The following is a 144,179-nucleotide window of genomic DNA, read 5'->3' as shown; positions in this document are numbered from 1 at the left end:
AATTTTACTTCCTTCAACAATATTTGAATATACTATTTAAGAACCCTACAAAGTGGGATGGAAGTGTGTTTTGCTGAATTACTTATTAGTAATTCTAGAAGATGTCAATCCAAATTGAAAACTTAACTAAGTTCTTAGCATTTAGTGTTTAAATAACTCTTTAAATTGGAGACCACTCCTTAAATAATTTGACTATATTGAATGGTTGATGTTAAAGATCAAGACAATCAAGACAATTTTTATTAAGTGGCAGTCAGGTTTTAGCAAGTTAGAAATGTTTGTCTGTAGATACTTGAAACTGATTTCAAAGATATACTGTTTTGCTTTCGGGTTTCTAACTTGATCAAAAATAGTACAAAGTCAATAATATATAACACACTTTTGAAATTTTAGGAGCCAATGCATATACAATTTCTAGGGTAAAGTTTTCGTTCTTTATTAATGTTCTAAATAATAAAAAGTAAAATCCCAACGATTGTTATAACAAGATTGCATTATTTGTTGTATTTAAAAAATGAAATAAATTAGATGTGAACACAGTCGTTTGTATATTTATATATTTGCTGCTTACAATTGTTATCTGTTGCAAATTAGAAAAAGAATAAATACAGTTTATATCTATACGAGAATTTCAAATAACAAGTAATAACCAACAACAATGATGATATGAGTATTAAATTGTAAATTTGCATAATAAATCCATATAAAGTAGAAAACTTTTCATTATTCACCGATTATTTAATACACATTTAATTGTTTGTGAACACGTTCACATTTACGCTCACAAATATATAATGTATCTATATAATGACTAACATTTGAGTGGATTACACTCAAAGAAAATATTAATAATTAAACATCATACTGTAAAATTACTACTAATATTCACCTCAGATTTATACGATATTCAATGTTGATATTATAAATCTATAAATAGCTGTAATGTAAAATGTAAAGTTGGTTACAATCCTAAATATGGTGTGAATCTAATGTTGAAAAACAAACAATTGGTCAATTCACAAGATCTCCTATCATGTCATATTTTCATAATGTCCTAATATTTCACAATGGTTTAAAAATGTTGTTATTGTCTTTCAAGCTAGAAATGTCCTAAAATAATACTACTCTGTATGCTATGTTTATTGTGTTATCGTAATCAACCGGCAGAGACTAGCGCCGAACGCCTAATGCCATGTTTCCACGGCAGTCTGAATTACTTAATTCGCGTTTTGAATTACGATTGCGAATCAACCTGTTTACACGACAACATTCGTAATTCAGTTTGAAATTTATTTATTTCTTCTTCTCGTTTTTTTCTTCTGTTTACATGTTTTGTTTTTTTGTTTATTTTGTTTGTTTGGTGCGAATTTTAAATTTGTAATTTGGCAATGGATAAAAAAGGTAAGTAAAAACATAAAATTGTAGCATTATTAATTAAACAAATATAATTTAATTATTATTTTCATTATTAGAAAAAAGTGCAAGCAAGTGGGACCAGTGCAGCGAGCGGGCTTTATTAGAGGTGTGGGCTGAAAGAATGGCATAGCTGCTACTTCTACAAATGAATTTAACTTTAATCAGACTTTTTATTTCTTTTAATTTATTTATTTAATACAAAAATCTTTTTCTTTATTTTGTTTTGACATTTTTGTTTGGACAGCTGATTTTGATACATAAATAATCGATACAAATTAGAGATGACAGTCATTCGTTCGTAATTCATAAGGTAATTCAAACTGAATTACGTACGAACAAGGTAATTCGCACTTGAAATTTTGTATGGCGAATCATGTAATTCAGTTCGTAATTGGGGGTTGAATGACGAATGAGAGCGTGAATGACGAATAATGCCGTCGTGTGAACATGGTATAAGAGTCGGTTAAGCCGAGCCGTGAAATATTAGGACATTATGACAATATGACATGATAAGAGACCTTGTGAATTAACCAAAGATTCAACGTTAGGTCCAAAAACAATGATGATGGATGCTGTATGACAGACAGTTGTCCCAAAGTATATCTCTATTTTGGAAGATTCTATAACGTTTGTATATAACGCTGACTGTCAATTTATTTGTATTGTATATTTATGAAGTCACAAGATTACAAGTCGACTAGCCACCAATCGCGTCTAAACATCGCGATTTTAAATCTCAAAGACACTGTGAATTTTTTTTCTATCAAAATTTATAATGAGCGACATTCTCATTTTTATGTTGACGAATATGTAAACAATCAAATGCGAGCTTCTGAGGTACTGAGAATCCAAGTTCCATTCACGAAAAACCAATTAGACTTAAGACACTGAATGGTGCACCATTTACGACGAAAGTGTCATTTGGTCTTATTTTTTCGATAATTACTATGACTGGTAAACGACACTCAACCATGATCAAGGACCTTTACTATTATATTAATGCATTGGAACTGGAGTACATGTGGACGGAGCTACTACACATACAGCGCGTGACAAATCAGATTTTGATGTCTCGATTTGGAGATTTTAAGTGATCTTCCGATTTCACGGAAAACAAGTCAATAAAAAGTAATGGTAAAATAAAAGGTTCCCATAATTACACAGAGGAACAAAATTGACATTTTGTTTTGGTGCCGCGGAAAATGTTTTTGATAAAACATGTTGGGACATTACATAGTCAAAACTATATTTAGTTTTTTTTGAGGAGCTCTTATTTTTAAGATATCGCGGTTTTAATTTTTTTGGTTATTCTGTATTTTTTTCTCTTTTTGTTGGGTTATTTCATAAATAGAGACTAAAATTAAAAACGCATCTTTGTACTGGTGTTCTACACAAAATTATCTTTTCTTTGACATCAATTTTGTTTATCTAAGTTTTAGGATATATTGGTGATATCGCAAGGATGTTGAAAATTAACTTTTTTCAGGGTTCAAAATTTTTTCAGTATATACAATAAAAACTTATCAATAAACTAATTTATATAAAAATATTGAAAATTCGCTGAAAATATTCTAAACTATTTGGCAAATAACTCAAAGTTTTACAGTAATTTTTATATGTATTTCATATTAAAAAAACTATGTAAATGTTCGTAACTTGAATTTTTTACACCTGTTTTTTTTTATAAATATAATTTCTCTTGTTATATTATTTCATTATGGCTAGTAAGATGAGATGCTGTGTTAAAGATCCTAATATGTTTTGTTACATTTGTGACGAATATATGTTAAAAGATCAGCGAAAATCCATTACAACACTGTTCTCCAATTGTATTTTGCTTACTTTGGTATTCAAATTCGCAACATAGACAATTCCTGGATATATAATGTATAAATAAATCTATATGTTTGTAAAAATTAATTTTTTTCTGTAAAATATTAGTGTTTTTAAAAAAAAATTAAGATATTTTCACCAAAAACGCTGTAAATCACGTAAATACAAAATTCGCAATATTTTAAAAACGTCAAATGAAGTATTTACATTGCTGTAGTTAGATTTAAATGTGTATTAAAAAATAAAACTAACGACTACCTAAAAATTCATTTATAAAAAAAATCGTTTTTTAGGATGTAAAATTTCGGGATATTATCTAAATATTTCATTAAATTTTTAACTAATTTTTCATTTTAATTAAAAACTATATTCGCTATAATGCCTTGAATGTGCAGTGATAAATTTGTATTTAAAATGTTCATAATGCACAATTTTATTAAGGATAAAGCTAAAAAAGTCAAATTTCAACTTTCCCGAAAGATCAGACAAATATGCCAAAATATCCATTAGAATTATTATACTCAAAAGAAGCATATGTTTATGTAGACCAGTCTCATGTTAAAAAAATTTCACATTCTTAATTGCATTACCCAAAATTTTTAAGAAAAACACCAAAAAATATGGGATTCAATGAAAATATAAAAACCGCGATATTTCGAAAACGCGAGCTGACTGAAAAAAAACAAGTATAACATAGTAATGAGGGTTCATCAACGTGTACAAAAGGTAGTTCAAATCTCGGGCACCAAAATCTCTGTTCCGCAGTGTTATTTAAATAAAAATGAACGTCGAAGATAGATCGAAGGAACATTTAACCATATTTAGACCGATGCAATTGTCAAATTGCAACGCCATATACAAGTTGGTGGTATGATAAACGATGTTGCAACTAGAGGCACTCCTCAAGAGTCGTTCCATTCACTCACTTTTTAGATTTTTGTATTGAATGAAGGTCTTTTGGAGCTCAAGAGGTTTAGCGTTGCAGTAATTGGGTGCCGTAGCGTATGCTAATGATGTTGTATTATAACTAATACTAAAAGTTCTGAATACTCTGTCTGAAGTGAGAGCATGAAGAATTCATTAGATTTTTCAATTATCGATGAGGTGCTTCACAGTCTCATCCTCTCCTTTATAGTGACAACTTCTACATAAGTCGCATCTGTGGTCTCAAGCGACCATCTGGACTCCATCGTTTACACGATGAGAGCGACGTAATAACCAATCGGTCAACCTCATCATCCAAAAGTGAGGCTCCCCTCTTGGCCAATGAATCCTCAATGCAATTTCCAGGGTCATTCTGGTGTCTCGGTATCCAGAAGAGTCCAACTAAAAAATGTCTCGCCATCTCGTGTATTCAAACAAAAGACTTATGGGACACTAAGAACAATATAATACCAAGGAAACTGTTGAGTAAGTAAATATGTATGTGAATATACATATGTATATCCTAAAGAAATTATAAATTTGTGCAGATTATATCTGCAGTTATTGTGGCGATGAAGAGGAGCTAACTTCCAATTTATCTATCAATGCACTTATTTTCAACTAAAAACTGTGAACTTTACAAAGAAGACAGAACTCTATGACAATGCCCTAAAATAACTACATAAAATAAATATTCCACTGTGAAATATACATACCCTTTGAGGAATCATTATGGAGATAGGTCTTGTGAACTCCCCGCTCTAACTTACCACCATCAAGTTTGGGCGCCAACGACTGCTATTTATGTCCAACGAAGATCTACATTAAAGACTTTGACCTATCGAAATTTTCCAAACAATTATTTAAAATGCAAAAAAATATTGCTTTATTAGTTTTCATTATAAAATATAGCATTTTTCGAGTGTAGTTCTACATGGGAATTTTGGAACATTCATTTACGTTGAATCGACAATGTATCTATTTATGTATGTACAATAGATATCAAATGTACAAGTATTTATTTATAAGTGGGATTAAAAACTTCAAATTATAATACATGACCGACCATTCATTCGGATGCATACGCACGGTCCAGCCAAACAAACATGATGAAGAGTGTTCATCGACAATTAAATTACGCACATATTTTGATATAATTTTTTTTTCATGTGGGTTTGAATAACAACAATAAAAAACGTGATCCCGAATAATTATTATCAGAATGTAACATTATTACCTGGTAACCACATACATTTATTCCCAATATCTACTTCCATATACATACATAAGGGGGTCCCTTATTTTTCGATATCTTTTTTCTTTTACGCATACCCGCTGAAAACTTTCGTATTGACCTAAAATACCACCAAAAAATTTTTTAGCTTGTTCTAAAAACGGCAACAAGTTGAAAAAATGCATTTTTTCAGTTTTTGTAAAAATTTTAAGATTTAATAATTACTTTTGCAATTTAATTTAAAAGAATCGAAATGTGTACTTGTCGTTCTAATCAGATATAAAAGACAAAAATTGGTTAAGAAATGTTAAAGTTATTAAAAAATCGCCAGGCCATTAACGTGTCTCAGGCCCTAGAACAAGAAATGTAGGAACAAAATTAACATATTTTATTAAAATATTAAAATAAAAGCTTATTTTTACTTAGAATATATCCATATTTATTTGTATATGAGTTTTTGTCTTCTTAGGATACCGTTAACCTATTCGCAGGTATGACCAAACAAATTTATTTTTTTTTTAATTTTTAAAAATTTTGTAAAACAACTTTCAAAATTGTTTGATCATCACATTGGGATTTATTGAGAACATAATAGGGAACAAAAATATGAAAATACCTCCTATAGTTTTTCCGTACCTGCGATTTAAATTTTGAGATTTTCGAGAAAAACTATTTTTTTGGCCATATTTTGACGAATGAGCCGAATTTCTTTACTGTTATGATTTTTAAGCAAAAGCTATTCAGAATATTATATTCCCGGTAATTTTAAATATAGTCTGAAAGTTTTACTAAAATCGGAAAACGCTAACCCTTAAATCGTGAAGGTGAAAGGTAAAATTTTTCAATATTTAGAATTTCTCATGGACAGATAGCAAAATGTTATATATTTTTGGGCCGATTTTGATGAAACTTAAGAAAAATATAACACGATGTCTGGTATTTACAAAAACTGCAGAAAATTAAAATTAACCCTTAATAGCACTTGGGGTTAAAATTAACCTCAACTTTTAAAATCACGAAAAACATAGTCAATATGAATGGTGCTAACTTGAATGTTTTTCAGAATTAAATAAACTGAATCATTCGAGTTACTTTTTAAATCTAATAAATCAAAAGTGCACCAAAGGGTTAAAAACAATTTTATTATTCAAAAATCCTCAATAAAATATTAAATACGTTATTAAAGCAAAAATCAGGTATAAATAAAATATTTTGTCCTTTGAAAAATGTGGTCAAAATTGAACAAAAAGGTGAACATTTTTCAAAGTGGATTATTAGTACTATTTTTTATTACACAATACAATATTGTTACGAAATTGTACTTGAATTCAAATATAACGATTTTAAGGGCTGTTTTTAAAGTAGCATAATGCTTTCAAATAACAGTGCTGTAATAGCAAACAGTAACATATCTGTGGGCATTATTAAATAAAAGCTTTCAGTTGATTTGATCGTAAGTTGGCAACGCTGTATTCGAATTCGAATATTCAGTTAAAGAACATTGTAGAAAGTACACCACAGATGGCGTATGTATTAGTAAGATCTAGAATATTCGAGAGCAGATGGCAGCGTTATAAATAGTGGCAGAGGTTGCAGTCATTTTGCAATTTAATTTAAAATAATCGAAATGTGTACATAATTGTCGTTTCAATAAGATATAAAAGACCAAAATTGGTTGAAAAATGTTAATGTTATTAAAAAATCGCCAGGCCATTAACGTCTCTCAGGCCACTAGAACAAGAAACGTAGGAACAAAATTAACATATTTTGAGAAATATTAAAATAAAAGCTCATTTTTACTTAAAATATATCCATATTTACTTGTATATGAGTTTTTGTCTTCGTAGGATACCGTTAACCTATTCGCAGGTATAACCAAACAAAATTAAATTTTTTTAACGGCAGTTTCGAAACTCCAATTTCAAATTTTTAAAAATTTTGTTAAATAAATTTCAGAATTTTTTGTCCATCACATTGGGATTTATTGAGAACATAATAGGGAATAAAAATATGTATATGTATGTATAAAAGTATCGCAAAACCTCCCATAGTTTTTCGTACCTGCGATTTTCGAGAAAAACTAATTTTTGAAAACCATAGTTTTGCGAATGAGCCGAATTTTCTTACTTTTATGTATTTTGAGTAAAAGCTATCCAGAATATTATAGCCCAGGTAATTCTAATTCCCAACTGCTATTAGGGGCTAATTTTTTTTGTGCTGTTATTATAAATACTACACTTCATGTTATATTTTTCTTAAGTTTCATCCAAATCCGTCCAAAAATATATAACATTTCGCTATCTTTCCATGAGAAATTCCAAATATTGAAAAAAATTACCTTTGACATTCACGATTTAAGGGTTAACGTTTTACGATTTTAGTAGAACTTTCAGACTTTCCTGGTAGGCAAAAAGAGGCATTTAATTTGTGTGCTCTTTTGGGTAAAAAATAAAATATCCACAACAACATCAAGAAACTGAATGAATTGTGTGTATTTTTACGCTCTTTTTTTCACATTCGGGTTGTTTGACGAAAATCATCGTAACCTGAACAATATGAACGCCTACCATGGGTTCATACAAACGTTGTATCATATCAAAGCAAAAATATATACGCGGCAGCATACGATCATATACATACATAACAAACCTACATTCGAATGATCGTTTTATTTTTGTAGGACACAATACTCACTCACTTTTCAATGTCAGTGAGCGAAAAAATGTTACAGAATTGACGAGTAAAGTGAAACATGTACTTGTGCAGCTCTTTCATGAGTACTGAAAGAAACATGAGCATAAAACAAAACCGCTCAGTTGAAAACGCTCAATGCTGAGCTGAAAACGCTCAGTATGATGAATGATTCACTTCGCTCAGTTGAGTGAATAGCTTAATTGAACTAGGTCATTCATGAGCTACACAACTCTAATGTTTTATCATACTTTTTTCATATTTTTATTCCCTAGTATGTTCTCAATAAATCCCAATGTGATGATCAAAAAATTCTGAAATTTGTTTAACAAAATTTTTAAAAATTTGAAAATGGAGTTTTTAAACTGCCGTTAAAAATTTTTAGGTTTATACCTGCGAATAGGTTAACGGTATCCTACGAAGACAAAAACTCATAACAAGTAAATATGGATATATTCTAAGTAAAAATAAGCTTTTATTTCAATATTTCTCAAAATATGTTAATTTTGTTCCTACATTTCTTGTTCTAGTGGCTAAGAGCCAGATTTTGACTTCGTATTTAAATATGAATTATATTTAAGTTCTATTTAAATACGAAAATGAGTTTCTCAGTGCTTTTTTAAATGATACTTAAATGGCCAACGTTGACCATTTTAATAAACTTTTATTTCTTATTGGGCAAAATGTATCAATTTTTGTTTTGGTTGAACAGCTGTTTTAAGCAAAATTTTTGATATTTAGTAGTGCTACAATACTTTTATCTTATTTAAATAAGACAAATTATTAGGGTTCTATAAGTCGATTGTTCGAACAATCGATTATTTCCTGAAAAAAATCGAAAAGTCGAAATCGACTTTTTCGTCGGAAAAAAGTCGAACAAGCGATTATGTTATCTCAAAAGTCGAATCGTCGATAAAAGTCGACTTTTTAGATTGTTAAAAAAATATTGCACTTACATTTTTTGTAGTGTATGCTAATATATGGAAATTATAAATAAATAAATGTTTATAAAATAAAGCTTTTTTCTTCACAAAATTCTTACACCTTATTATTCTAACCATTATCGCCTTGATAAATTTAATTTTTATTGCTAAACATTACAAAAGGTGCATCAATAAATGTAGAAACCATGTCGCACTTGATCAACAAGAGGGTATTAACTCAAAATTTTGAAAATTTCACTTTTTTCAAGAAATCAACTAACAACATCAATATCTATCTACTGTAAAAATTTCAACGTATTTGAGACCATTTTCGTGACTGGGCATAAGACACTAGAGATGAGCGATATTTCCATACCTGTGATTGAAAAATCACTGGTAACAACAGTTACTGAATCATAGCTGTTAAATAATGATTACTAATCATAATAATTAGTAATTAGATTACTTTTTTTTGAAAGGTGGAGTAATGATTAAATTACGATTATATCTAGATTTGCACGATTACTAATTGATTACGATTACAAATAATCATAAAATAATCAAGATTACTTGCAATTACGAGAAAATAATCAAAAATAATCAAAAGTAATCAAAAAATAATCCGACTATTTTCAAAGATTACTTTTGATTATTTTAGATTATTTTCCAAAAATTTTGCATATGGAAATGAGTTATATCATAAAATTTTAATATACATATATTCGCGATTAATGAATATTCCTGATATGAGTCTTATATATAATTATGAACCCATAGTCACAAAATCAAGCAGTATGATTTATGTCTACTTGAAACAAATTTCTGTGAAATTTTTTATCGATATTAAAGTTTATATGCTTTAATATATTTCTGGATTGTGGGACTTATTTGGGAGCTATGACCTATTGTGATTCGATTGTCATAAAATATTTTGACGTGATATCTATTTATTTTAATCGAATTTCATCTTTACAATAAAATATGAGTATTCCAGATATTAACGCAAGTGGAACGTGATTTCTAAGTATTTGAGGGATAATTTAGTAGAATTTCATTGAAACAACGCTATTATCAAGAGTGAACCATATATGGGAGTTATGAAATTATGGACTGATATTTAAAAAGCTTGTAGTATGATTCTTGAATACAACAGACAAGAAAATCTTGCGTATCACAATATTTTGATACACATTTTATATTTACCTTATAGCTGAATATAGCTCTGTTACTTGTTATACCCTCCACCACCATAAGTGGTGAATGAGGGTATATATAAGTTTGTCATTCCGTGTGTAACATTGAGAAATATTCACCTGAGACCCAACAAAGTATATATATTATTGATCCTTATGAAATTCTAAGTTGATTGAGCCATGTCCGTCTGTCTGTCCGTCTGTCCGTCTGTGTAAAACACGCTCACGTCCAAAATACGCAAAGAAACTTAGTAGAGTTGCAAGAAAAATGTTTATTATTGTCCTAAGCAGTTTGGTATTGAAAATCAGCGAAATCGGTACAGTGGAACCAAAGTTATGAATGAAAATGTGGGAGAACCTCAAAAAAAAATTGATAATTTTCACATATTTTTGGACATTTTTTGTAAATATATTGCAGCTAATATCATAAAATTTTGCACTCGTTACTTTTATGATAAACGGAGTAACTCTGGTGAAAATTATAAGAATCGGTCCATGATTTCTCCTAGCCCCCATACAAATTTTTTCCCGAAATATGGTTCTATGGTCTATAAATGCCTACGGAATAGGAAGATCCACATAAAATTCAGCAAAAATAAGTTTCGTGGTAAAAGAAATTATATTACAAAATTTTTCGTGGATCGGCCCATATTTGACCATAGCCCCCATATAAAGTACACTTCCGAAAATCACTTAAATAAGCATAAATGTCTTATAAATATCGCTATCAAGTTGAAATTCGACATGAATAATCCCCATATATACCAAAATCGCTGTACCTAATTCGATGAAGATCGGCCGATAATTGGTTATAGCGCCCATATAAGGACCACTTCCGAAAAACACAATAACCTACATAAATATCTAAAAAATATCAATATCAAAACAAAATTTCACACAGATCCGTAATTTATATTTAGAAATCATAATATTGGATTTTGTGAATATCGGTCCATATTTGACCATAGCTCCCATATAAGGTCCACTTCCAAAAATCAGTTAAGTACTCATAAATCTCTTATAAATACATTTATCATGCTAAAATTCGACAAAAATTATACTCATATATATAGATATCACTGTACCAAATTTTATGCAGATTGGCCAATAATTGGTCATAGCTCCCCTATAAGGCCCATTTCCGAAAAAAGATATTAACCTTAAAAAGTATTAAAAACATATCGATATCAAAATGAAATTACGCACAGATCCAGTAATTTGAATCCAGTAATCATACTTCTGGATTTTGTGAATATCGGTCCATATTTAACCATAGCTCCCATATAAGGTCCACTCCCGAAAATCACTAAAATCCTCATAAATTTCTTACAAATATAGTTATCAGGTTGAAATTCAAAACAAATTTGTTCAATATATACAAAAATCGATGTACCAAATTTTATGATGATAGGCCCATAATTGGTCATAACCTCCATATAAGAACTACTTCAGGAAAACACATTACCCTGCACAAATATCCATAAAAATCTACACTCAACCAAAATTTTACACCGATCAGTAATTTGTATTCAAGAATCGTACTACAAGATTTTTTAAATATTGGTGCATAATTCGGCATAGCTCCCACATAAGGTCCACTCTTGTTAATAGCGTTCTTTATATGAAATTCTACAAAAATAGCTCTTAAATACTTAGGACCATAATAAATCATAGCATCCATATATTAAACCAAAATAGTACACAGATCAGTAATTTGTATTCAAAAATCATAATACTGAATTTTGTGAATATTGGTCCATAATTGGCCACAGCTCTCATATAAATATATAAAAATCACGTAAAAATATTTTATGACAATCGAATCATAATAGGTCATAGCTCCCGCATAAGTCACACAACCAAATATTTTGAAATTTGTCTAAATATATTTGTATACCCTTTTTTATACTCTGTTTCTTCACTTGAGTTTAAAAGGGAAAAATGTTGATCCAAACGTATTAACTAATTATTAAGTATATAAATTGTTAAATTTCATTTCATGAGGTCCAGACTTAAACTCGACAACACTTCCCCTTAAAGCATGTGAAATTTCATTAAAATCTGACTAAGGGTTTAGAAGTTACAGATTTATTTCCCTCTTTTTTTCTCATACCACTGTTCGCCACTTTGACACTCAGATATTGTAGATCGTTTAACCCAGTTCCAACAAACTGTTTACAGTTACCTATGTAAGAAAATAAGAATTTACACGAAGATTTAGAAAAATTAAATTTAGACCACAATTTCTCAATTAAAAGACAATAATTAACTGTGTCAAACGTTCTAATAGGAATTTCAGTTATAAATTGCCGAATTAGATAAAATTTTTTGTACATTTGAAATAAAATATCTTCTGCGTAAACTAGTCTTTCTAACAATTGTTATATTATTTCAGTTTTTATACCATCATATTTAGGTGGAGGGTATTTAAGATTCGGCACGGCCGAATATAGTACTCTTACTTGTTTATTATTCATATGTTCTTGCGAGAAATACTAAAAATGGTGTTAATGAAAAGTTTAATTACTTTTACAATCTTAACAAAAAAAAATACTCATTACATACAAATGTATCATTTGAAGATTCATTTAAAAGAGTGATCAGGTTTCTTTCCAAACCCGTAAACAAATTTGAAGTCGGAAAAAAACTGACTGAGTTACAGGTCGATAAGTTGACGAACATCACTGAAAACGGTTATTTTAGAATAACTTCTGAATTTGAGAGTTCTTCAGTTATTTAAATAATAATGCAAGTACTGATGAGATTTGGCAAAAATCTGATTTGCAATTTTTTTTTTTATGAAAAAATTATGTAAAATTTTTGGAAAATAATCTAAAATAATCAAAAATAATCTTTGAAAATAGTCGGATTATTTATTGATTATTTTCTCGTAATTGCAAAAAATCTTGATTATTTTATGATTATTTCTAATCGTAATCAATTAGTAATCAGAAATTGTTCAAAAGTGAATTATATAATCAATTAAATTATTTTTAAAAAATAATCTAATTGATTACTAATCGTAATCCAAAATTAACAGCTATGATTCTAAGTGCCTAGTCTGTCTTGGACTTTTTTCGGTTTTTTATTCCAAAGCAAAAACCAAAGGTTTATGATCTGTATACACAAAAAATGATCTGCCTTCTAACAATTCACGATCAAAAGTACTATATTTAGATTCGGAAGAGGTTAATTTTTTAGAGAAAAATGCTAATGGTTCCGAAATACCATTATACACTTCTTGTAAAACACCCCCTATAACCACATCTGAAGCATCTACCGTTAAGGTCAATTTTGCTTCATCATTGAAATGATTCAATAAAACACGTGACGCAAATGATTCCTTGATACGGTCAAATGAATTGAGGGCTTCTTCAGTCCATTCTAAAATCTTACATTTCCTTTTTAATGCATTGGTAATTATAGCATGAATTGGGTTAGTAAATTCGGCTAACTTAGGAATATACTTGTGGTAATAATTTACCATTCCTACAAATTTCTGAATTTGTTTAACAGTTTTCAGTTTTTAACATTTCTGAACAGTACGAATACGAACGAATAAATGTGGATGACATACTCAACAAAAACTTCATGTACATGAAACAAAGTTCCGTTTTTCATTCCTCTTTCCGCTTTCATCAACAAACTCAAATGTTTTGCAGCAAATGTTTCACAGTGTGGACCGGGACTAAGCACATACTAAATCGTTCTTAGAAAATATTTTCTTATTTCTTATATTCATATTTAAATCGTGAATGTGAGGTAAGGGTTATCTATCAGGAACAGTCACAACGTTCAAACGTCTAAAATCACCGCATGGACGCCAGTCGTTTGGATCCTTTTTGGGGACTAAATGCAATGCTGATGCTACACTAGAGTTCGATGGTCAACATATTCCTGCTTTTACAAGATACTCGAATTCTGTTTTTGCTGCCTTGTATTTAAGAGGATCCAAACGTCTGCATTTGGTAAAAGGTAAAGGACCGTTTGTTACCAATCTATGAATGGTAGAATGTTTGATTGGTTTCGTATAATCAGGTTCTGCTATTAGTGAAGGATATTTCTTAAGAAGTTGTGTGTATTGGTTATATACAGAAAATAACTTTGGAAGAGTCACATTACAGCAACATGAAAATGTACTGATAAATTAGTAAACGTTTATGTTTAATGTCTATCAAAAGACCATATTTACAAAGAAAATCAGCACCAATAATAGGTTTAGAAATATCTGCAATCAGAAAAATAAAAGGAAATTCAGATAATAACTTTGGAAGAGTCACATTACAGCAACATGAAAATGTACTAACTGATAAATTAGTAAGTGGATCTATTAGACGTTTATGTTTAATGTCTATAAAAAGACCATATTTACAAAGAAAATCAGCACCAACAATAGGTTTAGAAATATCTGTAATCAGAAAAATAAAAGGAAATTCGCGGCGAAGACCTAAATCTACATTAAGTAATTTCTTTTCAAATTTTGCAATATTTGAGCTATTGGCTGCGCTTAAAATTATATCAGATCTCTTATTATCTTTTCTGAATTTTGAGGATGGTAAAAAAGAAATTTCTGCCCCACTATCAATGAAAAATTTTAATTTATTATTTTTATCAAAAATAAAAAGGCGACTGGAAGAATAATCAAAATTTCCACTGTTCGTCTCTGCAACAGTGGATGATTTTAGTTTGTAGAACTTTCGTTAGAAAATGAACATGGTTGTTCGCACTTTCTAGCTTGATTACCAAACTTGTAGTGAAAACGACATAACCAGTTCCTATTTGGTGAACGACCACGAGAGCGTGAATAACTTCTGCTATATCTTCTATAAAAAGGGCGTGAAGTCCGGGTTTCTATTTCCCTTTTAAGAGAACTAACTTCTAGTGTCAATTTACTTATATTCTCACATAAAGAAGCAGTTAAATTTTGTACGATTTGTTCAATATTAGAAGTTCTAGAAGGTTGTCTGACACTACATATTTCTCCGTTGTAAATAACTTCCCACAATCTATCAGATAATTGAATTAATTCGTTATGATCATTAATATTAGATCCAGTTAAAGCAACGTTTAGAGTCTTTGGAAGTTTACGTAGCCAAAGTTTTGTTAAAACATCTGGGCTAAAATTAGAACCAGCAAGAAGGGCTAACGATCTATAATATTCCGATAGCTTTCTATCTCCCATATCACTATCAGAGAGTATTTTGTCTAATTTAGAAGTTTGACTTAGGGAGTGACGTTCAATTAAAACTTTTTTAAGGTTAAGATACCGATCATTTGTAGTTGGATTTTCAATTATGTCCAACACTTTTATTATAACTTCTTGTGGTAAAGCAGTTATAATATCGAGCCCTTAGCGCCAAATTATCGTAAGCGACATTTTTTAAAATTTTTGTTTTATTGCAGAAATTTAAATTTTATGGACCGACTGATGTTTTAGCGTTCTCAGAATATCAAAATTGTTAATAACATCAAAAATATAGGGGTAAGATTTTATCGTCAGTCAATGATTATATTTTACAGTAAACTAATTTAATCGTAAGCGACATACAAAAAAAAGAGGGAAATAAATCTGTAACTTCTAAATGGTTAGATCGGTTTGAATGAAACGTGCGCAAAGAAGAAGTGTTGTCGAGTTTAAGTTTTGAACGTAGACCTCATGTACCCACCAGGGGCGCGACCAAGGGCCCTCAAAGTAGGACACCTCGGGTATGTTACATTTTTAAAACGATATTATTTCTTGGTTTGAGTTCCGATTTCAAAAACAGTATACATGTAGAATCTTCTCTTCGAGCACTACAAAAAACCTCGTCGTAGCTATCAATTATATAATATAGCTTAGGAGATATTCGCATTTGAAAATTAAATTTTCAACATTTTTACCCACCCTACTCCAGTTTTTTGATAACAGCGTATCCAAATATTTCCCGATTCTCTCCAGTTTTCCTTTATTGGACTAACAACGCATTTATGTGTCAAATGGAAAAAAAACTGTTTAAAAATAATGACTAAGTCCATGGCAGAACAAGCAAGGTACAATTATTAGAAAGTACGCTCTCAATTATAATTTCCCTAAAATGTCATTTACATACAGAAAGAAAGAAAATAAAAAACAATTAAAACTATAGTAGAAAAATAGAAGGTAGTTTCATTCTCTCTTTATTTTTTAAAATTCTACGTCTGACATGCTTAAGGATTTTGACGTTTTCGTTAAAATAGTAATACCATATTAATTAAAAATTTTCCCATATATTCTTTAAAGTTTGTGAAAAAATTAATACATTATTTTCATTAATTTGAAAAATATTATAAAAAATATAAAAAATATTTACTATCAAATTGGGATCAAAGGTAAGATTTTCATTTTCAAATATTTCAAAACTAATTTGTAAACATTATTTTAAGATTTAACAAACATGAGTTGCATTTCCCCAACTGCGAAAATACCAAATATTTTTGCAAAAATTCAAATGTAAATTTTTTTAAAGTCCCTACATTACCTAACAAACGACAACGGTGGCTGGATGTATGTAAAACTTGCGAAGAAGATTTGCGAAAGAGCCAATATTGTGCTCCGACCATTTCCTTAAAAGCAATATTTCAGTTAATACATTAACTTCCAACACAACATACTTAATACATTTTTATTTAAATACTAAATTATAAATTACACATTTTTTGTAAAAAATTTCTCTAAAATAAAAATCATTTTTAGGAATGTGGCAACGCTTTTTATAATGCTCACAAAATAAGGAAACTTCAAAAAACCTTATTTGAAAAAAAAAAATTTATTGAAACTACCTTCTATATTTTTATCATGATTAAAACAAAAGTCAAAAATAAAATAATATACATATTTTAAATTTACACAATATTAAACAATTTTCATTTTCATATTTAATTACAAAAATTTTCATAAAATGTGTTGTTTGTAAATGTTCATTTGAACAAAAATATGTTAAATTTGTAAAATGTCCAGTAGATAAAATAAAAGTTTGGAGTGACGCATGTGGAGTAAATCTGAAGAAACACTCCAAAATTTGTATGCATCATTTTAAAAACTCAGATTTTATTGAATTGCATCAACAATCAAAACGAGCTCGTTTAATGCCTAGCGCTGTACCTTCTCAGATACCAGTTAAGGGACTAGCAGATATTTTTATGTATGCAAATAATTTATCTGGTAAGAAAAATGTGTTTTATAAACCAAATCCATTTTATATATAATTGTGCCCCAAGTAATTGTTTGTGTTTAAATCGAACTTAAGGTCAAAATAACAATATAAATAACGAATTAATTTATGAAGATGATTTTGAAACTGCATCAAAAATCCCACCCTCTTTAACGGTCTCAAGTAAGAAGATCTTTGGTTTTTTAAAGTAATTTGTTTTAATTTATTTTTAACACAGATCTTAATGAATTTCCAATTGAACTTGGTAGCAAAGACGATGTTATTTTATCAAAAAGTCATGAAAAACAATCTCTATGTTCGGATGCATGTAAGAAATCGGGGTATGAGTTTAAATATATAATTAATTTCTTTTTATAACTTATGTTCAAGCTGAAGTTACGACATATAATAATGTCAAGTCGTTAAATACACATAATTCAGTCACAACTTTGTTTGCAGATGAAAGTAAGTAGCTAACTTTTATCACTCTTAAGGTACGGTCACACACAGCTAATATTTGACGTTTATCGTCAAATATTTCATTGCCTGAATCTGACCACAAATAAAATTTAGAGCAAACAACAAAACAGATGATTTTAGTCAAACAAAATTATTTGTCGGCAAACAAAATATTTTCTTAATGTGAACAAAGTGTGACCACTAGCTACATAAATACCTAAAAAATATATAATTTGATCTTGCAAATATTTTTAAGGTTAAAGCACTTATTTCGAATTGTAAAGTAATCATTTTATTAGAGATTTATTGAATTTTGTTATCATATATTGAATTTAATTTTTCACTTTTTGTTTGACCAAACTGCTGCGAAAAAGAATCAGTAAATATATTTGCCGTGTGGTCACACTATATCAAACACTTTCATAAAATAATTGTTTGATCAAATAGAAAAAAACAGAAAATTATTTGCTCAGCATGGCGGAAAAATAAGAGGAGATTATTTAAATATTTTTCGTACTAAATTAAAGACACAAATTCACTATTTTATTTTTAAACATAAATACATATTCAATATTTCTTGAATATTTGTTATTTAAATTATTTTCACTAAATAATTGCATCAATCAAGGCGAATTTATAGAAGGTGACGACAGAACTACAACAAATACAACATATACAAAAACAACAGGTACTTTGTTTTTGTAAAAAGATAAGTGAACTGTCAAAGTTGCCTGTGGTTGTTTTTGCTTTTGGGTTTGTTGTATTTTTCGCCACAACAAACACAAGTGAATTGACAGTTCACTTGTCTAAACAACTGAATAAAAAAAATAATCAGCTGTTCTTCTGTCGTCACCTTCTATAGATTCGCCTTGGCATCAATAAATGAAGTCTTCTTCTTCACATAAAAGTCATTCAGCCTAGGATGACATAGTGGGAGAAAAACTAATTGAACACATGAAGTCTATGTTGCGATTTTTGCAATTTTATGCGATTTATATTTTTATACGTTTAACATAGTCTGATGTTTGATTATTTTTTATTTATACATGGAGTTTGTCTATTTTCAAAATTTAAAATTGCTCATATGTACATATGGAATATTAACTGAAATTTTATACAGATTGAATTTAAAATCAAAGAAAATTTTTTATACATCATAAATAGTATGAATTGATTGTAATTAAAAAATAATTCTTAAACAGTATGATCTGTTTAATTTTTTTTTTACTGCAGAAGAAGAATATGTCTAATAGCATTTTTCACTTTTCTGATTTTAGTATCATACAAAAATTTTTATTATAAATTTTTAGATAATGCGATTGAATTGGAATTAATTAAAAATTTATGTAAAAAATATAAACATTTCCATAAAATTTAACAATATTTGGGAACATGTTCTTATTCTGAATGAAAAAAGTTTTGGAAAAAGTCGTGTTCGATTAATAATATGTATTAAAAGACCAATAAGCATTTTTACTGGAATTCAAGTTGATAGCAAGTGTAATTCAAGCCTTGAGTTATAGTCAAGCAATTGAATTACAGTTGTATTACATTTTATTTCAATAGCATTCTCCAGTAAAAAGGAAACATAAATTCAAGCCATATGTTTTTTGTTTGAAAAATATTTAATATTTCAAATATTTTTCAAGTATAAAACATGATTACATTTCCATTCAATTTCAATTATGAATTGTGATAGTGATATAATTTAATAAATAAACATTTAATAATTATATTATTAAATTGTTCAAGTTGTGTTCTTTTCGCGATTTGTTTTCATTATTTAGCGATTTTTAATTTAAGATATAGCAACACTACTTTTGCGATAACACATGATGCAACAGCTGTTATTTGACGCTGTTTGATCTTGCAAATGAATTGCAAGATCAAATAAAAAAATACCCAAAATGCAGGAAAATATTTGCTGTTTAGTGGTCACACATTGGTCACATTACAAGAATGTTTTCATATTGGCAAATAAATTTGTTTGACCAAATTCAGCTGTTTTCTTGTTTGCAGTGCAAAAATATTTTGTGTTCAAACTAGAAACATAAAATATTTGACGCTTAAATAAAAGTACTGAAATTTCATAATTCTTTCAAATGTAAAGCAAAATCTTGTAATATTTTACTTTCTAGAAATGTCTTTTTTATTGATGAAAGAAATTAAAGTTGTTTTGCAGCTTTATTTAATAATTATTTAGAACAAATATTACCATAAATGTGACCACAAGTCAAATATATTTTCCCCTTTGTGTGTTTGATAGTATTTCGGTGTAGTTTGATTAAACACATATGGCAAATAAATGTGTACAGTGTGAACACAAAATCAACCCATGAATTATTTGATGTAGTTTTGATCAAACACATGAAACATCTTGTGTCAAATAATTTGCGTAGTCTGACCCTACCTTTAGTTAAATATTCAGAATTAATTTAATTTTATAACATAAGATGAAAATGAAATTCCAACAAGTAGTTCTTTTATCAGAAGATTAAAACCAAGGTGTATCTAATAAGGTGAAGTCGAAAAGCCAGCTGACTATTTTTTGCTCGATTTGTTTTTTCACTTCTAGCTGTCAAAGTTTGTTTACATTTCTTTATTAATTTAAATTAACGTTTTTGTTTCTTTTAATAAAAAATATAAAATAGTAGAAAAGTGAATAATTGACAATATAAAAGTGAATGGAGTACTTATTGAAAGTAAATTTCACGTATTTATTTATTTTTACCCCTGTTTTTGATTTTTGCCGTCTTCTGTTGTTTAGCTGTTTGACAGCTAGCAAATAATTTTACAAAAACAAAGTACATGTTGTTTTTGGTAAAGTTGTATTTGTTGTAGAATTGGGTATACCTGTAAATAAATTTGCCTTGATTAAAACCAAGGCAAATTTATTTACAGGTATACCCAATTCTACAACAAATACAACTTTACCAAAAACAACATATACTTTGTTTTTGTAAAATTATGTGCTAGCTGTCAAACAGCTAAACAACAGCAGACTGCCAGAATCAAAAACAGGGGTGAAAATAAATAAATACGTGAAATTTACTTTCAATAAGTACTCCATTCACTTTTATATTATCAATTATTCACTTTTCTACTATTTTATATTTTTTATTATAAGAAACAAAAACGTTAATTTAAATTAATAAAGAAATGTAAACAAACTTTGACAGCTAGAAGTGAAAAAACAAATCGAGCAAAAAATAGTCAGCTGGCTTTTCGACGTCACCTTATTAGATGCGCCTTGATTAAAACGAACAACGACTGAAATCTGTAATGATGATACATTTTTCTCACCAAGTGTATATCTGGATGACAAAAACATTGTAAATACAGTTTCAGTTTCCAAACTTAATTCTCGACCTTCATTACTACAGGATGCTAGTGTACAAACTGAGTAATAGTAATCATCCGTAGTTTTTGATTTTATTTATTGCCAACTCTTACGATTTCAGCAACGAATTCATAAAATGTTCCCTTCTTGAAGAAAATCTCCAATTAAAAAAACAAATTGCGACGCTTTCTAAAGAAAATGCGAAACTTAAGGAACGAAGTAATGAAATCGAAAAAACCATGTCGTCAATCTGCAATTTCGTGAAGGATTGCAGACAAACTTAATAGCCCTAATGAAAGATGAAGATCTTCCTCCTATAGCAAAAGTGTGTAATTTGTTTCGATGAAATGAAGGTGGCATATACATATGAACACGATCCTTCTATCGATTGCATTCGATCACCTGTGAACTAAGTTCAAGTTCTTACTGTGAGGGGTTTAATAAAATCTTGGAAACAAGAAATTTTCTTTGATTTTGACAGAAAAATTGACAAAACCCTGCTTTATGAAGTTTTAAGAACTTTGGATGATGCCGGATTTGATGTAGTCGCTATAGTTTCTGATATGGGACCCTCCAATCAGTCCCTATGGAAAGAACTCAATATAAGCACAAGTAAGATTTGTTTTTTTTAAATTATACAAATAAATAGTATGGTTCATGATGAATTGGGTTCACTCTATTATTTTTTAATATTTATATACATATTTTGCCCACACATTATAATCATGTATTATTATATTGTCTTGAAATGTTAATTTTTGAAAAAGATATACTTTTAAAACAGTACTCCTCATATTGTTGATATTAATTTTTGTTTAGATAAAACTTGGTTTCAAAATCCCAAACGTGCGGCAGACCCTATTTTTGTTTTTGCTGACCAGCCACACCTTCTTAAACTAATAAGAAATCATTTTTTAGAGACTGGAATAATATTTAATAGCTCTGTGGTTACTGCACAAACTATTATGCAAGTTTTAAAATGTTCAAAGTCAGATTTGTCAATAACACATGCCGTGAATGAAGCAGTGTTGCCACCAAGACAATTATAAACTACACATGCCTCATGCCAAAATTACACATACGAGAAAAAATTACACATGTAAATAAATTTTCGTGATTTCAATAGGAGAAATTGTCTAAAATTGTCATGAATATAAAAGGTTTGTCACAGTGAACTCTGGGATGTTTTGACCAAATACGATCACTTTATTGTCAATGGACAATTTTCACTTGCGGTGATTTTAATTTATCCAGGAATTGGATTTTTTAGTGAACTTTTCTAATTTAATGAATTCTTGAGATCAGTCAAATATGTCAATCCCAAATACGCCTTTAACAATTATTAATCATGTCCATTTTAATTTATTTCTAATTTATATTAAGTGCTTTGAAATCAGTTTAGATTTCAGTTTCAAAGATAAATATTTTTTACTATTTGTTTAAAAATTATAGCTCTGATCATTTTCCTTCCCAGTAAATACTTTATCATAAAATCTTGTAACGTTTATATTTTTAAAATTTGTAGTTATAAATTTGAAATAAATCTTCCAAAATAGTAAGTCAATTTTATTGTTTATTATTTAAAACACAAACCAGAAACCACACAGACAATAGCATAAACTCAAAACGGTTATTACGGGTATAAAAAATAACTGGAAAAAATTTGTAAATAAATTTTTCTCACACAAATTCCTACGTTCTTGTTTTTTTCTTAAGATTGGCTAACGTTACTCCGAAATAACTGCAATTACGGTTACCGATATAATAGTTTATACCGTTATCTGTAAATACCGTTACCCTTATTCTATAAACTATTTAAAATTATAAAAATACAAATTTTTGATTTTGGTTATTACAAATTGTTATTGGAAAAACGTTAATTTCCAATATTAATAAAACATATTGTTTTCGAATTTCGGCCACCGGGATTTCCTAGTACATATAATTCCATTATACTGAGTAACAAGCGAGTACAATATAATAAATATGAATACATTTAGAGATACTGGATTTGTATTTATCAACTAAAATAGAGGATATAGCTACTTTCCCTCATATAAATGTACATATTTATTTCAGTCGGTTTTGAAATCTGAACAATCCATAAGTCATTCATTCAATTAAAATCCAAAATATAGATAAAAGACATACATTGACAATATATTTTGGATATAATTGGAATTTAAAATTACACATGAATTACACATTCACTCAATTACACATGGGCTACACATCCAAGTTAAAATTACACACAATATGTGTAATTACACATGAAGTGGCAACACTGAAATGAAGAACATATTAATCTTAAGCAATACAGTAAGCAAAAAGTCAAATATGCAGCTAAATTATTTTCCCACTCTATGGCCAGTGCTGTTTTTCTCTTGGTGTAGAAATTTACAATCCTATTAACACCGCAGATCTTTTTGATACAATAAATGATTGGTTTGACGTTCAAAATTCAAAATCCAAAATATATAATAATATCCCAACAAAAGAACCATATGGGAAAAATCTTAGTATACAGGATGAAGTTCTAAACAAAATGACCAAATTAATGAGTGAAGTGATAATACCGGACAAAAAAACTTTAGTTCAATTTCAAAAAGGAATTATAGTTTCAAATAAATCTTTGCAAGATTTGTATCAACATCTCAAAAAGAAGTATTCAATAGAATACTTAATAACAAGTCGTTTAAATCAAGACATTGTAGACAATTTTTTTAGTGCCATGAGAGGTAAAGGCGGTTTTAACGATCACCCAAGTCCAATGCAATTTATGTACAGATTTCGAAAATATTTACTAGGTAATATACGTGTTTATTTAAGTATTTATTTATAATTTTAGAAATTATTTAATATAGCAAAGAACAACGAACTTATAAATACTGGAAATACTGAACATGATGAGACCAAAAAATTTGAATTTAAAAAGGCCTGTTTGCAAATTAGCGAAACCGATGTCAACAACGAAATTGACCAAGGACATGAAATGCAAATTCTAAATTCATTTTTATCCAACTTAAGAGAACTCGAAACTATATTTAATACCGTTAATGGTAATTCCATAACAAACGTTAGTGGTTTTACAAAATATTTTTTGGACAAAAGTTCGGAAAATATTCTTCCAGAAAATGTTAAATCATTTTTCTTTAAAATTAGAATGCATTTCCGTATAAAATATTTAAACAAAAATTTAAAAAATAAGAAAATTAAAGATAGAATTATTGCTAATAAGAAGATGCTTAAAACACTAATTTAATTTGTATGTAATTAAATGGCTCACTTATTATTTTTTAAAAGAACTTGGAAATAATTACATTATTATTTTTTTTAATTACATTATTTAAGCAGAGATCACAAACTACTTTTTGTTACCTGTTACATACATAATAATGTGAATATTGTTTTTGTTATAATAAATTACACAATTTGAATTAATCTGTTTATTTTTGCTAACGATATGTAGTTAATCAACTAAAATTTGGGTTTGTACTTTAATATATTGAATACTAGAATATATAGCCTATTGACGCTTCCCAGTAAGGGTCAATAAAATCGGTTCAGCTGTTTAGGCGTGATGCTCATACAAACAAACCAACAAACAAACTTACAAAGACATTTATATACATATTTATATAGATTTAAAGCGATGAATTAATAGTTAGCAAAATATTTATAAAGTCAATTTGCATTTATAACAACTTATGTATAAATAAAACATATCAAATCTGAGAAACAAATATGCTTTAAATGACAAAACCAAGAGCAATGATTTTAGTCATACTTTTTTCGACATTGTATGTAAAATTCGCTCTGAAATTAAACCTTTTTAAGTTAATATTAAAATATGTAAACCGCATATAATCACGTTCTACTGTATAGGGGTGAGTTTTGTGCAGGTTCTACTGTATTTAAAATGTAAACAAAATATTTTTAAACTAAAGTCATTCTGTATTTTATTTTGCTTTGTTTCTCACATTTCTGTAGTTTGACATAACAAGGTAAAAAAATTGACAACTCTCCCTAATAATTGTACCTGGTTGATTCTGCCATGACTAAGTCCAAAGTTATATGAATTTGAATTTAAAAAATTCTTAAAAAGCTATTTTTCGCTATTTTTTTGGGAAAAAAGAACTTTTTTTCTTTTTAAGTTATCGCAAAAAAATTCTAAGAGGATGTATAAGGAATTTCTACTTTCTGAAAGCTTAGTCTTCATAAAATATTTTAAAGGAAAACCAATTTCAAAATTGTTGTTACCGAGGGGACCAGGTCCTTTCAAAAAACACCTATTTTTTATGTAAAATAAAACTTTAGGCCAAAAATTCTCAAATCGCGTATCCGATATCAAAATATATTAACCGATTATAGGTGGCTCAATATGTTTCTAATTATTTTGTAAAGGGTCCCGATAACCCCGACTTTGGTATGGATATTATAGCCAAAAAACTAATAATTACCATTGTTGGAATTTTTCAACACTTTTTGCGGGATTTCTGATAATAAATTTCCAAATTCGTTTTTATTTTTCCATTTTAAATAGAAAAATCTACATAACTGTGAAATTTCATTAAAAACTATTCATAAATAAAAATTAAATTTCAATTCGAAAAATTTGTATTTATGCAAAAATTCAATAAAAAACATTTTTTGTCATATTTTTCTATAAAGTATTCCACGAATTTTTAATTGTCAAAAGATATATACAATTTTGAAAAATAGACAAATAGCTTGAACGAAATTATATAATATCGCATCATAACATTTTTAATTCTATGTATAAATTTCAAAATAATCAAAAAAAACCTTCTCCTGTAAAATTTGTGTTTTGTCGCTTACGATAATTTGGCGCTAAGGGCTCCAAATTAAAATTTTTGTTTTATTGCAGAAATTTAAATTTTATGGACCGACTGATGTTTTAGCGTTCTCAGAATATCAAAATTGTTAATAACATCAAAAATATAGGGGGTAAGATTTTATCGTAAGTCAATGTTTATATTTTACAGTAAACAAATTTTATCGTAAGCGACCCAGTGGTATAGAAAAAAAAGAGGGGAATGAATCTGTAACTTCTAAATGGTTAGATTGGTTTTGAATGAAATTTCACATGCGCAAAGAAGAAGTGTTGTCGAGTTTAAGTTTTGAACGTGGACCTCATGGGCCCACCAGGGGCGCGACCAAGGGCCCTCAAATTAGAACACCTCGGGTATGTTACATTTTTAAAACGATATTATTTCTTGGTTTGAGTTCCGATTTCAAAAAAATTATACATATAGAATCTTCTCATCGAGTACTACGAAAAACATCGTCGTAGCTATCAATTATCTATTATAGCTTAGAAGATATTCGCATTTGAAAATTAAATTTTTCAAAATTTTTACCCACCCTACTCCAGTTTTTTGATAACAGCGTATCCAAATATTTCCCGATTTTCTCTTTATTGGACTAACAACACATGTATGTGTCAAATGGAAAAAGAGTTGTTTAAAAATAATGACTAAGTCCAAAGTTATATGCATTTGAATTTAAGAAATTTTTAAAAAGCGATTTTTATCTAACTTTTTTTCTTCTTAAGTTATCGCAAAAAAATTCTAAGAGGATGTATAAGGAATTTCTACTTTCTGAAAGCTAAGTTTTCATAAAATATTTTAAAGGAAAACCAATTTCATAATTGTTGTTACCGAGGTGACCAGGTCCTTTCAAAAAACACCTACTTTTTATGTAAAATAAAACTTTAGGGCAAAACTTCTCAAATCGCATATTCGATATCAAAATATAGTAACCGATTTTAGGTGGCTCAATATGTTTATAATTATTTTGTAAAGGGTCCCGATAACCCCGACCCTGGTATGGATATTATAGCAAAATAACTAAAAATTACCATTTTTGGAATTTTTCAACACTTTTTTGGGAATTGCGGGATTACTGATAATAAATTTCAAATTTCGTTTTTATTTTTCCATTTTAAATAGAAAAATCTACATAACTGTGAAATTTCATTAAAAACTATTTATAAATAAAAATTTAATTTCAATTCGAAAAATTTGTATTTATGCAGAAATTCAATAAAAAGCATTTTTTGTCATATTTTTCTATAAAGTATTCCATGAATTTTTAATTGTCAAATGTTATCAATATTTTTAAAAAATAGACAAATAGCTTGAACGATTTATTTTTAATTCTATGTATAAATTTCAAAATAATCAAATAAAATCTTCTCCTGTAAAATTTGTGTTTTGTCGCTTACGATAATTTGGCGCTAAGGGCTCGATATATTCATATTTTGTTTGGTCTGTAGTAATGCCTTTGGTTGCAAATTGCATTTCGGCGTGAACAAACCATGCATCTGGACAATTGGTCCAGAATTGAGGGAGTTTAACAGAGGAAGCACATATGTATGTCTAAATCAATTTGGGGTATTCTATCGATCGGATGATTACTAGTCAAATTTGAGTTTAAATTGTTATTTGTAGTTATTGAATTAGATTGTGATTGAATTTTGTTTATGTGTATAAGTACGTGTTGGAGAGCGAGTGGTCATTTTAAGAGGGAAAGTTTACAAATTAAATCGAAATTAAAGTTTAAATTAAATTAGTAATTCGTTAATTTAGTTATGATAATTATTCGTGATTAGTTATATAGATATTTAGTATTTGAAAAAGTAAACAATAATAGACAAACAATATTAAGAAATATTTGAATGTGGAACAAGATATAAACACTTATACTGACTTTTTTTCTCGGAAATTTAAAACTGATGGTCAACTTATCTTGAATAAGTTTCATCTTGATTATAATAATAGCGACTTGCTGTGAATTGAACTGAAACTGATGTGAATCTTCAGATGAATTAGTTTACAGATGATAATAAAAATTGGATTTGTTGTCTTTGTAATTTATAGATGATAAAACAGGCGTTGTGGAATTGAGATTAGATGGTATTTATTTTTACATCAAAAAAATTGAAATTGTATTTAGATCCTTGTTCAAATTGCAGGTACATAATTGTTTCGAAATATAAATATTTTCTTAGTTACACGGAATATTGTTTCTTTTTATTTATTTGTAGTAATAATATTTATATTCTTTAAAATTAAAAATGCACTATTATTTTTGAATTACAAAATTTTATTGTTTGATGTTGAATATTGAAAATTATAATGAAAATGATTGAAAACTAATATGATTAATAAAATTAATTAAGAAAATGAAAACATAATATTTTTCAATATAAACACAAAGTATTTTATAAATGAAATTGTACTTACGTAGTTCTTGAAATTGTTACCATTGTTTATTTATCATTGCTTTACTGTTTTATTCTCAAAAATACTCGACTTTACCAAATAGTTTTTTGAGTATCTCCACAGTCTCATTGCGAGTCACATCAGCCGGTTGTTTTGGCAATACATAGTTCTTAAAACGTTCGGGTACGCTATCGTAAGGGCAACTCTGTCTGGTTACTCAAGAGCGATTGCCTCTCTTTCGAAGATGTGTATAAAACGATTATATCAAACGAGGTTGCACAGCATATCGAGCCCTTAGCGCCAAATTATCGTAAGCGACAAAACACAAATTTTACAGGAGAAGGTTTTTGCGATTATTTTGAAATTTATACATAAAATTAAAAATGTTATGATGCGATATAATATAATTTCGTTCAAGCTATTTGTCTATTTTTCAAAAATATTTATAACTTTTGACAATTAAAAATTCATGGAATACTTTATTGAAAAATATGACAAAAATTGTTTTTTATTGAATTTTTGCATAGATAAAAATTTTTCGAATTGAAATAAAATTATTATTTATGAATAGTTTTCAATGAAATTTTCTATTTAAAATGGAAAAATAGAAAGGAATTTTGAAATTTATTATCAGCAATCCCGCAATTCCCAAAAAATTGTTGAAAAATCCCAAAAATGGAAATTTTTAGTTTTTTGGCTATAATATCCATACCAGGGTCGGAGTTATCGGAACCCTTTACAAAATAATTAAAAGCATATTGTTCCATCTAAAATCGGTTACTATATTTTGATATCGAATATGCGATTTGAGAATTTTTGCCCTAAATTCAAATTTTACATAAAAAATAGGTGTTTTTTGAATGGACCTGGTCCCCTCGGTAAGAAAAAATATAAATTTTTTTTTTCAATTAAATCAGAAAGTATAAATTCTTTTACATCCTTTTAGAAATTTTTTGCGATAACTTAAAAATAAAAAAGTTATTTTTTCCCAAAAAATCAGCGAAAAATCGGCTTTTTAAAATTTTTTTAATTAAAATGCATATATCTTTGAACTTAGTCTTTTTTTTAAACAGTTCTTTTTCTATTTGACACATACATATGTTGTTATTCTAATGAAGGAAAACTGGAGAAAATCGGAAAATATTTGGATACGCTGTTATCAAAAAACTGGAGTAGGTTGGGTAAAAATGTTGAAAATTTAATTTTCAAATGCGAATATCTCCTAAGCTATAAGAGATAATTGATAGCTACAACTAGGTCTTTTGTAGCGCTCGATGAAAAATTTTATATTTGTAATTTTTTGAAATCGGAACACAAACGAAGAAATAGGATCGTTTTAAATATGTAACATACCCGAGGAGTCCTACTTTGAGGAGCGTTGGTCGCGCCCCTGGTGGGCCCATGAGATCCACGTTCAGAAACGTGAAATTTCATTCAAACTAATCTAACCATTTAGAAGTTACATATTTATTTCCCTCTTTTTTTCTATACTACTATGTGTCGCTTACGATAAAATTCGTTTACTGTAAAATGTAAACATTGACTTACGATAAAATCTTACCCCCTATAATTTTGAAGTTATTAACAATTTTGATATTCTGTGAACGCTAAAACATCAGTCGGTCCATAACGTTTTAATTTTTGCAATAAAAAAAAAATTTTGAAAATGTCGCTTACTATAATTTGGCGCTAAGGGCTCGATATATTCGCGTAACAGTTTAGTTTCTTGAATAAACTGAAAAACTCGAAATTCCGCAATAAAATTACCATTGTTTTCAATCGTCACAGTTGTTTCAGAAATATAAATTGTTTAGTAAAATTTCGAAATTTTTGGTTTTTAAAACGGCATTAAAAATTCGCTCTTAATTTTTTTTACACATATATTAACCGAAGTTCCAAATAAAACAAGCCCTAAATGATTAAAATATGTTTTCAACTTTTAATTTTATTCACAAAAGATAAGATACATAACTCTTAGTAATTAGCTACATCATGCAGTGTTTTTCTATGTTTAGTACTGCATAATGCATATTCTGTAAATTTTCTGTTTGTTGTTGATTTTGAATCTATAAATTTGACTAGTGGAAAAGATAAGATATATATGTTATATATCACCGTATAGGAAATTGTGTCTCCTTTTCAAAAATGTACACAATTTTTAAGAATTAAAAAAAATATGGGAACAAATTTTAAAATGTTATTATGGGATATTTGCTTTATCTTTTGTTTATAAAATCAAAAGTTGTGGACAGATTTTAATCATTTAGAGCTTGTTTTGTTTGGATCTTTTTATTTTTTATACGTTTAGAAAAAATTAACGGCGCGGCGTAGCTTAATTTTCCAATTTTTCATGCCGATTTAAAAAATAAAAATTTTAAAATTTTGCTAAAAAATAATTTTTTGTTTGTTAAAAAAAATGTATAGTTCTAAAACGATTAAAAATATGTTAAGTTTTTCTTAAAGGTAATTTTATTGCGGAAATTCATTTTTTTTTAGTTTATTCAATAAACTAAACCGTTTTTGAGTTACGCAAATATATGTTGTGCAACCTTCTCCATTTTAGAAATAACGGTATAATACGGTTAGCAATATTGAATTCAGCGTACCGGAATTAGTTTAATTCACAGATTGCCCAGATTGAGTGTTTTTTCAACTAGCACAGTGGAATTAATTCTTTCGAACTTTCGTTGGAGTGAAAGGTGCCAAATGTGGCGATTAATTGAATACCAAAAATTACTCTATAAAAATATAATTATTAAGAGATGAAAACAGACAAAATTAAAAACTATTAGCAATAAAATCTGTTATTCTAGGAATTTTGGTTTTTCTGTATAGTGTTGCCACAGTTTAATAATTTTTCGTATTTGAAAAAATAACGTGATAAAAATGTAGATTTTCAGATTTCAAGCTAATTTGTTTCACTTAATACTTTTTAAAACTTAAATTTTTAAACGGAAAATATAAATGAATTGTTAAATTTTGATTTTGTTTTAAATTTTTAAATAATCTTCCAAAATTTGGGTGTTTTTATAGTTAATGGAATGCAACTAAGAAATTTACAATTTATTTGTTCTAATACTTTCTGGTAAATAAAAAAAAATCGTGCCTGATTGCTGCCCAATTTTAATTTAATTTACATATTCTAAAGCAAGTAAGAAAGTATAGTCGGTCAAGCAAATTATGGACCGATCACAAACAAATTTATTAATTGGCTATAAAACTAGTTTGAGTTAAATTTTATATCGATATTAATATTTGTGTATTTCGGAATTGGGCCTTATATGTGAGCTATGACTAATTATGGACCGATCTTCATAAAAATTGGAACTTATTTGTGTTGAATTTAATTGAATAGTTTTAATATATTTTTACAAGATTATTAAATATGTTATACCAAACTATTTTCTTGGAAGATTTATGTTTTCAAGATCTACGAGAAGTCCACAACTTATTATACCGCTTATAACATGTTCTGTTTTTGAACTATCGTTCCTTGTAAGATCTGCAAGATACTTAGGTTATTTAGAAAACATCTTCTCGACCATTTTCCCAATATGGCCAATTAATAAATGTCTATTTTAGATCACTTAAATACTGTTAATTAAGCAAATTGTGTGCCGCCACCGATAGGGAGTCTTGAAACAAATTCTATACGTCATATCAAAGAATTAAAAGTGTACATTTCAGTTTCAATTCGAGTGAATTTAATCCTACTTACCCCCATTAACACGAAGTCTGCTTATGCGTTAACTGTAGTTATACTGTCGGTTAAAATTATTTTTGTATGAAAACTGTCAGTATAACTATTAGTTAACACATAACTATGCTTCGTGTTACTGGGGGTTATTAATTTTTTTTACGTTTTGTTAAACAAATACTTTTGGATCATTTAATTGTTTATTATGTTAAAAGAAATATATTGTTACGAAATTGTACTTGAATTCTTATATAACGATTTTAACGGCTGATTTAAAAGTAGCATAATGGTTTCAAATAGCAGTGCTGTAATAGCAAACTGTAACATATGTACAGGTAGGCCTCCATTTACGCGGTTTGTTGGACCCAAAAAAATAGCGTGTAAATCAAATTCGCGTAAAACGAGGTTGTAATTTAGAACGAAATGCTTTTGTGGGGCCAACAATTTTTTATTTCGCGTAAAACAATACATCAGTCCCATAACAAAAAAGAAATTGGGACCTAAAAATCGCGTAAAATAGAAAACACATATCGTCACCTTAAATGAAAGTGGACGTTACTACACAACAATTCAAAATCGAGTTTTTGATTGATTGAACAATTGCCAAGAATACTCTATTATTGATTTTATAACGTATCCTGTAAAAACGATTTCTTATCGAAAATTAATAAAAGAGATCGCAACAAAACAAAAAATTCATAAAAATTAACGAAGTTTTCGAAAAAAAATCTTTTATTCGCTTGTGTTTTTTTCGATTCTTGTTATTTGTTGCCGCGTTATATAAAAATCGTGTAAAAAAGTCGCGTATTTGAAAAAATGGTTGCCAATTTGAGTTCGCGTTATATCGAATTCGCGTAAATAAAGTACCGCGTAAATGGAGGCTTACCTGTATCTGGGGGCATTATTAACATTGAATAAAAGCTTTCAGTTGACCATTGATCGTAAGTATGGCATAGATGTTTGCTGCGACTGTATATTCGAATATTCAGTTAAAGAACATTGTAGAAAGTACACCACAGATGGCGTATGTATTACAAAGAATATACGAGCTTTGACAGTTAAAGAGCAATCAAGAGTGCAGATGGCAGTGTTATAAATAGTGGCAGAGGTTGCAGTCATGAGTCAGTTTATCTGAGACGCTATTCAAATAAACATCAACTGAGTGCCTTAAAGTGTGCTGTGTTTTTCAAGTGAATTCGTGTACATTATAAAGTGTGTCTGTATTTCTGCGAATTTATAAACGTGTATAAAAAACATTGAGTTACTATTCAATTCTGTTGTTGTTGTACATTTTAAATAAAAAAAAGAGTTGTTACAATTTTTAAACTACTAACCGACTTTTATTTGCAATCAAAAGTATTCGGTTTATTTAAAGGAAATAAACCAACGTTTTGAAAAGGTTAAAACGTAACAATTGGTGTCAGAAGTGGGATTGCAAAATAATAAGCATGAAGTTTGAGGAACTAAAAGTTGAACAACTCAAGAAAGAATTGAGTAAGTTGGAGTTACCTACAGCTGGCAATAAGGCGGAATTGCAAAAGAGGCTGATAGATTAATTCAAGCGGCGTGATATTGACATTGGAGCTTACTATTTCGAGTATAAAGAAGAAATGGAAGTTTCTACCCGTACAACAACAAGCAGCATGGATTTAAGCACAATGTTTGTTGCTATGATGGCACAATTTAAAGAAGTCAAAGAAGAATTTCAAGAAACTTCCAAAGTAAACAACGAGAAACTTCTTGCTGAAGTTAAAGAAGAAAATAAAATAATGGAAATGAAATTTCAAGAAACTTCTAGAGCGACAGACGAGAAGCTTCAGCAAATATCGGAAGTTATAAACAGCAGAGTGGATGGCATTGAGAAAAAGGTTTCAGACTTAGAAAGCTGTTTAGAAATACAAGCCATAGACGTCAATAAAAAACTGTCCGACTTAGAGAATGGTGTCGACAATAAACTGCACGATCTGCAAATAAAAGTTAATAATCTTCAATGCCAGCCTGAACTGCACTAATTTGTATGGTTCAGCCGGTCACTAGCCCGGAAAAATTGGCGAGTGTTTGAGGTGAAATTTCTACCCTTTTATGATAAATTTTTATCAATTAAACACCGACTGCTCAGCGGTATATCTGGGTCCAACCTCAGTGTCTGGGGGAAATGCCAACACAATTTTGTAATGTATTCCGTGGCATGTTTGGATACCAATGAATACAGTTATAATTACTATATAAGGTAGCAGCCCTGCCACCAAACTAGGGCCTGCAGGTTAATCTCCAGCGGTAACCCGAAACTTAAATGATTCAAGTATTCACAAATAATAGAATGAAAAAATCTGGAAAATTTGTTGACGACCTATGCAATGGAAAAAGGACTAGATTTGCACAATGGAATGTTCGTTGTATCAACCCGGGAAACTAGCTATACTCTCTAAGGAATGTGAACGATTACGCGTTGATGTGTTGGGGTTGAGCGAGGTAAGGTGGAACGGTTCGGTGATATTCTCATGTACTCAGGTATGCCAAATGATACTGATCCACACATACGAGGAGTTGCTGTATGTGTCAGAAGAAAACTCCAACCAGCGATCATGAGCTGGAAAGCACTGTCGGAAGACATAATAATCGTCAGGTTCCGTGCGAAGAGACGTAACATATCACTGATCCAATGCTACGCCCCTACCGATGATAGCCAGTTAGAGGAAAAGGAAATATTCTACAACATGTTGGAGAAGACTATGCAGTCCACCCCGAAGGGTGACATAAACGTGTTTAATAAAGGTGACTTTAATGCACAAGTGGGGAATGATAATGGAGGTTATGAGTCTATAATGGGCAGACACGCATTAGGACCATGTAGCGAAAATGGAGAGCTATTTTTGGAGCTTTGCTTGAACAATGATCTCAGAATTGGGGGATCGTTATTCCCACATAAGAACACTCATAAAACAACATGGAAATCTCCAGGTGGCCGCCACGAGACACAAATCGATCATATATGTATCTCTAGAGTTGAGTCCAATATGCTTTGTGGTGTAAGGAATAAGAGAAGTGCAGATATCGGTAGTGACCATTATCTAATTGTTGCGGAGTTGAAGATTAAAATGTTCGCCAGATGGTTTACAAGATGCCATCAATAACATCACAATGATTAACGTCGACTCCAATACATCGCCGGATAGTTTATGGGAGGATATTAGAATTAAACTACAGAATGTGTGTAAGAGTCATCTTGGATTCGCCTCACGTGAACAGAGGGAGTGGATGTCGGAGCAAACGTGGGAACTTAGACGAGCCAATAAAATATCATTGTTAGGAGAAAATGACCCCCGTCAGAAGGCAATTTACAATTGCGAATATGTCAAATTAAGTAAACGCATATAAAGACAGATCAAGATTGATAAGAGAAACTTTTCTGAACAAATTGCCTTGGAGGCTCAAACGGCATACGAAAAGGGAAATTTAAAGGAACTCTATAGGATCACAAGGAACTTGGCAACTAGCAATATAAAAGCCACCCCACCGGTTCTGGACGAAACTAGCGGGGAAATTGTAACATCAAAAGATGAGCAGCTGCAAATTTGGAGAAGACACTTTGAAAGAACTTTAAATATAGTTCACAGTGAATCGAATAACCTAGTAATTAATAGACGACTATTCTTGGATACCGATATAAATACCAATCCTTAAATCCGGTAAAGCTGCTGGCAATGACGGACTACCAAACGAATGTTTTAAGGCGGAAGGAGTCAATCATCATCACAATACCGAAGAAAGGAGACAAGAAAAATTGCAATAATTGGCGTGGAATCTCTCTTCTACCATCTGTGTTAAAAATTTTTAATAATATTATTCTATATCGAATATCGGACTCTTTAAACGATGTTCTACGTAATACACAGGCAGGATTTCGACCTAACAGATCCTGCATAGATCAAATAAGTACGGTGCGTGTCTTGATAGAACAAGCTGCGGAGTTTAACGCGACAATGTATCTAAGCTTTGTTGATTATGAGAAAGCATTTGATGCCTTAAGGAGGGAATACATTTGGATGGCGCTTGAGGCAAGAGGTATTCCTAATAAGATAATTAGTGTCATTAGGAAAAGCTATGATGACTCATCCTGCAGAGTCTTACATGATGGTGCACTAAGTGACAGCTTTAGAACAGTTAGTGGTGTAAGACAGGGATGTGCACTTTCTCCACTACTATTTATCACCGTGATGGATGTCATATTGGATGAAATCTAAGCAAAGAATATTGGACTGTTGTGGAAGATGAACCAAAAGCTAAGTCATCTTGAATATGCGGACGATTTTGTTCTTTTATGTAATACCAAATCTGAGATGCAGGAGCTCTTAACAACCCTAACGGACGAGTTAATAAAAGATGGATTAAAGGCTAACATTGGAAAAACGAAGGTAATGAGGATGAACACACGGAATACCACAAAACTTAGAATAAGTGCAGAGGAAATAGATGATGTAACTACTTTTGAACTACTTGGAAGTGTTATTAATGTGGAAGGTGGTACCAAAAGCGATGTGGAAAACCGTTTGAAAAAGGCTAAGGCCATCTTTGCAATGCTAAGGACGATCTGGCGGTCCAACTCAATTAACATCCCAACTAAAATACGCATTTTTGATTCGTGTGTTAAATCAACTCTCTTGTACGGCTGCGAGACATGGTTTGCAACAAAAGAATTAACGAAAAATTTACAAACCTTCATCAATAGATGTCTACGATACATTCTAAATGTATGGTGGCCTCAAACTATTAGCATCGTCATTTTACTAGAAAGAACTGGACAAATCCCTATTGGCATGGAAATAAAAAGGAGAAAATATAGCTGGTTAGGACATACATTGAGAAAAAATACTGATGAAATCCCACACGCAGTATTACAATGGAACCCGCAGGGCACGCGCAGAGTGGGAAGACCTAAGGAGACATGGAGAAAAACTGTTTGCAGGGAAACAAATAAATCATTTACCCAATTACGATACATAGCTAGAGACAGGGGGCAAATCACGGCATTCGATATCGAGTGCACGTTTGTGTAGAGAAAAATTTCTTTGGCTGCAATGTTTTGGATCACGGTAGTCGATCGTAATTTATATTAACTACTACCATTTTTTACATTGCTGAAGCATATGACAATAAGAAAAACAAAAGAAAAAAGGAAAACAAAATAAATAAATTTGTGATAAATTGTGAAAAAAAAATGCATAAAACTTTTAATAAAAATGGATCAAAATGTTTTTTTTGTATTCCTCATCATCGGCCAGTGGCAAATTTCAGAATGTTTTTTACTTTGATTAGCACAAAGTACTATGTGCAAAGTTGTGAAAAACGGAACAAAATACAAAACAAATTGTGGCCCAAAATTTTACAATTTTAAATAAAATATTTATATTTTTTACACTAATTTTGAGAAAATATCAGAAAAATACGTATATTTTTGTTTATTTATTATTTTACTTCATTGTTTTGGTTGATTTATTTACTTTTAACACATAACGGCAGTGTTTGTTTTCGATAAGAGATTACCAATCGAGTACAACTTCGAGTAAATACGTTTCGATAACGACTGCCGAGATCCACGTTAACAACATTTCGATGACAAAGTACTCGATTTCGAATGCGGTGATTTGGCCCCATCAAATTATATCAAAACTATAATTTGTGATTAGACTAAGTTGTATATTATATATATTTTTAAATACAAAATTATAAATAAAGAACATGTCATAATAATAATATAATAATAATAATCTTCAATGCCAAGATGGACCGGTTCGAGTTATTTCAGAAGCATCTAGCAGAATAAAGGCTCCTAGTTTTGATGGCACCACAGCATTTAATGTGTTCAAGTTAGAGTTTGATACGGTTGCCATTAGAAACATGTGGAAAGACGAAGAAAAAGCTATCGAGTTGATTTTGGCCTTAAAAGGAAATGCAGCGGTAGTTCTTGAAAGCGTGCCAGCGAGCAACAGAAATTGTTATGATGACATAATGGAGGCGCTACAACGTAAATACGGTGGCGAACATAAAGAATTATACCGAATGGAATTGCGTGGTAGAGTGCAGAATGCCAATGAGACGCTACAAGATTTTGCGATGGAAATCGAGCGTTTGCTACAGCTTATTTATCCAGGGGAGAACCATCCAATTTTGGAGCATTTGAAGATAGAGGCATTTGTGAATGGTATTCGCGATCCAGAGATAAAATATGCGGTATGTGCCACACCAAAGTCATCATTCTTTGAAACCGTCTCATTCGCGCTGGTACAAGAAACAGCAAAGATAATTTCAAAGCCCCAGATGTGTAATGTGCGGAAAATCGAGGTTGTCGCTGAAAATGATAGAAGTATGGTCAACGAATTAAAGGAATTAAAAGAGGCAATTTTAAAGGCTTTAAGTACGAGGCAAACTAAAGACAAAAGGTCTGTTCATTTACTTTCCCAGTAAATACTTGCAACGAGAGAATAAAATCAAAATTTACAAAATTACTCTCTTAAATTCTCAAAAATAGTAAAAAGTAAATGAACGCTTTTCCAGTAACAATTGTTTTATACACACAATTTTCTTATTTTATTCCTTTTAAAATGTATAGATACTCACATTTTCTTCAATTTTATTGAAAATTCTTTTTTTTGACATTTTTTCGCCACAAAAATAAAATTGCAAATAAATAAACAATAACACAAAACATATGAAATATAAGCTGGTAACTATTACGAGTTCAAAATAGAATTTGTAATAGTTTGCAACGAGAGAAAACTTTCTAAATTTTATACGCTCTTGATTTTTTCTCTACTTGCAAGTTTTTTGAGTTAATGAACGCTTTTTCAGTAACAATTGTTACTAACTAGTAACAACTTTTAGTTATTGAACAGAACAAAAGTTAAATGTGTCACATTCAGCGAAACTGCAGAGCACCAAGAAAGCGAATCAGATATGTTTCACCATCAAGAAATAACCAGCTGGCGAATCATCAAGCATTACAGGAGCCACCTTTAAAGCGAGCTAGCACTGAGGGACAGGATCTGACACCCACACCTGATGGCCCTACCATCTCCATATCAGTACTGCAGCAGGAAAATAACAATCTTACTGCTAGTGGGTACATCAACGGTCGAAAGCACATCCTTACTATGGACACGGGAGCGTCGCAGTCTATCATCAGAACAGATTTAGTAAAGAAATCGATGGAACCAATTTGCAATGTAAGTCTACGCACCGTAATGTAAGTCTACGCTACTGGAGAGCCTGCCGCTGTCCATGGTAAAGTTAATGTGAAACTAACTATTGGTGGTATTAGCGTAAATCATGTCTTTGTTGTTGCCGATATTGTGGACGAAGTAATCATTGGCGCAGACTTCATGATTAGTCACAGCATTACTTTGGATAAATGTTAAAATACCCCTTGACGTCGGATATGAGAGCAAGTCTAAAGTAAGAAAGATAGTTTTTGTTGAGCACAAAATGTTGCCACCGCAGTCAGAGGATTTGGTATGGGCCCGTGAGGAATTGGAGGATTGTATAGACAATGGTGTGTTGGAAACAGCGGATGTGAGAAGTGGCCATGTAACAATGGAGGCCCTCTTTGAACAGTGCAACGACAGAATGGTTCCTGTTGGAGTGCTTGGTCTGTCCCGCAGAGAAAAGATCATCAGGCCGGGTTCCAAGATGGGTATAGACAATGGTGTTGGAAACAGCGGATGTGAGAAGTGACCATGTAACAATGGAGGCCCTCGTTGAACAGTGCAACGACAGAATGGTTCCTCTTGGAGTGCTTGGTCTGTCCCGCAGAGAAAAGATCATCAGGCCGCTTCAACAGAAAAAGAAATGCATAAACTCGTTCGGAGACGAATTAAAATGACCAAATGAAAACCAGATATAGCTCACAACGTAATAAGGGTTTGCCATCCAAATTAAGGAATCACTGCAAATGACCACATAGGATAGTTAAGAAATTGGACGACATGGTTTATAGAATACGGAAATGTGGAAGACCGATAACGGGAATTAAGGTCGTACATCTAGATCGACTAGCTGCCTATGGGAGAAGTGAATATATGCCTATTCGGGACGAACAGGCTTATGCGGGGGGCAGTGTTACGAAATTGTACTTGAATTCAAATATAACGATTTTAACGGCTGATTTAAAAGTAGCATAATTCTTTCAAATAGCTGTGCTGTAATAGCAAACTGTAACATATATGTGGGCATTATTAACATTGAATAAAAGCTTTCAGTTGACCATTGATCGTAAGTATGACAACGCTGTTTGCTGCGACCGTTTATTCGAATATTCAGTTAAAGAACATTGTAGAAAGTACACCACAGATGGCGTATATATTAGAAAGATCTAGAATATACAAGCTTTGACAGTTAAAGAGCAATCTAGAGTGCAGATGGCAGTGTTATAAATAGTGGCAGAGGTTGCAGTCGTTAGTGAGTTTATCAGAGACGCTATTTGAAGAAACATCAACTGAGTGCCTTAAAGTGTGCTGTGTTTTTCAAGTGAATTCGTGTACATTATAAAGTTTGTCTGTATTTCTGCGAATTTATAAACGTGTATAAAAACATTGAGTGACTATTCAATTCTGTTGTTGTTGTACATTTTAAATAAATAAAGAGTTGTTACAATTTTTAAACTACTAAACGGCTTTTATTTGCAATCAAAAGTATCCGGTTTATTTAAAGGAAATAAACCAACGTTTTGAAAAGGTTAAAACGTAACAATATTAAGGAAATAAATGTATTACGTTTTTGGACTTGAAGGCTTTTTGTATTACAAATAAATAAAAAAAAAAATAGTTTAACAGACCTATTAAAACCCACAGCTTGGGTTTATAAAATAAACCAATAAATATAATATATAAAATAAAAACTACTTGTTTTATATTTATGCTTTAATGTTAAACTTAATAATTGTTAACGATTTATTTATTCATTCATTCAGATTTAAAATCAATTTATCAAATAAGTTTTTCATAAATGTAAAATATAATTTTTAAGTGTTAATGCCAAAAACAATACAAGAAAATATAAGTGGTGTTGTAGTTGGTTAATAAAGTATGTAATAATAAAAATAATTAGAATAATAATTTTAATACAAAAACAATTTTTTTTTTAAAGTACAATAAAGAATAGAATATTTTAGATGTGTGTATAAATCAGTGCTTAAAGTTCATTTAAGTAAAAATTGAAAAAAAACCTAATTAAAACAAAAACAACGATTGTTTTAATCCTTTTTTTTTTTGTTTGTTTGTTTGTTTTGTAATATTTTATGTATTTTAATATGATTTCGAATGAATTTTGATTTTGTTTGTGTGTTGTTTATTTAGTTTTTGTTGTTTTACAATCACAATTAATTGTATTTTTATATTTTTGTATTTTTTTTTAGTTTAATTTACATAGTTTATGATTTTTGTTTGTCTAATTGTTTTCTATTTACTGTAGATTTATTTGTGTGTAAGTATAGATAGTTAAGTTATAAATCATACATAGAATTGTAATTGTTGCTATATTTATTGTTGTTGTTGCTTTACTATTTATTTTATACATACATATTATTACTATTTAAATAATATATGTTTTTTAATGTTGATTTATTTTATTTTTTTTAGGTATTTTCACATTAAGTTTTCTTAAATATGTATTTCTTTATCATCTACTTATTATGTATGTAGTTCTATGTGTATTGTGACTGCCAAGTGGATTTACAAATTTTATTATTTTTTATTTTATGTTTTAATTATTTGTTTTATATTATTTGCAATTAGGTATGTGTATGTTTGTTTACAAGAATTAAACAACAAAATGTTAGAAAACTTTCATTTAAAACCAATTTATATTACGGGGATCAACGGAGGAGCCTATAAAATTATATTTATTTATTAAAAAAAAAAAACATTGTACACAAAAATAAATCATAATAATAACAACACACTTTAATTTGTTTTATTTACTGTAGTTTGACTAACTATTTAAACAAAACAAAAAAACACTATTAAAAAAAATAGAACTGCATTAGTAGTAAGCGACGCAACTACTTGAAGCGTTGCGACATTATCACATAACATTGAGATCAATCGGGGGTTGGGGTGTTGGAGGAGTGTCTGGGTTCATAATTGGTATATTGATACCATAAACTGTTTCGTTTTCTGTTTTCTTAAAATTGTTTTTCAATAATTCTTGAATTTTTAACTCTTGTAAACATACATACATGGCAAATGTTTAATTTTGTTTTCTTATATTTTCACTACTTTCAAATTACGTTTTTGAAAATCTTCATATTGTTTTTACCAATATTTTCAATTAACTAAATTATGTCGTTCTTTTTTTGTTATGACAATTTTCTTATTTTTTGTAAACTAGAGAAATTGAGGAATTTTTAAGAGATTTTCAGCTAATAAATATGCAAATCGCTAAAGAAAAAGTCAATCAGTTCAACGATATTCCAACGTTAGCCAAGGAATATGAAAATCGTTACAACATCGAAATGATAACGTCACGAGTCTAAATGTCTGTGCTGTCGTTGTACCAAAAACACTAAATCCACTTTTGCTATCACCATCTGCTTTTGTTTTCCATGTGTTATGGAAAAGCATTATACATTCTATTTCGAAAAGGTCTTGATTGTAATCGAATTACACAATCACCTCTCAGTATTTCATCTTCCGTGTACTGTGGTAGTATATAATTTTCTATGCTCACTGATTTGTGAATATATTTCCTTGTACTCCTTTATATCTTTGATCTGTGTCTTAGTTACTTGTTTCAAAACTTGATATTTCTTCAGAAAATTATATTTATCACGTTAATTAAATGATAGTGAACAATTAGAAGAATTTGGTATTTGAATCATCAGGATCTAAAATTCAGTTGTTGAATGGTACGAGGTCGGCTTTTTCCATCCAAATTTAAGGAGTGCTCTCAAATCACATCGCGAACAAAAAATGTTTATCAGCAATACAACCGTACAATCCATGTTTCCAAATCAAATAAAACCAGATAAGAGCTGAACCGGCGTTCAGCTCTTTTGTTGAAGAGCTGAAAATGATAATTTTTAGTGATTGGTGGGATATAAATCTAAGAACACTGGAAAATTTCATAAATTCTGTGTCTAATTGCATTTTTAAAACAATGTATCAATCGATAAAAAAAAACCAAGATTCGTTGTTTTTTTGTTAAAATAATAATAAAACCTTGTTATTTTGATACACTTCATTCAAAATGACATTTTTGAAATTTTGGGTTGTAAATTGAACTAACAGTAATCAAAGAGAGAGAGCAAATTATTCGTATCTGAACAACGTTAAGCAACAAGTGTTTTATCCAATAGTACCAACTAATACTATCTGTATTTTTGGATAAACAGAACAGAAAAGTATGTTGACGAGCACTTTAGAATAATACAAAATCTGTCTAGGTTTTTTAGCGTGGCTGAAAAAGTCAGCAGGGATGTAAAATTTCCTACTGTTTACGATTTTTAGGTTTTCAATTTCCACGTTTAATAAATAGTTAAAAAATTCAATTTTATCGTACAGCCAATATAAATATAAATCATCGTAAAGTAGTGAAATACATACATACATATTTCAAATTAAATGTATATAGGGAATTGTGTTGTAAGAATTTTGAAAAGGAAAATAATTAAAACACAATCCTGCACAACCTTCTTTTTTTGTTCATACATAGTTTGGTTTTATGTGGTTTGTAAAACATACATAGAATATTTAATAAATACATACCTACATACATACAATACAATATTTTTGTTTTTATAAGTTTCATTTCATTTTGTATATGTATTTAAATTTAATGTAACTGGCCAACTCTTCATTGGCCCGAATAAATGTTACAAAAATGAAATAAAACTAAACTAATAGTACTATGTAGTTTAGTTGTTTACAAAATAGAGATTATTGTGATTGATATTAAATAAGACTTAATTAAAAATTGATTTAAATTATTTTAATTTTACATTGATTTGTTGTTTTTTTTAGAGTTTAATATTTGTTTGTTGTTTCTTTGTTTGTGTGTTGTTAATAATCATATTTGCGTATTTTTATTTGTTTTTGTTTGTATTTTATATAAATATATATATAGGTATTTTATTTTAATATTATGTTTTATTTTGTATTTACAGACATAAACTACTAAGAAGAAATTTGGTTGCTTGTTGCTTTCTTTCTTTTTATAGTAAAAAAATAAAACAATTCACAATTCACGCATAAATTACAATTTCGTCTGAAAGGGAGGAGACTTAATAAATTAAAGAAACAAAAGAATATAATGTACATACATATGTTTCTATGTTTTATAATTAAATCCATGGTTGATAGATTCTATAAGTTTTTTATTTTAATTTAATTTCCATTAAATTGTATTATTGTTTTTACTTTTACTTTTGTAATTAAATTTTTAAGTGAGCCTTATGTTGCTTTTATTACAGTTTTGTTTTAATCTTTGTATTATTTGCTGTGTTTGTGTTAAGTTCTCACACATTTAAAATGTGCCGTCTATTTGACTGGAGGTCACCCTATAGTAAGTTGGTCAAACAAAATAAGGCAATGTTTTTAATGACAATATACATAAATTTGAATTTCAAATATTTTTTTTTAAATTCACAGCTATAGTGAGATGAAACAGGGTTAAACTAAAATTCTTAGGGTAAAATAGTGACAAAAGACTGTCCAAAGCCAAAGTCTGCTGTCAAAAATATAAGTGGTGAGAATGTTGTTTTAAAAAAATAATGTATTTTGTGATAAAAGCTTTTATGCTTTTGTTTTTATAAAAATTGTTTCGTCTCTATGTGTCTATACTTTATGCTAAAAGTTATTATCAATAATTTCCATTGTCAGCCTTGTAAATCATTTACAGTTAAGTAGGTGGGGGATTGCAATCTATTAAATCTAGTTTTTATTTAATGCAAACATTTTTTTATTTACATTACACATGTTTTTCTAATTTAGTTGGGGAGAGATAGGTGAATAGAAAGGGGTGCAGATTTGGGTGTACCCAACTTTACAATTAAATCAAATCCAAGTAATAATTTCAGAAATTCCTGAAATAAAATTTTTTGAGTGTACAAGGAACAAGAGGAAAAAAGTATTGATTACATAAATGTTATTTTCAGAAGATGTACTATCAGAACTATATTTGAAATAGATTTATTGAATTATTCCTATCTTTAAATCATAAAATGAAACAGATTATGAATATTTATACATGTTACAGAATTTTCCAAATGATAAAAAAATCTGAGATGAAAAATAATCATTAAAATTTATAATATAAATACAGATATATGCTGTATTATAATGTTGTAAAATTCCGAAATATGCCATATGATAAATTATCGACCGAATCTTACAAAAAATTATTTATGCTGAATATGTTTTAGATATCAACATGCGTAACACATTTGTAAATATAAAAACCCTATTCCAGGGCAGATTGGGGGTAGATGAAACATTGACCGATTCTAACCAATGCTTCCCCACCTATAGTGGTGTAGGATATTTAATCATTTATTCCACCCTAATCAATTTTTAATGGTCAATGATTTTTTTTTAATTTCAATCAGGAAGCGGAGAGTATCGCTGCGAGAGAGAATGTTATACATTATTTTATACTATCTTCTAGGATATTACCGGGGGAGTTTTTCAAACTTCAACATCTCACAACATACAGAGGTATATGCAGGATCCATTTGATGGCAGCTCTTATATGACAGCTTATCGCCATCAATTATACGCTAGGAGGATACCGTATGAATATCGTACTTCTGCCACGTAAAACAAAACTTCTACCACAACTAGAACGTGCCGTCCCCAACTTATGCCCAGTATGTGTTCAGGGTCCTCACTACGCCAGCCCTACTTCACTACGTCCAGAGGATGTATGGACGATTCCTTGGACTTAATTTACATGCAGAACTAATTCGTTTGAAATGTTATATTTGTAATACAAATGAATTCTAATTTTCCAGCTGCTAAAATTTTGTGTATGTATTAATATAAACTACTATAAAAAAAGTTTGGCGTGAAAGAAATTTTAACAAAACTATTCTTTCAGGGATATATTACAGAATCGATGTAAAGATATTTAAATTAATGAACTGAACAAAAATGTATTATATAGATTTTATACAAAAAATGTATGATTAAGTACGCATGAATCGTTATTATCGCCTCCTAAATTGCAATAGGTCGTAACCAACATTTCAATAATTTTGCAGAAAAATAGTAAAGTGCAAAGTTTTACAATATTTCTAAAAAAATACACCAATGAAACTATATAGGTTCACATTTTAGCAAGTTCTTTGCATCTTCTGTAAAATTATATAATGACAGTTAGGGAGTTAGATGGCGATATATTGTTAAATGTTCTAAATATAGTCACTTTTTAAGTACAAAATAATATAAAATTTAAATACAAGTAAGTATGTTGTAGAACTCTGGATAAATATTGTCAAATTCAGTCTCATCCAATTCAATTACACGGCCAATTAAATTGAGTATAACAAAAAACATTGCCTTAACATTTTGCACCCTACTGTAACTGATAATGTCTAGTCTTTGTTTGTGTCTCTATATATGTACATATCATTCGTATGTATAGCAAATTCAACTGTTACTATTTTTATTGTATATATTTTGTTTGTTAATGATTTTTGTTTAACTATTTAGCTAAATATCACACTTAATTAGATACGAATACGACAGAAAAAATTCACAATTACTAAAAAAAAATTATAATAAAAATAATATAATTATTATTAAAAAAAATGGCTTAAACTAAACTAGCTAGGTAGTTATGGTAGTAGTAGACGACATATTTTGATAATAACGACCATAATAATTAATAATTATACATACATGTATGGATAAAACAATAGTAAGAAATTTAAATGAATAACTTAAAATTAACAAAATAAAAATAAAAAATAAAAATATAGTTGTATACGCAAATTCATAACGAAAAAAAAAATTTAATTATAATAACTATAAAACAAAATAAAATTAAATAAAGGGAATAAAAGGGAGAGTTGAAATGGGGCCGGGGGTTAGTTTTAAAAAAATATATAACAAAATTAATAATTTAATAATAAACAACTTACAACAAGACAACAAAGTAAGATTTAAGGGTGTTGGGTAGAATGGTATTTGTATGTGTGAGTACGAGGTTGCACATGTAGCACAAACAAAAATCGTGAAGTGCCATTTGTATGCAACAACTGTATCTGCAAATTAGTATTAAATGTTGTATTGTTATTGTTGTTGCAGTTGTTTAAGTATTGTGCGCAGGTAATTCACTTTCAGTGCCACTAGTTGATGCGATAGTTGAAAGCGGTATTTGTGTTGTTGGTGTAGGTGGTAGTGGGGCTGATACTGCTGCAGTTGATCCAGCTGCTGGTGACGCCGACAACATACTAGTTGAAATAGTGGAAGATTCATTTGTATTTATCCAATCATTATTAGCATCACTTGTGTCGAAATTTATTGTTGGCGTCGCTGTCATAGTCATAGCAGCACTGCTGCCGCATAATTTTTGCATGGTATGCAAGGTTTCTTCATTTATTGTATGTTCAGGTGATATATTTTCTTTTATCTCCTGCTTTACTTCGGTGGGTATACAATCGGCGTTGCATTCAGTGGTTAGCGTACTGCCACACAAACATCCAGTTGTTGTGCCAACACAACCACAGCCACAGAACTCTCCTGTCCTTCCCAACAACAACCCGCCGGAACTTTCGCTGGCTGTCGGCTGTACATTAAGAGCAGAGGCTGTGGTCATTGTTGTGCTGCTGGTAGACGCTGTGGTTACTGGTTCATTGCCAAATGATAGATTTTGACGAAATACTTGTTTGCTAAAGTCTCGAAATTGTTTTGCGGCATCGAAAAATGATCTTGATTGTTCGGTTACAACCGCAGCTGCTGTCGTTGCCACTGTATTGGCCAGGTCTACGTTATTTGTAGCAGCTGCAGTTATAAAATCATTGCCAAGTTTCGACCACGATGGCGGGGATTGTTTTCGCAATGGTACTAGACTTGTTTGTGACCTTTGTTGTTGTTGTTGCTGTGTAGCTAAAACTGCTGCTGCTGCAGCTTCTGCATATGTAGGTGGTGCTAAAAATTATAAAATTAAAAATTGATTAAAAAATTGATTTCTCAGGGAATAGAAAAAACGAATATATTCCTTTAAAATTTGGCAAATGAAAATAATAATGCACAAGCATAATTAAATTAAAATTAAAAATTTTGATAATTAACAATTGAAGAGTGCTATATTCGACTGAGCCGAATCTTATCTACCTTAGTATACATTTTTAGGAAATTTAAAATTTTTATTAATGAAAAAAATATTAAACATTTTTATTTAATTTACAAAAAAAGCTTTTATTTAACTCTCAATGTTTGCTTGGTTGCAAAATTCGAAATTAAATTTGAAATAAAACTTGTGGAAGAAAAAATTTAAAATGTTTATGAATTTTAAAGTATTGTCAACGAAGTTTCAGAATATAAACTTTTTTAAATATGTTCGAAAATTCGAATTTAAATTCGAAATATTCAAAGCGTTCTAAAACAAGAAAATAAATTAATAATATTTTTAAATTTTATAATTTACTGAGCTTTAGGTCACTTTTATATTAAACAATGTTTATTTTATTTCCAATATTTATATTTTTTATTTTTAATATAAAAGTGACCTAAAGCTCAATATATTATAAAATTTAAAAATAAAAAGGTCGAATAAATTAGAATTTAAATTAATAATATAAAAAGCTTAAATAAAGCATTTACTTAAATGCTGTAAAAAGAAGAAAATAAACTTTAAATTAAATCAAACAATTTATATTATTTTTTATTTTATCTATCTTCTATATACATATATAAAAATGAAATGGTCCATGTATGTAATGTCATCACGTGAGAACGGCTGGTGCGATTTGGGTGATTTTTTTTATTCGATTCGAAATTTTCAGGAGATGGTTTGTAAAGAAAAAAAATTAAAAAATTACGGCTAAAACCGGCTTTTTTGAGTCCAGTCAACTGTAATAAAAAAAAGCCCCTAAAGTATGCAGTACAAATTTAGATATTTTATTTGCAAATAAATAAGAACAGGCAGGGTTGGAGAAACTTGACGAACTAACATTAGTAAATGCTACCGGGCGAAGCCAACTAGTTTATTATATTTTCAATAAGTGCCATAAAAGCCTTTTAAGTCCCAATATGTACTACGATTTTGTATTTGAAAAAAACAAAACAAAATATCACAACGTATATTTATAAAGAAATTATTAATATTATACAACTTATAAGATATAAAATCTTGTCACGGCAATCCCACCATCAGGAAAATATAGCGACAAACTTGTATATGATTTTTATATTGATTTGTCTCATCCATTTATGGTTCGATTTTCCCAATTTTCAATAGCAACCTAATCGGGACCATATCTGATATATTAATTTTATTTAAATTTAATTACTTTCTTTAATAATACATATCGAAACTATTCTAAAAATGAACTTTTCTATGGAAATGTCCATATGTTTGATGTGGTCGCAAATGAAAATTGTAGAAACTACAGACGGAGTGACGAACATAAGTATATTGTTACGGAATTTCATTTATCAATTTAACCTTAACGGATTTAACGTCTGATTTCAACAACCATCATCTTTAGATTATATTGCCATACGTGGAGTTTTCTACTTATAAGCACGGTGTTGTCAACCTGTTGCGGATTATAACAGAACAATCAATGTATTACAATAACAAAATATCGCATGCTCATTCCCGAAGTAGAACTCTCTCCAGTGCTTCTACTAGATAATGCTGGAAACTACTAGAAGATACCACTGGTATATAAATAATAGCAGGATTTTTTAAGTTAACAACAATTTGGTGGTTTTAAAGTGTATAATAAAGGGTCTTTCATCAAGCCGATGTATTTAAGAAGGTAGCAAATGAATAGTGAGTAAATTACGGAATAACAAACATTAAAAGCATAAACAGAAAAAAATACACAGTAGTTACTTTTGTGATAACTAATATTTTAAAAATTAAAATGAAAAAAGCAAAAAATATGTAAAAATGAAGAACTGTGTGTATAGTACTGAATGGCTAATTTTTTTGTATGTAAATTTCCATTAAGGAAAGTTAACCACTCGTTATTTAGCACAAAGTTTTTCAATTTAAATGAGGCTGGTATAATTTACTGTTCTGAAGTGCAGAAATCTATAAAAGCAATAAATTTAATACTAGGTTGTCATAGGGTGGATATTTTACATCGCTATCCATTAAATTGCGATGTAAATAGTGAAATAATGAAAAATTTATTTTTTGAGATTCTTTTAAAAAAAGAAACTTTTTTTAAATTAATAAGAGAATATTATACAAGAAATCAGAATTAAAATAAAATTAAATTTATTGTTTTCAGTGGAAATAAAAAGTAAGCACTATTATATTTAAAATCAATACAATTCCCAGTTTGTAGCGCCTCATTTAGCCTTTAAACTTTTGACCATATGCTTTCTATTGAGTTTAATTGTGGCAATTCCAATATGTAATTCGGTTGACTTAGAGGTATCAATTAAAGAAATTTTTTAATGCAAAATAAGTGCAAAACAATACTTACACTGACTCAATTGTGTGCCCGCCATAGTTGTTGTTGATGTTGCTACTGGTTTCGATTCCGGCGATGAGCTACGCTGAAAGATGGTAGATGGATTGTGAAATAATGTCAACAGTTTATCAACTGCCGTTGGATTTGATATCCAGGATACCTTTCGTACACGTTGCTGCTGTTGTTGTTGTTGATCTTGCTGCTGTGCGGCAGGTAGCACTATATTTTCGTTTGACGTTTCAACAATATTGTCAAAATTTTCTTTGGCTGCTGCAGCAGCTGCTGCGACCGCAACAGGGCCAAATACATCATTAACAGTATTTTTGGTTAACGTTATGTCATTGTCACTAAACACTGCAATTGGGCATTGGCCAGAACCAGTTAATTCATGTTGTTGCTGTGTGCTCAACGCTTCGTTAGAATGAACTGAAGATGCTGGCGATGATGAGGAGTCTGAGCTATCTGTGTTACTAGCAGGGGAAGTAGACGAGGAGGACGATGATGACGATGAGGAGTCTGACGAGGAGGATAACGTGGAGAGGATAGATGGTGAAGGTTGTAGCTTATTGGAACTTATTGGTAGGCTGACTGGTGTCGTTGATAATGTTGTCGTTTGTGTCTGATTGGTAATGTTGTTGTCATTTGTTACAGTATTATTTGTACTTTGTTCACATTCTTGTGATGTGGTTGTTATTGTTGCTGCGTTTGTTGACGCTGCAGAAGTGTCCTGATATAATTTCAAAATTGGTGTAGTAGTTATTGTATCGGTGGTAGTATTGAATTCTTGCTGCGGTGTAATTATGGTGGGCGGCGTAAAAAATGTTGTTGGAGGTGTAACCTGTGTTGCTACAGATACTGCTGGTGCTGCTGAATTTGTACCACTACATAAGAATGCATCTTGCCGCAGATCGTCTACACGTTTATAGGATTGTGTAGGTGGCGTAGTCTCTAAATATCCCGCTGTCGAGTCTCTAGCATTTCGCGATATGGGCGTTGGTGGGGGATTAATTGGAGGCGTTATTTGTTGGGTGTACCGACTGGCCAAAGGTTGATTGGGGTCCTCGTAAACCTTTCGCACCAGAAAGCGGGAACGTGGTGAAACCGACAAGCGTTTGATAGATTGCGTGGATGACGAAATTGTTGCCATTGATGGTAGCGAACAAGATGTTGGCAGAGAGGTAGATGTTAAGTTTGGATAAATTGGATCATTACCACCTCTTTCTGACGCTGAGGATAATGGTATAGCTGCGCTACTCATAGAAACCGCCTTTGCAGCAACAAGATTGTTGCCAATTGGTTTTTGTATACTTGGTGATGTTAGTGGGCTGGCTTCTGGCACCCGAAAAACTTGAAACCTACTTGCTCGATTTGGTGAGGACGATGGTGATATTGTTGTTGGACTGGGTACTGGGGATCGCAGTCTTGTGCCTGCTTTGCGTTTAATATCTAATTTACTGTTTGTCGCTGCAACTACAACATTTTTCGTCGCATCCACCACTGGTCGACTTTGGCAAGTTAACGATATCTTTCGCGATCCAAGGTAATAACCTCCTCGTCTCTTGGCCATAACATTTGCCGTTGATTTTTCCTGTTGAATTTGAGCTTGTGCTTTTTCATTGCGCGAACACATCGATCGTACGTTTTCCAAGACTCGGGCGTAGTCTAAGTGGGCTTCACTGCCCACGGAAAGCCGTTTAGGCTCATCGTCAATGTCGATTTGCGTTACAGTAGTATTCGATTTTAAAACCTCGGCTATTTTCGCAAGACTTTCCACTTCTAACTTGTTGTCGCGTATGTCTATACGTCGCAGGGTGCTGTTGCCACCGAACGTAAGAACAGAAGATAGCGTCTCTATACCTTTGGCACTGAGATGGGCGCTCTGTAAGCCCAGGGTGGTTAATGTTGTATTTTTCGTAAGGCTTTCCTTCACGGAAGTTATAAACTCATTTGACAGACAATTCTTGCCAATATTGAGCAATTCTAGCGACACAGTTTCCGCCAGCAGATCTGAAATGTATAGGCCAGCCTCTTTGCTTAAGTTGTTGTTCCACACTGCCAGTGCCTTTAGGCCACCGGGTGTTCTTGTACCAAACTCTGGCGTAGCATCCATAGGCCGCTGCTGTCGCGTTAGAGTATCGTTTTTTGTGATTTTATCATTAAGATGCGATGAGGATGAGAAATTCATATCTCCACTACCTATACTACCATCCAGAGAATTGTCGCTGCACAGACTATCGGTACTTTGAGACCGATTGCGAGACGATTGTGTCAAATATCCGCAATTAGATTCTGTACGCCGTAAACCACTGCTTGCACCGCCCGGTGATGTGGAGGGTGGCGGCGGTGTAGGTGTGGGACTAGTACATATTGCACTATTCGATTTGTACTTCTGTGTAAAGCTATCCTGAGCAATTGTCACCTTTGGCATTTTATCGCGAACTTCATTCGCGGATGTAATAGGAGATTCCGTAGGCTCCTCCAAATTAGCAAAGCCTACCTGAACCGTCGGAGGTGTTGTGGTCGAAACAGTGGGCAGCGAAGAAGAAAGGCAAGAATTAATTGGCGATTCAGCTGTCATGCGTTCTCTTTCTGTCAAAGGCGTTGAAAGATTTGTAAAAGGTGGAGTTGGTGGGGTGGGCGTTGATGATGGCGTCACTTGAGCTGCGGCCGCTATTAGACATTCATTCGATTCCGATGCAATAGTGGCTGTTTCAATGGCCAACTCTTTGCCAATGTCATCGAATCGTGTGCTTTCAAGGGATGTGGATAGGCGGGTAAATTCTTCCGGCAGATGACGACTAATATCACCTTCCGAGGCACTTTCGAATGCAGAGTCCGTACTGTGGGTGTCATCAAAGTCTTCTCCCAGTTTGGTATTCTTGTTAACATCCAAAGCTCGACTGGCAGCATGATGTTGTATCACATTTGAGTGATCCCCTGAACGCATGTCGACGTCATCACCGACCACCACCCGTGATACACCACACCTGCTCACTAGGCAGTCACTCTCCTCTGCCGTAACTTCAAACACGCCCGAACTTGCTACATTTTGATCATCGGCATTATTTGAGAATGCGGGTGAACACGCAGTTTGTGTAGCGGATAGTGGCATATTGATTGCCTGGGGGCCGGCATTATTGTTATTATTGTTGTTATTGTTATTATTAACTACAAGGGAACTTTGAATATTTATCGAATTACCCAAATTGGCGGGCGAATTAACTAAAACTAAATTTGTCTCATCCAGTGTGACTTTATTGCGTTCAATAAACGCACATTCTCGAGGAGAATTTTTAAAAATCGTGGCTACTCCCTCATGTTGTGTTTCCGACGACGCTGTAGTAGTAGCTGTAGGATTAACAATGGCACTTGTCACCGTCACTACACCCTCACTTAGAGATGTTACTTCCAAGCCGAGCGTGCTTGTTGGTGCTTTCGTATTTGTACTTGTAATTGTTGTGGTAGTTGCAGCAGAATCGAATATTTCATCACTAATTAAACTAGCATCCTCAGAATTACAGGCTGCCAAGGTGTCTGTCGATATATTGGATGCACCATCTTCGCTACTACTTTCACTATTCATCGATAATAGTTTATCAAGCATGGATTGACCGCCACTGGTACTTTGTAATGGGTTTCTAATTGTACTGGAACGTACCGTGTCGTCAGTATCTTCATCGCCATCGTTTTCATCGATTGTCGATCCAACAGATGATATCAATGGTGGTTTAGCTTTATGTTGTTCATGTTCGACATCATTTCTTCCCGTTTCTACTTCCATACCTTTCACTTTTTCCTCAATTGATGGCAAGCTTGACGAGGAGTCCTTACTCGAGTTGCTCTCGTCGACTAAATCACTGATGTTTGATGTTGCTTTCAATGACTGCTGTTCGTTTGATTCTTGGTCCTTTTTTGTACTCCAATCCAATGATCCTTTATCATTATTGTCAGCCAGATCAACCGGAGGAGAAGAATCAACTGGCGACATACACTCACCATCATCGTCTATGGCAGCCGTTCGTTGAAAAGTTGTTTGTCGTTCCAACTGTTTCGCTTGCATAATCAAAGCCTTAACTAAGTACCGCAAACCCTCGTCCCTTATATTATTATTGCTTATATCGATTAGTTCTATGTAATGATTGCACTTCAGCATTTCCGCTATGGTATCAGCATCATTACAATCTAAATCATTGTGTGCCAGCCAAAGTTCTTTTAAAACTTTATTGTGAAATAGTTTAAAACCTGCAGATCAACATTATTTATATTACTAAATAATTTAATGAGTTGAGGAGAACATTTTCATACATATATTTTTTTTCGTCTTTGTTAAAGTCTTTATACTTACACAAACCGCTCAACGGTGCTCCTTTTAAACCACAATGTTCTAATTTCAACGTATGCAAATTGGAAGTGCTTAAAGCATTTCCTAAATGATCTGCACTTATTTTTGATATTGGATTACCTTCAGCATTTAGCACCTGCAGTTCCTGACTGTGACTTATCATGTAATTGCATGATGTCCAACCTCGATGTGTCATGCCCGAGGCATTTGACGAAATGTCTAATTCATGTGCAGCCTCATAATATTCAATCATATCAAAAAGAGCACTGGCCGCCGCTTCGTCCAGTTTACAATCTGAGAGATCAATGAATTTGTACTGCACCTAAAATCATAAATATACAAGTTAAATAATCTTTCTTTTTAAAGTTTCGGATAATATTTGTCTAAGTAAAGAATAATGACCGACTAAAACTATCTGACTAAAACCTGTAAGTCTATCTAGTTACATTCTTTGGATTGTATGTATACTTAGAAACTATCATATTGGCTCTATAAAAAACAAATAATTGCTAACAAAAAACCAGCCATTTAGATAGCGGGCTTATATTCAAAAAGGCCTATCTACAAAATTTAAATTGTTTATTTATTTCATTCAATATTAAACATGTAACCATCCCATCTTACAACCAATTATTCGCGGAATTGTGGTAGATAGCCCTTTTTTGTCTTCGTACAGTGGCGAGCAAAAGCGTGTGAATGAAACAAACTTGATTTGTCATGTATGATATTCGAACACTTTTACACGTGGTAGTTTATGAAACTTACCGGTATTTTTTAATCGTATTTCTCTTTGTACGATTTATAAAAGTTTGTTCTGATTAAAAAATAAAGAAAATAAAATCGAATAGTAAGTCTGATAGAAAATTGACAGTCTCACGTTAAATTGAACGATTAATAAGAAATAAACACCAAAATTAGCTGCTAAATCAATAAATAAAAAAGTTAGTGATTCGATAGTTCGTAATGATCTTACGTAGAATTGGTCTGGTTTCAGCAATTAAGCAAAAAAAACATGGCATTGTCAAATAAAATTATCAAGGCACGTCTGAGACAGAAATTAATTGTTTCAAATCAGATGCCAACGAATATTGTTGTCACCACCCACATGCAAATCTACATAGCCATCAGGTGAAGCAAAATGTAAAACACGGCGGTGAAAGTTTAATGGTTGGGATGTTTTACATGGTGGACCATTTACATGCCAAATCGCCAAAACTTGAGATTACCCGACCAGGAAATGCTTCCTTCACAATATCCATTGCGATTCCTGCTGTGTTCATGTTCACCAAGCCTCGCCCATTCAATTCTGGCAGTAAGAAGTTGTTTATCATGGCCCTGTAGCGTTCGCCAGTAACAGTAAACGAAACGAAGATTTTGCTCATGATAATTTTTTACTGAAAAAGTTACAATATCTTCCGACAAGGTGATTAATTTTGCGCCACCTGTATAATGAAGAAGAAAACTACCTTAAAATTCTTCAGACCAACTTGCCAGAATTTTTGGAGAAAACTGCTACCCAGCAGACGATTTGCTGTTTGAACAAGATGGGGATCCGAAACATACCTCCAAAATTGTTAAAAATTGGTTGTCAAACCATACCAGTTGATTAAGAGGCCAGCGCAAAACCCGTATCTTAATCCTATAGAAAATGTGTGGGCTCTATTAAATAGAAGATTACCAGTTTATGAAAGAGACCCAAAGAACATGGATGAACTGTGGCGGAGAATACAAGAATAATAGAACAATACGAAATTGATTATGACAAAATGTATTAAAAGTTTAAAAAAGAAGAAAGGATTGTGAACCAAATACTAAAAATAGATTAATATTCCCATATTTTGGGAAACGTGTAAAAGTCTTCGAATATATTTACTTTATGTTTCCTTGAAATAAGTACATGTAGTATAGAATAGTTTAATAAGTTATAATACATTTGACAATTCAAATCAAATGTCCACAAACACTACTCCCTCTATCCTCCCTCCCATAATATATTTTCCTAGTTCCAACACAATGCTTTGCATGAGTAGGCGTCATCCTCTGAGTGCTGGTCCAAGAAAAAAAATCTATGGCCCCTATTATGTGTTGCATTCGACAAACGATATTCGTTGGCTATCAAATATCGACTATCGAATGTAAAATTCATATTATAAGTTGGCATCGCTGTCGAAAATTGTTTCGAATTTTTCAACGAACACAATTTTGCTTTCGACACTGCAAAAAAAAACAAAAATATTGTTAAAAATGTAAGTATTTGTTTTTTATGGACCAAATACCACTTAAGCTGGGTTTCCGCATACACCGTAATCGGCGCCGATAACTGAAACTGAAAAATGTTGGTGTTCGTCACCGTCTCGTTTCTGAATTGTTTTAGTTGGGTGCGTTGCGGCATAAAACATAATCGAAATAATTTTTTTTAATTTTGGATGTAGCAGATTAAATAGAATTTCATTATTTTTGACAAAATCTATTATTTTTTCCTCTTCCAATAAAGAAAATTTATTTTTTTATTCGTTTTGATTTTCTTTAAATTTGAAATAAAAAATAATTCAAATAAATTATTTCCTACAGCACCGAAAACAACCTACTTGAAGTTGTTTTCGTTCCGGCCCCAAATGACAGGTTTTTCGTTACTGATCGGTGCCGTTTCGTTCCCAATTTTCGTTGCCGATTTTCTGTATGGAATTTCGTTTACGGTGCCGATTTCGTTGTATGCGGAAACGTAGCTTTACTGAAATATTTTCGTTAATTTTATGCAGGTCTAAGGTTGTAAGCAACAAATGTGCGCCATAATACCAAAAGACAATTCGTTCGATCAGCTATTTCGACTACAGTCGAAAATCGAATTTAGTTCATAATAGGCACCTATTTTGTAAAAATGAAATATTGTAAACGTTGGTCACAGTTAAAAATCTAATAACATCCCTCTTAAAAAGAACCAATTTTGTACCCTACAATGTTCTGCAAGATTATCCTTACTGTAAAGTAAAGATTGTAAAGTTGTTGCTGGGTTTGACAAACCTTGGCCAAGTCTCGGGTCATTCCGGTAAGTAGAACCGGCTGTCGTAGGAATGAATTCTTGAATATTCTTACTGTTAGTCAGTGTGATGTCGGTTGTACTTACTGGAATGACCCGAGCTACTTGGCCAAGGTCAATCAAACCCAGCAACAATTTTACAATCTTTACTTTACAGTAAGGATACTCTTGTAGAACATTGTAGGGTGTACAAGGACTGTTCCTATTCAGAACGTAGTAGAATCACCTGCAGATAGAATTTTATAACAGCTACGTAGGATCCTTTTCGATGATAATGTTAACGAGTTATTGAGATTCCGCCGAATATAATCTAAGGACAATAATGTTTAACGGTCCCTGGCGATATAACTGAAGCAATAGATTATATATTCACTAGGGAGAAGGGAGAAGGTAATATGGGAGGTGGATACATTCGACCTATATGAATCACTGAGTCTGAATTTTAGAATCGCTTATTAGAGAGAATATTTGCAATGGACCGATCATTACCGTAGATTTCTTCCTGGTTGTAAAACAATGAAATGTATCATCAAAATATCTCAATTAAAACTTCTATGGAATAAAATAAAACATCATGCATCAGATCGAATATATTGGAAGAATCTATTTACGGTCCCATGATCCTGACATGAGTGAAAAGGAACATATACACAAATTGCTACCAGTAGCTGGATCACATATGTATATTTATGTATATAACTCATATATTTTCAACATAAATGCAGTAATTTTTTTCAATTTAGTAATTATTAGTTTCAAAATCAATCACCCCTATCGTGAAAAACATGTGAAATTTATGTTCCCATGAAATATCCATTTCCCTCGAAGGGAAAATTGATATCGTGATATCCCTCTGAACTTTTCATTCACAATAGTTGATTTTGTTCGTAACAGCAGTTTATTGTTTACAAAATTGCATCTAAAAATTTGGGGAATTTTTTCACATGAACAAAGTTCATGAACGAAAAATGGGAAAAGGGAACACATTTCATGTGAAATATTAATTTGCGATAGGGGTGAATATGCCAATTCAATGTCTGCGGGGCAGGTTATTGTTTCCAAAATGTATAATAATAAGCATATTTATACTATACATTTAAAGACATAAAACTTGAATTAGGTCATATTTACATTTTTAGTATTTTTCAAATACATACATATGTATATAAAATTATACCTTCAATTTCTATTTTGTTTACATTTTCTAATGACAACATAGAAAGAAAATCAAACTTAGTAGTTACAAAGAAATAACAAAGTTTGTTGTTATTATGATTGACCAACTTTGTCATTTTCTTATATTTTAGGTCATGACTGTTTTATTTTTTTTTCTATTATTCCATCAATTACTCTACATTTTATATTTACATCATCGTATAGAGTATAATATTTCAGCGTGTTACCAGACAAACATACATATACATACACATACAATATCAAATGATTATCCTTCAAATTACGTATACAAATTTTCCATTTTAAGACGACAATATTATAATGATTACGTCTACGCGACCACCCGTCTATCGTTCTGTCTGGTCTTTTTAATATTTGTAGAAATTTTTCATTTTAAATATACATTTTCTGTTCTACTTCAACGTTCTTAACTTACCCTTTTTAATACTTCTTCTAATGCTTCACAATCACTTGGCGCCAATTTGATTGACTTAAGTGATAGTAGTGGTTGTCGCCTCAATTGTTTGGTAAGATTCACTGCCTTTAGATGGTCCAATATTGATTGCAATGGTTTTGTGTTGTGCTTTTGACATGAAGTTATATATAATTCAGCAATTTCCGAAATACTTTTAATCATGCAAACTGCAAAATAAATATAAAGAATTATAATAATATTATTTTAATCAAAAATTCAAGTTCATCCATATTACGTAAAAACAAAATAGAATGTATAAAAAAACTATTTTAATACCTAGTTATTAAAAAAATAAATATTAATTATCAAATCTTTTCAATTGCATTAAACTATCAATGTTATTTGTACTTAATAGCCGACAAATGTAAACAGAGAATGATGTAAATGATTTAATTTAAAAAAATTTAAAGATGACTATTATTTATTATTTTGCTTATACACGGCTCAATAATGACAATGTCAAACTAAATTTTAACAAGTAACAGAGCTATATTCGGCTGTGCCGAATCTTATATACCCTTCACCAAAGTATACCTTAATTGTATGTTGAATAAAAAATAAAAACAAAAATAAAAAAAAAATAAACTAAACGCACTCAAATACATACAAATTATGCACGCGTGTGTTTGATGTGTAATTCTCATTTCATTCCACATTGTAAATTCTACCCAACAACAACATTCTACAATGTAGAATATTTTGTTAGAGAATAAGATTTACAAAGAAACAAAATAGAATTGGTGAATATACTCAATGTGTATTAAACACGTCTACATACATATATACACAACTAAACTTTTGTTTTCTTTTTATTATGCTATTATATATGAACATGATTTCATGAAACACTAACAAAATACATGGGTTTTTGCTAATATCTCGGCCATTTGTGGACCAATTTTCTCGATTTTTGATGTATCAATCATGTTTGTAAGTTATTTAGGGGATTTGTAAAGTTGATTTCAACACACAGACGGGCATGGCTATATCGACTCCGCTATCTATAACGATCCAGAATATATATACTTTATGGGGTCGCAAATGAAAAATGTAGAAATTACAAACGGAATGACAAACTTATATATACCCTTGGGTTGCAATAATTCTAAACCCAACATGGGTAAAAGAAAAAAAAATGAAACACGATCCTAGTGACCAATAAAAAACAAAAAGAGGATGAATAAACACCAGCTGCACAGGCGAATAATTTCTCAGAGAATTCTTATTCCTCTACAGGTACATCGAGCCGGCAAAAACTCTGAATTCTGATGCTGTTGACAACATGCCTCTGAGTAAGTCGCCTACACCACCTGTTTATGAAGCGCATCCGTTACCTGGCGCATTAAACATACAAGAAGACAGATCTATTCAACCTCAAAACGTTTTAAATTGGAATCCTGGAAATCATCCGGGTCCTTTTTTGTTCTAATACGATCTAAGGATCAACTTTCACTACGACGCAAAAATTGTGAGTTATTTCTTTTTGAAAAATTAAAGAAAATTGACATAGATGACAGAATTTTACTCAAGAATATTGGTGAACGTCTATATCGTGCTTCTTTTCCAGATGCCGAATTAGCAAATAGTTTTGCATTAAATAAGAAACTCGAAGCTGAGGGTTTGGAGGCTTTCATCCCTGACAGGTTCACACAGAAATTTGGCATTATTAGGAATGTCCCTCTTCTTTCTCTGATAGGGAAATAACGACTGAAATAGCGGACCATAACTCTTTGGAGGTGATTTCAGTGTATATATTCCAGCGGAGAAATGAATCTGGTAATTTTGTTCCATCATTGTCTATTAAGATTGGTTTCAACTCCACTGCTCTGCCTAAGACTGTCAAGATGTTTGGTACATTGGTCGGTGTTGACATATATGTACCCCCATTAAGACAGTGTAAGAACTGCGGTTGTCTTGGCCATGTTGCTGCTCGGTGTAGGGGCAAGAAAAGGTGTCTCAATTGTGGTACTGAGCTAATTTGCCCGGACAAATGCGACGGCTTCAAATGCCAATTTTGTATGGTAAATTCAACTTGTCGTAAAAATTGTGGCGCTCCTAAGTGCCTTAGTTGCAACTCTACTCTACATGGCTCATCAGATCATGATAAGTGCCCAAAAGGACATCCAGGAGGTCATGGCACTATCCAACCTGTCGAGGAAGGAAGTTCTGACCAAATACTCTATGAGTGAAAACTATTATGCTATATTGGCTGATCGAGAATATGATATCAATTTTCCTCATCTAGGTTACAAAACCAAACCAGCTATACATGATCACAATCATGAGATCAATCGAAGAATTACTAAAATTAAATATAATAAGGTAGCTGCCTACCTTCCCAACAACAATATTCCTCAAGTTCAACCTACCATAATCCAACCTTCTCAGCCTGCTTATAATAACCCCTTATATTTTACTGTTTCAGAGCTCGAGAAAACCTTGAAAACTCTTGCTGATCAGATCACTTCATTATTTAAGGATAATTATACAACAGAAACTATAAATATCGCTACTAATTTTAAAAATTCACTTCTAGCTGTTGGAAATGCCATTAATAATGAAATCAATAACAAATCAGTATCGAAACAGCCCCAACACCTGCTAGATTCTTCTGTCGAATCCATCAATCAAGTTCACTTTTGCTCAGTATAATTTCATCACTCATTTACATCAAATCTCATCATGTTAATCTGTCAATACAACATTCAAAGTCTAAAATGTAACAAATCCTCATTTGAATTCTTTTTAAACAATTATGAAATCGACATTTGTGCGGTAAGTGAAATTTTTTCTTTCGATGACTCACAATCATATACCAATATTCTAAATTACAATTCTCTAATAAAAACCGGATCTGACAATTATAGTGGTGTTGCCATCTTCCTCAAGAAACACATCAGATATAAAAAGATTAATTTTTCATCTTCTCTTAACATTTTAATTTGTGAAACTACCAATCTCACCCAGAACATCACTCTTGCCTCAACATACTTTCCTCATTCGGTGCGAAATCAAATTCTTCGGGTAGAAATGGTTAAACTTCTAAGTTTTCTGGAATTTCGTCAAAATGTATTTATTTGTGGTGATTTCAATGCTCGCTCACCAGTCTTTGGCGACTCTCTGTCATCTAGTCGCGGTACACTTCTATGCCAACTTTTCGTTCAGTCGGTATTTAGATGTCTTAATGTCTTAAGAAAACTTTCAAAAAATCCATAACTGATCCTGCATGTCCGGGGTCAGTTCTGGATCTTACTTTTACTAATTCAACGTTATCTACATAATGGAATGTTCATCATATTGGAACTCAATAAAATACAACTAACTATTTTCAGTTTCAAAAGTAGAATGAACATTTTTAATTATAAAACGTTATAACAATTATTTAAAATTCAAATGTTACTAAAATTAAATTAACAAAGTATTTTTGTTGATAAGTAAACAATTTTATCTAACACATCAATCGATTATTGGGGGCAGCCATCATTTTCCAGTTATGATTAAGATTGAGTCGATTCGGAGCAAAGGTACAATCTTTATTTCGAAAAGGAAATTATTTACTAGTATACATTATGCTTTCATTCAACCAGATTTTGATAATATCAAGGACAACTTTAGCAATGCTCTAAAGTCATCTTCATATAATTTACTTGGAGACTGACACTCTCCCAAAGGCATGGTGGAATCATTCACTGACCAGACTTCATAGGATTAAAATCGCGGCTCAGAAATGTTTTAACAAATTCAAGTCTATGGAAAACTCTCTTCTTCTTATTGATGCCATTAAAAATTTTAAAATCTCCATCAGAAAGGCTAAAAATGATTCTTTTAACGGAAAAATAAATGATTTGAATGCAAATCCAAACCTTAAACTTCTTTTTCGCTTTGTTAATAACTGCAAAAATACTGGACAAGAAAACCTACACAATAAGTGGAACAGAGACAATAATATGCTCTACTTAAACCATCTCAAGAACCAAGTAATTAGAGATGTCACTCTGTCTCTTCTCAAATGGATAGTTCTCCGATTGTTGAACCCTTCTCTATTGATGAATTGACCCTGGTACTTAAGGCAAAATCTAAACCGTCAGCTGCTGGTTTTGACATGGTTACATATGAAATGGTAAATGGCTACAACCTCATTCTATTGAAAACATACTAATGGCTATAAATGATAATTGGAAATCACAAACTTTTAGAGATGCATGGAGGAGGATTAAAATCATTCTAATTCCTAAAAGGAATAAGGATCTGGAGTCTTATACCAATTTCAAACCTATTGCCCTCATTTCTGTTTTTGTCAAAATTATAAATCTTATGGTAAAAACCAGACTTACAAATTTTCTGGATGATTTTAAAATTCTTCCTGCTTACAGGAAACACTTATCTGCTAGTTCATGTATCAATGAAATTATACACTTTATTGGATGTGCTAAGGAAAGAAACGAAAAGGTTGTCTTGGTTTCGCTCGACATTTCGAAAGCCTATAATTGCGTTAACCTATCTAACGGATTACCACAGGGTAGCTGCCTCAGCCCTACTCTTTTTAATATATGTATATTCAATGCATCTTCATAACCTACAGGACTCTCAGACCCAAATCTTTCAATTTGCTGATGACTTTATAATCATATCTTCTAACTCATGCTTTAGCACTGCGGTACACAACCTTCAACGGAAATTGGAAAAATTCAAGGAAAATGCTCATCTGCTTAATCTTACCTTTAATTTGGAGAAAACAAAAGTTATGTATCTGGCTAAAGGATCTCGTAAGGAGGTAAAAATTTCCATAGATAACAACTTTATTTAAAAACATTACGATGATATAGTAATTAAATCAAGGTCTGCTATAAATGTCATTAAAATGCTCACTCCTATCAAAGCTGGTATAAACCCTAAGATAGCACTAAATCTTTCCAAGAGTTTAGTTTTCTCTAAGGCTGAATATGCTCGTACTACGACATCTAACTCACCTACCTATATTAATAAAAAATTAACGTCTTTCCAAAATAACTTATTAAGAAGATCACTTGGACTCACTCCCTCCACACCTGTGCATACTATCTACGCTTTATCGATTCAATTACCACCAGATAAAAGGGCTCTGTACCTCACAGCCAAGGAACTCATCAAGATGAAAATCTACAGGAGGAATACTTATGATAAGATCATCAATAATCACACCATGAAATCCATCCTGTCTATGACTTATCACAAATTTAATGAGATATTTGACAGTATTGGCACTTTAGAAAATTGTCCCCGGCCTATTTAACTTGAGGTGAAGATTGAGATCTCCCGCTTTGGTAAGGGATCGGCAAATTTGGAGCAATTCCGGCCTTTTTATCGTGAGGTTTTGAATTCATATGGTGGTGAGGGCTACGCCATCTATGCCACTGATGCTTCGATAACTCACACTACTACAGGTATGGCCGTCTACAACGTTTCATCAAAGAATTCCGCACTCTTCCGTTTTGAGTCAAAAGTTTCCTCTCTAACAGGAGAATTATATGCAATTTTGAAAGCAACTGAATTAATTATTGATGAAGGCATATCAAAGGCCTTAATTTTCACTGATAGCAAAAATGCTTGTTTTCTCTTAAATAAACAAATCGATGACAACTTTTTAATTTCAAAATTTTTTTATTAATTCAAAACTCACAAATTGAGTCCATTATCTTCAGTTGGTGCCCATCCCACATTGGTTTAGATTTCAACGAAAAGGCTGATAGCCTTGCAAAACTTGCTATTACGGATGGTTTGACAATCGCCTATCATATAACCCCAAAGGATGCTTGCAGACGGATTTATAACACTCTATGGTCAAATTGGTCCACTGAATATTCTCAAATATCTTAATCAAAGGGGAATTGGTTTTTCCAAATTTTTCCGGAATTACCAAGGAAATTTTGGTTTGAGTCTTCAAAACTGGAAAGCAAATATATAAAAATCATAAATCGCCTGTTTACTGGCCATACCTATGGTAAAACCTAGTTGAAACTAATTCATACTGAACAAACGGATACCTGTGACTCCTGCCAAGTACGCCAAACAGATAATCATGTAATTTTCGACTGCAGCAAGTATACAAACCTTAGATCAAATTTCGTCTTTTTTGATAAGTATAATAACCTGCTAGATATCCTCAAAGATATAGATATCCTCCAAATGCTTGTGGACTTCCTCAAAGATGCAGATATTCAGCTCTAATGGATAAATTCAAATATAAAATTTTGTTGTATCGCTCTTTTTGTTTTTTGTCATACGTGACCTTGCCACATCTCAAAACATCACCAAATGTGACGTTTAATTTTATGTATACACTTTAAAGACAGCAACACATTGTGAAGAATGAAATAAAATAAGTTAGCACTGGCATATAAACATATGTTTAGCCATTAAACACAGTAAAAAAAAAAACAAGCAAGTCCCATTAGATCAGGATTGCATTTGTATGTAAACAAAGCAAAAAATTATTAACAGCTGTTATCATCTAACTTCATAGGAATCGTATAAAAGCAAAATGCAACAGTCAAACAACTTTCGTCACATTTTTTTTTGGCATACGGATGAATTTCCATTTTTTTCCTATGTAAAGTCGTATCGTCTAAAGGCACCTTAATAATTTTCTTATATGTATGTACTTAATAAATGTAATCTTCTGTAATTTTATATTAAATTCCCTCCCTATAAATCTCAATTTTTTCTTAAATATTTTGTATAATAAATAAATATTTCATAATTTTTAAATAACAATAAATTTTAAACATAATTTGTCTCAATATTTGATGACATTATCGATCAACAGTAATCAGCAAATATAAATATTGTTTCTTTAATTTGATTTAAAATAAATAAAAAACTAAGAAAACAAATCATTAAATATTTTGACAAGTAACCGCAACGATTATTATATAAAAAAAATTAAAACAAATCAACAAGAACTATAAACAGCCATGTGCTGTGTACCGTGCTGTATACATTTCATTGTATAGCACCTGGAATTACCTTAAAAAAAAAAACAAAATACAAATAAAAAAAGTCGACAGCAAAAAATTTAAAAACAAATAAATTTTAAAATAAACAAATAACAACTCAAGATAAAAACTGTTGAATACAAACTTTTGTATTTATATTTTGTTTCTATATTCTATATGTCCAAAATTACTGTGGGTCTACTTAAATTTAAATGGTAAATATGTAGGTATGTATGTATTTTTGTTTGTTAAAGTATTTATTTATTTGTTCTCGTATCAATTGAAAAAACGATTTTTTGTCATATTTTTTTTTTTAATATCAGACATTATGATCGCATTTTTATTTTATATTTTTTTCTAATTCACGTGGTCTCACAATACATATACGCTGTTTAATATCATTTTGCAACATAAAACAATTTTTACGACTTATTTATTTATCTAAATTATTATTGTCACGTCTTTAATCATAACCAAACGTTAACAGCTTGTGTCTTCTAACTAGCACTCGCCAAAAATAGACATTTGTCTAAGATGGATCTAATTTAATTATTTAGTATCTGAAAAAAATTAATCTTATCGAATTTTATTTTTTAGTATCTAAAATATTTCTGCATAGATTTTAATTTTTGATCAATACCCAATCGAATTTTGTAAATATGAAATTTTTCTTTTCATTACTGATTTTTCGAAGAAGTGAAATGTTTGAATTTTATGCCTTTTTTATGTTTTAGAGATTAATAAATCTAGTACAAAATTATTTTAAAGTAATAAGGTTATTCATTTCAAAAAAAGGGAAAACTACATTCTGATTTTTTTACACTTTTACACAACAAAAACATGAACAAAATTCCACAAAAAAAAAACAACTTTTTTAATTTTTTTTTCTTGTGTTTGTTTTTTAAAATGTAACAAAATTTTTTTTACAATTGTCAGTGTCTTTTTAAAAAAAAAACCGTTTTACACTTGATCGTATTTTATTCAACATACGTTATTCGAATCAAACCTAAAAAAAAGTCATAATAGCTTACAATAGAACCAGTCACGTCTATTAAACCATTGATTTTCAAATTTTTATTTCAATATTTTTTGAAAATTTAAAAATTTTGGGAAATTGATTTTTTCTAGAAGATTTCAACCCAAATATTACAAAAATATGATAAAATCAATTTGTAAAAAAAATTCGAAAAAGTACCTTTTGTTCTGCGGCTCCTCATATAGAATTGCCCATCCAACTAGCATTGGAAGACTGCAACCAAGGAATATAAAAATCTTGTGCAAAGTCTAATTTGCCAAGTATTTGCGAATAATTATGCTGTTTCAATCCACAAAAACTGTAAATTTTATTTTTGCAAAGCAAATTTTGATAAGTTTGTCAAAAATTTGCAAGGTAAACGATCGCTTTACTAATTCATATTGTTATAACTAGTGAAGCTTTCAAAATGTTAAGATGTGAGTTTTTGTTCGATAATAGTGGAGGCGTGGTTATAACAAGAAATTATATAGACCGAATTAATTTTTCGGGACTAAAAAATTTAATTTTAAAGAGAGCTTTCGTTTAAATCAAATCCAAGTTGATTTAATTTTAAATAAAATTAGAGCACAATACACCGCGCAATAATGCTTGTTCGGCTGAAAAACTGTGTTTGCATTGGCTCGGAAATGGGTCCATGTTTTTTGGGCCGACGACAGTTGCAAGGATTGGGTTTTTTTTCAAAACTTACTCCCAAGTCACTTTGCCAAAAAATGCAATTTGATTGGCTCGGAAATGGGTCCATGTTTTTTGGGCCGACGACAGTTGCAAGGATTGGGTTTTTTTTCAAAACTTCCTCCCAAGTCATTTTGCCAAAAAATGCAATTTGATAAGTGCCAACTGAAAAGTTGACAAGTCGTTTTGTGGAATAGGTCCCTGTTTTCTATGTGCATCAACATCAATTGTTAAAATATATTCAAAAATATACATTAATTACAAGTTTTGAGTAATAAAACTTAAAAAATATAAACAAATTTAAGGATTGCTAACCTGGATGAGATATTATATTCATGCAAATGTTGCCCGCTATTGAAAATGACCTGTCGAATTTTGATGAACTCCAATGTGTTTTGGCATCTAAGTTCTTCGTTATGAAATCTTATGATCGATCCACCATCGCCCCTAGGTCACAGGCCCCTTAAGAAAGTCAGTTTATCGTTCATAATTGACTTAAAAACATTAGTACCGAGATGAAATTCGTCATGAATTAGTTTTATATGAATCTTTTTACCCAATTTTATGAAGATCGATCCATAATTTAACCTAGTTCTCATATACAAAATCACTTGTAGGTATATTCACTATAATCAACAATTCAGATTTTATGAATACTTGTTCCGGACATATGTACCTCTTGAATAGGTAATTCATTGTTATCAGGCCTGTCACAGAATTCCATTCCGATCGAAAGTGGAATTAATTCTGTATTTTGCTTCTTCAGAAAAAAGTAAAACGAAAATTACTTTCGGAGTGAAACCACTTTCAGGTTTCAAAGTGGAATTGATATTTCTTTGTACCAAAAACTTTACTTTTGTTTTAATATAAAAAACATTGTCAAATTTCTGTAATACAATTGGAAAATTCTGAAATACAGTTCGACATTTCTGAAATGCAATTAGAAAATTCTGAAATTTAATTAGACATTTCGAAATGCAATTAGAAAATTCAGAAATTTAATTAGACATTTCGGAAATTCAATTAGATATTTCTGAAATACAATTGAAAATGGTGTAGAACTTAAAAAATATATGGATATAATAGAATTCAATTAGCAACAAATTTGGCCATCGCATAGAATCTGAATATTGTAACTTTCAAAAGAAAACGTATAAAGAAATTCCCGAAAATTCCCGACAAAAATTTCCCAAAATTGGAAATTTTCCCGGGAAATTTTTCCCGCGTAGGAACCCTAACTATAATACATTTTTTATAGATTTGAATTTATGAATCCTAAAATCCTCTTTTATAAACAGGTAAATTGTTATGTGTTAAAACTGATGTTATTGATAAAGAGATATAAGAAAATGTGTAATTTGAGCAAAAATATAAAAAGGAGAAATTTCCAAAATAGAGATTTAAAATTTTATTGCGTGGGTAACAGTTTCTGTACATTGTCTTCATCAGACAAAAATAGAAAAAAGGAGAAATTTTCAAAAAAAAACGCCAAAAAAAAATAATGGCACAAACTTTTTCCTTGTTCCTGAATATAATAAAGATTTAAAATTTTATTTTTAAAGAAAAATTAGTTTCACCTTTAAACCCGTATTTTTTTAGTAAAAATGTGTGAAATTTTGTTTCTAAAAATAGTCAAATTTTTAATTGCATAAAAATTATACTAACATTTATTTTTTCTATTATTCATAAGAAACCTAACAATTATTAAAATTATTAAAATTTAAAAAAATGATTACAATAGCTCCTGTCAATAACTAAAAGTTGTTACTAGTTAGTAACATTGTTACTGGAAAAGCGTTCATTAACTCAAAAAAATCAAGAGCGTATAAATTTTAGAGAGTGTTCTCTCGTTGCAAACTATTACAAGTTATATTTTGAACTCGTAATAGTTAGCAGCATAGAGAAACATAGAGCGGAAACTAGAAAAAAAACTCAAACAAAAAAATTACTCAAAATAATCACACATACGAGTGTTGTTTTTGTTTTCACATAGTTTTTTCTACTAATACATTCTCACCACTTAGGTTTTTGACAACTGAGTTAGGTCTTTGACAGGAGAGTTTCCCCTCTATGTCTATTCTCTATGGTTAGCAGCTTATATTTCATATGTTTTGTGTTATTGTTTATTTATTTACAATTTTATTTTTGTGGTGAAAAATTGTCAAAAAAAAGAATTTTCAATAAAATTGAAGAAAATATGAGTATTTATTAGGGTATTCAATTAATCGGGTTTCTGGTTTAATCGGTTAATCGAGCAAATAATTAATCGGGGTATAGATTTAATCGGTTAATAATCGGTTAATTTTAAATTATTCGATTAACCGAATAATTTCTATTTAGATTTAAAACTGATAATAAAATTATGGATTTTGTGTTCTTATTTAAGTATTTTATTAATAAAATGAACAAAAACATAGAAAACAAGTAAAAGAGCTATACTCGGCTGTGCCGAATCTTATTAATTTAAAAAAAAATTAAAAAAACGACTTTGGAAAAAAAATTTTGTTTACCTAAAAATATTTAAAATTTGTATTTTGAAGTAAAATTTGGTGTAGTGTATATAAGTCGTTTTTTTAATTTTTTCTAAAATTTTAGAAAAAAAATTTTGTTTTTAAATTTTTTGGTGAAAAAAATTCGGGTTAAAAAATATTTTTTACCGATTTTGACCCATTGTAGGTCCAACTTACTATGATCTTATATCCGTCGTTGCAAAGGTCTTTGGGATATCTATCATTAGATATCCATATTGTCTATATTAATGACTTAGTAATCCAGATATATGTAAAAATCGAGGTTGTCCTAATTTTTTCCTCATATCTCAGCCATTTGAGGACCGATTTTGCTGATTTTAAATAGGAAACTTCTTGAAAGCATGTCTGACAGAATTATTGAAGATTTGGATCCCGAAGATATCTGGGGTCTTCAGCAAATTGATTTCACCATTGGAGTCCTTTTTGAATTTTTTTAGATTTTTAATACTTTTACTAATTTCGATAAGTTCTGGTAAAAGACTCGTTTCAGTAGTGTTTCCAGTTTCGTCTATTATCATGTTCTCATCCGTCAAATACATGCAAATTAAATATGTCAGTTGTTAACTCACTAAACATGTTTCTTGGATGTTCGAAAAAATATGAAATTTTACTTTGACATTTGCATTTAAATTAAAACGGAAAAATAAATCAAAAAAAAAAATATGTTAAACTGCAAAAATGAGAAATTTCGGTTAATCGGTTAACCGACACAAATTAATCGGTTTATTTGTTATTTGAAAATCGGCATTTTTGAATTATTCGAACAGTTAACCGACAAAAATTAATCGGTTAACCGATTAACGGTTAATCGTTTGAATACCCTAGTATTTATACATGTTAAAAGGAATAAAATAAGAAAATTGTGTGTATAAAACAATTGTTACTGGAAAAGCGTTTATTAAATTTTTACTATTTTTGAGAATTTAAGAGAGTAATTTTGTAAATTTTGATTTTATTCTCTCGTTGCAAGTATTTACTGGGAAAGTACCTAATACCTTAAAAGGAAATTTGTTTATGAGCTGTCAAATCCAAAAAATGTTCAATCATTGAACAAAGTTTTCCAGTCCAGAGGTGATAAACTTTAACACCGTGGTCAGAAATTTCATTTTCTTAAATCCTATGTCCCCCTTTACGATTCTTTCATACATCATTTTGAAATTGGACCAGTAGTTTAGAAGATTCAGATTTATTATCACTTTTTCAGTGGATCCTACTGCGCGGTGTTCACTAAGGATTTCTTTCAATTTCACTACACTATAAGTGTTTCATAATAGAATATCTATCAGTTAAAGACTAATATTTTTTCATTCATTTCGTTTTTTCGCTATTAATGCCGATTTAAAAATCGCCTACAAAAAAGTCATACATGACCTCACATTTATTTATTAGAATATCTCTGACAAAAAAAATATAATAAAACAGCATTTCTAGACGAACACGAAGTGCTACTTTCGCTAAGGACACTTAATAATAAAGGACACTTGAGAACATAATCAAAGTGTCAAACTGATATCTGAACAAATTTGCAAATAACAACTTTTTCAATTAAATTAAATTTATTCTTAAAACAATAGAAAAATTCAAGAGTACAATAAATATTCCAGGTTTTTATTTTAAACAAACAAACAAGCAAGTAATTATGGTAGCGGTCATAAAATACAAATTTCAATAATTAAATAAATTTTGCGATTGTATTTATAAACAGTTTAATAGTTTTAGCACGCATGTTTGTATGTATTTATGTATATACAGACATATACAAATTGTATATCAGTATGTCTCACAATCTTTATACATCTATTTTGCTATCATTCTATATATCAAGTAACTATTAAGTTTTAATTTTAATTCACAACTTATTTGTTTTGACTTTAAACAAACAAATGACGTAAAAGACGAGAAGTTGTTTTTTTTTTGTTTGTTTTTATTTCATGTTTTTTGTTATTATTTATTTCTATTTGATTGTTGTTGTTGTTTTTTGGTTGTTTGTTGCTGTTTGTTTTCTTTTAATAGTAAAAAAAATTGATAGAGAAAAATTATAGTGTTAAATAACGTAGAGTGATAACGAGAGGCACCAACAAAATATCAATATGTCATTTAAATAGGCATCTATGGTTTATAGATTACCCTAACGGGTAACGTGTAAGACTTAGATTTATAGATGGTGAGTCACGATTGTCTACTTTCCAATAAATTCGTACTAAAACCTATAATTCGAACTAACTTTGGAACTAAATTCCAAAAATATAAATTTAAGTTTTGTTTTCAAAATTTAAAAAATTCTGCATATAAAAATATAAATTCGCAGTGAAAATGAATTAGCACTGCAGTACGCTTTACGAAAATGGTTTACGAAATGGTTTTTTTTTAAGTGACTACAAAAAGCAATACAGCACCATAATTACAATTTGAAAATATACAACTATCTAAAAGAGGCGGAGAAAGGGATCACAAAAAAAACGTAATTGTTCCAATTTTATTTCAATATCATTTAATTTAATAATTTATCAATTGTTATATATTTAAGAGTACTTTTCCATTCAAAACAATATGATGATGAATGAGTCTTTAAGAAAAAGGTTTCCATTTTATTGTCAATCATACTATATTAACTTGAAGTATCCAACACAAGTAATGTAGGGTAAAGTAAACAAAAACAAACATGTATTAATGTGTTTACTATATACATACATACATAGATATGTATATAAGTATACACTGCTCGAAATAAGTATAATGTATAAACAAAACAAGCTATTTAACTTACCATTATTAAGAAATAGAATATTTATAAAATAATAACGGTAACGGTATTTACGCTTATATCGGTCTTTCCAACGACCCGAGTCTCACTCGGGCAACAATTTTGAACTCAGCTACAGCTGTATCAACCGGAAGTTTTTCACAGGAAAGGCTATTACAATTGATATCGGTAAAGAAGGATCCCACTACACATGTAAGCGTATTTTTTGTAGATCTTCTCAAGGACTATTTATATTTTAAGTTTCAGCTCATTCAGCTCATAAATGGATTTTTGACGATTTTTTAAAAAAATTGGGACCCGAGGTGACAAACTTTGAGGGGCCCTGCACTGGATCCCATTATAGCTAGATAGCTGAACAAATGCAGATCAACTCAGCTCCAACCAAGTGAAATTTCGTAATAATATATCCAATAGTTCCCGAGATACCGAATTATTTCCAAAAAAAAAAGTTTCTAAACCACTGTGCGGTGCTTTGTTCAATAGACAAAAATGAAAAAACATAAACATGTCACCGATGTTAAATAAATTTATTTTATAAAAGAGAAATAAACAACACATTCTTGTAATAAATATCTCTTTTAGTCATCATATTTTCAAGATAAATGTTATTGAGAAAAATATGTATATATTTTTTAAGATTAGCTAAAATAATTGTAAAAAAACTAAACTAGTCGGTCAAGCCCGACCATATAATTACAAACAGCTTTCTTTTAAAATTGTTGGTGCTTATATAAAACTTATTTGCATATATATAACTCATTTGTGCTGAATTTGGTTTGGATATCTACATATATAATTAAGATATTTTTGAGAACTTAACTATTTTCAGATAGGACTGTTGTATGGAGGCTAGGAGAAATAATGAACCGATTCTAACCAAATTCAATAGGCTTCGTCCTTGGGACAATATAAAAGTATGTGCGATCTGTAATTCGATTACAAGGTTTACATGGACTGACGGACATCGCTTAATCGACTCAGCACAAACCCAATATACCATCCCCATTATGGTGGTGTAGAGTATAAACATTAGTTGTCCTTTCTGATGGAAACTATTAAATTTTAGTTTTTCAATAAATGTCTAAATTTTCATTTCATGGTTTTTTTATAAAATAGGAATATTTTTTATTTCTGAAAACTATGAAACATTGCAAGTTTTAACAAAACAAAATTAAGCTATTTAATATAATTTTATTATTTGTTTTAGCTTTTGAAGTTCAATATTTTTTTTTACCGAAAACCATCGATCGTTTATAGTGGTTGATTGATTTAGTTTTTTTCTTTCTTTTTTTAAAAGCCACATTCTTTATTTATTATAATAAGAAATCATTATTTGTCCGTTTTGGACAGAACTTAAAAAAATGTTTTTTCTGTCACCTACAAATAGTAAAATTTAACTCAATTGTTTTATATAAACTTTAAAACCTCAGGTTGAGAATGTATTGTGCATTTGTGCTGATACATATTTGTAAAGTAATTATCAAAATTTTCAGCCTATGAATATTGAAAAATATCCGTACGTCTGTCCTTCCAAAAGCCCACGAAACTTAAAGTTGAATTTTTCAAAAATAATTGAAACATTTATAATATACTCAGAATGAAGCCTTTTAAATTGAACAATCTAAGTACAATTTTATTTCGCATAACTTTCATACAAATTTTCTGTCAGATAATAGGACCACCTATATGCTATTTGTATGAGAAAATAATAATACAAAATAGGATTGTCATTCGAATGCAAATTATTCAAATAATCGCGGAAAAAAATATTTCTTATTCGATGAATAAATTTTTCAATTTAGAATTAAAAATTATTCGACCAATCATTTTCGAATAAATTTATTTTTTCCAGTTAAAATTTAAAAAGTGTAATCTATTAAAATCTTGAAAAGAGAGGATTTTGGGCTTTCGGCATCATTGAACTTCTTCGAAAACGATGTTGGTGGATCCATCAGTCAACGAGAATTTTAAAAATTGATCGATCACTCGAATAATAAAAAAAATTCCAGCTTATATTCGATCAAAATAAAACTCGAATAATTGTCAACCCTACATACAATTACGACATCAAATTTCACAGATAACTTTCAATATATAAGAAAAATAAAAACAAATCACGCAAACTAGCAAACCATAACCTTTTCACACGATTTAGTAAAATTTTTACTCTTTCCCAAATGATTATTATTTAATAAGAATTATATAAAATGTTCAATTAATATTAACTTTACAATCAACTTGTACCATTTTTTTAAATCTTCAATACTAAATTACTCACTGTAAATCTTACAGCCTAACTACAAAAGCCGAAAAGTCGATTTAAAATACATAAAAATCCATTTAAAAAATATTTAAAATCTTGCTTTACTCGTATTATTTTAAAATAAGCATTTTGTTTTGAAAATTGATGTAATTTTTTTTTTTATTTCTTTTAATATTTATTATGGTGCAAAAAAAAAACAAAAGTTCTATTTTAAAATATTGTCTAATTTAACAAAAATCTTTTTAGCTATTACAAAAATAAATGTGTACCATATACTTATTTCGAGGAGTGTATACTATACATATGTATGTACCTACTTGTAGCATATAACGAAAAGAAGAAAAAAGTATTCTGCACGTTGTTCGAATTTATATTCAAACTCGTATGTACATACTTGTTATTCCCATCAACAAAAATATGGGTGTATATTGATTTTGTCATTCCTTTGGTAACAAAACGTATATACATATATACTGGATCTTTATAAAATTCTAAGACGATCTAGATATGTCCATCCATCTGACTCTCAGTTGAAGGCACGATAGGGCATATATAGAAAGAATTAGGGTGATGAATTTGTCTCCAAATATTCTTCGTTGATCAGTAATATTTGGTATTGAAAATGGCATAATTGGTTGAGTAGAACAAGAGTTATGAACGTTGAACCAGTTTTGAAAAAAGTTGATATTTTTCAAAACTTTTTTTTTCAATTTTCTTTAAATATAATGCAGATAGAATCGATAAAAGATGTGATGTGTTTACATGCATCGATTTGTTGTATCGATTTCATTTTATTGGGGAAACATCAGGATTCTCTACAGGAAGACGCAATAATTGAATTTATGAGGAGTGATTTATTATTATTATTATATATGTTATTATTTCCTTCAAAAAGAATTACAGAAATTGCCATTTTATTAAAATTTTGTGCACAATCAAATTAAATAGGCATGTATGTATTTAAATACATTTTCAATGTTGTATTTATGATTTCTTCAGAGTTTCATTTATGGTAATAAATTTGAAATTGAAACAAAAATGTAATATTAAATCAATCGAAATTCATCAAACTCTTGTCGATTTAAAAAAAAATAAAAAAATTTGTACAAAATGTACAGAAATCAGTATGAATATTATATTGGTGGTGGGTATATAAGATTCGGCACAGCCGAATATAATACTCTTACTTGTTTTTTTGTTTTTTATACTTTTGAGAATTATTTGTGTTTTTGGTTTTTGTTTTTATTTTTATTTTTTGTAAGAGTGTTTATGTTTTTTTTTACACATTTTTGTCATTGAAATTACTGTCGATGACATCACATTTTTATTTGATATGGCCAAAATAAAGCAAATTGAAAAATACTATAAATTCACAACGATGAAACGAAAAAAACTAGAAGTTAACAAAACAAGCTGAAAAATATGTATATATCGTTCATTTGCGCCAAGAAGGTCATAACCCAAAATTTGTGTTTTTTAGAACTAAGTACATACTTAGTTATATTATTAGTATAATGTTCGTTATTTTCGTTGTGATTTCGGAGATATAACGTCAACATAAAAACTGAAGTTTTTACACATACATATTTTATGGGTAAAAATTTAGATTAAAATATTTTACAATACACTATCTCCATTATGCATATAAATTAGGCATGTGAAACGGGACTATATGTATTTTTCAATCCCGGAATTCGCTATTTTGAAAATGTAAATCCCGGAATTCCGAAGAATTCCAGATTAAAATTTATTGTATTATAAGTATTGCGAATTTTAGTTTTCAACATATTTTGGGTCTTCAAAAAGATCACCAAATATAATAATCATGGAATTACCAGGAATATATAAAAAAAAATCCCACGATTTCTTTTTCATAAATACCGGAATTCGGGATTGACATTCCTAATATAAATACATTAGATGAATAAAAGTAATTTTAACAAGAAAATAATTACATATTTAAATTTATTATCCTTTGTGTCAATTGTTGTCAAATGAACGCGTACATTACAGAGAAAGTATCCTACAAAGAATAAACGTACGTACATATAACAAAGCGAATGTAATTTTCACGATTTTTTAAACACTTGTACAATAAAATGCATTATAAATGAATTTCTGAACTGATGTGTTTTTCAATCCCGATAGAACTTTAAATGGTAAAAAATAACACAAAAAAGTAAATTTTCTTTTCTTGACGTCCAATTTTGATCCACTTTTGAAGAATTAAGATGATGGTGTAAGACGCACTAAACGGTGCAGCTTTCTGAATGTAATGGAGTTTGTAGGGTCTGTTGTGGTTTGGTCTCACTCTATATGCGGCAACTTTGTTAATTAACAAACCCATTAAGCCAAAACTGAGCCTCATCGCTGAACACAATTTAACGATAAAACAGTCGTCAATAAGTTGCGCGACATTTCCTACGATTAGTCAACCAGGATCGAAGAATAAAATGTTGATAATCATCGTGTTCTATTGAAGATATTTCGATATAATTTGGTACATATATTTTTTTGGACCCAAGGACGAAGCCTATTGAAACTGGCTGAAATCGGTCCATTATTTCACCTAGCCCCCATACAAATGTCCTCCCGAAATTGGACTTTATCGGTCATATATATTTAATTTATGTAGGTATCTACACAAATATTGTTCCAAATAAGTTTAATATATACCGAATTCATGTCACCAAATCTTATTATGATCGGTCCATAATTAGTCATTGCTCCCATATAAGACCCGCTTCCGTAAATCTCTTTAACGTTCATAAATCTCATAAAAATTTTGGTATACACATAGAATTCAACATAAATAACATTCATATAGACATAAACTACAACCTAATTTCATGGTGATCGGTCAATAATTGGTCATAGCTCCCACATAAGGCCCACTTCGAAAATTACTCACGAATATAAATTATTGAATTTTTAAAAGAAAAATGTTAGGTATTATATGGTCGGGCTTGACCATATAATTAGATCCAGTCAACTCTATTGTTTAATTTGTAACTCTCTAGACTACCTATGCCTCCACATGGCGTGGAAGTGATATCGTGCGAGGACGATTGTACAATTTTGGAGACCGCCCACAATACTCAGATATCTCAAGGATAACCATGATTTCTGCAATTATCACCAGCAAAATCATTAGCTACACTTTTTACCAACTGGACGAAGTAAGGCTGGAACTGAAGGCGTTGAAGTCGATGGCGCAAAAATTCCGACAGAAAATCAACCTAAAATTTTGGGTGTAACGTTCGTCAATCTCTTCACAGCACTTGGGGTATAAACAAAGAAACCTTGTTGGATACATATAAAACGATTTGCCAAAATGGAGCAAAATTTTAATTAGAATATTCAATCAATATTGAAAAAGAAAACCCTAACCATTTAAAATCAAATGCTGAAAGTCGTTTTAATCGGGAATTAGCTTTATTTGAAGCAAGTAGCAATCGGACAAAACATTTAGATTGTCTTTATATACTTTACCAATATATAAAGCCAAAATCTATGGAAAGCTAAGGAGTTTTCTCGCTGGCTGAAAACTTTGCCACTAAAATAAGAAATCGGATGTCAAATGATTTATTGAATACATTAGTTATTTTGAAAAATCATTTAAAAAAAATTAGTTCCATGACGAACATTCCCTGGAATCACGGGAAATAAAATTGATCATACCCGTTTCCCGGGAAATAAAATTATCCGGAAAACCCCAAACCCTACTGCCTACAGATGTCCTCGGAACACAGTCGAAATGACGTTACATCTTAGTCTTGGTTTCTACTATGCAGAATCCTAACCGAAATTATGATTGTATATGCTGTTACAATAACAACAACAACATAATACCAAATGTAAGCCAACAGTCATCGATTAATATCAATAACGACAAACAGAATACCAACTTACAATAGATAACGCAAGACGAGGTTAACTTGTGTCGACGACGACAAATAGAATAATGATGATTGTTCTGTGATATATCAACATCAAATAAATATCTTGTATGTAGCTGATCGGTACGTTCCTGGAGAATGAGTTGGTTTAGGCCATCACAGAACAATACCGGGCGAAACCATCCCCACCAGGCATAATGAGTCCCAGGAGGAGTTATGTTCATTAATATAATTTTTTTCACACTTCCAATTGCTTTATCAAAACCATTATTGTCTCTTATTGTTCACTATTATTGATGTTCTAACACCAACCACTAACCAAATGTAAGTAATGTAACAATATCGATTACTTTGTTTTCAAGTCAATCGGTGAATCTATTACGAATTGTCCCCCTTCTACCCTATTCAATCGATTAATCGTTATTCGATTAACTAATATCTGTTTTTGCATGAATAGAGTCATAAAATACCTAAGGATAAAATAGAAATAGTAATATTTAACAAAATGTCACCTATTTAGTCATAAATGTTGTAAATTTTAAAAATGTATGTGAAAATCGGGTTATTTTGACAATTGCACAAAAATGATTCATTCTCAGCCACACATTATACAGCAATGGTTTGTTGAGACAACAACGAAAAACTAAATTATTAATAAATATCAGAAAAAATACGTAAATACATTTATAAAAATTGGCAAAAGAACAAGGGGTTTTTAGCGACAAGAATAGCCACACACAACAAACAAACACCCACCACAACACATCATACGGAATGGGACTGAACGAAACAAAAAAAAAGCAAACAAGGGATGTATGTATTGCAATAATGTATGGCCAAATACATACAAGTTCATATAGCACAAACAAAGGAGACATCATGTCGTCGGAGTAGACGTCATCTTTGTTTTGAACAAAAAAAATCGAAATTATTATAAGCATACATACGACTTATTATAGCATACTAAAATCAGCAAATATGTATTTGAATGAATGCTTACAAACAAATATACATTTTGCAAGAAATTAAACAAAAAAAATGCATACATAGTTTGAATAAATGAAAATAAATATATAAATAAATCAATTTAATTGAAATAAATCACAGGAAGTGTGTTGTAAGTAAGGAAAGTGATAGTAGTGATTAAAGTGTAAAGTTTTTTCAAAAAGACACACATGTATGACGACAAAATATTATTAACTTCCGCATTTTATTGTAACAAGCTAGCTAAAATTCGCAACAATATTTTAAAATTGTACTGGCAATATTCAGTACATAATCAGTCTAAAGGAATTTGTTATAATTATTAATAAAAACTTTTAAATGATGTGATGAATACGTACATGATACGTATAGTTATTGTGATTGTGGTAAGAACGGTGAATATATTTTATATTTTTACTGTAGCCAAAGGTTCGAAAGAATTAAATTAAAACCATTCAGGTACATTTATTTATATATTTATTTAATTTATAATTTTATTGACAAATTGATATTCATTAAATTTTTTGAATAATTCCAATTGGTTTTTTCTGAATATAAAATTGTATGTCTTAAATAATACTATGATACAATAATTGTAGAAGGTAGAATCACTAGGGAGAGTTTTCAATATTTACCCCTATATCGTCAAAATTTGATTTTGATTTTTTTCATATTTTCTTTTATTTGACGTTACAAGAATTGTATAATTGAGAATTTATTTTATAATACTAAATTCGATTTCTCAATATCAATTGGGGATTTCTCAATTTTAATTTGCTATTCTTTATTTATTTGTATTTTCTCAATATTAATTTGGATTTCTTCTTAATATTAAATTGGATTTCACATACAAATTTATATTTCCCCATGATACAATAATTGTAGAAGTTGGAATCACTTGGGAGAGTTTTCAATATTTACCCCTATAACGTCAAACTTTGATTTTTTTCATATTTTTTCATATTTTCTTTTGTTTGACGTTGCTAGAATTGTATAATTGAGAATTTATTTTCTACTGAGTGTACCTTATATTGTTGTGTCATGTATTTTCCCAATTTTAATTTGGATTTCTCAATTTCAATTTGTTTTGTCGCAATACAAATTTGGATATTATCAATTTCAACTTGAAATTGTGTACTTTCACATAATAATACCTTCAACCCTTCAGAGCCAACAAGCGGGAAAACTTTGTAATATAGCATACAATTTACATTTCAATTATTTCTTGTTTCACCTGCAGCCATAATAAATAAATCGAAGTAAATTATTTTACCAAATATCTAGAATAGAATCATGTCCGTTCAAAATATTAATGTAAAGAACAATATATTATAAATCAAAGTCGAGCAATAAGAAAATTATTTTTGTCATATCCCATGGAGAGCCTTTGCTTTAGTCATTTGGTCATTTCCATTATTTTTTAAATTTCGAAAAATTCACAATTGCATTAGAATTAGAAAACAATTTGTTCTTAAAATAATATGCAAGGGTTCTCATATAGGAATTATGTTTTATTGGAGTCCATAGAGTTTTAAAATACTTATAGTTTTTCTCGATCACTTCGTTTAGTATTTTTTTTATTAGCAAATTTACTGAATGTTTTGAAATTGATTTGAAAATTGTTTCTTTTATTTAAATGATACATATGGGGCATTTCATGTCAAGTGAACCAACTTTTGAAATCGATGTCTTAAGATCGGGATAAAAATTGCAGTTCACATGACATGAAATGCCCCATATATCGTCCCCTCTATAAAACAATAGTGTATAAGCATATACACCATTATTTTTTTATTTATAGCATAATAAGAATCTACATAACGATTCTATATGTGGTCAAAATTTGGTGAATTTCTACTTCCACAAGGTAGGTCAAATGATCAATTGAAATGTTTCCTTTGGTCTAGATGTCTACTAACACAGAAATTTAAAACTCAATTATTAGCAAAAAAAATTATACACTATTGTTTTATTAAGGGGACGATATATTTATCTTTAAATTTTTAATTTTCTTCACGCTATAAATTGATCTTATTTCAGTGATAAAGCATGCTGAAGAAGCTTTCCAAAGTACTCAAGCAAATAAAAATCAATTAAAAAATGAATGATTTATGATAATTTTTGTGATAACATGTTTTACGAATTTTTCTATTTGTCAAGCAAATTATTATATTTTAAATATACTCGTACCTGGCAGTATTTAGCTTTAGTTGCGGAGTATAATGACTTTAAACTATCGTAACCCACCAATTTTATAATCTATTTTTACAAACCTTTTTGTGATTCAATGTAATAGTTTGTTTCATTAATTGCAAAAGAACATTTGTATGATGTTTTGAAGTTTAAGAATACCGACATTTCAATAATCGATGTTATCGATACAAACTATAAGTATTTCCGCACTCTATGGACTAGAAGTCTATTTCAGACCATAGATATCTGATATATTGAATAGAAACGAAATCTGATAGGCTAAATCCTTTTCTAAATAGGAGAGACAGTTAAATTAAGTCACCTGTTATGACAAGTTAACGACATTGAGAGCTAGTTTCTGGGATAAAGATAATCTACATTCATCGCTTAAACCTAGATTAAACTAAAAATTGTGTTTCTCACTTATTGCTTATATGCTATATAATCTATGTTTAACTGAGCATCATTGGTGAGTTAAACTTAAGTATAAAATGCCAATGCACAAACTGATGAAAAATAAAATAAACAATTCAGCACAGCAGCTCATTGTTTTTATTTGCTTTATTAACATAAATATAATTTTTAATATACATTTTATATACTTTAATGTTACTTTTTCTTTTACAAAGTAAAAATTTACAAAAAAAATTATGTACGCGGTTGCTTTTTCTTATAAAATTTAAAGTGTTGCCATATTTATATAAACAAATTTGAGGAATAAACATGTGATTTGACTCAAAAGTATGGCAATGCTAACAAAATTAATCTATTAGTGAGAAACACAATCATTGGTTAAATCCCGGCAAAATATGCTTCAGGTTTAATATAACAGCGTGTTAAGCTGAGTTTAACTGACAAGTAAGAAACTAGCTCTGAATGGTCTAAGAATAAGTCAATGTCGCTGCAGCTGCGTCGAAAGTTTCTCTTAGACCAGCGATTGCGAAAACATCAACCTTTTTTTTTTGTGTTTTATTAGTAGTATTTTTAATACTTTTGTATAACAAATTTTTACATAGTAAGCTCTAATTTATATTAACATTTCTTATAAATTCAACTGCTTTCCTTCTAAAGAGGGTGTTGTTTGTCTCGTTTTTTACACTATTTGGCATCGTATTGTATAGTTTTAAACCTTTATAGAACAGTGATTTTTGTGTGTTGTTATTATCCGCACGTTGTAGTCGAAAGTCTTGAGCATTCCTTAAGTTATATTGTTGAATTTCACCAACATATATTAATTGTTCTTTCAGATATTCTGCTTTTCCTATTTTCATTTTTATACCCTTCAGCTTCGTGAGAAGGGTATATATAAGTTTGTCATTCCGTTTGTAATTTCTACATTTTTCATTTCCGACCCTATAAAGTATATATATTCTGGATCCTTATAGATAGCGGAGTCGATTAAGCCATGTCCGTCTGTCTGTCTGTCTGTCTGTCTGTCTGTCTGTCTGTCTGTCTGTCTGTCTGTCTGTCTGTCTGTCTGTCTGTCTGTCTGTCTGTCTGTCTGTCTGTCTGTCTGTCTGTCTGTCTGTCTGTCTGTCTGTCTGTCCGTCTGTCTGTCTGTTGAAATCAATTTTCTGAAGGCCCCAGATATCTCCGGGATCCAAATCTTCAACAATTCTGTCAGACATACTTTCGAGAATTTTGCTATTTAAAATCAGCAAAATCCGTCCATAAATAACGGAGATATGAGCAAAAATCCGAGACAACCTCTGAAAATTTCATCAAAAAACACAATGTATTGCATGCTTTGACAAAAAACAACAAAACGTGTGGTTGGATGTGCAAGCTTTGCGTATTTTGTTTTTTTTTGTGTTTTGTTTCTTTTGGCGTTGTTGTTGTTGTTTTTATACAACAAAACGTTTGTTTGGTTGTGTGTTGGTTTTTTTGACAAAAAAACAACAAAACGTATGTTTGGAAGTGCAAGCTTTGCGTATTTTGTTTTTTTTTTTGTGTTTTGTTTCTTTTGGCGTTGTTGTCGTTGTTTATACAACTAAACTTTTGTTTGGTTGTGTGTTGGTTTTTTTGACAAAAAATCAACAAATCGTATGTTTGAATGTGCATGCTTTGCGTATTTTGTTTTTCTTTTGTGTTTTGTTTCTTTTGGCGTTGTTGTTGTTTTTTATACAATTAAACGTATGTTTGGATGTGTGTTGGTTTCATTGCCTTGCGTATTTTGTTTTTGTTTTTTGTTTTGGTGTTCTGTTTCGTTTGTGTTCTTGATAAATTTAGGATGTTGTACGCTGAAAGTGGGCAATGTACATACATACCTATATACTAATTATAAAAAATAATAATGCATCCACAACAAAGGTGAAGGGTATATAAGATTCGGCATAGCCGAATATAGCACTCTTACTTGTTTGTATTAAATTTATAGTATTTAGTTCTAAACGTTGTTTTATATTAAGCCATTTAAGAGTGCTTAACATGTTATTTATCGGTGTGTATCTATTACATCTTAGTATTGCACGCATCGCCTTATTTTGTAATTTTTGTAGTCTATCAATATGTACATCTGAGCAGCATGTGTATAAAACCGTTGATCCGTATTCAAAATGTGGTTTGACAATAGTATTATATATGTTAATAGCTGTATTAGTTGAAATTTTATTTCGTAGTCTTTTGAAAAAAACAATTTTCTTTCCAATTTTTTTACAAATATATACAATGTGTTGTTTTAGTTTTAAATCCTTATCTATTAGAAAAACTAGGTATTTTATATTATTTACTTTTTCTATTATCACATTATTAATTTTAAAAGTTACTGTTACTGTCCATATTTATTTCCATAAGCTTAGTTTTATTTTCATTTAATTTCAATTTATTCATTTTTAACCATTTGTCAATGTTATTTATATCGATTGTCAGCTTGTAGTTACATATTTCCTCTGATTCAGCTTCTGTAAATATTAGGGTATCGTCCGCATACATAACAATTTCACATTTTTCTAATGATTTTGGCATATCGTTGATATATATAATAAATAATAGAGCTCCCAGAATTGATCCCTGAGGTACTCCAAAGTCATTTGCTATTTCATTTGATTTTACATTATTCACTTTAGTCTTTTCTCTACGATTATTCAGATATGACTAGAACCACTTCAATTCATTATCTTGTATACCATATTTATGTAATTTTTGTAACAGAATGTTTCTATCAATTGTCTCAAAAGCCATAATTTTATGATTTCTCTTTATAAATTTCCATCTGTTTATAACATAATTTACCGCTGTTTCACATGAATATTTTTTCCTAAAACCTGATTGATGTTTCGATAGTAGTTCGTATTTTTCCATATACTCCTCTAATTGATCTTTGACAACTTTTTCAAGAATCTTTTCACACGTTTTTAAGGAATTTATTGGTCTGAATTCTTCGCACATTATTGTGTTATTGACCTTTTTAATAGGTGTAACCATCGTTTCCTTCCAATCATTTGGGAATATTCCTGATTTTAATGATGTATTTATTATTTTTAGTAAAATATTTCCTGTTAATTCCCAGTTATCTGTTATCGTTTTAATAGATATTTTATTATAATCAGGTTTTTCTTCATATTCTTATATATAGTTTTTAATTCTAGTAGATTTATTGCACGAAATTTAAATTTATTAGTTATAACATCTATTTTATTTTCATATTGCACATAATCAATGGTATTGTTTATTTCTTTAATAATATTTACAAAGTAGTTATTAAAATTCTCGGCTATTTGCAGACTATCCTTAAATTCTATTTGTTTAAATATCACAGATTTTATCACAGGTCTAGGTTTTCTTAACACTAATTCTTTTATTTTATTCCACATTTCTTTTTGGTTTGTTGTATTGCATATTTTATTATTTATGTATTTATTTTTTTCATTTTCAATTTTGACTTTATATTTATTTCTGATTTCTTTGTATAAGTTCCATGCTTCATTTGTGTTTTCATTTATTGCTCTATGGTAACTATTAACCTTTTCATTTTTCATATTTCTAATTTCGATATTAAACCATTTGTTTTTGTTTGTCGGTTTTAATTATTTTATAAAAGTAAATTTTTTAATAGTATCTTCTAAACATTTGTCGAATTTTTTAACATATATCTAAGTAATTTATTTCGTCATCTTGAATTATTGCACTTAAGTCTTCCAATTGGATTATTGCACTTAGTTCTGTCTTAAAATTATCAGTATTATATTTAAAAATTTCTATTTCATTTTTTGGCTCTTTTAGTTTTCTGTCATCATAGTAAATAATTATGTCAATAGATTCATGATCAGCTATTTTATTATTTATATTATTTTTTGCCACTATAGTTTCATTGTTTGTTATAATATAGTCTATTAATGTTTTTGAGTTTTGTGTTATTCGTGTGTAGTCATCCATTATTTGTTTCAATCCATTGTCATTTAGTATATTTTCAATTCTTTTCTTATAGTAGTCTTTGTACCAATCTATATTAAAATCTGCCGCTATTATTATATCACAGTTTTCTTCACATATTTCTTCAAGTAATTCTTGAAAATCTTCACAGAATTCTGCTTTTGGACTACTTGGAGATCCATATACTACTACTAGTAGAAATGAGGTTTCTCCATTTTTCGATTTATATGCACTAATCCAATATTTAAAGTCTTTCACTTTATTCTTTATTTTTTGAATATTCCAATGTTTTTTAAAAATATATTGATACACCACCAGTTTTTTTCGAATTAGACAAAGTAATAAGGTGATCATACGTTTTTAATTATATTTCCATTTCATTTATTACATTTGTTAGGTGCGTTTCTGATAGAATTATAAAATCTGGGTTTGCATTTTCAGTTATAATCTCTAATTGATTGAAATTGTTAGTTAGTCCTTGAATATTTGTATATATTCCATATATTGTCTTTGGTTGTTACGCTATTAAGCCAAGTCTTCTCTTTTTTAAATAAAATTTATTCTGGTATACTGGACATTCCCTGTCTATGGTAAAATGATTTTCATTTAGTCAGTTGTAATGATTTGCATCTCAATTTGCTTTGGAACTGAAACATCATAGTTTTCACTTATTTCATTTTGAATTGCTTCTTTTATTTTTTCTCTTGAATAACTAAAGTATCATTTTTTCTATTTTCAATATTTGTTATTTTAAAGTTTACAGGGTCTACTTTTTCATTTAGTTCTATTTTGGTTTTTTCTACATTTTGTTTTTCTTTTGGTTTAACAATTAGTGGAACATTTTTTGAAACATCTGGCATTATTATTTTATTTGATAAAGTCTGGGCATACGACATTTTTGTTTTGACGTTTGTTTCTTTTATTGCCATTTTTAGTTCATTACACATTTTCGTGTTATTTCTTTCGATTGTATCATACATATTTTTGTTTTTATTATCAACTTCATTTACATTTCCATAAAGTTTTTTAACTTCTTGGACATTTTTTTCATACATTTTTTGAATGTTATCTATTTTTTTAAATCTTTCATCATATCTGCGTTCTATCGCTTCCAATAATGTTTTTATTTCACATTCATTTTGCTTTAGTTCTCAAATTCATTTTTGTAATCTTGTAACGTTTGTTTGTTTTTATTAACTCCTTCTTGTATATCTCTTAAGACAAGGTCTACATTATGTATATATTGAATGCAATCATCACATATAAAATGTACAAAATTATCTTCTTCTAATATTTTTGGCGAATATTGATCAATACAGGCACATTTTTTTGTAAAATGATACACCTTATCACATACTCCACTGCATCTTACACCACTTTCTCCTCTAATTGCTGATCTGCATTTACTGCAATCAGCCATCTTAGTATTTTTCAAAGATATTTTATTCTTTCAATTATAAATACTTTGATTTTATAACTATCGTTATGTTCATCAAGTATTATTTTTATTATTTTATGTTTTTAATAGTCTCTATCTATTTTTAAAACGCTTTTAATATATTCATTTATTTTAAATATACTTTATAAAGTAAATTTATAAAATATACAATGAATACACCGGGTAACTAGACCATATGCGTATAAAAAAGTAACAATATAGAACTAAATGAGAGTTAAGGTGACAATATAAAATCAAGTGTTGAAAAAATTATAAAAAAATAAATGACAAACAAAAAAAAAATAAGTGAAATAAATTGATGCAAGCAAAAAATATAAAAAATTTAGAATAAAATGTTTTAAGTTATAAGAATAATTTTAAATAATTAAAAAAAATCAATGAAATGGTCTCAAATGTCTTTAATATTGTGCTCCAGTAGACTTCTCTGTATCCTGGATAGAAAAGATGCATCCGCACAGTCCAGAATCTGTTCCAATTTGGACATTCGGACATTGGATTTTGGACATTCGGCAAGTACATGAGGAATTGAAAGTATGATATCACAGAGAGTACATTTAGGTGGGTCCATCCTCTCGTAATAATGTTTGGTGTTAAAAACAGCCTTACCCACTCTTAAGCGGGCTAACATTACGCACTGGCTTCTGGTATATTTAATATATATTTTTTTTTAATTTTTACGAGAGCTTTTTAATTTTGCTTGTTTATTCAAACAGAGTTGCCAAAAAGTCAGGGTTGATCCCAACCGTACAATCGTATAACCTTAATTACGAGGTGTATACAAGACATCGAGTCTGGTCCAGGAATGCCGGGTATCCATGAATAGGATAGTGACATTCGTCAGTAGTCAGAGTTTCTGATGACTTGGCGAAAAAAGACATCACGATATCTGCCTGACTGAGACATTGTCTTCATTACTTTATTCATTAAGAAGGCGATTACCGATAGTACAGGGTTTTTTAACAAGAACTTTGGTTTTCAGTTGGTTTTGACATTTAGTTTTTTGACGTATTCGTAGTAGATAATTAAAATCCAGTATGAAAATGGTGGTTCTGTTAAAGTTACATTTCTCTGGTTTTTCTAAAAAAACTTTTTTTCAGACAAATCTCATTTTCACTTGTCAGGGTATGAAGGCAGAATCAACAAGCTAAAAAAAAATGCCGCATTTGAGCCTTTGCATCCTCAACGTTTCATTTTATGGTGCGCTATATGGTATGAAGGCGTGATTGGGCCGGTCAATGGGTCACGATATCGCGTAATGTTAACAACTCAATTTTGGCCTATTATTGATGACTTGGATATCACTGACATGTGGTTTCACACAGCCAATGAAACGATCAATTTATTTCAAACCAAATGTCCCGATCGCATAATTTCACAAAAATCAGTTGTTAAGTGGCCAGCCAGATCGTGTGATTTAACACCACTGGATTATATTAAGGACAGAGTCAATACGGAGCCAATCTAATCGATTGCAGGCTTAAAACTCAAAATCTGTGATGTGATTAACGAAATAGACCCGCCATTTTGCCAAAAATTTATTCAAAATTTTAAATTTCAAAAATTATAAAGATGCGATTAATTATCATACATACAATTTAGTATTATTTGGAATTAGCAAATTATAATGGGTTAAATATATCATACATTTTTTATATTTTTCAATGATGGAATTTTTTTTTAAATTGGAAATTTTTTACGACCTCTGATAGTTTAGGTTCCTATATTTATAGTACTACTTAAAAATAAAATCAGAATTTCAAAATATATGAAGTAAAAAGTTGTTAAAAATAAACAACATCGCTCTATTGGCACATTAATATATAACTAGGATCACCTGGTGGTCAAAATTCGGCCACTAATAACGAAATTATACAGTTACTTTGAGTATACGCAAAAATATTTTTCACGTTTGTGTACAAATACACGTGTATTTAGAAGTGCATAAACATGTTGTTGTTTTTTTTCGAGCAAATTTAAAACGCTTTTTAACACTTTTATGGAAAGAATTTAAAAAAAAAATTATATTGTGCACATCTAGAGAAAATAACCTTTTAAACCATATATGTTTCATCAATATTGGTTGACAATAACATCCTTAAAAGTGTACGACAAAAAAACGTGTGGCCTATTTATATATAAGATTCCTTGGTTTTTACCTAGATTTGAACCACATTACATTATTCGTTGTAGTGATTTTTCTACTTTATTTTCTAAATCTGGAATTTTAAAAATAAAAATGTATGAATAAATATCAGTATTTTGCTACAAAATTGCAACAATTCCGACAGGTATTTTCCAACATTCTGATCCCTGTCCAAAAGATTTCAACAAATACATAGATAAAGATAATAATAACGGACACACAACTTACCATGTTCCCAAGGATTAGCCGGTTCCAAATAGCCAGTGACCAATTCATTATCACTCTTTGGAAACGATACTCGGCGTGGTAGTAAAACCGACGATTCCGAGGTTTTACGCACCATATTGGGCGAGGCTGATGCACTCACAGTGCCCGATTTGATAACACTACTATAGTTGGGCGCTGATGTATTTGGGCGCCAATCACGAGCACTACTTCCACTGCCGCTTGTATTTGGCGAGCTATTGTTATTGTTACTATTGTTGTGCTGTTGATCTTCTATATTTCTGTTGCGTAATTGTACGCCAAAAGTGGGCTCACTGCAAATATGTGGCAAATGAGGACCAGCTGTTAAACCGGATGGTAATGGAGGCAAAGGCGAGGTTGTAGCTGCTGCTGATGCAGGCAACGTTGTAGACAATGCTTTTGCATTACTCTCTATTACAGTAGGCAATGGTGATGTTGTCAATGTTTGTAATGTGTTACCTTCTTCATTGTTGCTTTCAATTGTTATTGTTGTTGGCAACACAATGCTATGGGTGGTAGAAGTTGCTGTCGTTTGTTTATTAACAATAGATGCCACTTGTTGTTGCTGCTGTTGTGTTTGCTGTTGCTCAACATCGCCTGGTGGCATATTTGTCACACAACAAGTGGCGGCTGATAAGGCTGCGCTCGTACTTATTTGTGCTGTTGTCAATTTATTATCGTCTGTTTGATTACTTAAATTGAGATTATTATCTATAGCAATAACGACATCATCTTCATACTTATCTTTGTCAACAGAGGCAACAACAACATCGTTATTGCTTTTATTATTATCATAATTGTTTACAGTTGTTGCTGTTGTTGTTGTCGTCGTTTTTGTTATTTTATTTTCGTTTGCTTTTTCACTTTTATTTTCATTTAATGTTTTTGTATTTTCATTGTTTATTGTTTCATCAGGTTTGTTGTTAACTTTATTACTTATTATTGTTGTAGTTGTTGTTTCTGTTTCTTTTTGATTGTTTTTTGCTGCTGTTGTTTCAGTATTTGTTTCTTCACTATTTTCTTGATTTTCAGTTATTTGTTGTTCTTGATTTTTGCTTTCGCTTACATTATAGTTAACAAAACTACTCATATTCACGTTTTTTTTCTAAATTTTTTATATATTCCAACCACTTTTTAGTTTTTTTTTATATTCTTCAATATTTTTTAATACATTTAATTTATTTAATTCGTTGGTATTTTAGTTGTTGTTGTATTTTTTGTTTGCTCATCAAAGTTTAAAATCTAGAAAAAATTAATGCGATAAAAATAAAAAATTAGTATTGTAAAGTAAATTTTTAAAGTTATTTTATACAATCACATGATTTTATTTTGAGTATAGATTTTCAATTCGAAAAATATCGATATTGGAGGTACATACAACAATGAGAGACGTAAGCCGTGTACAGTATTTACCTTAGACGAAAATGAAAAATGAACTTACAGCAGATAGTGTGTGGTTCAAAATAATAGCATAACCACAGAACCTTAAAGCAATTACCGTGGAATATATTTTGTATATATGTATTTATTAAATATAACATAAAATCGTTGATTGATCTTCATTCTTCTACAAGTAAATTTTATCTAAGAATTATTATAACGGTATTTTTGAAAAATACACAGATTTTATATAGCCAAAATAATAGACGATGAATCATAAGAAATTGTGGCAAATATACTATATGTAGATACATTGTACATTTGTGTTTCCGTTTTAAAAAAATCCCCATAAAATTATAATCGATATATTTATATCGATTATAATTATAATTAAAAAATATTTTCCTATTTCTTTTGTACAAAACAGTGGCGTAAAGATAAAATGCACTATGGAGTCCCCAGGTTAAAAAATTATGATTTCTGAGAATAAAAAGCTGCTGAATTTAGAATAAAAATGATTGCCACAAAAAATTTACGATAAGATGAAATTTTTAATTTATAGTCGTGGTTTTCCTAACGTTCGATACATATACAGTGGCGGCCAGCTATTTAGGGACTAATATTTGAATTTTTTTATCGACTGAATTTTAAGTGGGATAGTGCCAAAACAAAAAAACCTATGGGGTAGTGACCCAAAAACAATTTTTTGTTGGTGCTCAAGCATAATTTGAAAGCTTATAGGGTAAAGTATTTTTGAGATTTTTCTGAAGAGGTTTAGAGGTCGGTCAAGTCGAGTTTTTGACAAAAATCGGGTATGTCGGCCTTTTTTGAGTTTTCTTTATAACTTTGTCAAAACCCACGATTTTCTTTATTTTTAAGGGAATATTTTAAAAGAAAAATGTCCAAGCTTTATTTTGATGTGCAAAAACTATTAGTTTTTACAAAGAATTGGCTCATCAAGATGCCCTACATTACAATTTTTCGTAATTTTTACATACATTTTGTATATAACGCTTTACTAGTTGTTTAAAAATGTTTGGAAATATCGGTATGTACAATATACATACACTGAATCAATTAAGTCTCCGTACAGACATACTCATAATATAAACTAGCAATTTATGGTCACTTTTCAATACAGATTTAAACCTTTTTTTAATTCATTTTATAAAAAATCTTATAAACTAGAAATCACATAAAAAAACAACAAACATTTTCATTCAAAACATAAAAATTTACATAAATTCAATAATTGTACGAAAAGTATCACCAAAAAGTCAATCATACAGCGTAAATTATTTGAGTCTGCTCAACTCAGATGGTCTAACTTGACATATAAGGCCCACTTCCGAAAATCACTCGAAAATATAAATTTTTGATATTTTAAAAGAAAAATATTTTTACTCATTTACTTGGTGTAGGGTATTATACTTTCTTACTTGTTATTTTATGTCGTTAATTTTTTTAAATTTGCATCTAATTTTCAATAATTAGTTTACTGTTTTAAATTATAGTGTATTATCACAGCTGTATATTACTCGTAATTATTGATATATGTACATATAGAAAATGAAAACAAATCGAATACATTGACCATGTGACCTAGTTTGTAGTTCATGGAACCATTTGACGAATATTCAAAAACAATATTATTTTTTCTAAATAAGCCGCAGTTGCATAACTCGATTCGAAAAATCAAATGTTCGAATATTCCTGTATTATCTTTGCATCATTCCAAGCCATACAATTGTTAATGGGGTATTAAAAATACTTAACAAGTACCAATACAATACGGCCACCTATTGTTGTGCGTTTTGTATTAAAACATTTATCTGGTTTGCTGATTTGTTTAGTTTTATATTTTCTATAACTAGCTTTTATTTTGAAACATTTGTACAATATAAAGTATTGGCCATTATTAGCTATAACCTTATCCCATCTTTCTGGCAACATATGGATTCCGAGCCAAACGAACTGCTCATCTTTTGAGACCAAGAACGAATCAAGTCAATGTCGGTTACTCTGTTCCACAGTGAAGCGTATACCAGAGATTGCGTTCTACCTCGATTGAAATAAATAGTAGTTGGATGGGCCACGGTCTGAACTATTAAGCAGGTGAGGCAAAATTTCCCAACCACTTCATTCTATATACTAGCTTCAAACGAATCAGTTGCGTCAGCTACAGGTTCCCTGTGATGAACTAGTCAGATTTCAGTAGCTCATAATAGATTGGACCCTTTTGCTCCTACAAAATGCAGACAATTACCTTAGCGCCATGGATATTTAGATTTGGTGTCGATTCGGTTGGTTGGCAGGGCTTCACACACGATCTCTTCTGCTTCAAGTTATCGTAGTTTTACATCGCATGTAATCATTTTTTTTATAGCGTTCATGATTATTTTTTTTTATTTTATTTCTTCACCATTAACCTATCCTTTTATAGGCCGTAATCGGTCACAAATTTCTATTTAAAAATACATATACAGTGGTGGCCAGGAATTTAAGACAAAAATTGTTTGCTAAATTCCATGTAATTGTCAATTATTTTTTCAAATATTTCCACAAATATGTATGCATGAGGACTGTTTTAACACACAACTGTGTTTTATTCGACTGTGTCAATTCATACATATTCACCATTAACACATACAATTTTTCTACAACTTGACCAAAAAAATTTTTTTTTAAATAAACATATTTTCTCACATTTATATCATTATAATTTTATTATTATAAAATATTCGGACCAAATTTCGTATTTTTAGTTTCATTAGTTTCGGCCATATCATGTTATTAACAGCGGATGTTCGCTGAGGTGGGTCAACGTATTTCCACATATCTTTGTCCATATATGTTTTACCGATTATTCCAAACATTTTTCAGAAACTAGAAACATTAATAATAAATTTCATACCCTTAGAGGACCTTTTATTTTGGCTCTATCGCACTTAAAATTCAGTTGATGAAAAAAATTCAAGTATTTGTCTTAAATTGGTGGCCACCACTGTATAAACAACAATTAATATATTTCATTTCGGACAATGCAAAATCATCTTTCATGTTCTCTCAGCCTCAATTCACTTGGTACCCAACTTCCCAGCTTTTGGATGAAGCCTTTTGGTCTCAAATGTTTGGAAATTGCTGCTTGAGTAGATCCCAATGATTTTGCAAGCTCTTGTTGAGTTTTATAACAATCCTCATGGAGTAATGCCTTCAATTCTTCTTCTTCAAACTTTTTTGGCTGGCCTGAGCGATCGTTGTCTTCCGTGTCAAAATCACAACTTCTGAACCCCACAAACCATCTATCGCACGTTGAAACACATGAAAAAATAAATCTGGAGCGGATTTTTGGCCATTATGGAAATTAGGAAAAGGGCTCGGATATGACACTATATAGAAATGGTAGTCCTAGGGTCACTTAATGGAACTGTGGTAGTGGGATATCTGAAATAATTTTGGGATTCCAATAAATCTGAGTTTTGTGAAAAAATAAATCTGGAGAGGATTTTTGGCCATTATGGAAATTAGGAAAAGGGCTCGGATATGACACTATATAGAAATGGTAGTCCTAGGGTCACTGAATGGAACTGTGGTAGTGGGATATCTGAAATAATTTTGGGATTCCAATAAATTTGAGTTTTGTGAAAAAATAAATCTGGAGAGGATTTTTGGCCATTATGGAAATTAGGAAAAGGGCTCGGATATGACACTATATAGAAATGGTAGTCCTAGGGTCATATCCGAGCCCTTTTCCTAATTTCCATAATGGCCAAAAATCCACTCCAGATTTATTTTTTCACAAAACTCAGATTTATTGGAATCCCAAAATAATTTCAGATATCCCACTACCACAGTTCCATTAAGTGACCCTAGGACTACCATTTCTATATAGTGTCATATCCGAGCCCTTTTCTTAATTTCCATAATGGCCAAAAATCCGCTCCAGATTTATTTTTTCACAAAACTAAAATTTATTGGAATCCCAAAATTATTTCAGATATCCCACTACCACAGTTCCATTCAGTGACCCTAGGACTACCATTTCTATATAGTGTCATATCCGAGCCCTTTTCCTAATTTCCATAATGGCCAAAAATCCTCTCCAGATTTATTTTTTCAAAAAAGTCAAATTTATTGGAATCCTGATATTACGATTGGTTCAAATATCCATCCATTATTTCAGATGGATAGTTTTTTTTAATTTTTTCCATTTTTTTCTTATTCTGAAATTATTTCAGATATTGTAGGTATAAATTTGTTTATTATAATTCAAGTATTATCACTGTTAAGTGATTAACAGTGCTCTGTTAACTGCAAAATGGGCTGAGCTAAAATATGTGGTTTAGGTCTGTGCTAAATAAATTTAAATTTATCTTCACACACATTATTTATTTTTATTTATTTCAAACAGTAATATAATTACTATTTTTTTTTTACTTTCGTTTCAACTTAAAATATGCTCAGAATGACAAATTATTGTCATTTGAAACATTGGACGAAGGCATTTCTTTTCTTTGATTCATCATACTTTCTAATGCAATAAGTACTTTAAATCGTAAATTGGATGTTTCTCTCGCCATTTATAGTCTAGTCTAATAACTCCGAGTTCTAGTTATACTCGAAAGAATTGCACTGTAGCGGTTCAAAATCAAAAATGATTCATAAAAGCTCGATGAATGCATAGTACAAAATCAGTGCATTAATAAATTTCGTCTTATTTTGATACAATGAACTCCGAAATAATAAAAAATATTGAAAATGTCGTTTTTCCGTATTAAGCTTAGTACTCTGTAGATATTTGCGAAAAATTGTATATACAACAAATGATAAGGTGATAATAAACATTTTTTTTATATAGTTTTATTTATATAAATTAACTGAATATAGTTTTATTTATATAAATTATATTCTGAAAAAAGGGAACAAAATTAGAAATATTCACTATTTCGCTACTGACAAAACAATGGAAACTTTTAAACTTCAGCAAGAATGAAGTGTAAGACGAAAATAATATTTAAAATAACGATGTAAAAAGCTCGTGTTTACAGTTATTTTATTTTTAAATTCTGGTAATTTTTCACAATTTCTTTTTCTAAGTTTATAGAAAAAGAAATTGAATTTTTCACAAAGTTAACGAAAATGGCTAAAGTTAAGATTTGTGAAGGCTTAAAAAATAAAATAATTAACGATTTTAAAGCTGGTTTAAAACAAAAAAGTATCTGTGACAAATATTCAATAAATAAATCAACAGTTTCAAAAATTATAAAGAAATTTCGTGAGACATGTTCTGTAAAAACTCAACATTTAGGTGGAAGACCTCGTAAGACTACTCTTAGACAAGATAATTTAATAGCGAGAGAGTTCAAGAAATTCCCAAAAATAACTCCTCGAGAGGTTGTTAATAGCTTAAAATTAGAAATAAGTACCCGAACAGTTAGTCGTTAATATTGGTTGCTATCGTCCTGTGAAAAAAACACTCATTTCTAAAAAGAACCGTTCTGCTGTCTACAATTTGCCAGGGATCATTTAAACTGGTCGATACAGAAATGGAATACTGTCCTCTTTTCCGACGAATCCAAATACAATATAAGAGGCAGTGATGGGAGAACATTTGTAAGACGACCAAAGGGAAAAAGATTAGATCCAAAGTACACAAATAAGACTGTAAAGTTTTGCGGTGGCAATATTATGGTATAGGGATGTTTTTCAGGGCAAGGTATGGGCCCAATTCATATTATAAAAGATATCATGGCAGGTATAGGATACAGAACCATATTAAACGATGTTATGTATCCATACGCTGAGGAAAATATGCCCCTAGTTTGGAGATTCCAACACGACAACGACCCGAAACACACCTCTAGGGTTGTAACGAGTGTTTACAATCCAACGAGGTATTGGAATATCTTGAATATTCGTGATTAAATATAATTTTTATTTAATATGATATACAATACATGTCAATATCTTATGCATCAATAGAAGCAGTATATTAAGAAGATGGAAAGATGAAAAAGGGTGTGAAGTTAAATTCGTAAGTTAAATACGTCCCACATATATGTTAACTACTTAACATAGCACTGTTAAATAAAGTAAATTTGAAAAACATAGTTTTTTTTGGCAAAAACATAATAAAATTAATTATTTTTATTCACCAATTAAAGAAAATACCTTAAATTTAAACTTTTAGTTAAAAAATAAAAAAAACGTCTTCATATTAAGATTAAAATTGCAGTTTGAATATGTAGTATTCAAGTTCATTGGCGGGCCACTTAGGGCAGACCTGAATGGGGTTTGGATATGGTGGGTGAAAGCTGGGAGGGAGTAGATATCAAAACTGTAAAGGGTATACCCAGTTGTTTCTCAGGGAGGGCGCTACTAGGGGCGGAATTTGTTCGATTACTTTGTTTACATTAATGTTCAAAGCGTTATAGGGGCCATTTAGGACAGACCTGAATGGGGTTTTGAGATACCGGGTGAAAGCTGGGAGAGAGTAGATGTCAAAATTATATAGGGCATATATACTTCTTTCTCAGGAAGGGCGCTACGAGGGGTGCAATTTGTTCCAAAATTGTTGTAATGTTAAAAGTGTTATAGGGGCCATTTAGGACAGACCTGAATGGGGTTTGGATATGGTGGGTGAAAGCTGGGAGGGAGTAGATATCAAAACTATATAGGGTATACCCAGTTGTTTCTCAGGGAGGGCGCTACTAGGGGCGGAATTTGTTCGATTACTTTGTTTACATTAATGTTCAAAGCGTTATAGGGGCCATTTAGGACAGACCTGAATGGGGTTTTGAGATACCGGGTGAAAGCTGGGAGAGAGTAGATGTCAAAATTATATAGGGCATATATACTTCTTTCTCAGGAAGGGCGCTACGAGGGGTGCAATTTGTTCCAAAATTGTTGTAATGTTAAAAGTGTTATAGGGGCCATTTAGGACAGACCTGAATGGGGTTTGGATATGGTGGGTGAAAGCTGGGAGGGAGTAGATATCAAAACTATATAGGGTATACCCAGTTGTTTCTCAGGGAGGGCGCTACGGGGGGTGGATTTTGTTCCAAAATTGTTGTAATGTTAAAAGTGTTATAGGGGCCATTTAGGACAGACCTGAATGGGGTTTGGACATGGTGGGTGAAAGCTGGGAGGGAATAGATATCAAAACTATATAGGGTATACCCAGTTGTTTCTCAGGGAGGGCGCTACGGGGGGTGGAATTTGTTCCAAAATTGTTGTAATGTTAAAAGTGTTATAGGGGCCATTTAGGACAGACCTGAATGGGGTTTCAACATGGTGGGTGAAAGCTGGGAGGGAGTAGATATCAAAACTATATAGGGTATACCCAGTTGTTTCTCAGGGAGGGCGCTACGGGGGGTGGATTTTGTTCCAAAATTGTTGTAATGTTAAAAGTGTTATAGGGGCCATTTAGGACAGACCTGAATGGGGTTTGGACATGGTGGGTGAAAGCTGGGAGGGAATAGATATCAAAACTATATAGGGTATACCCAGTTGTTTCTCAGGGAGGGCGCTACGATGGGTGGACTTTGTTCAATTACTTTTTTAACATTTATGTTCAAAGTGTGATAGGGGCCATTTAGGACAGACCTGAATAAGGTTTGGATATGGTGGGTGAAAGCTGGGAGGGAGTAGATGTCAAAACTATATAGGGTATACCCAGTTGTTTCTCAGGGAGGGCGCTACGAGGGGTGGACTTTGTTCAATTACTTTTTTAACATTTATGTTCAAAGTATGATAGGGGCCATTTAGGACAGACCTGAATGGGGTTTGGATATGGTGCGTGAAAGCTGGGAGGGAGTAGATGTCAAAACTATATAGGGTATACCCAGTTGTTTCTCAGGGAGGGCGCTACGAGGGGTGGACTTTGTTCAATTACTTTTTTAACATTTATGTTCAAAGTATGATAGGGGCCATTTAGGACAGACCTGAATGGGGTTTGGACATGGTGGGTGAAAGCTGGGAGGGAGTAGATACAAAAACTATATAGGGTATACCCAGTTGTTTCTCAGGGAGGGCGCTACGATGGGTGGACTTTGTTCAATTACTTTTTTAACATTTATGTTCAAAGTGTGATAGGGGCCATTTACGACAGACCTGAATGGGGTTTGGACATGGTGGGTGAAAGCTGGGAGGGAGTAGATACAAAAACTATATAGGGTATATCCAGTTGTTTCTCAGGGAGGGCGCTACGATGTGTGGACTTTGTTCAATTACTTTTTTAACATTTATGTTCAAAGTGTGATAGGGGCCATTTAGGACAGACCTGAATAAGGTTTGGATATGGTGGGTGAAAGCTGGGAGGGAGTAGATGTCAAAACTATATAGGGTATACCCAGTTGTTTCTCAGGGAGGGCGCTACGAGGGGTGGACTTTGTTCAATTACTTTTTTAACATTTATGTTCAAAGTATGATAGGGGCCATTTAGGACAGACCTGAATGGGGTTTGGATATGGTGGGTGAAAGCTGGGAGGGAGTAGATGTCAAAACTATATAGGGTATACCCAGTTGTTTCTCAGGGAGGGCGCTACGAGGGGTGGACTTTGTTCAATTACTTTTTTAACATTTATGTTCAAAGTATGATAGGGGCCATTTAGGACAGACCTGAATGGGGTTTGGACATGGTGGGTGAAAGCTGGGAGGGAGTAGATACAAAAACTATATAGGGTATACCCAGTTGTTTCTCAGGGAGGGCGCTACGATGGGTGGACTTTGTTCAATTACTTTTTTAACATTTATGTTCAAAGTGTGATAGGGGCCATTTACGACAGACCTGAATGGGGTTTGGACATGGTGGGTGAAAGCTGGGAGGGAGTAGATACAAAAACTATATAGGGTATACCCAGTTGTTTCTCAGGGAGGGCGCTACGATGTGTGGACTTTGTTCAATTACTTTTTTAACATTTATGTTCAAAGTGTGATAGGGGCCATTTACGACAGACCTGAATGGGGTTTGGACATGGTGGGTGAAAGCTGGGAGGGAGTAGATACAAAAACTATATAGGGTATACCCATTTGTTTCTCAGGGAGGGCGCTACGAGGGGTGGACTTTGTTCAATTACTTTTTTAACATTTATGTTCAAAGTATGATAGGGGCCATTTAGGACAGACCTGAATGGGGTTTCAACATGGTGGGTGAAAGCTGGGAGGGAGTAGATGACAAAACTATATAGGGTATACCCAGTTGTTTCTCAGGGAGGTCGCTACGATGGGTGGACTTTGTTCAATTACTTTTTTAACATTTATGTTCAAAGTGTGATAGGGGCCATTTAGGACAGACCTGAATGGGGTTTGGATATGGTGGGTGAAAGCTGGGAGGGAGTAGATATCAAAACTATATAGGGTATATCCAGTTGTTTCTCAGGGAGGGCGCTACGATGGGTGGACTTTGTTCAATTACTTTTTTAACATTTATGTTCAAAGTGTGATAGGGGCCATTTAGGACAGACCTGAATGGGGTTTGGACATGGTGGGTGAAAGCTGGGAGGGAGTAGATATCAAAACTATATAGGGTATATCCAGTTGTTTCTCAGGGAGGGCGCTACGATGGGTGGACTTTGTTCAATTACTTTTTTTAACATTTATGTTCAAAGTGTTATAGGGGCCATTTAGGACAGACCTGAATAAGGTTTGGATATGGTGGGTGAAAGCTGGGAGGGAGTAGATGTCAAAACTATATAGGGTATACCCAGTTGTTTCTCAGGGAGGGCGCTACGATGGGTGGACTTTGTTCAATTACTTTTTTAACATTTATGTTCAAAGTGTGATAGGGGCCATTTAGGACAGACCTGAATGGGGTTTGGACATGGTGGGTGAAAGCTGGGAGGGAGTAGATACAAAAACTATATAGGGTATACCCAGTTGTTTCTCAGGGAGGGCGCTACGAGGGGTGGACTTTGTTCAATTACTTTTTTAACATTTATGTTCAAAGTATGATAGGGGCCATTTAGGACAGACCTGAATGGGGTTTGGACATGGTGGGTGAAAGCTGGGAGGGAGTAGATATTAAAACTATATAGGGTATACCCAGTTGTTTCTCAGGGAGGGCGCTACGAGGGGTGGATTTTGTTGAATTACTTTTTTAATATTTATGTTCAAAGTGTTATAGGGGCCATTTAGGACAGACCTGAATGAGGTTTGGATATGGTGGGTGAAAGCTGGGAGGGAGTAGATGTCAAAACTATATAGGGTATACCCAGTTGTTTCTCAGGGAGGGCGCTACGATGTGTGGACTTTGTTCAATTACTTTTTTAACATTTATGTTCAAAGTGTGATAGGGGCCATTTAGGACAGACCTGAATGGGGTTTGGACATGGTGGGTGAAAGCTGGGAGGGAGTAGATACAAAAACTATATAGGGTATACCCAGTTGTTTCTCAGGGAGGGCGCTACAAGGGGTGGACTTTGTTCAATTACTTTTTTACCATTTATGTTCAAAGTATGATAGGGGCCATTTAGGACAGACCTGAATGGGGTTTGGATATGGTGGGTGAAAGCTGGGAGGGAGTAGATATAAAAACTATATAGGGTATACCCAGTTGTTTCTCAGGGAGGGCGCTACGAGGGGTGGATTTTGTTGAATTACTTTTTTAACATTTATGTTCAAAGTGTGATAGGGGCCATTTAGGACAGACCTGAATGGGGTTTGGACATGGTGGGTGAAAGCTGGGAGGGAGTAGATATCAAAACTATATAGGGTATACCCAGTTGTTTCTCAGGGAGGGCGCTACGAGGGGTGGATTTTGTTCAAATACTTTTTTGAAGAATTTTTGTGTAGAAACACGTAAACATGTACGTATTTATTTTTGCTTACACTATAAAAAATGGAATTGTACCAAATTGCAGACTCTTTTTATTTTTGTTATTGTATATTTAATACTTTTTGAACAATCTAAATGGCCGACTTTTTTTGACTGGAAATCGCCAAATACAAAAAATATTTAATTAAAACCATACTGCCCAGCAAAAACTTCGCTTACAAAGGCTACAATGTCTTTTTTAATAACTTACTTTTTAAGTAGTAAAGTCTAAAAAAAAAACAAAATAAACAAACAAAACAAAAAAACTGTTACTTTTTTCAATTTGCCCATTTTTTTTATTGCATGTTTATTTTTAGAAAAACAGAAAAGAATATTGCATTACTGTGTGAAAACCATTATTTGATGTACAATAAAATAACTAAGCACTGGTGTAGTGAGCACAACGGCAGACTACCAAACAGAAGGTTGCAGGTTCGAATCGGGTCTGCGACTTATTTCTTTTTTATTTTTATTTTTTTGTGTAAATAAAAATTCTATAAATAACTCTACTAACAAAACAACTTATTTCTGGACAAAATATAAAGGATTACTTTTGGGACATCGCGAACAAAAATAATGACTTCTTACAGTAGAAAAATAAGTAGTTGAATCGTCAAATTCCCCTTATTTTTCGGCTTATTTGTAAGAGAAGTTTTTGCTGGGATATTTTGGACGGAAATAAGTTGTTTTGTTAGTAGAGTTATTTATAGAATTTTGTATTTGCAAACAAAAAATAAAAAAAAAAAAATAAGTCGCAGCCAAGAGTCGAACCATCAACCATCCGTTTGCTATTCTCTTGTTGTACTCACTACACCACTACTTATAGTGCGTCAAATAATGGTTTTCACACAGTAATGCAATATTCTTTTCTGTTCTTCTAAAAATAAACAGGCAATAAAAAAGTGGGCAAATTGAAAAAAAGTAACAGTTTTTTTTGTTTTGTTTGTTTATTTTATAGTAAAGTCTAAAAAACAAAAACAGTATACTTAAAAAGTAAGTTATTAAAAAAGACATTATTTGTAGCTTTGTAAGCGAAGTTTTTGCTGGGTAGTTTGAGAAATTCAGCAAAAACTTCGCTTACAAAGCTACAAATAACAAAATAAACAAACAAAACAAATAATCAGTTACCATTTTGGAACAAATTCCACCCCTCGTAGCGCCCTCCCTGAGAAACAACTGGGTATACCCTATATAGTTTTAATATCTACTCCCTCCCAACTTTCACCCACCATGTCCAAACCCCTTTCAGGTCTGTCCTAAATGGGCCCTACAACACTTTGAACATAAATGTTAAAAAAGTAATTCAACAAAATCCACCCCTCGTAGCGCCCTCCCTGAGAAACAACTGGGTATACCCTATATAGTTTTGACATCTACTCCCTCCCAGCTTTCACCCACCATATTCAAACCTCATTCAGGTCTGTCCTAAATGGCCAATATAACACTTTGGACATAAATGTTAAAAAAGTAATTGAACAAAATCCACTCATCGTAGCGCCCTCCCTGAGAAACAACTGGATATACCCTATATAGTTTTGATATCTACTCCCTCCCAGCTTTCACCCACCATATCCAAACCTCATTCAGGTCTGTCCTAAATGGCCCCTATAACACTTTGAACATAAATGTTAAAAAAAGTAATTGAACAAAGTCCACCCATCGTAGCGCCCTCCCTGAGAAACAACTGGATATACCCTATATAGTTTTTGTATCTACTCCCTCCCAGCTTTCACCCACCATGTCCAAACCCCATTCAGGTCTGTCCTTAATGGCCCCGATAACACTTTGAACATAAATATTAAAAAAGTAATTCAACCAAATCCACCCCTCGTAGCGCCCTCCCTGAGAAACAACTGGGTATACCCTATATAGTTTTAATATCTACTCCCTCCCAGCTTTCACCCACCATGTCCAAACCCCATTCAGGTCTGTCCTAAATGGCCCCTATCATACTTTGAACATAAATGTTAAAAAAGTAATTGAACAAAGTCCACCCCTCGTAGCGCCCTCCCTGAGAAACAAATGGGTATACCCTATATAGTTTTTGTATCTACTCCCTCCCAGCTTTCACCCACCATGTCCAAACCCCATTCAGGTCTGTCCTAAATGGCCCCTATCACACTTTGAACATAAATGTTAAAAAAGTAATTGAACAAAGTCCACCCATCGTAGCGCCCTCCCTGAGAAACAACTGGGTATACCCTATATAGTTTTGACATCTACTCCCTCCCAGCTTTCACCCACCATATCCAAACCTTATTCAGGTCTGTCCTAAATGGCCCCTATAACACTTTGAACATTACAACAATTTTGGAACAAATTCCACCCCCCGTAGCGCCCTCCCTGAGAAACAACTGGGTATACCCTATATAGTTTTGATATCTACTCCCTCCCAGCTTTCACCCACCATGTTGAAACCCCATTCAGGTCTGTCCTAAATGGCCCCTATAACACTTTTAACATTACAACAATTTTGGAACAAATTCCACCCCCCGTAGCGCCCTCCCTGAGAAACAACTGGGTATACCCTATATAGTTTTGATATCTATTCCCTCCCAGCTTTCACCCACCATGTCCAAACCCCATTCAGGTCTGTCCTAAATGGCCCCTATAACACTTTTAACATTACAACAATTTTGGAACAAAATCCACCCCCCGTAGCGCCCTCCCTGAGAAACAACTGGGTATACCCTATATAGTTTTGATATCTACTCCCTCCCAGCTTTCACCCACCATATCCAAACCCCATTCAGGTCTGTCCTAAATGGCCCCTATAACACTTTTAACATTACAACAATTTTGGAACAAATTGCACCCCTCGTAGCGCCCTTCCTGAGAAAGAAGTATATATGCCCTATATAATTTTGACATCTACTCTCTCCCAGCTTTCACCCGGTATCTCAAAACCCCATTCAGGTCTGTCCTAAATGGCCCCTATAACGCTTTGAACATTAATGTAAACAAAGTAATCGAACAAATTCCGGCCCTAGTAGCGCCCTCCCTGAGAAACAACTGGGTATACCCTATACAGTTTTGATATCTACTCCCTCCCAGCTTTCACCCACCATATCCAAACCCCATTCAGGTCTGCCCTAAGTGGCCCGCCAATGAACTTGAATACTACATATTCAAACTGCAATTTTAATCTTAATATGAAGACGTTTTTTTTTATTTTTTAACTAAAAGTTTAAATTTAAGGTATTTTCTTTAATTGGTGAATAAAAATAATTAATTTTATTATGTTTTTGCCAAAAAAAACTATGTTTTTCAAATTTACTTTATTTAACAGTGCTATGTTAAGTAGTTAACATATATGTGCGACGTATTTAACTTACGAATTTAACTTCACACCCTTAAGATGAAAGCGTAATATTAAATTTAAAGATGTACTATACTCTCCAGATTTACAAGCGAATTTTGTTTCAGTTAGCAAGGTTGTACATTATGGCGGAACAATAAAATTTAATAGCAAAGGAGCTTTTCTTATGGATAAAAATAATAATTTACTTATACATGCTAAAAATGAAAATAATTTATTTGTGTTCAATCTGTGTTGAATCTAAAGAACAATTGAATGCGATGGGTACCAATAATGAAATGTGGCACAAACGATTCGGTCATCTTAACTATCAACGTTTAAAAGAGTTGTGTAGTAAAGAAATGGTGAATGGGTTAAATTTGAACAATGAAACTTATGATCAGTGTAAAACTTACATGGTCAGTAAAATCCACGCAACATCATTCCCGATGCAGACTGAAAATATATCTGAAGAAGTTCTAGATTTGATTCATACCGACTTGTGTGGTCCAATGAATGTGGAATCCTTAGGGGGATCGAAATATTTTTTGTCGTTTATAGATGACAAATCAAGACGAATTTGGATATATTTTTTAAACCGAAAAAGTGAAGTGTTTGATAAATTTAAAATATTCAAAAGTATGGTAGAACGTCAAACTGGTCATCAAAAAAAGGCAATACGGAGTGATAATGGTGGAGAGTATATCAACAATAAATTTAATCAATATTTAGAAGAATGCGGAATTCAACGTCAACTTACGCCCCAGCAAAATGGAGTCGCGGAAAGAAATAACCGAACACTGGTAGAAATGGCACGATGTTTACTTATAGATTCTGGACTTGATAACAAATTATGGGCTGAAGCTGTAGCAACCGCAGCTTACTTGCGAAATATATGTCCTTCCAAAAGTTTAGACAACAAAACCCCTCATGAAGTCTGGACAGGTCGAAAACCTAACGTAAAACATCTGAAGGTCTTTGGTTCAACTGCTGTGACATTAAATAAACAAAGAAAAGGCAAGTTTGATAAAAAAGGGTTCATTGTTAATAATGGTTGGATATTTGCTTGCTTCTAAAGCTTATAGGTTATACAATAAGGAAACAAATAAGGTAATCGGACTTATTATTTGATGAAAACATTTACCTGGAAAAGAAGAAAATACTTCAAGCAAGGAGTTTGTTTCATTTAATGATTTTTTAGATACAAAAGAAGTAATTGAACATGAAAATCAAGTTGACACAGCTATAGCACAAGAAAATGTAACAGACATTATTTCTGAAGATGAAAATGAAGACACATATTCAGAAGAATTTTATGATATGGATGAATTTAATGGTTTTACATCGCCTGTAGAAGATATCCCTGATGGAAGTAGAAATGCTACCCGTGGCCCTGGCAGACCAAACATTTTGCGAACCGGCAAACCTGGACGTCCAAGATTTAAATTTACTAAATAATGTGGTGGAGAATCAGGTTCCTAAAACATTTAAAGAAGCATTATCTAGTGGCAAGAGTCGATATTAAAAGAAATGAAATCTTTACAAGAAAAAGGTACATGGTCATTAGCTGAACTTCCAAATGGTTATAAAACAATCAAATGTAAGTGGGTTTATGCTTTGAAGAAAAATCAAAAAGGAGAAGTAATACGATACAAAGCCCGATTCGTAGCAAAAGGTTGTAGCCAAAGGTATGGCATTGATTACCAAGAAACATTTTCGCCTGTAGTTCGGTATGCAACATTACGTATGTTATTGGCTTTAGCAGTAGAACATAAAATGCATTTGCATCAACTGGATGTAGTAACAGCATATTTAAATGGCGAACTTCACGATGAAATCTATATGCAACAACCTGAAGGATTTATAGATGAGTTACATCCGAAGAAAGTTTTACGACTCCATAAATCACAAGCTGGAAGAGAATGGAATTCGAAACTAAATGATGTTCTCTGTAAAATTGGATTTGAAAGGTGCAGAATGAACCGTGTTTATATAAAATGATTCGCAACAATAATTGAATTATAATAGCTGTTTATGTTGATGACATTATTATCGGCTGCAAAGATAAAAATTAAATTTTGAAAATTAAATCGCAAATTGGTTGTGAATTCGAAATAACTGACAAAGGATTACTAGAACATTTCTTGGGGATGGAAGTACAACGTGATGGAAACACTGGAGACATTAAGTTAAGTCAAGAAGTTTACATCAATGAATTATTACAAGAATATGGCATGGAAAATTCCAAACCTTCATCTATACCATTAACCCCTGGGGGGGGTTCCTCTCTATTGCGATGCGAATGAAAAATGGTACAATTGGTACCCTTTATTGCGTTTTCGCATTTCACAAAAAATTAGTTTAAAATGTTTTTATTTACAAGTTTTGACATTTCATTTTTTCATTCTTCGCTATTGTTTATTTTGTGGTGCCAGTATTGCTTCTTTTTGCGAAAGCATTTGCGTAGACGATACAGAGTACAAAATTGTATTCTTAACGCATTTACCTTTCGCATTGAAATTGCTTTCGCATCACAATAGAGAGTAACCCCCCTGGTTTTCAAATAAGTTTTGATAATGATTGTGAAAAAGTTGACAAGACCTCATATCAATCGCTGATTGATATGAATCCAAATTAGCACAAAGAAATTCAGAACCGCATGTAGAACATTAAGTAGCTGCTAAGAGTATACTACGTTATTTAAAAGGTACGAAAATTTTTAAACTACATTTTTCTGGTAGCAAAATTCTTGAAGGCTACGCAGATGCAGATTGTGGTGGATGTTCTGTGGATAGGAAATCGTATTCCGGATTTGTATTTTATCTTGGTAAAAGTGTTATTTCGTGGGAATCAAAAAAGCAATCTACAACGGCACTTAGCAGTACAGAAGCCGAATACATGTCAATATCTAATGCACCAAAAGAAGCAGTATATTTAAGAAGATTGTTGCAAGAGCTTGGTTTTTGGAAAGATGAAAGCGTAATATTAAATGTCGACAATCAAGGTGTTTTGAAATTGGCAACTAATCCAATATATGTATCACAATAGGAGCAAACACATTGATATTAAGTATCATCATATAAGATATGTCGTTCAATCCAAAGAAGTGGAATTATAATATTGTCCGACTGAACACATGATTGCAGATGTATTTACAAAGAATTTACCAAAGGCTAAACATTTTCATTTTGTTGATTTGTTGAAATTAAAATAATTTAATTTAATTTGTAAAGAATATCCATGCTGAGGAGGAGTATTGGAAATAAACCTTATTGTAAAATCACTTTATATATGTATGTAGCAACATGAATATTTTAGTTAGCATAGAAAAATATTGTGTACAATATTTTTCTAAGCTAACTAAAATATTCATGTTGCTATATACTATAACAATAAGGTTTATTTCCAACACGAGGTACGTGTTTTGAAGTGGCCTGTCCAATCGCCAGATCTCAATCCCATAGAAAATCTATGGGAAATTGTAGATCGTAAAATAAGGACCCAAAATTACACCAGGAAAGAAGATTTATCGGATGCGGTTATAAGGGAATGGCAAAATATTTCAAAGGAGACCATTGACTCTTTAATTGGTTCAATGCATCGTCGATGTGTAGCAGTTATAAAAAATAAGGGATACCCAACAAAATATTGAGTTAATGCTAAGTTTAGACCATATTTGATAAAATAATACCTAAGTTTTCATTGTTTTGTCAATGCCGTAATAAAGAAATATTTTAATTTTATTTTCTCATTTTTAGAATTTAATTAATTATGTCCATTGTTTTTTGTTAAATTAAGTTAATAAAAGTATACAAATAAAATACTACAAAAATGTTAAAATTATTTCAGATTTTAGTCCACTAATGAAATATTTGGAAAAGTTTCCATTGTTTTGTCAACCACTGTATGTAATTTGAATGGTATTCATGCACATCTCTGGTCTCAACGTCTAACTAGAACCAGCACTGGCTATAATTATGCTTTCAAGAACTAATTATGAAACTAATACATAACAATACAATAGTTCGCTGTCTTCACAATTATGCAGCTTCATTCAAGATGACAAACGTGAATTAACTTCATGAGGAGATCAGTTAACTGTCAGTCGGACAACTTAAAGCATATCATCTGCCTAGTCACCCCAACCATCAGATGCTTTCACAATGACATCCAAGACGTCATTCCATCAAATGTCGTCCGACTGTCTATCGCAAGTGGTCTGTAAATATTGCATCAAACGGAGGTCTCCGAAGATTTCACAAACATGTAAGAAACACAAAAGAATCGAGTTTCAATATGGTAGTAATCGTAAACACACTTTTAAGCTATTATCGGATTTTCTTCAACATAATCGGATGAAATTCATTTATTTGGAGGACCAATTATTAGACCTAAAACTTTCTTTAAAATTTATCGCGATTTGATACTGGTTTTTTCCAAAAATATAAATGAAAACTAATTTCGAAGATAATTGATTATTTCCACTTAGATTTGTTGCTATTGATGTGCACACTGTTAAAACTATGTACCTAAAGATTTCCTATTGTTTTGTAAAACAAATAAAATAATTTATTCTTTTAAAATTTATTTTTTTGTTAATAGGGTTACGGATAATATTTTTGCGGAACATTTTAACCCCTTAAATCCCTGTTGTAATGGTGTTTTTTGCTCAAAAAAGACCATGCCTTGAGGATTTAGAGGGTTAACATATTCTACAAAAATATTCTCCGTAACATTTTACATAACTTTGCTGAACACATTTTATACCTAAAATGTAAGGATCACATGGTTTCTTATGACGATTAACAATAAGAATGTGCCAGAGTTGGGAAACTTTAACCCACCCTCAAATGAAATTCAGATATAAACTTTCAAAACGCCGATACACGTGTCTTTTTTTTTGTCTCCTCTATCAAAATTTATTGCTCGGACCTCGTAATTTTTTTGGTGTTGTATAGTGTTATTTATGTGTACACTCAATTCTAATTTTTAGTTTTTGTAATTGTAATAGGTTAATATTAGGGAATTCATTCGACTAATGATCGTTCGATTAATCGAATAATTTCTTATGAATAATTATTCGAACAATTAAAAAATGGCCCTTTTCGAATAACGAATAATTCGAACAATTTTATGTAGAATAATCGAATAAAACGAATAAATGTTCATATATGTATATTTAAATTTAATAAATTGCTTAAAATTTTTCATAATTTCAAATTTAAATAAGTAATAATGACTCACAAAAATTGTATTGTTTCTTAAATTCGACAAATATCTAAAGATAAAGGGACTTTCGATCACTGTAGATGAGTGTTCCGATAGCTCCTTCTATAAATACATAAATATTACTGCAATAAGTTACAATTCTAAATACAAATCTTTCAAAATTATTAATTTAGAACTTGAACCAATGAAAATAAAAGGTAAGGAATAAAGTATTTGTTATTCAGCTGGCGAAATATTAGAAGAATCGCAATTAATAATCAAAATATTAACTTAGATTAAAGTGGAGTTGAATGTGATGGAGAATGTGATTTTGAAACGGTCGTCGAAAGTGATATTCAGTATGACATTTATAATGATTACATTGAAATAGATGAAGGCCATGATCTTAAAATATATGTAAGTATACGTATTTGTTGCAAAATATTTAATAAATCGAATGATAAACACAAATATTGCAAACTAACGTTTTGTTGCAAGAAAAGCATGGAGTTCGTCTTATACATGATTTTGAACATCTTTGTCTAACATGGTAATAAAGTTTTTGTGTATTTGTAAATGCGTCAATCATACACAGCCTGACTTCAAATTAGCCACGTTCAATGACAATGATATCAAACTTTGGACAGATTCCCTTTATTGTGTAATTCCCCAAGACCACTTTATTAAGCTAAGATTCGGCAACGTTGATAGAGCTTGATGTATAATACAATTTGTTATAAATTATTTAGAAATAGTGAATAATTCATTTACTAAAGAATTAGTTACTCAATTTAAAACCGAATTAATGAACGACATAAAAAGTTCTTAATACGTTTATATTGTATTTGAATTCAGGATCATGTCCAACTAGCTCAAACTTTTTAAAGCATACCTCCAAAACGGAAACTAAAGGTTTATTTTGAAAATTTAATGATGGACTTTGTTTTCGAATGTTTTTCAACATTATAAATACTTGAATTGTTAACTTTAACGTTATTTTTAGTTTTTCTTTAACAATCAAATATTAAAAAACCGACATCAAAACTTCATTCTTTACTTTTAAAAAAAAAAATTAAATTATTCGAATAATTCGATTAATTTTAAACGTGTGATCGAATTATTCGAACAAGTTAAAATCTCTTATTCGAATTATTCGTTTTATTCGAACAAGAGAAAAATCGAATAATTCGAATACCCTAGTTAATATTCTAAAAAATAAAAAATATTTTAAGTTTAACATACTCTCGTTGCTTATGTTGTGAACAGTACTGTATTTAAATATTTTTTATTTTATTTCTACACCCTCCTCCTCATTGTAAACGTGAAAGATTATGAGTATGATTGTACATTGACACAACTCAAAATTTTAATTTTTCAGAATTCGAAAATAAATATGTATATACCAATTGAAACATAATGAATGACATTAGTGTTTTTTAGCAACAGTTAAGAACAACTGATATTTTTTGTATAGATAAACAAGTGTATTGTGCATAGTTTAAGCTCAAAATTAATTTTTCGGATTTATACCTATATCCCGAAAAAATAATTTTGAGTGGTATCACTTTTGTACTGGGTGTGCGATATATACTTTATACAAGTGTAATTTCTTATAAATTAAAAATCACACATTTACTACAATTTTTCATACCTACATTAGTACATGCATACGTAAATATCCCAGCGGGAAAAAGATGCAGTAAAGAGGCCTTCCTAAATGCCTCATTTTGCAGACACAAGGACTTGCAAAATCATTTTGCCGCATTGCAAAATCATTTCAATTTTACACGGCGTGTCATTGCGAGCCAAGGCCTTGCATACTCGCTGCTGTTAGAGGGCTGAGAGAAGGCCTACTTATGATGGGCTGTTGGCAGCCAACAAGCTCACTTGTTATTAGAAGGGGATTCATAGGGCTTCTTGAACACCTTCTAAGAGCAGGCAGGGTGGAATGAGTATCGGATCTTTTAGAATGTGTAAGTATGCCCTTTAGAAGGCCTACAAATTGAAGTCCTATCATTTTTTCCCGCTGGGATACTAACTACATACATAGATTCATACATGTGTATTTACAATAACGACTTCAAACAAAAACATTACACATGTGAACAGCATGCGCATGGCAAAAACAAAAACAAAAAGTAAAAATAATAATAAATAAAAAAGATATGTGTACAATGAAATGAAAAGATGGGAAATAAGAATTACACTAAAAGAAAAACAACATTACCTAACATGCAATTGTTTTTATTGTATATCCCTTTTAGCTTGACTTTGTTTTATTTGTTTGTTTACTTGTGTCGTCGTGTTGTTCTTGATTATTTAAATGTTGTTTTCTGTTTTGTTTTAATCTCCCACTATATTTTGTTTTTATATTTCTTATTAACCAACTCAATATACATACACATTAATCACAAACAAATATATCTACAAAACAAACTTGATGACAATAATTTAAGGTGGAATAAAATTAGCAGCGATTTCGTTGAGAAATATAAAATGTATAAAGGAGGGGGGGGGGGTTTGTATTGCAAGATACGAATACTTGAATATTTATTGTATTTATTCGCTTCTATTGCTGTGCGACTTTTTAAAGATGTTTTATTGACAATTGGTATGTGTGTATGTATTACTTGTGTTTTTATTTTAATGTTGACTTAAGCATACTTTGCTTGTAAAAAGTTAAATTTATTTTATTTGTGTATAAGTTGCGCGCGCGTTTTTAATGTGTACATACTTTTTATTTTTTTGTTAATTATTATTGTTTATTTTTTCTCGTTTGTTATGAATTCATTCTTGCTTATTTATAACTTGAGTTTTCACTTTGTTTTTATTTTCCTTTGTTTATATTTTCACTTGACGTTTTTATTTTCTCTTTAAAGAAAACATTGATCAGCTAATAGAAAGAATTTTCGTTATTGATATGACATCTAAATATTTAGAAAACAAAAAAAAACATTTTTCTTTCTATTTTTATTATGTATAATTATTGGTTTTATTTGCACGATTTTTATCACCTGAGTAATAAATTATTAGTATTTACTCATACAGACTCATTAACACAAACACTGTTAGACAAATGACAACACACATGGGCAATTAAAACATAATATTTAGTAGTAGGTATTTTTATTTCTTTGTTTTCTTTTTAAACCCTTCAAAATATTTTTATTTGTTTTTTTTTTTTTGCTTTCGCACTTGTTATATTTTTATATTTACTGTTTTTTTATTTTATTCAATATATTATTCTTTCTCGTTTAGTTGGGAAGAGTAAAACTTTATTTTAGTATGACTTTTTTTATTTCATTTAATTTTTTTCAAAGTTCTCTGTAAATTCGACCTTCTTGTGGTTACACAATTTCAAAGACGTTTGATTACTTTTTTCACATACATTTTATTTTAGTGGCCCACAGAAGGTTTTATTAGCATTTATTAACTTTATATTTTTGGTAATTTGGATTATATTTGTTGCATGTATTCTTTTTTTATATATATATACTTATATTTTTGTATTTATTTAGGTGAAAAAATATTATTTCGTACTTGCACAGAAAACGCTATTTTCAACCGACGACCAACCACAATGACGGCGAAAAACCAAAAGACAGATTAGTGAGAGCAAACACACGCAAAAACAAATTTTTAACAGAGTTGGAAAAAAATGTACACTTTTTAGTACATTTGTAATATGTTGTGGATCGTGTTCGTGGGTTGACAGTAAAATCTCAAGACTTCGTATGCTTATTAGATTTTACTATTTTTATTATTTTAATAAAAAATGTGAACAAAATGTTGGAATAAAAATACAACAGTTTAAAGTAGTGAATATAGTTAATATTTTTTGGGCGGTTTTTTTCTGAAAATATATATTTATTTAACAACCAAAATATTCACTAGAAATAATTTGTATGGCAGAACTACGTTTGCCGGGTCAGCTATATACATATAAATAATTCGGTATTATTAGTCTATTTTTCATAAACATAAAATTTAAGTACATGGCGTAACCTGGAGGTCCAATTTTCACACACCATTCGTTTGAAAATAGTATTAAGTGATGAAACACACTTTTGGTTAAATAGCTGTCAATAAACCGAATTGCTAGGATGAAGGCATTATTATTGCAGATATTTGGTTTCAGCCACATGTCACACAGCGTGCGATACAATCAATTTACTGGGAGAAATATTTATCGAACGAATAATTTCAAGAATTGTACCTGTTAACTGGCCGCCTCGTTCATGCGATTTGTTATTTTCTCTGGGGATATGTAAAGTCATAGGTCTATGCAGATAAATCAGAAACAATCGAGGTTGAAAGCGAATATTCGACCCTTTATTGCCGAAAGACTTTCAGGCTGTCTTTCGGCAATAAAGCCGACATTAATGCCATACAATTATCCAATTGATAAAGGCAATTGGATGGATATTAAAAACGAGTTTTTTTCTGTTTTATTTTGTCTATATAAAACACTCTTTATTAAGGTTAAAGGTCATTGGCGAACATACCACTCTAACTTGTTTAAATATACTGGGAATTTCAATGCAATATCCTTATTTGTTCATAATATCAGATCAAAGATTATTGAAATGAACTTGAACCTCTGGCAAAAATAACTAAATTTTTTATAGATATGACCCTTTTTTTGAGCAATTTCGGTTCAATACCGTCCAGTATGGAACTAGATGAGATTTGAATGGCGATGATAGTGATAGTAACTGTTAAATTAGTTACGATTTTTGCCAATGATTAATAGAAATATTTATTTGAAAATAAATGTACCTGAAATTTAGTATTCTCTGCGTTTTTTGCTTTCATTTAAATTTGCAATACATATACAGTGGTCGACATAAGTCTACGTACGACCACAATTTTTGCTACTTTATGAGAGAAAACCCGGCAAATAAAAAAAAAGCAGTTTTGTTTAAATCTATTTTTATTGCTATGCACCAAAAAAAATGTTGCAATGTAAAATTGCAAAATTATTCATAAAAACAATAAAAAAAAATATTGACAAAAGTCTACATACGACCACAGCATGTCCTGTTTTTTTTTTTTTTTTTGAATACTAACAGATAAGCATGCAATTTATTAGGTCTACAGTTCAAACAATATTCAGTAACTTTGAAAACACTGGTAGAGTTAAAAAAAGCTCCGAAGTGGTCGCCCAAAGAAACTACATCGTAGAGATGTAATCTTCATTTTAAAAGAAGTCAACAAAAACCCAAAAGTAAATACCACAAAATTGGCCGAAGAACTCGCAACAAGATCAGAAGTTATTGTTCATCCACGAACAATTTAAAGAACCTTAAATAATAACGGTAATTAAAGCAGGGTAAATTACCGAACGGATCGCAAACTGCGTTTGGAATTCGCCAAAAAGCACATGGAATTCTGGAAGCGAGTTTTGTTCACTGATGAGTTGAAGTATAACATAATTGGAAGATAGAGTATTTCGCAAAACAAATAGAGCAATGGATCCGAAAAATTTACTCGCTATAGTTAAGCATGGTGGTGGCAGTGTGATAGTTTGGGGTACTTTCGCTGCTTCTGGAGTGCGAAAGTTAGTGTTTATTGAGGGTAATATGGATCGTTATCAGTACAAATCCATTTTGGAACAAAATTTTAGAGCATCGGTTGATATTTTAACTCTTGGTTAAAGTTGGATTTTTCAGCAAGATAACGATCCCAAACATACGTCTCAAATTGTCAAAGATTGGCTACTCTACCATGCCCCACGACAATTGTACACAACACCTGTGGGAAATTCTACAACGGAAGATCCGAAAATATCTTATTACTTGTGCACCAATGTTAAAGGAGAAGCTTCCAGAAGAATGGCAAAATATAACGTCCGTAGAACTGGAAAATTTAGTTGCTTCGATGCCCAGACGCTTGTAGATAGATGCCCGTGGTGGCCCAACGAAATATTGAATATGTATAATGAAAATTTGTATTCGCTGAAAAATTTTTATTTAGTGTACAGATCGTATGTAGACTTGTGTCAACATATTTTTTTAATTTTTTGTGAATTATAGTTTAAATTAATTATAAATTTAGCGATATTTTTTTGTTATATTACTAAAAATGCTATTGAAATAAAACTGCATCGTTACTTTTACTTATTGTGGTTTAGAAGTCCGCGAGTTATGAAAATAATGGTCGTACGTAGACTTTTGTCGGTCACTGTATGATTCTTCAGCAGACAAGAGAAAATATTTATTAAGGACATAATTTTTTCAAAAATTTTTTATGAAATACTCTACGACATTTTTTCCATAAAATGTTTTTCAAGCGTTTAAAGATATTAAGATATTATGCTACTCTTGCAAAGTATGAGTTTAATCAACCTAATTTCCAGGCGATGGCTATAATTACTTTGCTTATTGACACGTTGAAAAATGTTGTCAGATACTTGACTCTCCTGTCACCATAGATAATCCAACGGATCCCAGTGGTCTAAAATATAACATAAATCCAAATCTGTAATCTTCTAAAGAGTAGAGATTAATGATTGATAAATAGCTTCAAAATTTAAAACAGCAGCAAAAATCTAGATAAAAACTTATGATTTGATTCATTCCTATTATTTTTTAAGTTAGAAATGTATACCATCTATCTATATATATAAAAATGGATGTTTGTATATGGGTATGTATGTATGTTCCGAATGAACTCAAAAACGGCTGGACCGATTTTGATGAAATTTTCAGGGAATCTTCAGAATTGCCCAGCGGGTAACAATGTATAGTCAGATTTTTTATATTCGGTCTGTGGGCAGAGGGGCGTGTAAAAATCAAATTTTTACATTATACCGCTAATGCCCTATATTTCATAAAAATGGATGTTCAGAAAAGCCTTTTGGGTAACAGTGTAAAGTCAGATTTTTGATTTTCGGTATGTGATAAACAATTTTGTTTACTCTTGCATATTAAGTGCATGAATAAGAAAATTCCATACTAAATTTTTGAATTCATTGGAACCAGCTGAAATACCACTACATGTATTAACATTGAAGGTTGGATCACCGACTTTATCCGACACTGTATATTAAAATCTAGATCGAGATGCAATATAAAACAGATGTATTCTAAGGGCCAGCAACGCGGACCGGGTTCAGCTAGTTTAGTATAAAATAACACTATTATTTAAATATGTATGTATATTTTTATGTATCTGTAACTTTTTCATAATAATTTTAAATATAAAGAAAATTATTTTGATTTGTTTATCAGATTCGTTTGGGTATTTGTTATAAATTCTATTAGAAATGCATCAATATCCATACATTTGTATTATATTTTTACTAATCTATGGACTTATTTCTAAATATGTATGTACCTATGTATGTATGTTTTTCAGTGTTATATTTTAAAGAGCCTTTTTCAAGTGTCCTGCATCACCACATTAAGTTAGCTGATTATTGTCCTGGTATCTTAATTTTTAACAGAAGACTGTTTAAGCAAATAGTTTTACAGGATCGGCTTTTTATTGTGATTTTCTATTCGTTTCTCTATTAAAATTGTATAATATGTACCCAAGGTTTCGTAACTATGTAAGAAATGTTTAATTCGAGAAATAATAAATGTATGGCCAGTTTCACAATATCGAATTAACGTGGTACAATCAGTTACCAGCAAGGTTACCAACTTTTCAGCCCAGAAAATGGTTAAATTTTTAATTAAAAATGGCTAGAAATGGCTAAAACCCAAAAATAACTGAATACAAATTCATAAATATTACATTTCTTGCCCCCATTACCACGAATTCTGGTTATGTATTAACTAATAGTTATACTGACAGTTTTCAAAAATAATTTTTACCGACTTCGTGTTAATGGGGTTTAGCAGATTAACCCCCACTTTCTCTATCTCCGGTTATCGTTTTTCGTAACGATATACTTCCAATTAATAGAATTTTTGTATGAGAACTGTCAGTATATCGTCACGATTGAGCCCTCGTTTGGCGTTATTAAAAAAAAAAAAAAAAAAAAAAAAAATAACCAGAGATTGAGGAAATGGGGATAATTATTGTAATACCTATTGGTATTATTTCTTTTTCCTTTTTGATAAATTAAACAAATAAAAAATACTGTTTTATTTTTTAAAAAAATTCCAAAAATGTTCAAGAAAAGTATAAAATAAAAAAGGCTAAGACAAAATAAAATGGCTAGATCTTCCGGCTAGATTTAATCTAACCAATTTAGCCGGAAAATGGCTAAATTGGCAACCTTGCTTACAAGGTACAATTATTAGAGAGAGTTTCCAATGTTCAATAGAACTGACTTAAGCCTGAGTTATTCCCAACCATGGCAGAATCTACCATGCCCAACCATGTTTAAAATTAATTGAAAAAAATAAAATATAAATAAATTGTAGCTCTACCTTCTGCCATTACGGTTTCAAATTGCTTCCCATTGCTGATTTAATGTTTTTAATTTCTCTAATCGCAACTATTTTTAATTTTTGTATGAGTCGTTGTCAAATATCGTGTCGACAGAAAAAACTCGTTTTCAGACAATGTCGACTTTAACGCGTCTTAGAAAATTTCAAATTGCTGTCAATAGTTATCAATTGTTATCGATATTGACTTCGCAAATACCGTTTTAGCACCGTCGACGTGATTTAATGTCGACAACGACATACATAATAGAGGTGATTGTTTAATTTTCTTTTGTTTGACGTTATAGGGAATGTATAATTGAGAACACTTTCTAATAATTTGACTTGCTTGCTTTGCCATGGAACTAAATATATTTTTCGCATTCTAAATTCATGTTTATGTGAACGAATGAGTTTTCTTCCGCCAAGAATGGGAACGAAATCTTTCATTTGACATTATGAAACAGGCTATTATAAACTTATTATTATTATTATACATTAATCACTGCTTTTTGTTTTTAATACCGAATGTTGGTTAACCCCTTTTTTGATTTTGTTCTAATCCGAAACCTTAAAATTATTTATTAAATCGTTCAAAATTCTTTATTGTAATGAATCATTTTGATATTGCTCCATATCTGCTGTCGTATGTGATAATTATAAGTATACCAGGACACTGTTTTATTTACAAAACTTTGGGTCACTTTGATATACATATGTCAAAAACAATATAGGTGGTAAATCTCTATCGGATCAATAAATAAGCAAGCAAGTAAGGTAAGATAAATAGGGAATCACAAAAAAATAAAGTTTTAAATTACATAAACTCCTATTCTAAAATAGATTTTGGAATATACAAATTTGCGAAATTATAATTTTTAGGTTGGCAATTTCACTTTCCTTCTAAATATCAAGACAACACCTGAATTTTGTGTTGGATGACAAAGGGTACATGTTTGGTGGCAATTTCTTGGATATGTGTCTATACGTTAACATTTAATTTGTTGTAGTTTAATATCTTAACTTTCGCCTGGGAAAAGTTCTATAAAAATATAAAATTTTTATAGTTTTATATTAATAATGCAAACTAATAGTATTAGTAGTAATTTTGCAAAAAATTTTCATTTACAGAACAACAACAACAAACACGCAAAACATCAGATGAGGGAGACAGAACAAAAATACGTGTATTGTATGTATGTATGTGTGCATGTTATAACTCTCACATTTATATTAAGTATACATTTTGCAAAAAGAAAATTAATAAATTTATGAAAACGTCACACACAAATGTTTAAAATTGTTTTTTTTTTCGATTTAATGGAGTGTTTGTTTTATTTTTCAATTATCTTTCTGTTATACGTACTTCTTATTTTGAAAACGTTGTTTTTTCTAACCAAAAATTATTTTCTGAAACAGAAAATAAGAATTTTGCAGTTTTTTTATACACAGATTTTTTTCTTTTTTCGGAGCTTATAAATTCTTGTTATGCAGACGTAATTCTTAAACGGAAAATTTGGTGTAGATATTTCTTTGCAGCGCTCATTAATTGTTTGTATATTTTGTACTGACTTTTGGTTGGATTTTTCTCAATAAACAATTATGCATTTTAAAAAACAAAATTGAGAAAATAAATTCTCCAAAAATCAAAGTTTTTCACAAGTTCCAACACATTCGAACAACAAAAAATATGCTACTGACAGGAAGATAAAAAAAACAATTGATGTCAAAGTAAATTAATAAAGTAGCGACAGTACTACAACAAATACAACATTTACAAAAACCACAAGCAATTTTGTTTTTGGTTTAAGGTCTGAGCTGTCAAAGTTGCCTGTTGTTGTTTTTGCTTTTGGGCTTGTTGTATTTTTCGCCACAACAACCACAAGTGAATTGACAGTTCAGACCAAAGTAAAAAAAATAGTCAGCTGTTCTACTGAGTCTACTTTATTAATTTACTTTGATTGATGTGAAAGCAGAATACGATTACGGCGAAAAACAGAGTTGTTTTTATGTGGATGGTGTCCATCAAATAAATGTTGCCAGGTAGTAATTAAATAACAGAGATAAAAAATGCGAATATCCAAGGCAAATTTATTTACAGGTATACCCAATTCTACAACAAATACAACTTTACCAATAACAACATATACTTTGTTTTTGTAAAATTATTTGCTGGCTGTCAAACAGCTAAACAACAGCAGACTGCAAAAATCAAAAACAGGGGTGAAAATAAATAAATACGTGAAATTTACTTTCAATAAGTACTCCATTCACTTTTATATTATCAATTATTCACTTTTCTACTATTTTATATTTTTTATTAAAAGAAACAAAAACGTTAATTTAAATTAACAAAGATATGTAAACAAACTTTGACAGCTAGAAGTGAAAAAACTAATCGAGCAAAAAATAGTCAGCTGGCTTTTCGAAGTCACCTTATTAGATACGCCTTGGCGAATATCTATATCTGGTTGCACGACGCTAGCTCGTCGGATTGGGTAGGTTCTTTCCACAACAGTTTGATCACATTTAAATTGTTCGGAAATTGTTGGGAAATTGAAATTCTTTTAATCGGACGGACAAATGACAGACGATCTATGCCATAGAGAATTATACATAAAGACGAGACACTCCGATTTGTCAAACAAAAATACAACAAATCATATTTCTGATACAAAAACATTGTTTAGCATGTATTTTGTTGTTGCCAGAGATAGGTTTTCGACAACAGACTTAGGTTTCTGACAATTACGTCTCGACTCTATGTTACCCTATGATCTATGCGTTAGACTGATTCTTTGAAGGAAAGATGGTATGACCTTCACGAGTTGCACTCCCCTGGTATGACATTTTGCAGTTATCCTTGGCTCCTGTTCACCCGTATTTGAAATTCTAGCAACCCCTAATTTCGTACATATCTACATAAATCCAGATGAATGCATAAAATAGTATATTGAATATAAGTAAGTGATATGCGCTCTTCTGAATAATCAATGTAAGACAAAAATAAAATCATTTCCTTGTTTCATGTGAAATATTCTTGTGTTCAGGCTCCTTTGGCAAATGACAAACATTGCATTGCCCTATAAGTGGAAGATGTGTTCCCATCTAGAATGAAAGATTGTTCCCAATAAGTGAATTTCAACATCACAGGAAACAAATGGTTCGCTGCTAATAAGACATTCTGTTGTGTTGGTCTTTATTTGTGGACATCGTTACCGTCACATTCATCGATCGAAACAAATAGTAGTCGGAGGGGGCAAGCTCTGGACTATAAGACGGGTGAGCCAACACTTTGGTTAGTATGGAATATTACGGTTTCATGCCGGGCCGCATATTCTAGACATTTCCCGGCCAATGCTCGCTACAAATGAATCAGTTGCGTTCGGTACATGTTCCTTGTGATGGTCTGGACAAATTTCAGCAGCTCATAATATATACAACTATTTTGGTACCACCAAATAGTTGTGAAATCTGGAATCCCAAAGACCGTACGCCTGAACATGTCAATCCCTAACACCTCGATTCCATTTCATGTAAATATTTTACTAAATCATCTTCAATTGATGTGTATAAAGTTGGAGGCTGACCAAGCTTGGTTGTCAAAACTTTTTCGCTTCTGGACATTCGTTGTAAAGTTGTGTGTGGTACATTTTCCATTTTCTTGAAAGGTAAATGTATTCAGTATACCAAGCTTGGTTGTCAAAAGCTCCTTAATAACTTTTTCGCTTCTGGACATTCGTTGTAAAGTTGTGTGTGGTACATTTCCTATTTTCTTGAAAGGTAAATGTATACAGTATACCACTTTAGCCGCCTTTAGCTATACCACATTAGCCTATTAAAATTATTATAAAATAAAATTAAAAATATACACTAAATATGCAATATTGTTGCATGTGTCCTTCACTAATAAAATACTTTCTTTTGACTTTAATAGCCTTTTTACACTAAGCGTCATCTTAGAGGAATGAGTGGAAGATGATGAAAATGAAAAAAGTTTTTTACACTTGTATCATCTCTCATCTTTCATCTTTCATTTTAAATACATAAAATCTGCTTATAATTAATGAAAAAAAATAAAATGGAAAATTCTTCAATTATCGGATTAATAATTGCACTTGAAGAGCAAAATCAATTATTAAAACAATATATAGATCTGCTTGATGTTATTATGGACAATGACCACAAAGTATACAGAGGCGACACGGCAAAAAAAATATATTTGTCTCTTTCGCTCGAAACAATTTCAACTGGTTTGGTTTTGTGCTTATTTATATAGTTGTTTGTTTTAACGCACATCTGTATTAAACCGCAAATTTGTTTTCTCTTTCTATCGAAACAATTTCAAAAAAAGCTGATTTTAGTGTTTTTGAACTGTCAAATTTGACGCCTCTGTATACTTTGTGCAATGACTTTATTACTTTGTTCAGTCACACTCATTTTGTGACGTTTAATTTTTTTATACATATAAACAAATGACATTTTTTTAGTGATGACACTAAAATTATCGAAAGATGATGATTGGAACAAAATGAGATAGGAACATCTTGTGAAGATGATGAAAGATGACGCTTTTTTGCTCTGTATATTTCTTATGGGAAGATGTTGTCATCTTGCCAATTGATGAGAGATGAAAGATGAAGCTCAGTGTAAAAAGCCTATAAAACAAAATTAATGATGTTTAAAACACGTGTTTTTACACAAAAAAGTCTACTTCATGACCATGGCAGAACAAGCAAGGTACAATTATTAGAAAGTACGTTCTCAATTATACATTCCCTATAACGTCAAACAAAAGAAAATTAGAAAAAAACAAAACGAAATGTCTAAGACAAAAATAAATTAATTAAACAAATTTTTGTGTATTTATTTTTTTTCGAGAAATATTGAATTCAAATTAAATTTTTTCCAAATAAATATGTGTTAGTTTTAATATAACGTGCAAAACATTGCGAAACAAAATAAAAAGTGATGAGAGTAAATGCGTTATTTGACGTTGTAGGGGAAAATATTGAAAACTCTCCCTAATAATTGTACCTGGTTGGTTCTACCATGCTTCATGACCACGCTTATTATCAATTGACTATTTTCATGACCTGTAAAAATGAAATACACTCACGCACTGTTAAATTTCTGAGATCATAAAAGAATTAACCTTGGTACCGTTGCTCCTATGCTCTAGTTTTGGAGAAAAGTAACTACACCACAATTCCCTCATATACCATATTACCTGAACTTAATCTACGATCTATTACGCTTCAGGTTATCGTAATGGTTGGATTTTACAGATGCTGCTGTAAAATTCACCATATTACGCAGGCAAAGTTTCGGAATCAATTACCAACCTTTGAAAATAGTTTCACTTCAACAGATTGACGAATCCTCATTCTGCACACTAAATGATGATGCACGGATTATGGATAATTGGGCTAGTTCGCCAGATATCACCATAGTCCTGGTCTGATTAACTGCATAACCTGAAGTGCATTTATTTCTCTAGGATCATACCATTTACCCATAATCGTTTGTCTGGATAGACTCAACGATTTCATCGTCTCTGAACATGATCTTCCAGTCTCGAACACACCCCAACTTTATACGCCAACTGAAGTTGCAGAAGCCATCAACATAGCTAAGTCTTCAAAGGCAATATGACTTGACAGAATATCCATGCTGATGCTAAAACATCTAGGATAGCGGGGATTCGATTATCTGACAATGGATTTTAACCTGTCAGTAAGGAACTTTAATAATAATAATACCCGATGTCTGGAAAATGGGAAATGGAAAATGAGTGATACCATTGTTAAAACCTGGGAATCGAACCTATAGCGAAGACACTCGAAGCTCTTCTCATCCCCCAGCTGACCCGTCAACTACCAGCAGCTCGTCACCAGCATGGATTCCTTAAGATGCACAGCACCACCACTGCATTATCCGCCATAGTCACTCAGATCTCACAGGGCTTAAATCAGCTGAGGTCTTGTGAGCGGACTATCCTAGTGACACTTGACCTGTCGAAGGCCTTCGTCAGTAATGCCACACTCATCCAGGACATCCTGCAGTCCACAATGCCCATCAATACGAAGAGATGGATAGTAAACTATCTGAGTGGCAGGCAGTCGTTCGTGGAGTTTAGAGACAAATGCTCAAAATCCCGTAGAGTTAAACAAGGATTCCCACAGGGCGGGGTCCTAAACTCTCAGTGCTCCATAGAATACCATATGAGTATCGTACTTGAAGGTCGCCCACCACCGATAGCATACGACGAGAAGATTCTGCCGCGTAAAACAAGAGTCATTCTGGCACAACTAAGATCAGGATTGAGCAACATTCTTAATACCTTCTGGTCCAGCACAGACCGTGCCGTCCTCAACTTATGCCCAACATATGGTCAGGGTCCCCTCCAAATTTTCAACAGTCCAGTCAGCCCTACTTTACTACGTCCAATGGATTTATGCAGAAGTAGCACTATTTCTTGGACTTGGTCTTGCAGAACCCCCAGATTAAATATTGTAAAATTATTCACGCTGCTACAACAACAGGCACTTTTGACAGTTCAATTATCTTCCAAAAAAAACAAAGTACCAGTTGTTTTTGTACATGTTGTATTTTGTTGTAGTTCTTTCGTCACCTTCTATAAATTCGCCTTGCTCAATCCGATAATCAGAAATATGTACATTAGAGTGGCCCCGTTTGTATGGAGAAAAAATACCTTACCGATGTTCCCGACTAAAATGAAAATTTGATTCATTCTAAGACAACGATTTGAAATTTTTTCGTCCTGAGGTCAATATTTGGCGAGCTGGATCAAAGGATAAAAAGGTCCTTTTTTGAGGTTTCTTACATTATATGTAAATTTGGTATCATATAAAAGGTCTTTGAGAGATACATTCAATTGGTTATTAGAAATTTAAAAAAAAAATTTAATTTTAAAAATTTTCGACAAAATTTTAGTTTTTTTTAATTTTTTCATAGAATTTATTCAAATAAATATATGAAATTTCTTAATCATAAACAATTGTATTTAAAAAAAGTATACGAAATTATACATCGATGGAGAGCTTATAAAATTTAAGTTATTTTGATGCCCATTACATATACTATGAATTGAGTATACAGAGATTGTCAGATAGGGATGAAATTAGATTTAAACAAATTTGGAATAAACATTGAACTGGACTGAATTTTAAAAAACGAGAAAAAGCATTTCGGTGAAATTACATGATGTTTATGATCAATAAATTTCATATATTTATTTGAATAAATTCTATGAAAAAATTAAAAAAAAATAAAATTTTGTCGAAAATTTTTAAAATTTTTAAATTAAATTTTTTTTTTAAATTTCTAATAACCAATTGAATGCGTCTCTCAAAGACCTTTCATATGATACCAAACTTACATATACTTCCTTTGGAAGAAATATGGAAAAAATGTAAAAAACCTCAAAAATTTATATCCTTTGATCCAGCTCGCCAAATATTGACCCCAGGACGAAAAAATTTCAAAACGTAGTATTAGAATGAATCAAATTTTCATTTTAGTCGGGAACATCAGCAACTTTAATTTTGAGGCCACCCTAATATACATATATTCAAATCAGAAAAAGAGATTAAATTATCCAAAAATGCAATCCTTTGCCTTTGAGGGATCTATTGCAAGATAATTAACCGAAGTCAATTCTCAACATTCCCAAGACCACAAGTTAACATTACTTTCCAAACATCTACAAATTCTCGATCTGATTTTCATATTGTTCACATAATTAAGTATTATATATAAACCCACATATTCATAAACAATTTTTAAATTTATCAAAGGTTTATAAAACAAAATTTCCATACAAAATTTAATAAGTCCCCTTTTACAATGCAGAAATTCAAAGGCAGACATTTTTCTCATTCTCTTTTGAACTAACCTAAACCTGTGTAAAGCACACTCTACCTCTTCAACTCCTCGCCCACAAACTTCGTCTGTCTGCCTTTCAATTTCTGCATTGTAAAAGGGGACTAAAAGACTTTAAAGTCGTATAACTACTAAACTAAGAGAAAGCAGACAAAAAGAGCTATCAACATGAAAAAACTTATTAAAACGCTATTCAGCTTTTTGTTTCCTATAAATGTGTTGACTTTGAATATTATTTCGATCATCATGTTTTTTCGATTCGAAAACGTTTTACAATCTACAGATTTACACTTCTTTAAAAATGTCTGATGTTTATATGGCAACACTGTTTAATACAACCATTCTCTAAAACGTACTATTTTCGTTAAAGTTCAGTTATATCAAGGCGAATTTATACAAGGTGGAGTCAGTCAAACAGCTGATAATTTTTTTTTTCGCTTTTTGGTTCTAACAGTTGTCAAAGCTTGTTTTTATATTTAAATATCTACATATTCCAATCGTATTAACATAATATTTATTGTTTACATAAATAAGTAAAGCCCTCACTATTCAATTATCTACACTATATTAAGTTTAAATACTTATTTGTTTAATTTTTCATTTTGGTTTTTTGACATTTGTTAAGACCAATCGTTGTTTTTGTAGAACTGTCACCACCTTGTATGAATTCGCCTTGAGTTATATTTTCCATCTCTGGAAATAAAAAATAATTAAAACGAAAGAACTTGCATTTTTCTGCTGCAATTTATCTTGAAATCATTATAAAAAATAAAGCGTTCATATTCCTATTGTACTTATAATGGCGAATAGCGATAATCCATTTGCTGCCCTTTTGGGTGAAGTAAAATCTGGTATAGACAAAAATCTGATTGAGGAGATATTCTTGTTTACATTGAAAAAAGATCAATCATCCTCCTCGTCGTCGAAAAACAGAGCCATTTTATGTTTGGCTGATGTTATCGTATCTGATGTCGGTCTAGGCACCGAAATGGGTGAGGAACTTTTGGGACACGCTATATTTGAGCGTTTGATGCTGACGGACACAAAGGACTATTTAGTGAATGGACAACATGCAAAAGATGCTCTGGAAATTGATACTATATTATATCTACATCGTGCATTTATTATTTGCGAACAAGCTAAACAAAGGTTCCCGGAGCGTAGGAATGATTGTGAAAAAATTAATTCATTAATTATAACAAATGCTAGTACATGCATGCGTCAGCCAGATTTGTATCCTGGCCGTACTATTTGGGAGCAGTGGCGACAATTGATGGAAATGTCTGAAGTTAATGATTCTACAGACATCATGGATTTTTTAGTTCAATGTGTACAAAAAATATATTCGGATGATGAACCACTCGAAGCACTGGGAGCATTAAAAGCTAATTTTTACCCTTTATTAAGTAAAATTCAGACAGATATTAGTCAAGCCAATTTGATAACATTAAAGAAGAGTGTATTTTGGATGTTAAGTTTCTTTGTACGCGATAAACGTATACCCCAAATGGGTGAAGTATTAATTGACTACACCATGCCCAATCCTAATACTAGTGGTTAGTTTATTTATTTTCAACAACCTAGCCTGTGTATAAATCTATAATTATTTTTTTAAAGGTGGTGCCTATATGGATACACTTTTCGGTCACCTGTTTAGTTTATCAATACTGCCAAAAAACCAAAATGGACCTTACGAGTTTTGTGGTGATCTGAGTTTAGAATCGAAAAGCACGGATCCCGCATTATGGCAATGCATGTCTAGTCATCAAAGTGCCATATTCACTATTATAAAACAGCTTTTGGTACAAAGCTCCACTACAAAGCAGAAAACTCTACAGTGGTTTTCGAAATGTCTGCATGCTAATGTTGCCCGTGGTCATCTTTGGAATAATTTAAATGCTGGCCATAATAATTTCGTTCATCAAAATGCTAGTGATGCTTTTATGATCGGTCTTACATCTGTTCTTTTGCGTTTGTGTGCACCACTTTGCGAGCCCTCTATGAAGGTATGAGTTTTAAATTACATACATACATTACTATTAATACCTAAAATGTTTGCAAATATGTGGAAATAAATAACAAAGTTCACATTTTGTGAACAAATTTACATATATCAGGAATTCCATCCAACATCACAAACAACTTGACATTAGGATTTTTTTTTTTGATTATGTTCGTTAACACATACTCTTTGGACATTTCTTTTTTAATTCCGACTAATAATAAAACACGCGATTTTAATTTTTGAAGAAATTGAGGTATTGTGTATCATTTGCAGCTGATGTCGGATTTTATTGATTTATGTTTTTTTATTAAAGATACTTATTTCCTCTTTAGACTACATATTTAAACAAAATATTCACCCTTATCGTGGTTGGCGTAAGCGTCTTACGCCTACGACTGTTTCGTACTAGATTAAAGATAAAATGTAAAATGTTTCTTTAATCTAGTACGAAACTGTCGTAGGCGTATGACGTTTCCGCCAACCACGACAAGGGTGATTGGTTATAAAAAAATGCATTCATGATTCAAATGAAATTTTCAGATGCACTTTTGAAAATGTTCTTTACGTAAAATATATTTTTTTTCAAATTATCTTAAAAAGTGTTATATTGACTAAACAAACAAATTAAAATATGTATGTGGCGGGAAGTCCCACTATTTTTAATATTTTTTATATTTAATGCTGGGTATACACGCTACTAAATTTTGTACTAATCGTAGTAGGGGGTTGTGATACAAGTTACTTCAAATCGTACTAATTCGATTGAAAGAGAACACACAAGTTGTAAAATGAACGATGTTGAGTTTTTATTAATAATAAGTGAAGTTATAGAATCAACTGTTGAAGGAATAAATTTCGTTGTACAACAGCAACTAATTACACTGCGACAGCTCAAATCGGAGGGGGTTCCGCCCACCGGGAAAAGTTATATCGTAAAAAATGTTGTACGTGTCCCGGCGTTTCGCTGGGTCAGGTCTAGGAATCGAGATATATCTATTTGAAGTTAGTATCGTATAGGGAAAGTTGTAATTTTTGTGCCTTTTTCATGCATTTTGACCATATAAATGTCGAAATATCGCAAAGTACTTTTCAGTAAAGTTGTTAAGCCCAACGCCGGCTACAACGTAGTCAATAAAGAAAAGTGGTATTTTTGGTTTTCATTGAGTGAGACCCTGAAAAATCAGTTTTTCATCATTATTTTCGTTAGATATCTTACAAAACTTAATTAAAATCATCTAATTCTATACCCATAGAAAAAATATAGTTGTACATGTTTACCATAACCATTTAAAAATGTTTACAAGTTTTTTAACAATATTATGGTTACTATACTTATTTATATGATTGCGGTAATCAAACAATATTGAAACATTCTGAGAAGAAACGTTTAACAAAAGTTTGGTAATTGATTTACTCAATACAATAGAGAACAGAGTTTGTTTTCTTACTGTGATTGTAATGTTTCTCAGTTTTCCCCCTTTTTCGTTGTTAGTGTTGCTTCAAATTGGTATCAAATATTTGTTAATTCTCATTGTTTTATTGTTTGTTTTTAGTAATAATATAATTTTTATAACTAATTTTTTAGAGAAAAACCAAATTTAATATAATGAAATATACATTTGATTATCAAAAAAGATGAAGGGTTTATTAGTTTCATCATTCCGTGTGTAACACATCGCAGACCCACAAAAATGTACGTATATATTCTGGGTCCTTATGAAATTCTAAGACGATCTGGGTATGTTGCCCGTCTGTCTGTATGTATGTTGAAAACACGACAGGACCCAAACGAAAGGAGCTTGCTGGCTAAAAATTTCCCAAAATACTATCTTTTGATACGGTAGTTGATTTTGCACAAATTAGTTCTAAGTACTCAGATTAGTTCTAAGTTGCGGAAATCGGCAACATTTGTCCCTAGTTTCCATACAATGTGCCCCTCAGAAAATTAATTGAATATTCATAATTGTCTTGTAATAATTAATATAGTGACTAAATTGGGCATAAACATGTGTTATATAAACCTTAATCATTCTGCACAGCCAAATATAAAACTTACTTGAAGATAAAAAACCAATCTTTAGAAAAAAAAAATACATTCTACTAAATTTATATTAAGCTCAAATGTGTTAATATACAAACGTTTTATACGATTATTATTCTATGATAAAAAACATCACTATTTTATAATTTGTTTTAAGTTATTTTGATTATTATTGTACCACTTTCACTAAAACTCACATGCTGATAATTTTAGAAAAATCGGTTCCACTAGGTCAAAGTTCATTTTCCAGAAAAAATCCAGATTCTTGAAGTTTCTCAATTTTTTTTTATTTTACCATTTCGTGTTACGACTGCACCTTTTGTAATAATTATTAGAACTTCTCTATAAGTGTTAAATTTTTTTGGGAAAAAGCACAGTAGAAATAATGAACTCGGAATTGAAGTTGATGAAATTGTACAAAGATTGGAGGAATTTATAAAAATAGAAACACTGGCATTTTCAATAAAAAGAGGAAAGCTTGGATGGACTTCCTAAATGATTTATTTTACAATTGAATATTTCGTTACCTAAAATGCAAAATAACTTAACATCACTTTTCATAAGTTTATAGGAGAAGGAAAAAACGATATAAAATGAAATCTACTTGAGATATTGAAACAAAATTTTCAAATTTGACTTACAATGAAACTAGAAATATATTTTGTAAACAAAAAATTAAAAATAAAAGTAGATATTTTTTATTTCTTTTTATTTTAATTACTAACAACCAAGGTCTATTAATAAGGTCTGTGCAACTAATCAGCTGATCATTTTTTGCCCCTTTGTGTTTACATACTGTGATTGTCAAAATTTGTTTACATTTTTTTTAATTTGTTTATTTTTGTGTGTCGTGACATTTTTTTAATTCTAAAGTTTTATTAAAACAAATTAAAAACGTTAAAAAAAAGTAATAAAAATGCGCTATTGATACAGCAGATCTGGCTTTTTCAATTTGTAGATTTCTAACTCAATTGTTTGTTCTTCAACTCCTTTTCGTTTTGCATTCAATTCTTTTTCGGCCGCACGTTTTTCATTCCTATAGCTCTTACATCAGCCGCATCACAATTTAAAGCCTTACACATTCTGACCACACTTGTGAACAACTGCAAGATGCCTTTTTCATGTTTAATAGTTCTTGAATTTGATATACATACATATTTAAAAAAAAAACTAATATATAGTTGAAAATAAAATTATATTATTTATGTTTATAGTCAGCAGTTTTTGACAAGTTCAGTATAGTCATAGAGAATAGACATAGAGCGGAAACTCTCCTGTCAAAGACCTTACTCAGTTGTCAAAAACCTAAGTGTAGAGAATGTATTAGTAAGAAAACCTATGTGATTCGTTGTTTTGCATTTTAGTTGACGATTTATAATAAGAAAATAATACACACACATTGCGAACGCATGTAAATTCCGTGTCACTCATACCTTTTAAAGAAATATGAATTGATTTTCCCTATTTATTCTATTTCTCAATAATGGTGAGATAAATATATCTGTGGTCACAAGCAATAACCGCCTAATTCAAAAAACATGTTTTTGAGAAAAAGCAATTTATATTTATAAAAGAGTTTCTGAAAAAAATAAAAGAGTGCATTAGAAAAAGTATAATGCAGAATCAAAGATTCTTACCCCCACAATGCTAAAATGAAAAATTATAACAAAAGCTTTATTTTTTAGAGAAATATTTAATAAAAACAAATATCATCGCTTAATGCAACTCAGAAATACTAAATTGAAAATGCTAATGTCTGATTAGGCGTTTGTTGAAAATAAGTGTTTTGATTCTTGCTTGGCATATATTAAGTTAAGCTGTTATTACATATTTAAAAATTGGCATGTCAAGTAATTTAGCCAATTTGCAATAATCGCTTATCTTTAGTTTGGCTCTTATAATAGCACTCTTATTTATGAAAATTTATTTCGTGAAAAATATACAATAACAACTAAAGTCATTATAAGCGATGTTTCTAATTAATAACTTTTTAAATAAGAAAGTTAGGAAGGTAAAGATTTCACGTATACATACAGTTCTATGAACAGAATAATGTAGCATATATAACTCAAATCTTTCTTAAGTCGACTTAGGTGGTTATTGCTTATGACCACAGATATAATATTTACAACAGATATAGCCAAGGTAGAAACTATTCTTCTTAACTGTTTCATCATCCAACTGTTACGCCCAGATGATTGTGGTGTTTTCCAACATCCTTCAAATTCCAGACTTTCTAAAGAGTAAAAATGTCCCAATGTTTTTAAATTAAAATTAATTTGAGAGTTTTTGGACCTTTTTAAATAGAAGAGTTTTTGTGGATTATTTAAAATAAAAAGCGAGAAAATAAGACCATGAGACTCAAATAAGAGCTCAGAAAAGTGCAAACATTGGTATTTCCAACACCTGTATATAAATTTCTTCATAACTGCCACAAAAGTACATGAATATGTTAAATTTATTACATTAAATTAATACAATGGGATATTTTATAAAGATTTTATATATTCACCCCTATCGGTAATAACATGTGAAATTTTGTTCCCATGAAATATCCATTTCCCTCGAAGGGAAAATTGCTATCGGGAATATCATGATGAACTTTACATTCACAATAGTTGATTTTGTTCGTAACAGCTGTTTATTGTTTACAAAATTCCATCTAAAAATTTCACAACAAGGGGAATTTTTTTCACGTGAACAAAGTTGATGAACGAAAAAAGGAAAAGGGAAAATATTTCATGTGAAATGTTGATTCGCGATAGGGGTGATTATTTGTTTTAACATTGGAAACAAATTTAACGTTTTCTTTTTTGTTGCAATTTGGTTCCGTATACGTTAATTAACAAATTTAAAAGTTCGAAATAAGTACTCAATTTTTTATTTAAAAATAAAAAAAAATAGAGGAAGATAAATTGTTATTGAAGCAGAGAAAAAAAGGTCGCGAAAGTAGCATGTTGAGAGTCGATATCAAATTAAAGAAAAAAAGACGACAGGAAAGCGAACAGCGACTAGAAAATAAAACGTTAGCACAGGAGACTTCCCCATCATCAAAAAGTAATTACTATATAAATTAATTTGAGTTTGCAAATATTTAAAACATCAGATTTAAATGTTTTAAAAATTCTAATATGAATTACATACGTATAAGGTCATTCTGAAAGAATCGATTCTATTGAGTCTGAACATTATTTTATTGTCGCAATTACCCCGAGTAATGCTCCTTTAATTTTTTTTACAAATTAAGACAATGCCTCATAATCAAAGAGAGTATTTAAGCAAATTTTAACACCCAGGCTTGCAGCTGTTTTAGATGCATTAAAGCTAAGTTCAAGAGATGCTGTTCATTTACTAATTACAGTTATTGATGCAGTTGGAGTAAGCTCATCGGAGTATATATTCATCCGCACTATTCTTTAGAAAATCAAAATGTAGTCGAATATTTTAAAAATTTAGAACCAATAATAATCCACTAACAATACGTTGGTATACTAAATTTGTATCTACTATAACAGGAGAAAAAGAAGGCCGATTGTTTACGCTTTTTGTATAATAAATATTTTATTTATTTTTCTTCAATTTATATAACCAAGCCTTAGGGGCCATTAATGGCTAATAAAAGCTACTAAATAAAATAATTAAATATATTAACTTTTAACAAAAATAGTATAAATAAGCATATAAGCACATTTCTGCATATTTTTTTAGTAAATAATAAAATATATATTATTGAAATAGATTTAAACATAGGGTAGAACTAGAGGCGCAACTGAGAGTAAAATGAATTGCTCTCCCAAATTTGATGACTGACATAATAACAAAATACATTGGTTTACATGTATTTTGTTGTTACAAGACTTGGGTTTTTGATAACAGACTTAGGTTTTTTGTCTCTCAGTAACGCTTCTATATAGATAAATACCACTTAAGTCTCTATCTGAACCTATGGATACAGAATTGCCTCCCAATGTTTATGGTACTTAATTCTTAAATGTTGTATTTGGTTGTAAATGTAAAAGTAATTCAAATTTATCTTTTTATTAGGTGTTATTAGTTGATCCAACCTATTGTGCTGTACCTGACGATGAACGTCAAGCAAAACAAGTTAATATGATTAAGGCATATGAAGAGACATGTTTACTGCCAACGGAAGAGAATTCTAAGCGTGTTAGCGCAGAAAAATTCAATTTTGTAACCGAACTTTTTTTTCTGACACATAAAGCTTATGAGCTAAGTTATCGCGCCGGCATTGAACGTTTTACCAAAATGACTCGAGAGCTTCATAATTTACGCACAGCTTATCAAGATGTCGCCACTTCCGATCCCAATAATGATATGGCGAAGAATTTGATGCGCATGTTAAAAGAACAAATGCAACAATATCTATGTTTGCGTAATTGTCTAATGGAACCAGAAAACGATACGGCGATTTTAAAATTCTTTGAAGCTTCGGCTGTTTGGCTGACCGAAATAGCTCTAATTTCTTCAGGAGAATACGATAAACAAGTGAAGGAGAGTCATGATTTTGCACCTCATTTGAAACATAATAGAGAATTACCAATAAAAATTGAATTTGTACCAGATACATTGCGTTGTGTACCAGAAAACATTATCGATAACATTGTGGCCTATTTGAATGTCAGTCGTCATTTTCCCCCAGGTCAATTCATACAAATGTATCCTTCGTCACATGATGCTTTTTTTAAGATGATTGTTCTGTTTATGGGCAGTTCAGAGTTGGTTAAAAATCCCCATTTGCGGGCCAAATTGGCCGAAGCATTAGAGTTCTTTTTACCAAAGCGTTCCACAAGTGGAACATTCCTTTCACATGTGTTTGACAATCATAACGAACGTTTAAAAGTTGTATCCAGTTTGTTAAATGTGTTCGTGTCAATAGAAATGACTGGTCAGTCCGTGCAGTTTGAACAAAAGTTCAACTATAGACGACCAATGTATGCTATTATGGAATATCTATGGAGTAAAGAAGAATACATCCAATGTTTTCGAGATTTAGCTGTAGAGGCTGAAGAGAATATGGAAGCCATTGAACCGCCATTGTTTTTACGTTTCATAAATTTATTAATAAATGATGCCATATTTTTATTGGGTAAGACTTAAATAATTTGATTGCTTAACTTTTTTTACATTAACAAATATTTTTCAATCTCTCCCTCTCATAGATGAATCACTTAACAATTTGCAACAAATTCGCCAATTGCAAGATGTCCAAAGCAGCGACGAATGGAATAGTTTACCACAAAATGAACGTCAACAAAATCTGTCAAATCTACACCATTTGGGCATGTTGGCTCGTTTTGATAATATTCTTGGACGCGATACCATAAATGTGCTGAAACTGATAACCACTGAAATTAAGAGCATTTTCTGCCATAGCAGTATGGTTGACCGTATAACCGCCATGCTAAACTATTTTCTTTTAAATTTGGTTGGTCCCAACAAGGAGAAATTCAAAGTGAAAGATAAAAAAGAATTTGAGTTTGATCCGGCGAAGACAGTGTTGGAAATTTGTCATATTTACATTAATCTAAGTAGTAGCGATAGTTTCTGTTTAGCAGTTTCTCAGGATGGTCGCTCCTACAGTTCCAGATTGTTTATTTATTCCGAAAATATTTTGATACGCATTGGTGGCGGTCAACTTATTGGTGAAATGGCTGAGTTTGCGTATAAAGTACAAAGAATGGAAAGGCAATATAAACAGGAGCAAGAAGTAATGGCCGATGCTCCAGAAGAATACCTGGATCCGATCATGTCTACGGTAATGTTGGATCCCGTCATATTACCCAGCTCCAATGTAACAGTCGATCGTTCGACTATCGCTCGGCATTTATTAAGCGATCAGACCGATCCGTTCAATCGTGTTCCCCTAACTATGGATAAAGTAAAGCCGAATGAAGCTCTCAAAAAAGAAATACAAACTTGGATGGCCGAAAAACGTGCCAATATGACTACAGCAGCTTCAAAGGCTGCTGAAAATAAAAATGATGCAACAGACGCCAACAGTTGAAATCACTTTGTTAACAACATTAAAAACACCTAACCAAAGACAACATGAATATTTGTTTGTTTGCATTGTTGGACACTCACATCCCCCCTTACACCTGTTGTTGTGTTAAGTTTTGATTGTTTTTGTTTTATTTAATTATTAGATTTTATGTTAACTCACCTTTATAATTTCGGAAATTTGCAATATTGTATTTTATTTGGTTTTGTTGTGTAAATAGTGTATAGTCCATATTCCATTATACATATCGATGGTCATAAGTTGACTCACCGTAACTAAAATTTTCTCCAAGATAAACAATAATTGTTACGTTACGAGGTGACAACCTATGACCATTTGTATGTTGTGTATGTATTGATTAGATAAAATAGATTAACTATATTTAAGTTATTTGTAAACATAATGATCGCTTCTACATAAATATGTATGAGTATGCGTGGGTGCGTTCGTAAATGCAGTAATATTACATCACTGCAGCATAATACAAGTTTAGAAAAAGCATATTTGTCATCACTATTTTACGTCAAACGTTTTATTATGCAAAATTTTTGAAAAAGGTTTGCAGGTCATTGCATCAGTGATGCAGGAATTTACTGTATTTATGAACGCAACCTCTATGTACATGAAAATTGGTCGGCCCTATGCAAACAAAATAAATATTACTTGACGATTCCAAAAATGTAAAAATTATTTTTTGCCTCTCTTTGGTGATTCTTGAAGCAGACACATCTGCCTCAAATACCTCACTTCCTTCCCTTCTAACGTAAATTTATTTTTTAACAAAATGAAAAACCATTAAATTTTATGAAAGTTTTGCATAAAAAGTATTTTTTTTTTCATAAACAATGGTGTTATAGTGATTAAAAATACTAATGTATGTACATTAGGGCTATAACCAAATTTTTGCCGTAGCACCACGCGATGGCGAATGTTGTGTTATGTAGGAAAAATTTTAAATATTTTATGAATAAAGTAAAATAGTAAAGTGAAAAATGTTGTTTAATTATTAAAAGACATAAACTTAAAATTTAACGTGCGCGTAGATTTGCATAATGGATAAATAAATGTCCTGTACTACTTTAATACCACTTTGCATTGCGATTATTGAATCTTCTTTAACCGAGTGTTAAAAATAAAAAAACATACATTAGAGCGTAGCACCCAACAAAAAAAAGGTCCCCTGTACACCTCTTGTAGTATAAAGTATTTTTGCAAGGCAGTTACGAAATTGACTATTTTATTTGAATACCAACATTTTTAAGAAATCTATACTAGTTAAAATATTCAAAAGTGGGCCTCATATGGGAGCTATGACTAATTATGGACCGATCGTCCCAAAATTTGGGGAATTGACTTTGGTATATATATAACTTATTTGTATTAAGTTTTATTGGAATACCAACATTATTAAGAGATTTATGCTAGTTAAAGTGATTCTCGGATGTGGGCTGATCATTTTTGGTGGTTCAAGTTCGGCTTATATATTTGGTATGTATTTGGTTTTGATATCTATGTATATAACTAAGATAATGATGAGAGCTTAACTATTTTCAAATAGGGCAATCATATGGGGGCTAGGAGAAATAATGTTCCAATTCTAACCAAATTCAATAGACTTCGTCCTTGGAGCAATATAAACGTTTGTACCAAATTTTGTCGAATTATCTTTGACAAAAGACACGTTATATCATACTTATACATCCGATGACGAATGCCGACTGTTCTGCAGGTATTATCGAATTACTTCGTTAGCAAAAGTGTAAATTTTCTGACATTAGGGTGGTAGAAATGATAGATAAATACTAGAAAGGGATACTCGAGGTCAATTCAATTGCGCTTAGAGTAAAACATTGGTCTTCCGACTGTAATGCCAATGATATAACGAAAAATTTAATAAGTCGAAACCTACGTTCGTCAAAAAAAATAATAATAAAATTGTCTTTATTAAAACAATGATTGGAAAACCATATTTATTTAAATATAGATTCGAACCAGGTTGATATATTGATAAAAAAAAACTATTTTCTTTTTTTGGATTTTGTGGGGGAATTTTTTGATAACCGCGAAAAAGAAATACCATTTTTGATATTTGCAAAAATTGGAAAATTTTTTTTGCCCTAGTGTAAATACATACACACCGTTACAAAAGTATACATACGATCGACTTATTGGGCTTTTTTTTAAACATCTATGTATATATTTAAAAATACAAGGCTTGACTCTTTCATTCACTGACTCGTCAGTGAGTGGGTGAGTGAGTGAATGAGTCAGGCTTCATCCTTGGGTCGAAAAAATTTTATGTACCTTATTTTATCGACATATCTTCAAAATTGCGACCTGTACGTTGTTTACAAGAATGCATTTATACTATACAACATGTATGGTGGTACAGAGTATAAACATCAGACTTAAGTCAGAAAAATTGATCGAGCTCAAAAAAAGCAAGAAAGCGAAAAACGAAATGGGTATGTAAATAAAGGAGAGAGTACGTACTTTAAAATGGTGCTACGTTTTTTACGAAATATTAGGAATTCCCTAAGTTTATATTCCATCAAACCTCAAATTTATGTAAAATTTAATACATTTTTAAAAATAATATGACAGCGATTTCAAAAGAGGTGAAAACATATGTCTATATTGAAATTATAGCTATGAAACCATTTTAGCGAAAACCGTTTATTTCATAAAAATCCCTTTCGAAAATAAATAGTTATAAGAGTTTGAATTTTCAAAATTTATTACAAAATCCTACTTTTGAGTCAGATAATAAAAAGGTGCATGTTGAATCACCCTGTTTATAGGGCAAATCTTTACATAGATACCTGAATTTTTGGCTCCTGAGGTGCTCAGGTGTTGACTTTAATATTTGTATTTAAAACTAAAAATTGGCGACAAAATAAAAAAAGACTTTTGGCCGCTTTTTCAAAATTAGCAACACTGTGCGACGCCTAACAGAATAAGGGTGAATAATGACGGTATCATCAGCAAATGTTGGAATTGTTAGTTTATCGCACGTGGGCAGGTCAGAGGTGTAAATCAAATATAACGTAGGTCCTAGTACACTTCCCTGTGGAACGCCAGCTCTAATCTTTTATTCTCTCGTCACATAATCATTGTACTTAACTCTGTAAAGCCTATTCGATAAATAAGACTCCAGCAATGTATGAGTACATAGTGGTAGTAAACATTTGATTTGATGTACTAGACTTTTATGCCATACCTTGTCAAAAGCCTGAGCATCGTCTAAAAAGATGGCAGAACAATATTTCTTTAATTCAAAAGATTTTCTAATCTCTCCAGTTAAACGATTGACCTGTTCAATGGTGCCATGATGTTCACGAAAATCAAATTGGTGTACTGTACTATCTTTTCCTGGAATATTTTCTCGAATAGCTTCGACAAACAAGGGAGTAGGCTAAATCGCATTAAACAATATAGAAAGCACAATTATTGCCACATTTTTTAGGTTTTTAATCATTGCTGGCGTTATTAAATCATATCCCGGTGATTTTTTCAAGTTTAATTTATTTTTAATTACTCTATTTACATTCTCAGGACTAATATCGAATTGGGCTGCATTAGCCATTGTTGAAGCTGGCAATTCTTCTAACTAAAAATCATGTGACGTGGATTTGAGGCTTTTTCTATAGATCTTCGTGCCCAGGTTCCGTCAGCTTTTCTTAAAGCGCTTTCTGCCTCTACCGGTGGTTTAATGTTCCTCGTTGCCTTCCAAATAGAGAAATTTGTGTATTTTGTACTCGTCAAACTTTTAATATAATTTTCGTTTATGCGATCCTCTTCTAAATGAAGGGATCTTTTCAGTTTTCGTACTGCTGTGGACAGCCTCTGCTTTGCAGCAGGTGATCTATTATTTTGCCATTCTCTTTTGAGTCTTCTCTTTTCGAGAAAAAGTCTTTCAATATCCGAATTTGTAATAGTATTCGTTTTTGGAGGGATTTGGCATTTGTTCCAGATCCGAAACAATCATTGACGGTGCTACCTATGTCTTCCCCACACTATAAATTAGGATTTGTGTGGATATGACAGCTGATATATTTCCTATATTTTAGTCTTAAAATACAGAGTCCTTAAAAAATCTTGGGATGTTGGGTCCAGTGATGTGATATACTTTTTTGAGAAGTCTTTGCTCAGCTCGAAAAAATCCCTATTTTTCCCTACGCGCTCAAAAATTGTCTCTATAAAAATCCTTACAATTTTAAATGATAATACTCGTATATCAACGCAAATAAAACACTTTCCCCTTATTCATAATCAATTTTGAATTTTATAAAAGGTTTATAAATCAAAATTTCCATATAAATTTTGTTTTATAAACCTGTAATAAATTTAAAAATTTATACATATATATTCAAATAAATTCACTTAAAATCACAATCATTTCATTGGTTAAAAAAGTACTTTTGGATTTTGTTTGGATACTAGAAAAATCATTTGTTTGACTGGTGATTTCCTGACAATCGTACAGGTTTAAGAATACCATTATTTTTAAATGAGTTTCGGTACACTGGAAGGTATAACAATTTTTACTTTTGACTTTGTAAAAAAGAGCGGACAATGCAAATTGAAATTAAAATTGTATGGTGTTGCTTATTTCTTTTCTTAGTGCTAAAATGGCGGCAAGCGATCATTCAAAGACATTTGATATTTTGTAATGTGTCCGTATCAAGGTGCATTTAATAAGGTGCCATCGGCAGCACAGCTGATTATAGAAATAGTACGCACAAATGTCAAACTACATATATAAAAAATATTCGTCCGTACGCCCGTATGTCAAACTCTATATATAAAAAATTAGTGAATTCGCCTGTATTTATTTCAATTCGCCACTGCTGCCACCTAGTTAAATACGCCTTGGTCCGTATCAAGAATTTTATTTTTACCCCCTGCCTATACTTGACAAATATTTATCATAATTTATCGTTAATGACGTTTGTTGTCAAAACAAAGTTATCTGTGCAAAAGCACTAACAATTTTGTCATAACGAAGCAATATCTATATACACTGATGGACAAAAGTCACCGCCATTTCCCTTTAGAATGTTTAAAGGACTACCACGTTATAAATATAATTGAAACACAAAATTTTATTTTTTCAACAAAAACAATAATTCATTTTAATTATACTTCTGTTAAAACAAGTCTTTTTAACTTGCGTGGCGATCCTTTATACGTCCTAAAGGGGAAATGGCGGTGAATTTTGTCCACCAGTGTATATAAAAGAGTAACGTTACTGACTGATTCATCATCGCACAGCCCAAACGGCTGAAGCTAGAATCATGAAATTTTAACTGTGGGTTCCTCCCTCCCCAAAACGATCCACTAAGAATAGATTTATGGAAATTCGAACGTTTAGGGGGTAAAAAAGGGTAAATTCGGTAACCTTATATCTTCAAAACTAATAAAGATACAAAAAAACTTAAAATTGCATGTTACTCCATTTAAAAAATAAGCTGACAGGTGTTTCGTACTTTTTCGAAATACGAACCTTTTAGGGGAGCAAACGGGTAAAAACTGTATTTTGGTACTTTTTTAGCACCCTATGTATCTTTTAAACCAATAAGCATAGAAACAAATTTTAAATCGTATTCTTTACCAACAAAAAAGGTCCCCTGTACACCTCTTGTAGTATAAAGTATTTTTGCAAGGCAGTTACGAAATTGACTATTTTATTTGAATACCAACATTTTTAAGAAATCTATACTAGTTAAATATTCAAAAGTGGGCCTCATATGGGAGCTATGACTAATTATGGACCGATCGTATATATATAA

The 144,179-nt window shown here is 31.0% G+C and overlaps 2 protein-coding genes across 3 annotated transcripts; one reads left to right on the top strand and one right to left on the bottom strand.

Annotated features, from left to right (window-relative positions):
- Positions 1-41,023: 41,023 nt before the first annotated feature.
- LOC135952148 (serine-rich adhesin for platelets) lies at positions 41,024-122,078 on the bottom strand. Of its 2 annotated transcripts, none has more exons than XM_065501954.1 (6): positions 121,781-122,078; positions 91,320-92,579; positions 59,764-59,969; positions 55,118-55,436; positions 50,785-55,014; positions 41,024-48,268 (listed from the first exon to the last, which is right to left on the bottom strand). In XM_065501954.1, exons 2-6 carry the CDS (start codon positions 92,425-92,427, stop codon positions 47,430-47,432), a joined length of 6,702 nt encoding a protein of 2,233 aa, XP_065358026.1. In that variant the 5' UTR covers positions 92,428-92,579; positions 121,781-122,078; the 3' UTR covers positions 41,024-47,429. The 2 variants fall into 2 exon arrangements, with proteins under 2 accessions (XP_065358026.1, XP_065358025.1); XM_065501953.1 differs by lacking the exon at positions 121,781-122,078 and adding an exon at positions 114,264-115,782.
- Positions 122,079-129,023: 6,945 nt separating this feature from the next.
- On the top strand, positions 129,024-139,380 carry Ube4A (Ubiquitination factor E4A). The gene is made up of 4 exons (XM_065500609.1): positions 129,024-129,875; positions 129,937-130,325; positions 136,410-137,472; positions 137,546-139,380. The coding sequence occupies exons 1-4, from the start codon at positions 129,119-129,121 to the stop codon at positions 138,388-138,390; spliced, it is 3,054 nt and encodes a 1,017-aa protein (XP_065356681.1). The 5' UTR covers positions 129,024-129,118; the 3' UTR covers positions 138,391-139,380.
- The last annotated feature ends 4,799 nt before the right edge of the window (positions 139,381-144,179 follow it).

The sequence above is a fragment of the Calliphora vicina genome, chromosome 2 (genome assembly GCF_958450345.1).
Source record: "Calliphora vicina chromosome 2, idCalVici1.1, whole genome shotgun sequence".
In the NCBI taxonomy this organism is placed as follows: domain Eukaryota; kingdom Metazoa; phylum Arthropoda; class Insecta; order Diptera; family Calliphoridae; genus Calliphora; species Calliphora vicina.
Note: the sequence above shows the minus strand (reverse complement) of the source record. Positions and strands in the feature narration are given on the sequence as shown.

Excerpts from the sequence above, each read along its gene's own strand:
- LOC135952148 (XM_065501954.1), bottom strand. The coding sequence starts at position 92,427 with ATGAGTAGTTTTGTTAACTATAATGTAAGCGAAAGCAAAAATCAAGAA. Across the intron at positions 55,437-59,763 it reads TAGAAGAAGTATTAAAAAGG|GTGCAGTACAAATTCATTGA; the intron begins GTAAGTTAAGAA and ends TTATGATTTTAG. Across the intron at positions 55,015-55,117 it reads AGCACCGTTGAGCGGTTTGT|GTTTTAAACTATTTCACAAT; the intron begins GTAAGTATAAAG and ends GTTGATCTGCAG.
- Ube4A (XM_065500609.1), top strand. The coding sequence starts at position 129,119 with ATGGCGAATAGCGATAATCCATTTGCTGCCCTTTTGGGTGAAGTAAAA. Across the intron at positions 129,876-129,936 it reads GCCCAATCCTAATACTAGTG|GTGGTGCCTATATGGATACA; the intron begins GTTAGTTTATTT and ends ATTTTTTTAAAG. Across the intron at positions 137,473-137,545 it reads TGATGCCATATTTTTATTGG|ATGAATCACTTAACAATTTG; the intron begins GTAAGACTTAAA and ends TCCCTCTCATAG.